Genomic DNA, 144,179 nt, shown 5'->3' on the forward strand with positions numbered 1-144,179 from the left:
AGATTTGTGTTTTTTTTTCCATTACTTACTTTCGTTAAATATATGATTTGGACCAATAAGGGTCGGTCCCCAAAAATAAGTATCGGTGGCCCCCAAATTAAACATTGTCTTTATTGTTAGTATCAAGTAGGAAAAATGTACATGCAACCCATGTAGTTTGGAACTGAAAATCAAAATATTGAAACCAGGGCTGGCTAAGTGCCTATGAGAATGCAAGAACGTCAAACAAAAGGCAAAGAAAGACGCTGGCATGCGGTTCAAGCCAGACACTTTGCCTCTTTATGTAGCTTCCTCTAGCAATGTTTGATTGTCAATGGCAGTGGTTAACAACAGATCTTTTGCTCCCTTCTCTGCTTTTTCTGGATGTGAACTTTCCTGTGTCTGTATCATATAGCTGTTGGTGAGAACTACTATGTATTAGTGATTTCATAATATTTGATCAATTGTTTTAAGGCCTAGAGAGTCCATATTTACTATACATTTGCACAAGAGCTTTCGCTAGGAAATGGGGTGCTTTGAAGCATAAAGTGGGGCAGATGCAGGCGACAATAAAGTTTTATGTGGAAAAACTGTTTAGTGCTAAAAGTTTTTGCGATCACAGTGCGTTGCATACCACCAACCCTGCTCATTACTACACAGGGGTGTTTTACTGGGGTGGATCAACGCAAACACGCAAAGGTTTTTCCGCATTGCTAGACCTACTAAAATAGCACAACTTGGACTTGTGTGAAATCCTAACATCGATTGAAACCAAGCGTGGGAAAGAGGTAGGAATATAGTATGATATTCCTGCACTTAAAATGAGTGAATTTGACAAATTACAGACTATACACACCTTGCGTTTAATCGTTTGTCCTTGCCTTGAAATTTGTACTGACCACACTGTGTTTATGTTGTAGCGTAATGCTTATTGTTGGGCTAAAATGGTTTACTTACTGCGAGCATTGAGGACGTCATCATTGGCACACGATTTTTGTAAATATGGAGCCTGATTCACAAAGGGTCTCCACACTTGTGGCAGAGGCCCACAGTCGAAACCCGGGCCAGGTAAGGCACAGCCGGAAGCGATGGGGGGGCAGGAAGCAACCCCCCTGTCTGAGAAACACTCGAAAAAGGGGGCGACCAAGATTGGTCACCCCAAGGTAGCCGTCGGCCCCCACAATCATCAGTTGAGGCGGAAAGCAGCTGGAGGGATTAAATAGGGGCGCAAGGCCCACAGATAACACACAAGCCCACCTGCAAGAGGAACATGGAATCCCACCCACCCACGCCAAGAGGAAGTGGGTGTCACAGCCGTACATCAGAGGTGAGGCAGAAGAAACCCAGGAAAGATAAACCAAAGAGAGAAAAATTACTAGAGGTAGATGGATGGCTCACAAAGTGTCCTTGGGATGCCTCACGGCAGGGGCACTGAGGGAGCCAAGGGTGGCGTGAGGCCATAGAAAAGAGTAGATGTGATGCTGGGCAGGACCCTTGGGATGCCTCACGGCAGGGGTACCGAGGAGCGAAATGAAAGGACTCAGCCTCAGAAAGGATAGAGTAGATGCTCAAGCAAGGTCCTTGGGATGCCACACGGCAGGGACCCCTGGGAGCAGGGAGGACTCATGAAAGGGTCCAGGGCAAGCAGGACGGCGCTTGCAGCCCAGGCAGGTCCTCACATACACCCTCCAAATCGGTAGCAAGTTGAAGCCTAGACCCTTGAATCATAAGTCCAGACAAGGGTCCCCTCCCTTCCCTGGAAATTGAGGGGCTGGGTCCATACAGCGAGCAAGAATGACACAGCCACAGGCAGAGTAGATGAAATGCTCACACAGGGTCCTTGGGATGCCACACAGCAGGGGCCCTGAGGAGCAGGGGAGTGGCCAACAAAGGGCCCAGGGTAAGCAGAACGGCACTTGCAACCCGGGCAGGTCCTGACGGATGCCCACAAAATTTGGTAGCAAGGTGAAGCCTGGAACCGCAAACAAGAAGGCCCTGCACCAGGGGCACGTCGCAAAATATACTGTTTGTGAACGAACAACCACACTGAATGTACAAAGACAATCAATGAAAAGGATGCGATAACATGGATGTTTATGAATTACCATATGATTTGCGAAATGTAAAACCATGTTATGTTTGGATAAACTGTGACCTTTTAAGGCACCAAATCACATTGTCAGTGGAGTAATTAAAAGGTGAAAGGGACGCAATCATGGGGGCAGAGAGGGGCGAGGAGGACTCGCCCCTAGGAGGGGGTATGTGGGTGGAATCTATGCAGTAAGAATTTTCATTGCAGAGATGCCGCCCGAGTGGAGATACTCCTCCATGGCTGTGGGGCATCCAGCATCAGAGTGGTTCCCCATTTGCACAATAAAGCCATACTGTGTGATTGTTAGTTATTATGGGCTATGTGTTTTTAATATAATGGACACATAGTTGTATTTTAGTGTAACACACCAAATGCCTCTCATGAAATACAGCACATTTGACGTAAATAGGGTGGTTCCCTTAAATATATCTACTGATTCTGGCTACATCCCTAAAGTTAATTCATGACAAATTTAAAATGAAAAATTGTCATAGCTTTTCAAACACATTCTGAGTAATATTCTCCTAAAACAGTCAATTTAAAAAGAAAGTATGGTTTCAAGATGCTAAATAACTACGTAAGATATATATTTTTATTATAGAATGCAATGGGCAAAGCACGATTATTTGTAGAGCAAAAATGTATGCACCACTTTACAATTTGTTTTGCAGCTAATTGGATGCATTTTAGTACCAGGGCTTCTTTAAGAATTCTAGATTTGCAAACTCTTGCATGTGGATCAATCCATTCTAGAAAAAATATCTCACCACAATTCACTTAGCAAATATGTTTATCTCTATTGAAGAGCATTTTGAAGCCTTGTGTCAAAGGGGAAAGAGTGTAGACAAAGATTAATTTACTAAACTATGCAGGGCTCTGCACAGTTTGAAATAACAAACCAAACAGAAACTGAATCCCAATCATTTATGAGTTGCATTACCTTCTGGATTTACATACTGAATTCACCATTCTTAAACTTCAAGTACCCAACAAAACAAACTAGGTGGGAGCACACTTTCCCTCCTCTGATGGGTGATCCAGCGCTGCTCTAAACAAACCTCCAAACCATCACTATATATCTTAGGAGCTATCACACTTTACTCGTCAGTGGGGCCCATAACACCGCAAGTCACTCATTCACACTAATCACCCTACCCCCAAGATCAGTGAAAACCAGAGGATGAGTTGCTGGAATAGCAGAGTGTCCTACTTCATCTGGTTACTCTAAATTGTATACATTATATACATCTGCAGTTTATTAAATCTTACCATGGGTTTAATTCTCGAGAATCATTAAATACACCCCACTGTTTGGTGAAATGGATCAGCTGGTAAAAGGTAATCAATGGAAAATAAGACCAGCTTAATTGTCCATTTATTTAATTTTTATTTAGGATTTCTAAATCTCCTAGCATGACCTTATTTTATTAAACCTTTATTTCAAATTCAATTAAACATTTTATTAATTCACCTAACAAAAGAGGAATTTAGACTCAAACAGGGTACATTATATCAACAGAATAGTTCAGAAAAATAAGTCAAAGACATATTACCGATCTTCTCCAGCAATAGGAATCAGGATTAAAGCAGAAAAGTTCCCAAAAACAGCCTCTCTATTCTTTCTCGATGTTCACCAGCCATCAGGACTCCGTCCCCATCAAAAGTTAAAGTCAAGAAAAATGTCAAAGTCTTTGCACCAAGGAAAAATCGATCAGTCCGACAGCATGTCATGGTGCGAAAAGTAATTTAAAAGCAAGCCTTTTTTCTCTCTTCCAAGCGACCTCTTTTATACCCTTTTTCCCTAAACATCTAACTAAAATTTGAAACTTTTATGGTCCAAATTTAATTCTCATTGGTCCATTCAAGGGGTGGATGAGGATAACCTCATCTCCTCATTGTCCATATTTTCGCCTAGTCGTAGCTCCATACACAATGAGGTTCCGATTGTTCGTTATTACATTCTTTCACCCTTGTCCTTTAACTTGTCACATCTCTCGAGCACAATCGCGCCTGCATAGAAAGATATTATTTTGGAGTCTCGCAAACCCTCCATGTTTTGCTAGGCCGCAAGGGCCATAACGGGAACTACAATAGAAACAAACACAATTAAACGCTAGATTTAAAAATAAAATCCTTCTGTTTACCTCCCCCCATTCTACGTTTACCCTGTTAGTGGTTACCTAGCTTTAGGCCACATATATGCGTTGTTTTCTTACCATTCTCCATCATTTCTGCCACAATTATACATTTAGAAAGCATACATGCATAGCCTTTCATTAGATTATAGCATTTCCGCACTATATTATTAAGACAGTTTCACATAATTAATGGATTACGGTTTGCATCACAAGCATATTAGTATCCCACATGTATTTGTCTGTGTGCTTTCTATTCTAAGTTGGTTAATTTTAAAACCACACGATTATTACATATTACAGTTATGGGAAAGTGACTTCACGAGGGGTATACAAAATGTTTTGTTTTTTTGTTTTCACCCTCGCTCCATCATGGGCTTCTTGGAAGGATAGGCTTTGCTCTACTTCCAGTGTGTACCATGCAGGTTGGTACTTACTTAAAACCAGCCGCGGCCGGTAGTGGGAGTACCGGCCAGGCGGTGACATGGGGAGGCGGAGGGGCAGGGTGGGGGGGTAGTAATGTATGGATTACGGAGTTTAACAGGTAAGTAAACATATAAATAAGTAAAACGAATTTTGTTACATGCACTGCATCACCAAATGCGATGCAGTGCACGCAACGAAATTTGTTTTATTTATTTATATGTTTACTTACCTGTTAAACTCCGTAATCCATACATTACTACCCCCCAACCCTGCCCCTCCCCCTCCCCACGCCACTGCCCGGCCGGTACTCCCACTACCGGCCGCGGCTGCTAAAGACTAGGGGTCAGATTTATTAACTATTTATGGAAGGTTGACTTCACAAAAGTGTTGCAAACCAGTGTAAACTGTTGATTGGGTGTTTACTTTCCAGGGGAAGCCTTTAATTGCCATTGAAAGTAAGCATAAAGTAAGACAAAGTAGTTCTAGAGCTGTTATGTTGCTTGCATTACGGGGGAGTCCAATAGGTGGTGCAGGGGTATTCTCAAGCTAGCACCCAAGGGTTTTGAGGCAAAGCCTTATGTACTCAAAATGGTAGAAAGAGCTTTGCACCAAAAAATAAAGCCTCTTCCAAGCACTGTGCGTCAATGTGGGAAAATATTTAAACTACGTCTAAACACAGTATTTTATACTGGAAGGCTACCCTTCCAGTCCAAGACCTATGCTAGACATCATGTACACACCTCTGAACTATGTTGCAGAGGTGTGTGTGGTGATTGGCGCTTAAAGTCCGTGAGTGCAAGGGGAGAGAGAAACAACGCCTAATCTTAGACAATACTCGGGCAGTTCTACTCTCTTCCTTTATGCAATGCAGCACAGAAAATGTAGTTGTTGCTCTTTGTGGCATGAAATGTTTGTGAATCTAGCACCGGGGAAAAAAGTCTATAGGGAATAGGTGGAACAACTAGACTACTGTCTTCTGACAGAAGACAAGAGAAAGCATTGATGGTAAATATTATGGCTAAGACAGTCTTTATTTTTTTCTGCAATCAGAAACCAGACATCATCTTCTACTCTGCTTCCTACTAAAATGATGTTTGTGAAAATCGAAAGATAATATTAACAATAGGTCCTCTGAAGGTGATTGGCAACAATCTTCCACCCTCATTCAGGCTGATGTTCATAACTGTTATTACAAAATCCGTGTTAATATTCACAAACATTTACATCCTTAAGAAAAAAGAACACAAACGGGCTTCATTTGTGGCCCATAAGTGAACTTAACTTAGATCGGTGGACTGGACAGCATCACCTCTATGATGTGTGCTACCAACTCGATTTCAGACATAGGGGCATATTTTGATTTTGGATGGACCTGAATCTATCCAACATCGATTGGAAACTGGAACCAACCGACCTCCTGTCGGCGGTCTCAACCCAGCAATTAGGATACGGCCGAACACTGTTCAGTCGCAGTCCTATTCTTTACAATGGGATCATGCATTCCAACTGGAATGCATGTTCTCATTGTAAAGAGAAAAGGTACAGTTCATCCCTGCACCCTGTGGCAGGCCCCTTGAGGTGCCTGCGACGGGGTGCAGCGATCATTAGGGGGCACCATAGGTACCTCCTCAGCCATCATCTGGAGGCCTTGCACACATGGGGGCCCTGCTGGGGGCCCCCCAAAGTTGACTTCCAACAGCCTTTCTGTGTCAGAAAGGCTGGTACAGAAAGGCTGTCGGAATCCGACATTGTAATCCCTTGGGCGGAAAGAGAAACCCTTGGGATTACCGTAGGCTTTCAGAATGTCAGAGGGGCTCTCCGAGCTCCTTGGAAGCCACTTCGAAATCCGGTTGGGACGCATTTATGACCGACTCCTTCCGAATAGGTCGGTCAGATACAAATCCAAACTGCTGATTACGCTACAGAGCCGTTTCCTACGGCGTCTTAATCGGCCCCTTAGTGTTGAAGAGGCTACAAGTTTCAGACTACAGGGTAGGAGGCTAAATATGTTTTCCACCATTTTAGGGAATATCAAAGTGTTCACATCTGAGAAAATCTTATGTTTGGTTAGTCCCTTGGCTTTAGAGACACCAGTAACATTGCCAAGAAAGGAAATTTACAGGAGAATCCCCAGGCTAAATAAAAAATGATGCGGATGGAGAAGCTGCCCCGATGGGAAAGGAATTTTATCCTTCCAATAATTGATAAGAATGTCAATAATTTGCAAATTCACTGTTTTTGTGAACGTTTAAGACAATGATATTCATCCCCCTTTGTTTTGTTTGGCTATAGGCAGGACTTTTCCAGTATTTTGCTTTGCCAGCCAGACCCTACAGACTGCAACCTCAACCACCGCCGGATGTTCCATCATCCCACCAAAGGACTCCACTTCCCCTCGCTCACCCTGGTTGAAATCCCTAGCATCTGTAAGAGCCACTGCCTGGGTCGTTCCTTCTCCTACATTGCCGCCAAGTCTTGAAAAACCTCCCCCTTCACCTGCGCACCTGCCTGTCCCTACTGAATTTCAGGAGGAGGCTTCAAACCTGGCTCTCCAACTGGGAGCATTAGAACTTCAGCGCCTGGAGAACCCCTGAGGTGAAGAGTCTCACTTTATAAGAACTTCCTGATTAATTGATTCAACCACACTGTCTTGATAGGTGGATCTATTACAAATGGATTGTGTTTGTACAATAGGTCATGCCCTTCCCTTTAACAACTATAATTTTTCATTGATAGTTTTGGGGTCTCATCTGTGAGTAGTGGGTTGGGGTTTCGTTTGTGAGCATTAGTTTTTTTTGATAGTTTAGCAGTTAGATAATAGTAATACAGTACTGGGACTGTGACAAGGAAGCAGATGGACAGAACTGGTCACTGTGTGTGTGTGGGGTAGATGGTGGGATTTAATTAGATTAAGGGTGAGTAAATGACTCAAGCCCTCTGCCGCTACTCCTATTTTGCAATGTCAGAAAACGTAACAACATCCAAATTTGGAAACACCTTCTTGTTTCACTAAGACTGGGGGGGAATATTTTGATGTTGTAGTAGCAGCAGCCCACTCATGGCATTGGTGTGTCCTTTGTACAAAAATTGTTCCAATTTTGCTTGTAGTCCAGTCAACGTGCTGTAGTATTTTTTGTTTGACAAAAACAGTTGACATATTTTAGGTATGCTATTTAAGAAGTATAACCAGTCTTTCTCTGGGATGTCACAGCTCAATTCAGTCCCCTAGCCTCGAATGAGTACATAATGACACCTCACAAGGAAAGTACTAGTGACATTAATGTAGGGATATATGTCGGGACATATTTGTGAACTGTTAAAAGCAGACAAGTGCAATCATCGGCATCAGGTTTCATAGACCAGTTCTCTTTTAACAACAAACCTTAAAATGTTTAATAAAATCATTGTAAGACATATTCTCTATTCCAATTCTCCAGTCCTGGTTTTTGTGATCGCCCTACACAGCTTAACATATGGAATTTTCATCATGTCAAACCTGAATGCTGAACTTAACCCTGCCACTGCCTTTATAGACATAGGTAGGAGATGTGGCTCAGTATCTAGACATGCTGAACCGTGGTACATGGAGCTCTAGGTTTGAATCCTGGCCATGACTCATGATCCTGTAATTCAGGGCAAATTGCTTACTCTTTCTGTGCCTAAAAAGGAAAGAAAACTTGTGAAGTAGATTAGTTATGTTGTAAACCTCTGTAATTTATTGGGAAAGTGTGTGCACCAGGCTTAGTGCTGGTTACTATCAAGAATCGTAAAAACTCTAGATACACAACAACAAAAAACATATAAGGATGCACCATCTAGAAAAATATTTTTGATTTTTATTCTTCTCTTTTATGTGTTTTTATGTATACAAAAAAAATATATATAAAAACATGTTTTTTCTTTTTTGTTTCTTATCTTCTTTTTATACACAGTTGATTTCAAAACAAGAATAAGCGTACCTTTCAACAATTTAAATACACTGATTTAAACCACTTATATGGCTACATTCAAAAACTTGTCCTGAAAAACATAGATGTACATATTTGGTATAATTCTAATATAATTCTAATAGCTTCCATATGATCAATTATTCAGGCAGTACATTTTAGTCCTCAGAGTTTATATAGATATTACACAAAACACAAAGAGGATATTGAAGCCAAATATGTCACACTGGTAATGATTTGTAGAATACCACCAACGCGTTTACGGCAAATGCCTTCTTCAGGATTTTCTTTACCAGTGGTTTGCTGTACTAAATTCTTCAAAAATGTCACTCTTCATTCAAATAGATAAGAACCTTTCGATTGCTCTTTTGTTGCCACACTTATATAAAAAGGCAAAAGATCCTCAGATATAAAATGATTTTGGAGAGGCAGGAACGTCGGGTTTCTTCTCTTTTAGCTCTAGGTTCTTCTCTTATATTGCAATTCTCTATTCTTAATTTGACTGGTAAGGATAGGCTGGTACGTTGAATTTCTTCTCTTTTTTAACACAAAGATTTTTTCTCTTATATTGTAAGACTGTATTCGTATTAAAGCTGAGGATATTTGCCGGATATGATGAAGCTATCCCTCATATTCTAAAACAGGGAATACATCTGCTGGTAGTCTCCTATATATTATTTTCTTGGTGCCATTGTCGCTAGATATGATACAATAGATTTCTTGTGTCCTTTAGTTGAATGTGGCGTCTACCTGCCTTCACCGTCACCAGCTATCCGGCAAAACTCTGTAATGTCCTTGGACCAGGGTAAGCTATAAAGAAAATATAGAAAGTATTTTATTTGATCATAAGGCATTTACTGTTGCTTGTCCTTCAATAATTAGTTCAGTTCAAACATCTACAAAATGTTCAAGGTCTTCTGCTGTGAGCATAGCATCACAGCATCTAGTGACTGTATTCTGAGTACCCAATTTTGCCTAGGTGTAGGCTCTAGGTGAGAGTGTCCCCTTGCAGCAATAATGTTTGCACCAATGATTAAGCCAGCGGTGGCAATGCAGTGACAGGCACAAGTATGTGGATTAATAATAAGCAGAACTTTTCAATGATCAAAGACGATCATTTGCACATAAGGAGCATGCCCTGCTTTCACCTAACAGTTATGTTTCATCAGTTTCCTAGCCCAGATCAAATCCCTCAGGGAAAAACAGTAATGGAACCAACAAATATAAGATCCATAGCATAAGTAAATGAAAACCTCTGTTTGTTTGGATGCTATCGACTAATGAACAGTACAGGAGAATAACACTTTGCACATGTAATGCTAATCAGTACCATGCTGCATGTAAGGCCATAGTTAGTTGTAACCATTTGTGAGAAATTGGGTTGTTGGTTTTTGGGAGGGTGTGAGCTTTTCTCAAGCAACACCCACAATCTTTGTCAGTGTGAACCTCAGTCAATAAATTAATCTGTGCTTAACCCTCTGGTAGCTTGGTCCAAAAGCATTTAGGCTTAATTTAGAGGAAATCAGTAAAGTATTTATGCAGCACACAAACAGAAACTAAGTGGAAACACAGCACAAGAAAAAGCACACACCAATTTACAAAACTAGAGTAAAATGTAATAAATGATTTGACATAAAAATGACAAAAATCAAATAAGTAGAACCAGAGATATGCAATTTTAAAGTTTTAAGGCAAATATTGCGGTAAAATCACAAATTGCCAACTGTGGTTATCTGGTCGCACCGGATCGGGACAAAGTAACGAGTCCAGGCTGACCGAGATCGAATGTGGGCGTGATACAGGGACCTGGTAAGTCCCACTGAGAATTATACCTTATGTCCTTGATGCAGCTGTGTGTCATTGTGGTTCCGATGAGGAGCTGCAAGGGCTGTGATGTGAGGTGCTGTGTTGAGTTGCATTGGTTCCGATGAGGCCATGGTTCAAGAACTGCAAGGTGCTATGATGTGAGGTCCTGTGTTGCTATACATCGAGTTGCAGAGGCCAGTAGCAGGTCACAGGTGGGTCCAGTTCAAACTGGGCAACTTGTCAGATGCAGGGCAGGTCTCTGGAGCTAGTTATGTCCCTGTACCTCAGAACAGGAGGTCAGTCAGCTAAACTTTAAAGTCACTTTGGTGGTTCTGGGTTCAAGGAGCAGGCCAAGTCTTTCTTCCTCAGGCATCAGGGCAGCCTGTCAGTCTTTCATGCAGCACGAAGGCAGGGCAGCAGGGCATTACTTCCAGCTGCAGGACAGCAGAGCAGTCCTTTTTCTGAATCTTCCATAGGTCCAGAAATGATCTGAAGAGTTAATCTTTATACCTGGTGCTTGCTTTGAAGTGAGAGGAACTTCTCCCTACATCTTGTTCTTAAATTTCTGCCTCCCTGCCCTGGCTCCACTGGGTCTGAGGTCACAGAAAAGGCTATTGTGAAGATACTTGTCTGTGGGTTGAGGCAGTGTCTTTGAAGTGCAAGTGTGACAGGTGACAGCTCCGTCCCTCCCTTCAAGTCAGGATTAAGGGCGGGTGGCACACTTCACAGAGTTTTGCCAACTCTGCACTCCGCTTGGAGTGTGGAGTTCGGCAATAAAACTCCACTCCATCACGTGGTGGAGTTTACCAGTGCTGCCACTAGCTTTTGCTTATTAATAGCCACAGTCTGTTAAGCATTGGATGTTTATTCCAAGATGGTATGCAGAGCCTTTTTTTATGACAAATGCTGTGAATCATCAATAAGCCACGCTGCTTCAGACAAAACTGCTACAGTAAAGAGAAAGAAAAAACACCATTTGGAAATCAGGATTAAAAGATGCTATTGATTCATTGTGAATAATCTGTAAGCCTTTGAATAAAAAAATAAAACTGGAAAAAGTCTTTACAAGGAATACAAAATAGAAAGAGGGGTGAAAGGGCTCCCTGATAAAAGGCGGGTCTCAGCTCACTGCTCCGGGCAGCAGTGCATGGAGCGGGGGAGCCGGCACCAGAGAACAACAACTGAGGTGACAAACATTTCACTGCCTCCTCCAGCTTCAGTCCAGTTTACTCCACTATGCACTCATACATGCCACTTCATAGTCTTGTGACAGGGATGGTGATCAATCAGCGACTGCTTGAGCAGATCAATCAGAGTAAAACATGAGTTGCAGAGCTTCGATATCTGCTGTTCAGCCAATGAGCACAGCTACAATAGGAAGTGACATCACAACTTTGTGTTGCTCCAATCCTCATGCGCGATTGTGGGCATGGCGCCTCGCTGCAGCTCAACAGCTTTCTCTACCGCAGGATTTTGCCAGGACTGCAATGCCCAGAGATACCAACAGCGAGAAATTTTAAGCACCTTCAGCAGACTGAGTAGCCAGAGGTGCTGAGAGAAGTGCTGCAGTACATGTGGTAAGTGCCCCTCAGCGCCTGCTAGTGGGAGGTGGTGGGGGCAATGGGGTCAGCTGCACTTCTGCTGGCACTAGTTTCCTGCCAAACTGCCATCTGCTGTACTTTTAGATGGGAGTACTTTTTGATTTTTGTACTGCTTTGTTCGCCATAAGTTGGCAGAGTATTCTCAGACGTGAGTCGCTTGCTCACTTTGCCACTGGATTCAAGCAAGCCTGGCTGAAGACGGCTGAAATGCCAGAAACCGGTCCTAGGAAGCTTGTTTCCGGTCCAGGGAAGGCATGGCATGGCAGTTCGTGCTGGACTGTTCCCATGAGGCACAGGGTCAGACTGATTTGCATATGGCCATGTCTGAACTCGGGTGGCAGAGTGGGCTAAAGAACGGTGATGGATTAAACACAGATCTGTTGACTGGGTGTGAGTGTTTGATTGGTTCAGATGCTCCGTCCATCACCACCCCCTTTTGTACCGATTTCTTCGCCATCAGTTGTCAGGGTATGCTCAGACGTGAGTCCCTTGCTCACTTTGCCACTGAATTCAAGCAAGCCTGGCTGAAGACGGCTGAAATGCCAGAAACCGGTCCTAGGAAGCTTGTTTCCGGTCCAGGGAAGGCATGGCTTGGCAGTTCGGGCTGGACTGTTCCCATGAGGCACAGGGTCAGACTGATTTGCATATGGCCATGTCTGAACTGGGGTGGCAGAGTGGGCTAAAGAACGGTGATGGATTAAACCCAGATCTGTTGACTGGGTGTGAGTGTTTGATTGTTTCAGACGCTCCGTCCATCACCACCCCCTTTTGTACCGCTGTGCTTTTAGATGGTGCCAGCTCTGTGTGGAAGAAGTTAGATCTGCCCTCCTCTGTGCCCCTCAAAAGTTATTACTGGGAGGTGAGCAGAACTCTATGAAATTCCACTCAGTTTTTAGCTACCTACGCAGTATTCAGCGGAATTGAACTCTCTGATTCTGCCCACCCTTAGTCATTATGGTCTATCCTGCCAACATCCAGTTCCTCTATTATGTAGTTGTCTGGGAGGAATACACAAAGGCCAATGGCCTACTACACCTAGTCATGTGACCCAGGAACAAACTACAACCACCAAAGGGTTAAGGCAAGAAAATGTAAACTTTCTAAGACGGGAATTTTCAGAACTGTTACTTACAGTGTTCCACTGCCAATAAAGACGCTTTTTAAATTACAATTCATTTAAGTGTAAATATTTCATTTCTAACTGCTCTTAATCAAACGATATCGTTTATTAAATGTAATCAAGTAACCCAATGTTATCTTATGGGAGAGGTGGGCCTCACAGCAGTAAAAAAACAATGTGTGAGTTTTTCACTACCAGGCCATATAAAGCTGAAAAGTACATGCCCATCTTTTTAAATACAATGCAATCAGCCTGGGCTGTTTAGGGCCTACCCTAGAAGTGACTTACATATATTAAAAAGGCAATTCTAGGCCAGGCAAGGGGTTTATTTTGCCAAGTCATATTGGCGGTTTAAAACTGCAAACACAGACTGCAGCAGCAAGCCCAAGACATGAAATAAAGGATTACTTACATATGGGGGCACAGTAAGTGCTGCAAGTCCACTAGTAGCATTTAACCCCTTCGATGCTCATGACAAGCTCAGCTCGTCATGAGGTACACCTCTCGTACACTCATGACGAGCTGAGCTCGTCATGAACAATGGGAATCGGTGATGGTCAGCGCACAGGGAAAATAAGTACCGCACCAATGGTGTTAATTAACAGACCCTAGGTACCTGTAGTATCAATTTACTAAGGGTTTATAAGTAAATTAAATGCACCAATTGGGTGTAAGCCAATTCTATCATGTTTGAAGGAGAGAGAACTGACACTTTAGCACTGGTTAACAGTAGTAAAGTGTGCAGAATCCAAAAGCCAACATAACCAAATTCAAAAAAACAGGAGGAGTGAAGGCAAAAAGGTTTAGGGAGTACCACCCAAGGGTATCAGGTGTCACACACATATTCTGATGATATGTAATTAGATTTCCTGTAACCAAACATGAATATCCCTCTGCTGATTCTAGAAAGAGGAATAAGGCAAGGGAAGCATGAGATATTCCCCCTCATGCCTAAAATACCATGATTGAGCAAGAGTTTCTTTCCAAACTGTGTTTATGGGATCAAACAAAGTACTGTTAGCGGGCCAAAAAATACAATAACACCACACTCACTGTTTTCAAGCATCTTACACCTTTGTAACCTAACTCCAAGATATCATCAGATTTTCAGTGGTACAATTAGCTTCAAGAAGATCAACAAATTCTGCAGTCAGGGGGACATGAATGTATACTAAATAAGATATTGGTGTTAACAATTTCAGAAATGGGGCAATAGTGGCTACAAAAAAAGAAATGCTTGGTGACATGGAGGGATCCAAGGGCACAGTTAAAGATGACAGTGACTAAAATAACATCATTTATTGTATTGAAAATTCCATTTGCAATGAACCATTGGACCTTGTTACTGGTCATTTTTATTTCTAAAATTTCCCAATCCCATCTTCCTGAGTCTACATTTCACCTCTAGATCTAATTTTTTCTTCACTTTTTTGGCTCTAAATATATCATGCAAGCTCTCCTTTTTCCACCACGGCTACCACTAACCAACATATTTAGGCTTCTATCTCACACGTACTGCTGTCCTTTACCCATGTCATTCTTTTTTCTGTCTTACCTAGTTTTTCCTCTTCCTCAATTCTGTTTTCCTACTTCTCCTAGTGTCCTTCTTATCTCCACATTTTTCCTCCTGTTAGACCAACTTCTTTGAGTTTCCTCTTCATATTCAAATGTATGTCTCTCATTCTCGTGCCTTCACCATGTTCCCTCACATCTCCCCTCCTTCTTCTCTTTGACAGTTTTGACCTCTCCTTTAGTTCCCCATAATCTTTTGATACCTCCATCTTTCATTAGTATGCTCTACCTATTAGTTTAATTCTTATTCCCAGCTCTAGTACTTTCATTCGCTAAATTCCATCTAGACCCATCTTGCTCCTAACACTCACAGTTTAACTCCCACCCCCACATTTCATTCTCCCTTCTGTCCTCCTATTTGACTACAACCCGTATACCTCACATTCTGTAATTTCTAGACCATCCACTCTACCTCTCACATTCAATCCTGTCATTTACTATTAATATATTGTTGGCTCTTCAGTCTATCTCTTAAAAGCATATTCTGAAACACAAGGGGGTACAAAAAAGTCAACCAGGGACCTTGGGAGTCAATTATTTTAATCAACAGTGGTCCCCGGAGAAAGGAGATATGAAAGCAAAAAATAAATATAGACTCAATCGTTATTATATTAAGTGGACATGTCCAGCCGGACAGAGGTCCAATATTTACTTATTAGGCAATGAAGATAATAGTACATAACAATCCATGAAGTGGGGCACAAGCCTTATGAGGCTCTATTTAAACAGGCATGAAATCAATGTCCTGATGATGATCCGCTTATTCTTTCGCTGGATCGAAACGCCGTCGACACTGTAAAACAGCTTATACGCCAGAATACCTTTGTTCACTTTGCTGCAAAGGTGTACCTTGCGATTTGTTCTTATGACACTCAGTTCACCCCCTATGTGTAACAAACCAAAAAGCTTTGCCTGAGCCCCCTGTTGTCTTTTTTACCCCTTGCGTTCTCTATCCGTACCAATGTTTCTTTTAGCTCATTCAACTTCCTGCTTCTTCCCTCACTACTCTCACATTTTTATTCCATATGTTACCCTCAGTCATGTCTCTTTCTCATTCCAACGGTTCACTCATCCTGTTATGTCAATGCTCATCCAGTATGCACTCCCTGTTGACTTTACTCTGGCTAGCTCTCCCCCTTATCTTCTGCTTCCCAGTTTTCTACAGCCTCTCACTCATGTGCTCCTGATCTCTTTCTAATTTTGTAGCCTTCCATCTTACTTTCTCTATCTTTCTGCCTCTCCCTACGTTTTTCAACTCTTTTGTCCTTCTCCATTTAGTTCCTCCCCACTTGTGTATTGTCATATTCTTTTCTTGTTGTTTCTTCATCAATCTGATTTTTTTGGTTATTTTCCCCTTTCTTCAATCTTATCTATTCTTCTTTTTCACTCTATCTCCTCTTTCCTTCCTCATTTATTGTCTCCACCCCTTCAATGTCTCCCTGTTAGGTATTTTCCATTCTTTATCTTTCTTACCTCCCCCCCCTCATGTTTTCGATACCCTTTCATAATCTTTCCCTTTACCTCCGCTCAGTTGTTGCTTACCCATTGGCATTCATTTGCTTCATTCTGTCTCCTTTTTCAATCTTGTTTTCTTAGTCTTTTTATGTCAGTGTCCAGAATCATTAATTACCCTTGAGCTCTTATAACAGTAATTGAGTGGTGTCGGGTTCCCACACTGGGCTATTTATGACCCTCTGTCTAACTGCATAGCATTCATTTCAACACTTGCAATAGAAACCGATTTCTAAAGCAGCAACAGAGCATGATTCGCTTTCAAAAACAGGTACAACTCAGACATGAGGAGTTCAAGAGTCTCACACTCACCAGAGGTAGTTCATAGGTAACAGCAGTGCCACTTTTGCCCACATACACCAGGTAGTACACAGATAGCAGCACTGCAAGCTTCACACACACACACACTTACACACATACATAAATACACACATATTGTAAGGTGAAGTGGGCAAGATTTCCCTTACGCATATAGAGCACAAGCAGCACATGTGAAATTGTACTTCGTACAGAAAATATAGCACAAAGAACTGCACGCCTCTTTGCAAAACAGGCAGAGCAGAGGCAGCTTCTGTGCAAGTGTCCTTCACACACAGCAAAGGCGGTCCCCATGCAACAGCAGTGCAAGCTTTCCTCTCTCAGAAAAGGTGCAGGATGGACAGCAGCTTTAAAAATCATTTTCAAACCAATCAGTGCATCACAGTGAAGCAGTGCATCTTTGCCAGTATATCAAGTTCAGCATGGTAAAGAGCTGTGCAAGCTTCTCGCACTAAACATGGACTATGAGCATCAGCCGTAGAGGACTCCCTTATAAAAAAGATACAATAAGATACAGGAGCACCACAAGCATCCCTCACAAGAGCGATGCTGCATAGGAAGCTGGAGCAATGATAGCCACTTTCACAGGAAAAGCATAGTATGGGTGCCAGCACCTCTCACCAAACCAGGTAGAATAACACAGCAACAGGGCGAGAATGTCTCACAAACCCCTACAAGGGGGCGAATCCCCCCCCCCCCTCCTTGGTGTACTGCTTCTCAAAACCGCTTCCCTTTCCCCAATAATCATTTTTGTGACAACATGATATGGTGCATAAAAGGCTGCAGTTTATTGAACATGATTTGTATATCTCACAACTTACGGTTGGTCATTCATAAACATCATGTTAATTTTGCAATGTGCATTGTCCTCTAACATTTGTTCTTCCTCTTTTTGACATCCTTGTTCGAGGTACCCCTTAAAGCAAGGTCTCTGCATTCACGGTTCCAGGTTTCCCTTGCTACCGAATTTGTGGGCATCCGTTAGGGTCTGCCCGGGTTGCAATTACCGTTCTGCTTGCTCTGGACCCTTGCTGGCCACTCGCCTGCTCCTCGGTACCCTTGCCATGTGGCATCCCAAGGACCCTGTGCAAGCATCTCATCTACTCTGTCTGTATCTGTGTGCTGTCATTCGCTCACTCAGTGCCCCTGCCGTGAGGCATCCCAAGGACACTTCTGTGAGCAGCTCATCTACCTAATGTAACTGTTTTCTTTTGTGTATTTTTTCTTGGGTGTCTACCGCCCTTGACCTTACCCTCCCATTTGACCCTGCGGCTGCGACACTCGCTTTCTTTTGGTGTGGGTGGGAGGGTTTCCAATTCTTACTAGGGGGGTCATGTGCCTATTCGGGGTTCCCTACCGCTTTTTGAAACCCCCGGCCCTGGCCACTGCCTTCCCTGATTGGGTGGCTAGTGGTTGCTTGCAGGCCGACCAATCTGGTGCGCCCCCATTTTCGTGGGCTTTGCTGGGGGAGGGTTCATGAACCTGGGAGGCATTTGTCACTGGCCCGTACGGGTTCTGGCTTTGCCTTCTTGGCCCTTGATTGAACCCCTCCAAGGGGGCGAATCTCCCCCCCTACTTGGCCCCCTGCTTCCCAAAACTGCTTCCCTTTCCCCAATAATCATTATCGTGACAACATGATATGATTCATAGAAAGGCCGCAGTTTATTAAATTTGTCTCTTATATCTCACAAATTACGATTGGTCATTCATAAACACCATGTTAATTTTGCAACATGCATTGTCCTCTAACATTTATTGTTCCTTTTTATGACAGCACTGTTCTTGTTCGAAGTGCCCCTTTAAGCAAGGTCTCTGCATTCACGGTTCCATGTTTTCCTTGCTACCGAATTTGTGGGCATCCGTTAGGGTCTGCCCGGGTTGCAATTACCGTTCTGCTTGCTCTGGACCCTTGCTGGCCACTCGCCTGCTCCTCGGTACCCTTGCCATGTGGCATCCCAAGGACCCTGTGCGAGCATTTCATCTACGCTGTCTGTATCTGTGTGCTGTCATTCGCTCACTCAGTGCCCCTGCCGTGAGGCATCCCAAGGACACTTCTGTGAGCAGCTCATCTACCTAACATAACTGTTTTCTTTTGTGTATTTTTTCTTGGGTGTCTACCGCCCTTGACTTTACCCTCCCATTTGACCCTGCGGCTGCGACACTCGCTTTCTTTTTGTGTGGGTGGGAGGGTTTCCAATTCTTACTAGGGTGGTCATGTGCTTATTCGGGGTTCCCTACCGCTTTTTGAAACCCCCGGCCCTGGCCACTGCCTTCCCTGATTGGGTGGCTAGTGGTTGCTTGCAGGCCGACCAATCTGGTGCGCCCCCATTTTCGTGGGCTTTGCTGGGGGAGGGTTCATGAACCTGGGAGGCATTTGTCACTGGCCCGTACGGGTTCTGGCTTTGCCTTCTTGGCCCTTGATTGAACCCCTCCAAAGGGGCGAATCTCCCCCCCCCCCTACTTGGCCCCCTGCTTCCCAAAACTGCTTCCCTTTCCCCAATAATCATTATCGTGACATGATATGATTCATAGAAAGGCCGCAGTTTATTAAATTTGACTCATATCTCACAAATTACGATTGGTCATTCATAAACACCATGTTAATTTTGCAACATGCATTGTCCTCTAACATTTATTGTTCCTTTTTATGACAGCACTGTTCTTGTTCGAGGTGCCCCTTTAAGCAAGGTCTCTGTATTCACGGTTCCAGTCTTCCCTTGCTACCAAATTTGTGGGCATCCGTTTGGACCTGTCCAGTCTGCAATTGCCGTTCCGTTTGCTCTGGACCCTTTCTGGCCACTCACCTGCTCCTCAGTGTATGTGTTGTGTGGCATCTCAAGGACCCTCTACGAGCATCTCCTCTACTCTGTCTGTATCTGTGTGCTGTCATCCGCTCACTCAGTACCACTGCCAGGAGGCATCCCAAGGACACTTGTGTGAGCAGCTCATCTACTTAATCTAACTGTTTTCTTTAGGGTATTATTTCTTGGGTTCTACCGCACTTTACCTTACCCTCTCCTTCATTTTGGTGTTTTCCAATTCTTCATGGGGGTTCATGTGCTGATTCGGGGTTTCTCACCCCTTTTTGAACACCTCGGCCGCTAGCCACCGCCTTCCCTTATTGGGTGGCTAGTGGTTGCTTGCGGGCCACCAATCTGGTGCGCCCCCGTTTTCAGGGGCTTTGCTGGGAGGGTTCCCACCCCGTGAGGCATTTGACATGGGCCCCTACGGGGTCCGGCTTTGTCTTCCCAGCCTGTGCTTTGACAGGTGATGCATGAGGATAGGGAAGGGGTGCACAGCTACCAACTGGCAACATTCCAGCTGCGACCTTCAGCCAGCCCAGGCTTTATATCAACAGTACTGCGTAAAGCGGGATTTCTAACCCCATGTTTGAAAAGGCCAACATAAGCCTATCAGAAGCCAGTAGGGGCAAGCAGGAAATGAGGGTGGTGGGGAGGGCTGCATTGTGATTTGGTCTGAGTGCAGTGGATCGGCACTCAGATGAGGACTGGGGGCCTGGGCATGCTCCCCACCAGGCTGTGTAATACAGCCTGGTGAGGAACATGCAAAGTATGCATGACTGTTTGGCGGGGCCCAGATGGCTGGCCAAGCAGTCATGCTCACTTGGAGAGTGCAAACCATTCCTCTACCTTTGCCTCCAGCCGCACCCGCAATAGCCCAGTCTCGAACCTATGTTATTACCTCTTTTTTTTCCTGCTCAAAGAGCAGTAGGGCGACACTCCTCCGCCTTAGCGGAGGAGCGCCCCTGTCAGAGCCAAAATGAACAGTAACAGATTCCAGGACTATTTGGAAGCTTCCATATGAGGGGAGGCAGTGGGTGGGTGTGTGTCTGTGTAGACACGGCTCTATCAAACATGCCAGAAACTAATCCTACAGTGTGAATGAATAGAAAATCTCAGAGTGGCGTTAGGTGCTGTTGGTTTATCTGCTTCAAGACGCACGTTTTTAATCTAGTAGCTGTGCTCTTTGAGTCATATTATATTGGAGTCTGAAATAGCTGTATGCTTGTAAAGTTAATTTGTTTTTATTTTAATTTACTGGTGAGTGCAATTCTCATTACAACACGTACCCGAAGTCCCTTTGGATAAGATTGTATTGGTGTCTGTTTATTGTCTTTTTTACCCTTTCAAGCCATTTGCATGAAATATAAACACTTCCAGTTTGGAGAATTCATTTTCGGCTCAGTTAAGAGCTCAACCTGGGGCCTGAAGATCACCATGCTTATGGTCACTGGCACGGTGATCCATTTTCTGAGTTTGGAAAGGCCACAGACACACCTTGTCTAGTCCTATATTTCCGGTTGTTCTACAATGCTTGAGTAAGAGGCCCTGCAATGCGATTTAGTGACGCGTCGGCAGAACATGAAATTCACTTTTAGTAAATCCAGCACATGCCCCTGTGCCAGTGGAATATTGAGCTAATGCCAAGGGTAACCAGGGGAGGCCCCAAGCTTCAACTGAGAAGCACGGCTGGTGTTTTTTCACGCCTCTGCCACAGCAGACAGGCCTTGATTCGCCTCACTCTCTCACCATACACCTTTTATGTTGCTTTTGTTGTTATTTCAATCCTGTGCGACTGGTCAGCTGCAGCGGCCGGCGCACTCTCTGACTTGTAAGGATTGATGACCCTCTGCACTTCGCCACTTTGGGGACCTTGATTACACCCCTGCAGGTAATAAGTCATTTGGGGTAGTAAAGCATCAGAGATAGTCTGGAGTTAATGATTAAACTTTACAGCAAAGAGGGCTCCACTGCTCCATAGTTCTAGTTGTGTTCAATACAAGGACATGGCAAAGAGTTTCCTTGATTATCTGTAAGATCAATAGGAGGGCCAACAAGAGATCCCTATCCTCTTTGCAATTTAACAACAAGCCTAATTTAATGTTTGAAAGAGTGTTGCGAACCTGTTTACTTTTCTTTACTTGGTAATATCTTAACCCCACTAATTATCACAAAACACCAGATAAGACGTGACCTGCGGCACCATGAGAATCGTTGCCATAGCCCTGAATATCTTGATCTGTAATGTCAACGGCCACTCATTGTTTGTTAAGAGCTAAAATATAAACAAGCATTTACAATGCAATGGTCTCGGCATTATTAAAGTAGAACTATTGGCATTGCTCATTATTTTTTTTTTTTAAATCATAAATAAATGGGATTTTCATTTACATTGCCAATAGCTTAATCGTGAAATAAATTGCATTGTCATTTACAATGCTAATAGCTTAGTTGCTTGCAAATGCACGACCTATTGCATTTACACGTACACAGAGCCACACACACAAAGCTACTCACACACACATAGCCACCCACACAGATCCACCCACATAGATCCACCTACACAGAGCCACCCACACATAGAGCTACTAACAATAAAAGCTACCTACACAGAGCCACACACACAGAGCTGCACACATAGACAGAGCCATACACACAGACAGAGCCACACACACAGACAGAGTCACACACACACAGATAGCAACACAGACTGAGCCACAAACACACAGACAGAGCTACAAACACAGAGACGGAGCCACACAGAGACAGAGCCACACAGACACAGAGCCACACACAGACAGAGCCACACACAGACAGATCCACACACAGACAGAGCCACACACAGACAGAGCCACACACAGACAGAGCCACACACAGACAGAGCCACACACACAGACATAGGCACACACACAGACATAGGCACACACAGGTGCTTTACGTGTTCACAGCCTCCCCTGGGGCGGGATTTCCGCCTTCTGCAGGAAGCTCGTGCCTACAATGTCACTGGAGGAGAAGGGCAGAATGTGGAAGTCCCGCCCCAGGGGAGGCTGTGAAATGCTGTAAGCACATAGTAGGAGCATAGGCCGCCGATGCAAGTGAGGGAAGCCTCGCGTAAAGGAGCTTGTAGCCCGGCGGGTGGGGCTTAGTTGTAGGGGGGTGGTGCGTGTGCTTGGGGGTGTTGCGTGTGCTTGGGGGGGTGCGTGTGCCTGGGGGGCGGTGCGTATGCCTACAGGTTATACTTACACAGAGCCACACACACATACACACACATCTACTTACATAGAGTTATTTACATAGAGCTACCCACACATACAGCGCTATTTACACAGAGCTACCCTACACAGAGCTACACATAGAGGCATACACACAGAGCCATACACACAGAGCCACACACACACACAGTGCAATACATACATACATGTAGAGAGACACACACATTCATAGCTAGACACATACAGATGTAGACACACAGAGCTACTCACATACATAGCTACTTATACAGTCATTTACATAAAGCTACGTATACACATAGAGCTACTTTTAGACAGAGAGAGTTACTTACACATAGAGTAATTCACTAAAAAAATTATTTACACAGATTTACATACATACAGAGCTACACAAACACAGAGGCACACAGACACACACATACAGCTACACATCCACATACTCACAGAGCTCCATACAGAGACACACACAGCGCAACACATATACATATATACAGAGCCACACATGCACAGAGCTACAATTTTATACACACACAGATCTATACACACACAGAGAGCTAGTTAATTACAGATTTACATACACAGAGTCACACACACTGAGCTACACAGACAGAGCCACCAACACATAGAGACACCTACACAAAAATATAAGTACACAGGGCTACACACTCAGAGGCACACACACAGAGCCAGAGCTATACACACACATACAGAGCTAGACAGAGCTAGACACTTACAGATCTCCCCACACAGAGTTATTTACATACATAGCCACCTATACAGTTATTTACATATAGCTACCCACACACATACAGATCTACTTATATAGAGCTACTTTTAGACAGATGGAGCCACTTACACATAGAGCCACTTACTAAAAAATGTATTTACACAGAGCTACATATACATACAGAGTTATTTGCATAGTTAGATATGTATTGTAGTAACATAAACGGCAGATATTAATGCAACGCTAATAGTATGTCAGTATGCCGAGTGGTGAAAGACTACAAACTGTGCCCTTGGTCACAGAAATGTGCCCATTAATGTTAGGCATGATGGACAGGTATAATAGGACTACAAGGGAATGACGGTCACGACAAGACATTGAACATGGAAGGCAAAAGCATGGCAGAAATGTAGCCAAGGAGTACAAACATATGTGCAACAGTTACAGAAATACGTGCATGGGCTCTGCAGCACACAGCAGGTTAACGCCCGGCTCTGCTCCAAGTTTCTATCTTAGGGGCTGCAGGAGCTACTAGGTGCCCAAAGGGGAGAGAGATCGTTTCCCTTACCTACCTGGGCTGCCTCTTCCTGCACAGTCCCGTGCACCTCAGCATGGACGCACGGGCTGCCTGGGAGTCATGAACTGCCCTGCCCTGCAGCTCACTGCATCTGGCGAGCATCTGTCCACCCACCCCCTTTCAAATCTGATAAAGCTGTTTAACTGGGCTGACTCTCAGTTAGCATACGGCAGTGGGAGCAGGCATTAGGACACTGTAATGTCCTGTAACTACTCTTTTGGTTAAGAGAGAGAGTAACCGTTTAGGTGTAACAGTCACTGGTCCGAAGTATAGGAGGAGGAGGCACTGCACCGATCTGCCCGTGCACAGACTCTGTTTAGCAGTCAGAGACGTATCTGTTTGAGGCGCACAGACTTTTTTTTATTACAGAGAACATTAGAATGTTTGCGCTAACACTTAAGTAATAATGGTATATTTAATTAACCTCGAGGGATCACAGGGGGATTACCAGACATTAAACATAGGCTGATAGGGGCAGGGATGCCAACACAGACCCAGGGACAGAAGAGAGACACACCAGGAGGAAGAGACACAGGGAGAATAGATACGGAAATGAAGGGGTATTAAACATAGAAAGGCAGATAACATTAAGCAGATAGGGACAGAGACAGGCGAAATCAGGAACACTGTGACAGACAGAACTCGGCTGTCTCCCCGGTGTATAAATCACCGCAGCTCTTCCTCTCTCTTTCTATATCTCTGAATTTCTCTTGTCTGTGTGTCTCTCTCTTGGGCACCATGTACGAGCTACAGGCGGCTGCCGGGGACTTAGAGATCAACGTGAAGAGCCTGGAGCTGGACGAGGAGAGCGACGCGCCCCCAAGCCTCAGCGCCCCGCCGCCCGGGGACGCCTGCGAGGAGGAGGAAGACGACGAAGAGGAGGAGGTGTCGCCGGGGTTTCGCCCCCCGGCACAGGGCACTCCGACAGACACCGACAAGGGCTGCGGGGAGCAGAGGAAGCTGACGGAAGTGGTGTCCTGCCTGAAGGGGCACAAGCACTTCTGCCGCTGGCGGGACTGTCAGTGTGCTAACTGCCTGCTGGTGGTGGAGCGGCAGCGGGTGATGGTGGCGATCCGGATACAACGGGAGGGGGCGGGATACAAAGACACGGACAGCGGGAGGGGGGGCGGGATACAAAGACACGGACAGCGGGAGGGGGGCGGGATACAATGGGAACCGAAACACGGACAGCGGTAGGGGGGCGGGATACAACGGGAACAAAGACACGGACAGTGGGAGGGGGCGGAAAAAAGACGGCGGGAACGAGGAAAGCGAGAGCAGCCTACCTCAACCTTACCAGCAGCAAAATGGCGGCTTCAAGCTTCCGTAATGTTTCGGATTCGGGGGCGTGGTTTTGCTGTTTTGAGTGACAGACGACGTCCCTGTCTACAGAACAGCAAAAATTACGCCCCCGAATCCGAAAAAGACAGGGCTAAATTGGAGTGACGCAACTCTCCTCCAATGGCTGGCCTCTGTTTAGGAAGCCAGCCAATCGGGGAGAGACGGGCCAGGGAGGCAGGTTCTAAAGCCCTACTAAGAATCATTAAATCTCCTCCCCAGACTGCGCAAGCGCAGCCTTTAGGTCCTCGACCTAAAAACCTTTCTTGCGCCTAAAAAGCCAGGCATTGATTTTCAGGAGTCCTACTTCACAACACCAGAATCTGGCAATTTCAAGAGGGACAAGTCCTCTTGTCTACAGGTCACTGCATTTTGGATCAGGGTCATAAACCAATCTCGCTGTCTTCTAGGAGAAATATTTAGGGGGTTAGACAGAAATATATCGATTGATCTGGTGATAGACTAGTCAGCAGAGCAGATCTTAGCAAAAACTATGATAGGAATATGCTCAGAGATCTTATCTAAAACCATGGGTTAGGAGACCCATGGTGCCTACGTCACCAAATGTGCAGAGAATATACTTATTTTACTTGCCCTCATAAAACAAGGATTAACTTTTTCTTTGAAGACAATAGATTATTCTCCAAGGAGTTAGACCTGCCATCTTTGGCGTGGTTTCCCCTGTCTTTTTGCCTCTACCTCCTGAATTTTTTAATGTGTGCTGGACTTAGTTTTTGCTGGCTTAGGTACTCTGGGCACTTTACCACCACTGACCAGTGCTAAAGTACAAGTGCTCCCTATGTAACTTGTAATTCTGATTGATTATCAATGATTGGCATATTTGATTTCCCTAATAAAGTGCACTGGTTGTGCCACTCCTATGAGTAGCCCTGTAAACTTATCTCAGGCTTGCAATTGCAGTGTCTGTAAGTGCACTTTTAAACAGCCAAGTTGACCTGGCATGTGCACACACTTGCCAGGGCCTGACCTTCCCTTTCACTACATGTAAGTCACCCCTCAGGTAGGCCCAAGGTAGTCCCATGGGCATGTTGCAGTGTATGCAAAAGGTAAAACATGTACTGGTGTGTTTTACATGTCCTGATAGTGAAATACTGCCAATTTCGTTTGTCACTATTGCAAGGACTAGCTCTCCCATAGACTATCATTGGAGCTACCTTGTAACATTTTACAATTGTAACTTTCAATTAGGAACAGCTAGAGATTTGGAGTTTGGGCTCTCTGAGCTCAGAATTTGAAAACACTTCTTTTAGTAAAGATGTTTTTTAAATTGGTTCTTTGAAAATGCCTCTTTTAGAATGTGGGCATTTTCTTGTTTAACAATCCCGTGCCTCTGCCTGCCTGTGGAATTACTGTCTGAATTAGACTGACAGGGGCCTGGGGTTGAATTCACTCTAGACAGCCACGCAAAGGGAGTTGAGATGCTCCTTGCATATACTGATGTCTCATCACCAGGCTGATGGGCCTTCCTGAGCTAGATCTGTGGGAGGAGCTGTCACCTGCTCAAGAATAGATCTGTGCCTGGCCTTTCTCAATGCTGTCTCCACTCCCAGAATGTGTCTGGAGCCAAGGCCAGGCAGGACAGGAACTTGTGCACTACAAAGACAATTCTTTGAAGAATGCCTAATTCAAAGGCCAAAAGGGCTATAAGTATTGGACCTAAACTCCCAGAATTTTAGAACACTTCTTGACCAAGATGTACCTCTGCCAAGGAGAAGATCTGGTGAGCTCTAAGGAGGAATACTTCCCCTTTGCTGTGTGTTGCTTTGCTGGGTTGGCTTGCAGATGCTGCTTCTGGTTTGGAGAGGAAAAGGACTGGACTTTGCTTTGCATCCTTTTTGTGAAGTTTCTCCAAGAGCTTGTGTGTTTGCCCCTTTAGGAAGTCTCAGGGCCATCAAACACGTTATCTGCAGAATCCCTGAACGCCACACCTAGGAGTTCTGACCTGCCTTGTGGTACCAATTCCAGTTCTGGGTCCTTGGAGGTTGTTCCTGCTGGAAAGCCCTGCTTGAAACCATTAAGATCGGCGCATCACCCTTCCAGCATCTGTTTTTTCGATGCAGCACTGCTGTGTGGGAGAAATTTACATACACCACCGCCATGCTGCTGAAGAAATCAATGAATCCCCTGTCAGTGGCCGAAGAAACTGCAGCAGCCTGAGTTCAGTGCACCATGTCTCCAAAGTCCGAGACCCCCGCACTGACTCTAATGCATGCCCTGTTGTGCAGCTGAAAGAATCAACTCATTGTGGGACCACAGCTGATGAAACCGACGTAGCTCCTATTCACCTCTGCTGCATCGCTCTCCAGCGTGTCCAGATTTCCATGCATCGCACCTGAGCAACAGTTTTTCTGATGCAACACCCGCAGACCAGAACCATCTCGGTTTTCGATGCATCGCTTCCCCCTACAGTCTGGATTCAATGCAGAACTTCTCTTGAATACAGCAGAACTGATCTAACACCCCCTCGCAGACTCAAGAACCGGCACATCCTTGTGTTTTCCAACGTTCCCTCCTCTGCGGCTGTTTTGCCTTGTGAAATTTGACTCATTTGAAGGTACTTTGTGAAAAATCAATACATCCATAGTTTTATACGGACAGAATTACTAAAACCTACCAAAAGTCATATTTTGAGTTGTGTATGTAGGGTTTTTGTTGTTTTGGTCTTGTTTCGTTTCGATAAAGATGCTTTATTTTTCTAAACTGGTGTGGTGTCCATTTGTAGTGTTTTCACTGTGTTACTGTGTGTGTAATGTGCAAATGCTTTACACATTGTCTCTGAGATAGACTTGACTGCTCATGCAAAGCTACCAAGGGGGTGAGCAGGGGTTATCTTGGGTGTGTAATCCCCTTATCCTGACTAGAAGGAAGTGTCCCTACTAGGACATGTGTATACCACTGCCAACTAACCACCCCCATTTCAGACCCCGCAACGATGGTGTTAACATTGGATGTTCAGATTAATGCCCAAAAGGCAAAATCTTGCAGATTGAACATTCTTCATTACAGGAAGCCAGATGAGAAGTTGTTTTGAACTCAAGAGCGGAAGTTGTTTGGAATTTAATGAAAAATCTGACCTCGTTGCAAATCTGTGTGCTGCAGAAAAAGTTCATGGTAGAGGTCTCATAATGATTGATATGTAGACCAGATGTAAACAACTCTATTGTCAGAGAGAGTCTCTTGAAAAGGGGATCCTAGCTCTTCAACATGCATTTTGAGTCACTCCTACCAATAATGGTCTAAAGTCATTAACTAGTAAGAAGTATGACCTGAACACTATGGGGCAGATTTAAAAGCCCTGTACGCCACATTTGCGCCGCCGTTGCGTCACTTTTGTGACGCTGCGGCGGCGCAAAGCCAGCGCCATGCTGCGGGGAATTTACAAAGTGACGCATCTGGGAGATGTGTCACTTTGTAAAGCCCTGCGCCACATGTGGGTGTTCCGGGGGGGAGGGGGGGGGGGGCGTTCCGGCGCTGGAACGCCTTGGAAAAGTGGCTGAGTGAAATCTACAAGATTTCACTCAGTCACTTTTACTGCCATGCTGCATCAAAACCCTGCGCTTGCTTGAAGCAGGCGTAAGGATTGATCCAGCATGTTAGCCATAGGGGCACCCCGAGCCTTGGTGGTGCTGTGTCGTGCTTGCAACACGACTCCAGCAATGCGCCGCCTTTCCGCCGGGGGATGGGACACTCATCTCCCCATCCGTGTGCCACGGTGCGCCTCATTGTAAATGCGGCACATCAGTGGTGGCGCACGGGTGGTTTGGAGTGTCGCAACTGTTTTGGCGCATCCCTGCTGATTAGCAGAGATGCACCAGAAGTTGTAAATCTGCCCCTGCGTATTCTTCCATGGCAGAAAAAGCATAGCTATAAATATGCAACAGCCACTAGGAACACAGTGAAAAGGTTGGTATGTTGCTGGTGATGCAACTGACACAAAAATAAGCTACTTCTGTTATCCCAGAAATGTATGGATCAAGTAGAACACATATAATAAACCCTCTTGGCATAACAAAAAAATGGCCTCCAATTACACTCAACTTAACACCACAGAAGCTGTAGGGGGCAATAAACAGGAAGAAAAATTCAACTAGCCATATTGCAGTTGACCATGGACTTAAGGGCAGACCTGGACAAAGAGATCTCATGTGAGGAGGTGACTGAGGCGATCAAGTCTATGCCTCCTATCCTAGGGTGCTGCACTGGCTTCCCATTAAGAAGAAGATCCTTTTTAAGACCTTGCTATTGGTTCACAGAGCTCTTTATCAGTCTGGTGCTGGGTACCTCAGACCCAGAATTTGCTTGTATGCTCCATCCAGGCCTTTGCACTCAGCCAACTCTTTCTGGCCAAAATCCGTATAATTCGATGTTCCAGAATGGGGGGCAGGTCGTTTTCATTTTTGGACCTTGGAACACACTCCCTTTGTAGTTATTGTGCACTTCAGCTACCCCCCAGTTCCAGAAGAAACTAAAAATATGGCTTTTTAAGCAGGGTTAGTGTTGCTTTATTAAGCTTCATTTCACTGGAGGTGCAGAGCACCCAGTTACTCCTTGGATTATTAGCAGAGTGCTTTAGAAATGTCCTTTACATTAAAGTACATTACATTTGATAGAATGACTTTCCAATTGATTTTTATAAAATAACAATTAAAGCATCTATTGTCTTGTTGACTCAAGTCAATAAAGAGGCTACGGAGAAGGCTAGAATTATTTATCATTGTTTATATGTTATTAACCTTGTAACCTAGAAGAGACTCACTGCTATATGCAAATTACAGGCCTATCTTGCTCTTGAACTGTGATATTCAAATCTTAGTAAAATTACTTGCAAACAGTCTGTAAAAAGGTATTCCAAATCTAAAACATAAAAATCAAGTGAGTTTTGTGCTGGCAGTTCTCACATTTCAAATGTATACATCATGCCAATAACACTGATCAACTGCAATGGATTTGTTTGGGATACAGTGGTGATCAGCAGTGGGACTCGTTAGGGTTGGCTTCTATCCCCTCTACAGTTATTGATTGCACTGGATCCCCTGGGATATCGACTGCAGCTGAAGAACTAAAGTTCATGCTACATACCAATGATGTTTTGATGTTGACAGAATATCAAGAACAACAATATCAGATTACAGAAATATCCATTTAAAAATATTGGGGCAGATTCACATTTCCTGGTGCATCTCTGCAAATCAGCAGGGATGCGCAGGCGTAATTAATGCACATCAACAACAGGAACTGATCGATGCAATCAATAATATGGCACTTACACATACTAGATTAATAATCCCGGGGGACTTCAATCTGTGGGCCAATGGAAGAATGGATATAGCTTTTTATAACATAATTCAGTCCTGTGCTAATTTGGGCCTGAAGCAATGGGTGACTGAACCGACACATAGAGCTGGTCATATACTAGATTTGATCTTTGAAGAGGAAGACCTTATTGTCATGCGGCAAATCCTGCCGGTGGGGTTGACGGATCACCATCTAATTGCCTTTAGTATCCAAGACCTGAACAAAGTAAGGCCTGTGGATAGACAAGCTAGGACGTTCCTTGGCCGAGATTGGAAAGGCCTTTTGAAAAAGGTAAAAGCGGGTGACCCCCTGTTTCATATGGAGGCACAGTTTAACCCTGAGAAGCAGGTTACAGAGAATTACTCAATTTTTAATGAACACCTAACTAGGAAATTGGATCAGCTTGTTCCGCTAAAAGTCATTAGGAAGAGAAGGAGCCCATCAGCGCCTTGGTACACAGAGAGCTCGAGGAACCTCAAGATCTCATGTAAATTGGCTGAAGACAGTGGAGGAGGGAATATTTGGAAAAAGACAGAATAAGCTGGAGGCTCACAATAATGCAATACAACAACAAAAATAACCACTGCCAAAGCAGAGCACTTTGCATCTACCATACTAAAAAGCTCTAATAAATCTAGGGATATCTTCAGGATAGTGAAAGGCATGACCAACCCTGATTGCTCCAACAGCAAAATCAAAACCATCTCAGGAGTTTTGCGATGGACTGGCACCTTTCTTCCAAGATAAAATAAATAAAACAGTGGAAAGTATGAAAGATCTACCTCAACCCACCTCGGTAGCTCAGAAAGAAAGGGAAGGGGGATTAAATGAAAAGGGGGCTGTTGAGCTGGCTGTACCTGGAGCTTCTCTGGACAATTTTCCGGTTCCCTCGGAGGAGGAGTTAATTCGAGTGGCCCTAGGAGTTTCCTCTGGCTCTCCATTGGATCCTATGCCCCACAAGCTAATGAAGGAATTTGGGTCAGAGCTCTTTCCCATCTTAAGACAGCTTTGTTGCCAGTCCCTCAATACAGGTATTGTGCCGGCCAGCTGGAAGCAGGCTGCTATTACGCCACTCCTGAGAAAACCTACCCTTGATCCTTTTTGTCACAAGAACTATCAACCAATCTCCCTCCTGCCCTACCTGATCAAGATTGTGGAACGTCTGGTCAGCAGGACCCTGTCCCACTTTTTGGATATAAACAACATATTGGAGGAGGAACAGTTTGGTTTTAGACTGGGTCATGGGACAGAATCAGCCTAGGTGGTGGTGTTGGATAGCCTTCGGATGCGGGTGGACAGGCGTCAGTCGGCAATTCTCATCCTGCTGGACCTGTCCGCCACATTCGATACGGTGAACTACGACATTTTGCTTTCAAGGCTGGAGACCTTTGGGGTGAAGGGAGTGGCGCTTAGATGGTTGCGATCTTATCTGTCTAACAGATGGCAGGCGGTGGCACGCCCTCCATGTCAATCCGAATTGGTAGAAGTCCCACATGGGGTACCACAGGGCTCGGCAATCAGTCCCATTCTGTTTAATGCTTATATGCAACCTTTGCTGGGAATTATCAAAGCGCATAACATCAGTGTGATTAATTATGCTGATGATACGCAGCTTTTGATATCTCTGGATGGTGCCCAGGTGGACTCACTGGATTGTTTTCATGCTTGTGTGCGCGAAATGACGAAATGGTTGAAGGAAAATTCGCTCCAGTTTCACAGTGGGAAAACGGAGATTCTACAGTGCATGGTGGGGGGGCTCACCCGAAGGTTGCCAGTAGACTTTCGGCCTCTAACATCAGATGGCATACTGACACCAGTGAGCCCGGTGCGCAATCTGGGTATCCGTTTTAACGAGAATCTAAACCTGGAGACCCATGTTAACAGAATGGTGAGAAGTTGCTTTACTTTAAATTGAGGTCTTCGGAAGGTGCTGCCACTGCTACCTGTACAGGCAAGAACAACGGTAGTCAGGAGTATTATCCTTAGCCGCCTGGATTATTGTAATGCCCTGCTTCTGGAATCTCCAGGATATCTGATAGCTAGATTGCAGAGTATCCAGGTGGCAGCAGCTAAGTTAGCACTCTCCCGAACCCGTCGGTCATCAACAACACACAAGCACTGGCGGAGCTACATTGTTTCCCAGTAGCTCAAAGGTTCCTGTTCAAATCATTGTTAATTGTGCTTAGAGCACTTCAAGGACAGGGCCCTAAACCCCACCAGAACAAGTTTCAGTGGTACAAGCCCACACGGATCCTTCGCTCCTCTTCTACCAATCTGGCTACAGTCCCCAGTGTTAGGAGGGTGAGCCTGAGGGGAAGAGCTTTTAGCATGGCAGCAGCTCATCTTTGTAATGGTCTCCCTCTTGAAATCAGGAGAACACAAAGCCTCCTGGTGTTCCGTAAAGAAATTAAGACCTGGCTCTTCCCTAGGGTATAATTCCTCTTAGGGTAACAGTGGATTTCTCTGGATGGTATGCTTCTATTTCTGCGCACCTGACAGTTCTGTTCGGATTTATCTCTTAACGCCAGGATGCCTGCAAGGTTACAGTGCGCTCTACAAATGCTAATAATAATAATAAAAATGCACCAGGAAAGATGCATGACACAAGTTTACCTTTGCACCACCACAGATGCGCTGCATTTACAATGCGGCGTATCATGGGGCATGGATAAACAGATGCGTGTTGCATCTGCCGGTGTAAGGTTGGTGCAGTGCTGGAGTTGTGTCGCAGGCGCGACTCAACTCCAGCACTGTACCAACCTGACCTATCCACAACATGGTTCATCACTGGTTACGCCTGCTTCAAGCAAGCGCAGGGTTTTGACGCATCATGGCCGTAAAAGTGATTCCGTGAAATCTTGTAGATTTCACTGCATCACTTTTACTTGGTGTTCCGGTGACAGAACGCCCACATGAAACCTGATGCAGGTTTCATATGGCGCAAAAAAAGCTAAATTAACAAATCCAATCTAAGGCTTTACCTGTGAGAATTAGTGGTTGGGAGGTTCTGCAGGTTTGAAATATACCTCTTGTCTTCCATTACTATTTCACTGCTTATGCTGATAATCTTGAGGCGGAATGTTTATGGTTTAAATGGATGTTGGTACCTTATTTACTGAAATTCATCCTAACGTATTGCTAGGTAGTGTTTAGTTTCATTTGTGATACTTTACATCATATTGGTTAACACTTAATAAAACTATTCAACCAAAAAAGAGGCAGGCGCATTGCTAGATACCTAAAAATTTGACCACAATTTCCTGAGTTCTACTGCCCAATCCCTATCTTTTTCACTGTTGAAAACAAATCAGGAATTCTCCAAGAACTGGGAAGAACCTATTAACATTGAAAAGCAAGTACTCTTGAGCCCCATCTGATTTAATGAGACATTAAACAAAACGTGTACCTATGCTTTTGAGATGAATCTATTCCACTATCCTTTGGAGGTCAAGAATGCCTAATGCAACCTAGATCACAATGTTACCCTTTCGCTTTCACTTCCCCAAACTGACTCAGCCACTAGCATAATGAATGAATCAATCAAGTAATTAAAAAACATCCTTAAAATCTTTCTAGGCTTCTCTGTTCGGCCACGCTATTCATTTAAACGGACCTCCAAAAGACCTCCTCTGAAATTCTACATTGAGCAGCCTTGGTATGTAGTGCACACCGTCATTATAGCTACTTCACGGTAATAAGGAGCCCACACACTAGACTAAGCAAAACATTGCTTTTGTATCCTACAGATACAAGACAAATACAGCCCTGATGACAGACCAGTGACTCCAGTCTGGTCTAGAAATGCGTCGGCAGTGTTGTTTGGGAGATACAAAGTATCATTGTTGTACAAAAGCTAGGACCGGCTGGTCCAGCATTAAAATATATATAAGTCATTTAATTACTTATATTCTATCCTCCCAACCCCTAGTTTCTCTCATTCAGTGTTTGCAATTTTTTGTTGTTTGTGATAAAAATGTTTGTATTATTTTTTCAATAATTGTTTTATTTAATGTCTGATGTGAGAATACTTTCTAATGTGTGACATAATGGTTTCTAAATGTGTAAATAGTCTTTGCCTTTAATGTTTGTTAAAGTTTGTTTAACCTTGTAAATATTTGCAATCAATGTCTTTTTCTGTCAGCAATTCTTTGAAAATATAAAAAAATACAGAATGATTGACACAAAATAATGGTGTCTAGGGAAGCGACAATAAATTGGTTTCTTACCCTGTATCAAAAAAACGTATTGAGTCACTGTGGTTTGGGTACTTTGTGTTGTTCACTATTGATATTAGGTCTAGCCCTCACCACATAAAGGACCTTACCTCTTTTGTTCCCAACTTTATGTAGAAGAGCATTTGACTCCTCCTCAGCAGCATAGTGGTAGGGCAGATATGTCAGAGGTGAGCTTCAAAGGGATAATCTCCACAAAAACAGATGTTCAGGTTTTGGCTTGCCACAAATAAAATTGCCTTCAAATCTACAAGCTGCATTGGGAACCCAAGCAAGACTTTTCACAAACCGCATACATAAATAATACTCCTAGCACAGCTGACATTCCTGTCAAGAGCCCCTGTATCACATCGCTGGCATGGGCTGCACCTGCAACGCCTCCCCACCTCAAACCTCTCCCACAAAGCATACCAGGAAAAAGTGGGTTGTGAGCCGGAGATGCCTACTAAGTCCACTGCTTAATTGACAGCTTCATTTGGAGGACATCTGTAGAAGACCATGGAAGTGCGTAGTGCTAAATAATTTCTAGCTCTGATTGGAGATCTGTGCAATGAGTATTAAGCTACACCTTAAATCACCGCATAGCATGGCTTTTCTCAGTGTGACATCATCATTGTAACTGAAAGTCCTATAGGAGCAACAGAAATACACTAATGCTGCATTCTGAATTAAAGAGGTAATTTCTCTCTGACTCACACACAGTCCCACACTGGAACAAGGTGAATGACACTATCATCTACTGGGCATTTCAGTGTAACAGTGGGGAAAATATATTATGCTATGTCATGTTACATAAGTGATTCGTTTAGAGTGTGGACTGCTAGTTCTGCCTCCGGAAACTTACTAGCACAGCACAAGGGGTGAATGTGAATATTTAATAACTATTAATGTTATGCTGATGCCTTCCACTTAGTGGAGCATCTTCCACTCAAACATAGAAGCCCTTGTTTTATAACCAAGTTAGAGGTTTTAGTGTAGTCATTGACTAAGGCAGTAAAGCTCTGAGTGGCGATGTCAGAAATCTGTGCCCAGGACGTTGATCAGGTGAAGCTCGGTGTCAGTCCAGATGAAGCATTCTACGTTTGGACTTGAAAAATATTCTGGAAGTTTGATCTCATTGAGCGAGGCAAACAGGCAAGTTAACGCTGACCGGCGATTTGACATTGATGATGTGGTGGCTGGGATTTCCTTTGGTTGTCCAGGCAGAAAGTTGGTAAAAATTAATAAATTCCGCTTCTTGCAGCTTGGGGGCAGGAAAATTACACTCACACTAGACCCAGGACCCATGATCTGAGGTCACCAATTAGGGGTTAGGACTAACTCCAACAAAGCCAGCAGAATGGTCAGCTCAGTTTCAGTTGGAACTTGTCAGGTAACCAGTTGCAGGTAGAGAGCACTCTCAGAAGGCACAACAACTCTAAAATAAACTGAGCAGTCTCACCTTTCTCCAGAAGTCAAAATAATATTTCAAGCAAGCAAGCTGCGAAGTATCTCAGTGGCTTGTGTGTTCATCCTGTATCATCTGCAGAATGATAAACAAACAAAAAAGCTAAAGACACATCCATTATTTCACTGTAGGTGTACTTGCCATGCAATCTTTGAAACTTGCCTCCCAGTGTATGGAATGCTGGAGAGCAATCCATAGGGATCAATGGGAATTGCGAATTCGCACTTTCAAAATCGCAAATCCTGATTGCATTTCAAGGGTGGTGAGGGGGTTTCAAATGAACCCCCCCTGCACCCATGAAATGTTGTTTTCGCATCATGTTGCACACACACATGTCCTAAGGACATGTGTGTCCGTAACATGAATGTTTAAAAAATGCATTTGCTGCGTTTTTAACACTATTTGCAAATTTACCGAGTGGTTCAACCACTTGGTAAATTTGACACCCTAATTGTGAATTTGCAATTTTAAAACTAATCATGCATTGCTTTTAAGAAATCGCAAATTTTCGATTTCTTGAAAGCAATCACATTTTTATAAATCGCAAAAATGTTGCGATTTCTGAAAATGTATGATGCATTCCAAAATGGATTTTGGAATCGCAAACTGCCGATTTTAAGGAATCGTACCGTTTGCGACTCCAAAAACCCTTGATGCACGTGGGCCACTGATTTCCTAATGAGTGAAACTCTTTTGAGTTTCATTACCGATTCCTGGAGGGTCGCAAATAGGCCTACATCATACATATTAATGAGGTAGGTTACAATTTGCGACCCATTAGGAATTGCAGCCATCACACGAATGGCGGCCTGGTGAGGTCAGTATACCACCATGTCTGTGATTGCGTTTTAATAAAGCAATGTTTTTTTTTTAAATGTATGTGGGGATGCATGTAAAAAGTTAAAATTACATTTTGCAGTTCATTAGGTCTCGCTTAGAGCAGCGCTTACACTGTCTCTTTGAGACATACAGTAATTAGTATATGTGCATTAGGCTCCATGCATGTTCCGGCCATCTTTACAATTGGCTTCTCTTCCTGTCCTTTGTAAGTGATGGCTTTTGATTCGTCAATTTGCTTAGTAGTCCCTCCTTAGCACCTTCTTGTCTCTCTTTGTAACCTCCATATAGGACTGACCCTCTAACTGTGGTGTTACGCAGTATGGGCCAGATGTATCAAAGGGTTTTGCCCATTGTGTGTCTATGGGGAAATGTGTTGATACATATGGCCCTATGTTTTATTTACTGTCTGTGGGCACTATTTTCTTAAATGGGCTTCTCCTAGCGCACGTGCCACATACTTTCCTGCAATCTGTAACTGCCTGTTTATAATTTACTACTGACAGATGCTTCTTCTCTCTCTTCAGCTCCCTCCTCCTCCCTCCTGCTTCTTTAATCGATGCTGTCTGCTGCGAGTTTTACATTGACCCCCCCATCCAGCTTTAATTAGCACAAACATCCCTCTCTCCTGTTGCTTGTTTAAATTGCCCTGCAGAAATGAGAGTTGTAAACAGAGGGTTTAGTAATGCAAGATGACAGAGAAAGATTAAACTTGGAAACAACACTTTTTGGGGCAAAGCCATATTAAATGAAGGTTTCCCCACAGTCACCTTTACTTTCTCAAAAACGAGAGTTTTGCAGCCATTCACAACTTCCACAAAGATGAAGTGTACCCCTTTTCAAAGAACCAAATTATTTATGAAGTCCCCTCCATCCTCCTATGTCCAGAGAGACAGTTTAGCAATGCATTAAAGACACATTGGAGCACATTAGGATGGCGGGCGGAATCCGGTTGTAAAAAGGGACCGCCCGCCATAAGGGCGGGGGTCCCGTGGGTGCCATTAGGATGCACCCGCCACAGTGGCGGGCGCATCCTGCATTCCTAACATTGTGGCGGGCGGTGCTGAGTGCACCGCCACCCACAATGCCAGGAACGCATGTTGTGCACTTCCATGCACAACATGGCAGGCACCACGCGGTGCCTGCCATGTTGTGCATGGAATTGCATGGGGGTACCATAGGTACACTCCATGTGCACCCCCCATCCCAGCGGAGTCCCTGGGGACCCACAGAGGGCCCCCCAAGCAGACTCTGCATGCCTTTCCGTGGCGACAATGCCGCCACGGAAAAGCATGTTCAAGGGCACATAGTAATATGGCTGGCGGTGTCTGTCAGACACCGCCACCATATTGAAGCCCTTTCAGCCCGGTCGACATGTCGACCGGGCGGAAAAGCGGTGGACGCTCTTTCCGTCCGCCACAGACACCCCAGCCATTGTGATATGGCGGGGGGTCTTTTCTGCGGGGATGGCGGGTTGATTTTCCCCGCCGGGCTGGCGGTGACTACCGCCAGCCCGGCGGGGACAATCCGCCTGCCATCCTAATAGGGCTCATTGTGTCCAAAACATGCTGTCTCTGTGGACATAGGAGGAGGGAGGGCACTTTATAAATAATCTTGTTATGCTTATTATATGTGCAGTAACAGCCCCTTGCATCTTTCATTTACTGTTGTTTAATGCAGTTTTCTGGGTTTAATGCAAAGGGAGTATTTTTCTTCAGCACACATTTCAGTTGCTAGAACACAAAGCTTTAGAAAATGCAAATGTCATTGCTCTGTGAAAGCCAGCCTTTTGTTATTCTTAAGTAGAGTTTATTGCTAAGTGTTCACACTTCTGGCAAGCTTTTTTATGGGTGCTCCACGAAGGAGACAGCCCTGATAAGATAAGGATCAGCAATCAAAGACTAGGTCTGATTTCAAGAAACATGTGCTGCTTTTCTGTCACTATAATATGATAAAGTGTGGATTTTTTGTCAAAATCATCCATTTCTTTATATATAGCTATTTTTTAACAAACATTATGGGATAATCCCAATACTACTAGCCTATCATAAACAATATGTGATATCGTCCCAGGCTTTTTTTCTTTAATATGGGATAGTGTGCTGCTTTTGTAAAAATGTTGCTATTTTAATGTCTTTATTTTCTAAAGTGTCTCCAATATAATTCAAAATCCAAAGGAACTCAAGACCTGTAAACAGGGTATATTATATGTAACCAAAACATCTGGGCTATTTGTTATAAGCAGACAGCCATAACCCACAAGTCCTACAAAAGGACTCCTCCATTACATGAATAAAAAAAATTTCTGCTCACTCAGGAACTATAAACAGCATAGCTTTCTTTCTAGAAATTGTATGAATGTTACCATTGTTTTTCTGAAGCTTTTGCGTGATGTTTTCACTGTTTTAAAGGGAAGTCTTTTTTATATGTACTCAGGGGCTGATTGGGATTGCAGTTTTTCCGCATCCTCGGGGCCGGCGGAATCCACCGCCGGCCCAGAGGATGCGGAAAAACCGCAGCGGACTGACCAAAGACCAACCGCCACATTAGGATGGCTGGTGGGTCCTGGTTTCCATCCGCAGATTTTCCGCCGCAGTTGGCTTACAACCGCCCGCCATATTAGGATGGGCTGTCAAATATGCTTTTCCGCGGCGGGTTTTCTGCCGTGGAAAAGCATACGGATCTTCACTGCGGGGGCCCGTTGCGGGCCCCCTAGGTGAAGGGGGGAGTGGGGGAGCACATGGGGGGTACCTATGGTACCCCCCTGCATTTGTATGCAGAAAGCGGCAGGCACCGCGCGGTGCCTGCCTCTTTCTGCATGCAAATGCAATTACTGCATTTTTAACATTGCCGTTGGTGCAGCTTGAAGCCGCACCCGCCGCAATGTTAAAAATAGAGGATGTGACCGCCAGGGTGGCGGTCACATCCTAATCGCACAGGAGGGGACTCCGCAGCCCATGCGGACGTCCCCTCCTCCTCAGTGATCGCGGACGGACGCAAGTCCGTCCGGGATCATAATCGGCCCCTCAGTCAGCACTGCATTCAGCTCCACATAAATTAAAACAATGCTACACAATTCCACAACACACAAGTTAGAGCCACACAATTCCACACCACACAACATAATTACAATCCACATAATACCACTCAACACAACATAATTCAACTATACCTAATTGCATGCTACTCAATTCCACATAAATACTCCCATATCAACTCTGACGCATAACAATCCACATAAATACACTCCACACCAAGCCACATAATTCCATTCAACATATTTTCCCTCAAAACCGCACTGTTCCATGCCACACTATTCAAATCCACACAAATCCATTCCACACTACATAATTCAACACCATACCACATTATTCCACTCCACAGGACATTTCCACTACACACCACATACAATAAATTTAGAACACAAAATTCAGCTTCATACCACAAAATAATTCAACAGCACACCACATAATTAAACTCCACTACATAACAATCCACAACACAAAACGCCATTCCAAAACAGTCAAACACGCCAAAATACTATTCACATAATACAAATGCACACCAACCCACCTAATTCCACTACACAAATCCACAACACACAACAGTGCCAAAACTACCAATTCCAATCCAACTCACATAATTCCACTACACACCACATACATTCACTCCAGTCCATAACACATAAGTAAGATGTTTACATTTACAACACCAATACCTCTAACTCTTTCTTTTTTAAACACCCAAACACACAGATTTGTGGCTTAGCTATTAACTATTTGTTATTTTTCACCACAAAAAAGGCAATGTTTATCCACACAGTTCCACGCCACACAATTCAGCTCCACACATTTCCAATGTACACCACCTAATTCAACACCAAACCACATTATTCCTCTCCCAAACACCATTCCACTACAACTCAACAACACAATTACACAACACGCCACAAATATACAATCAGCTCCACACAAATCCAATCCACACAATTCCACATCATGCCACAGAATTTAACAGTGCACCACATAACTAAATTCCCCTACATACCACTCCACAACACAAAATACCATTTCACATAATCACACTCCATAACACAGAATCCCACTCCACACGATTCCAGTACACTAAAAACCACATAATTACTTTCCACATAATTCCACAGTACGCCATGCCACATAATTCCACTACACAAATCCTATCTACACCACACAATTCCACACCACACAATTACAAAACGAATTAATGCAATACAACCCACATAATTCCACTACACACCACATACATACACTCCATTCAAATAGGTAAAAAACATTGCCATTTACAATGCCAATAGCTCTAACTCAAACTAATGCCAGACTGATTTGTTTTTTTGTTAAAAAAATATCCCAGCAGTAGCATAAGTAAGGGTGCAGTGCCTCATATGGCTAACAGAGGTCACTTTACAACTCCACAAAGATACCTAGTAACAAACTGTGGTACTGCACCCTTTTCTTGCTTTGTTGATTTTCTTTTATTGCTTATGCTACTACTGGGATATTTTTTAACAAAACAAAATCTAACAAACATCACTTGCAACGTGAATAGCTGAAACTTTCAGTAAGGCGAGACCTATTGCATTGCAAATGCTTGTTTTTTAATGGGAGGCAGTGGTCCTTGGATCACTGCCTGCTCTTAAAAAATATTTTTTTTACATTTTCTAAGGCGAAGGGGTCCAAAAGGGACCCCTTCCCTTTGCTGATTGGTTGCCATCAGTTTTAAGCTGTTGGTAAAGTATTACAGTCTTGTGACCAGAATTTGGTTGCAAAACATTAATACATATCATTCTGATTCAGAATTAGGAAGGGACACCCATTCCAAATACCAAATCGCTATTTGGTAGCAAACGCAAATTACGATTGAACTGCGATTTACTTTTTGTACATTTAAAAAAAAAAATTGTGGTTTCAAACTGCCAGATTCTGTGAATTGTGGCATTTGTGACGGCACAAAATATTTCTACATATGGCCCTAAGTACTGATTGCTGCAATCCAGTAACTGCATACTATAGGATTTCAGAGCAAAAAGTGGCAGACATCTTAAAACACAGAACCGTATTTACAGTTTGGTTGATGGGATACTCCATCAAAATGTGCCAGATATTCTACTCACTGTATTGCAAGTGTCATAGGCTATAATGCACTTGTAATGCAGAAAAGGGGACATTCTCATTTGTGACAGAGTATCTCGTCTGCCATACTGTGATTAAGGCCCATAATCTGCAATTAAGTCACACTTGTGAAAAGATTGATGAACCACAAAGCTGACTTTTCGACCCTCAACTCATCGTGGGTGCATTCTATGTGTTAATGACACTATTTGCTGTGGGAAACAACCTTTACAACACAACTTTTGCACCGCACTACCATTACAACTAAACTTTTACAATGCAACATCCATTACAACGCATGCATTTACAACGCAACCATTACAACGCATGACACTACAACGCACACCACTACAACGCATGCCAGTACAACGCAGTCATTACAACGCATACCATTACAACGCATAGCATTACAACACATAGTACCCTTACACTATCCAACACTTACCCTACTGTTGCACCCCCTGGAGTTAGAATAGTAATTTTAACCCCTACACTATCCAACACTTACCCTACTGTTGCACCCCCTGGAGTTAGAATAGTAATTGTTACCCCTACACTATACAATACTGACCTTACATGCAGTGTAATGTTATGCGTTGTAATGGTATGCATTGTAAATGTAGTATGCGTTGTAGCGGAATGCGTTGTAAAGGTAGTTTCAAAGAATTCGTTGTGATGGCATGCGTTGTAATGGTATGCGTCGTAATGGATGTTGCGGTGCAAAAATTGCATTGTAAAGGTAGGCGTTGTAAAAGTATGCGTCATACATCCATTTGCCGTCAATGGGCTCAACTGCAGTCTGTGCAGCTCGTGTGTAGTATGCAAGTGAGCATTCTGGTGAAATGCAACCATAAGGATTTAAAATGTCGCAACAAGATTCAAACTTTCACACTTCTCCTAAGTCCAGCCAGCCGGCAAACCAACCACTGCAACTCATTGTCCTTTGAAAACAACATCTTATACTATTAACTACTAATTTCACACCATAGGCCAGTTACATGTGCGTAAGCCCTACCAATATATGTTTAAAGGATCATACCTGCTCACAGTGTCCATTCCCTTCTTATGGCATAATATCTTCCAAACCAACACATCAAGAAGCAGAAATTCTGCTAAGCCCAAAACATGATCCAGGAATACCAAGTACAACCCATATTAAAATGACTATCTACGGACTACACTGCACTACATCACTGCAGATTGACCACCACATTTAAGGCTCTAATTGATGACCAACTCTCAAAACTGACAGAAGTCCCTCTCTGGTACTTCTGGCAGCCTGTAGAGAAAAGGTGCATGGGTGGTCTGAACCCACGTTAAGTGGTTACTGGTAGGCGTGTAAGACAAGCCCCTGCAGCCTTGGTGGAGCAGGGGGTTTCCCCGCCCCTTCAGGGACTCCCAACCCTTCAGGGAGCCACAATTCAGGACAAGGTTAATGAATATCTGTGAGACATAGGAGATCCAGGGGACACTCATTACATTTGGTGGGGAAGGGGGGCAGCATCATTTACATTACACCACTAACTACTGGTCAGTGGAATTGCAGCCCTGCATGACAGATTGACTTTGAATACGTTGTGAAGGGCATCATTTTGCCCAATTTTATTAACAAAAACCTTTATTAGTTCTGGGTACCACATGGGTGGACGGCGAGCCCCACTTATTTGACCTGGAGCTCGATAACTGGAGCAAAGGGAGCCACACATTCACTCTTTGGCCTCTCTGGGGCGAGATCAGAGCTCATTCAGAACGCTGCTCACGCGCTGGCTTCTCTGATGCAATCGCATCTAAGGGGGGAGCGAGGGGAGGCAATGAGTATGATGATGCAAGCCACCTTTTGTGACGTCACTTCCTGTCATGACATCAGCATCCCCCCAATTCTTTCATTAAGACTTGTGGCCTGTATACGAACCTTGGAACTTTTCAAAATAAACTGTGAAATTGTGTTGTCTAGGATTTCACATCTCTCTAAATAGTAGAACACACTCGCAGCCATCGCTATTCACACATCACACATGCATAGCCATCAATGTAATAAACTGTTTTTGACAACCAGGAGTCTGTTTAATTGTGTTTTGATGTAGCGAGCTATGACAAAGACGGGAAAGTATCTAGGTGCAAATTTGGCTAATTGTCATGTAGTAAGAGAAAGATTACTTTTGTGACTTGACTACAGGACAGGCAAAATGAGATTGTTTTGCTGATCTGCTGTTATATCAATGCATTTGCTCTTTCTTTCAAGAGCAATTGTGATGGCTGGTCATGTATTGACCAAAGGTTACAATGTGGAACAGGAGATAAATGAAATATGAAGTTGCTTTATCGGCTTGTGCTTATACTAATGACTGGTACCAAAATCTTCCTGTAAAGCTGTACTGCGTTAACGACAAGAAACTATGGGGCATATTACCAAGCAATAGCGATAATTATCGCTATACATGGTTAGCGGCTAAAATTATAACGCTGCGCTCCGATGATTTTTACCGCTGAGATATCTTGATATTATCAAGGTTTATCTCAAAAGCGGTAAAAATCCTGCGAAATGCATGAATGTCGCTGAAAAATCAGCGATATTCATGCATTATCGTGACAATGCTCTTATCCATTTTATCCACCTTCCATTGGATAACATGGCTAATAACTGCTCTGGGCAGGCGTTAGCTTTTGGAGATATTCGCCCTTAGCGCAAATATTTCCAAAAGTAAGGCTTTGTTGATAATTGGAGATAGCGATATTAGCGACTGTTTCCAGTCGCTAACATCTTGGCACGCCCACTTTGCATGTCATTAGCGATAAATATCGCTGACATGCAAAGTGGGCCCCAAGATGATCGCTATCTCCTACTAGCTGTCGCTAACTGGTGTTAGCGACAGCTAGGTAATAGGGCGATAAAATTATTGCCGCTTTAGCGGGGAAAAAGTCCCGCTAAGGCGGCGATAATGGCCCTTGGTAATATGCCCCTATATCCGATGTTTATCAGCACCCTGAGAATAACGTGTTTCCTTTTGTATAGGCAGGTCTGAATAAATGAGCACAAACAGCACATGAAAATTTAGGAAAAAACTCCTAGCTGTTAATATCCTTAGTGGAAATGTGAAATCTTTACAAAGCAAACAGAATAGTTTAGCCTTAAAGAATGATTTAACAAAATCACTTATTTTTATCAACAAAAATTACCGTAATCTTTTAAGGGGAGCATTTTCAAATAGAAATGTTACATATTGCTTGGCTTCGGTAATTACTCTGCCAGACTACTTTTCCTGTGCCAATCTAGAAATTGGGCTACTCAAGTTATGACAAAATATCTGATTTAGTGTTTTGCGGACTGGTACTCGGTAACAAACGTGATGGATGTCCCGTGTGCCTTATTACAAGTACATTGAATCCTAACACACTTGTGGTAAGGCAGCTGAGATATCAGTCACGTTTGTGGCTGAGTACCTGTCTGCCACATTCTAAATTAGGCCCTAAGGGCCTGATATAAAATGCGGAGATCGGTTTGTTCTTCATCAGGGTGAATTAGAAAAATGCTCCGTTGCCCTGATGGAGTACCTGTCCCCTGCATTTAAAGAATCCCGTCGGAAGGGCAACCAGCCTTACTAATTGGCAGGAATTACCACATGAAGGTTTCTGTCAATGAGAAAAAAGCTTGACGGACGGACCCGTCATACATGATGGCCACCTGATAAACTTTTATCACATTTTTACTTTTTTTAAAAGAAAATCTGAAAATGGGATTTTTTTTTTTAAAGCAAAAACTAGTGACATTCACACCGTTGGGGTTGTCTCCTACGGTATGGAGTTCAATATTCTTTTTTTTCTACTATCCCTCGCTTCCGGGTTTTACCTGGTGATAAAGAACAACAAAATATATAACATCTTCTTCTCTAGATCGGGCAGATGGCGAATATGTACATCTCTGAGGGCACTACTGTGTCAGGCCCTCGGAAGAGGATGTCAGCGACGAAGCTGTAGTAGTCTCCGTCAATTGCACACGCGGGTCCACTGGCTGTAAATCTGGTGGGTGGACCAAGGGTTTCTTGGGGTGGGTACTACCTTGCATGTGTGACTGAGTATCCTCCCGCAAAACGTTAAATCAGGCCCTGAAATTCTTGTACTTTTATTATTGAATCTTAAAAACAAGGGGGCATATTACCAACGAGTAGCGATATTTATCGATAACTAGGCTTAGCAACAATTTTTTTATTGCTAAGAATCGCCAGAAATTATCGCTGAGATAACTTGCTATTAGCAACGTTTATCGCCAAAGCGATAATTATTCCGGCTATAGCGTGAATATCGCTGAGAATACAGCGATATTCACGCATTAGCGACAAAATGCTCTTAGCCATGTAATCCACCTCCCATTGGAAAACCTTGCTAAGAACTGGTCTGAGCAGGCGTTCGTTTTTCGCGATAGCGGGAATATTTCCATCGCCACGCCCGCCTTGCTAATAGGCGATAGCGACGTTAGCGACTGCTTTCAGTCGTTAACAGGTTGGGTACGCCCACTTTGTATATCATTAGCGATAAATATTGCTGACATGCAAAGCGGGCCCCAAACCGCTCGCTATCGCCTAAAAGCTGTCGCTAACATCAGTTAGCGACAGCTTGCTAATAGAGCGATAGAATTATCGCCGCTTAGCGGCCGTGATAATTGCCTATTGCCCCCCTTGGTAATATGCCCCAAGATTTCTGGTGACAACTGACATGCTGAAGACGATATAATCTCGGCGTTTATGCTTGTTTTTGCTACCTGAAGATACTTGGGGATCTATACAAGACGCGATCACTCCCTTGCCTGGAATAATTGATTCACACCACTGTGATGACATCTGCACTATAAGACGGATGAATGTCCTCAGAGAAAATCACCCATTTTACAGGAGAGAATTCTGCAAATAGTGCTGAATGAATCCATGGCTCAGTTTTAATGGTCGCACTGCGTTTTAAGGCTTTGATCTCTGGCCCACGTGCATGCAGGCTCAATTAATGTGTGACACGGCAGTCATGTCACACATTAATTAGCGGTAGGCCAGACTAAGGGCATTCAACACATTCTGTCCTGATAATCTGAAACTCATTCCTGTCCTAGTATAGACACACACCACCTCTCTATTTCAGTCCCCCTTGAAGATCTATTGCCCCGCCATGACGTTTCCTTTATGTGTGTTTTATATTGTGCGTAATTTGTTTTAAAAAAAAGCTAGGGCTCTCCTCATTTTTTTTTTGTTTCAATATCTTTTATTGCATTTTTACATTTACATTGCATAACATAGCATATACATCAAAAAGGACGAGGTGCAAGCGGCCTAGCAAGGGGCATAATTACATGCAAATAATAAAGAAAGCATCATACAGCTGAAAGCAGCACCCCTGCGACAATCGTGCAAGTTGGCTACTGAGTACTCTTTTAAATCAAAGGGTGAACAATACTCACAATATCGCGTTCTCCCCAGCCGCATAGTCCACTCTAGCTAATAATGTCCGCGCAGGGGAGTGCCTTCTTCGTCAAATTACTTAAGGAAAAATCAAGCAACTATTCGCCAAGTCAGGGCATCGATACAATTGGGCCTGCACATACTACCAGCGTAGCGGGCCTTAAATATAGGCACATTTGCAGTTTGATATTCACAGCATTTTACTTGCTAATTCAAGAACTGTAAAACAGGAACATTATAAACCAAAACTATGTGAAAATGTAAAAGGAAAGGGAAAAAAAGTAGAGACAAGGAAACGAAATAAAAAAAAGGAAACAGAGGATGGCCGAATGTGCATGTTGCGCTATTGTGCGTGCGGAACGTCTGAGGGGGAAAGGAAGGGGGGACGGGGGAGGGCCCACCCACCCAAGGGCCCACCCAATATGACCAATGTTAGTGTCACCCGCTAGAACACCACTAAGGGAGGTGTATCTAAGTGACACCGTGTTGGAGACATGCCTGTTGGAAAGCAGCCAGGGTGTCGTCCCCGGCCTGGGATATGGGGTACGCGCGCAGCTCCGCCGTCTCCTCCCTGTGTAGGACCACGCTTTCAGCTCTCGCCCAATTATCGAAGGAGTCGCGCCATTGTGTCACGTGGGGAGGATCACTGCCCTTCCAGCGCTTGGTAATAAGCTGTTTCGGTGTTATGAAGCCAAGGTCGCAGAACCTATTAGGGACTCGGGTCCCAATAAGCATGTTTCCCATGTGCATTGTGGAACCCCACCTACGCTCACAGCCAGCAAGTCTGATACCGCACACCAGTAAGCATGTAGCAAGGGACAGGACCAAAGCATGTGTAAAAAGCCAGCAGCAACTAGCCCGCATCTCGGGCACGCCGACGTGACAAGTCCAAAGTAACGGTTAATCTTGTCCGGGGATAAATATGCGTGGTGCACAATGTAATATTAGATGATCTTAAAGCGGGAATTGTGTGGGACGTTACCGGCGCTAGCCAGCACCATCTCCCATTTCTTGTCTGTCCAGGCCGGGCCCCTGTCTGCCGCCCATCTGTCTCTCAAGCGCTGGGTGGGAAGTTGAGTATGGAGTAGTAGGGCCTGCGCCAGCCAATGCACCACATGAGATTCTCTCCCCATCACATGCATGTATTGTACTAGCAAGCTAGGGCTCTCCTCATAAGGTCATTTCAGCTCGCACCACCCTTTGCCCTTGCCAGCGCTGCCAATGACAACACAAACACAACTACTGACCATCACATGCTAACAAGTGTGACACTTCAGACTATTCCAGGCCTCCAAAGCTATAAGAATAACTTGGGCTGCAAGAATTAGTCATTTTTAATGTGTAGTAAATTAATAAACAACTATTGTTGTGCTCACCTCTAAATATGGCAAACAGTGCCGCCATGTGGCAGACTGTCATAGGGGCCGGTGTTAACAATTAAATGCTGGTGCCAAGCACCGGAAAGCACAGCTCAAGTTAAGCACTGGATACCATTTAAACTATTTAGAAAACCCATGCAAATTTCTGAGCGGCATATTATTATACTAGAAAGATAAAATTATAATTATATTGCTTTTTCCAAAAGGTTTGGGCATGTGGAGGCTGAAAATGAATATTATAGCCAGAGCCACTGGAATTAGGTGGCAGAGCAAGACCAAATTATGCAGCAGATTTAACTAAATTATGTGGCAAAAAAAGCAAATTATGCGGCATAAATCGGAACACTTTGATACAATGTTACTTTATTATTTTGTAATTTTTACCAATATTAACACTGTGTGGGTAAAAACTTCACTCATTAGCACCTGTTTAGCCACCAAATGCAGCAATAAGCAACTTAAAGATGACTAGTCGTCTTTTGCAAAAGGCCTTCCAGAGTCCCCACCACCATGTTTTTAGTAATATTTGATCGATTTGATCTAGAAAATCCATAATTATGCGAAAATGCTGCTGCCACAGACTCGCATAATGCCAATGGCACCAATTATATAGTTTTGTCTGACGTAGAACAGCAAGCAGAAAGCAGACATGGCATGATCTACAATTGGATCCTTGGGCATTGGTGTTCTCCAGGTTTGACCTACACCTCCCCTCAGACCCCCACACCTGACCCATAACTATTGACCCCCACAACAAGGCAGATTACAGGATGCATGCAATATCTAATGCAACCCTCCCCGCCCCATTAGCAAGTTGCTAATTAACATCTTTGTCTGGCTCTCAGTGGCAGGTGGGCATTCATTATTTAGCTACATTATCTGTGTTGACAGCCCTGATGGGGGACACTTAATCAGGCAATTAATGAAGAGAATGCGCTTGTTTGCAGCACAAAGGACGAAGACATGCATTAATGTCTTGAGTTCTTAAGCGCTTGTTTCGCCTCTTGCCTCCCACTGGAGATAATTAAAGGAAGGGATGACTGGCACACAGTTCAAAACATCCATGCTGGCCAGAAACTGACTGTTACTCATTCCCTTCTTCTTCCATGTTTAGCTTGTATGACCTTTCATATCTTATTGCCACAAGCAAACTCCTTTGCATGCATTACCAGACAAGGTTGTTTATGAAAGGGTTCGTCCACAGGGACCCAGTACAATTTCAAATATAGCTTCTCTTTTTCCAAGAGCAGACCAGAGTTAAATTTTGTGACAGACAAATTTCTCTGCAGCACAGTCCCTGCTAAACCTGCATCAAGAATCTTTTTGTTTTTTTCTTGATACAATGGTTGTCGGATGGTTCTGTATAGGTAGTGAATGATTTATATTGGGGTAGTGGTAGATTCTGAAGTATTTGATGGCATTTCTGTAGTAAAGTAAAGAAAGAGTCAGTGGTGTAGCAAGGTCAGGTGGTACCCCATGCGGAAAATTTCTTGTCACTCCCCCCTCGTCGAGTTCAGCCGCGTTTCGTTGCGTTTGTTGACTGAACTAAAAAGTTTCAATATGTGCATATTTTTGCCATTTTGTCACCCCCCTCAGTGATGACACCCAGGGCAACCCACACCCACCGCACCCCCCTTCCTACGCCGCTGGAAAGAGTTTCCTGGAATGTGAGTATATTTCAGCAGAAGATATGGAATTTGATCTGCGTTAGATAGGATTATGTATATTTTGTCTGTAGATCGTCAACACAGTCTGAGGCAGTAAGGGGTCAATTTCTGGAGAAGGTAATGGAGAAGACATGTCTTACATTGATATTTTTTGGGAGTAGATTAGAGACACACATTGCTTCAAAGAGAGGTCATTTATGAGTTAGATCAGTGGTTGAACCCAAAGAAGACAGAAAGTAAATTCTGCAGATGATCCTGGAGCAAGTCTGTATCCCAAGAAGAGTCGGATATTCTATCGCAGATCAGGAACAGAGCATCAGCAGATATGGATGCCATTCTTCAGTGGATCAGGATCAGTTCCTCCAGCATATATAGGTCTAAATAGGACTCCACCTAAGCTGAATCTATTCCAGGCCGCAGCCTCAGGACATTGCAGTCAGACTATAGCCCAGTGCCAAGACTAATTACATCATTTTCACCTGCCTACTCCGAGTCTAGACACTTACAATAACAATCTCACATTTGTGCCAAATTGCTTCAGCCTTGGTATGTCTTGCCCGACCCATTCATCCTCTGTATGCTATCTTCTGCTACATCCTGATTCTTTTTCTTTCTATAACTAATATCCATTTTTTCCAGATTTCTTATGATTTGTCCAGGACGCTTCAGCTTTCTTCTGCTGCGCTATGACAGTTCTAGCCTATTTGGACCATTAGTCCATTACATGACTTGTCCCACCTCTCTGTTCCCTGTCCTGCTTCACAAGTCCAGATTTCTCTTGCTCCTACAAGACTTTGCACAAACCTCATCTCATCTTCGAGCCACATGCTCCTGCATGGCCTCCCCATGTTTTGCTAAGACAAAGCTTGGCTTCCATCTGCAATGCCCACTGCAGCTTCTCTCATGCACTCGAGAGACTAACAAACAACCTCTTGGGCCATGTACAAACGTGTACGTGCTAATCCCCCCCATTAATCTTACCAGGAATATAAAATATATTTAGAATTGACAAGGACCAGGTACATTGAATGGTTGAAATGAAAAAAATCCAACTGTTGCAAAAGCATAGTCCACCGGAAGCACGTAGGTTGACTGAATGGGAGGAAAATTTGTACAATGGTTCATTTAACATGATGAATGCTTTGATTTAAAAAACTGTGATAGGAAGGTAATGGTACTGAAAGAAAAGATAGGTAAATTGTAGCTAGAAATAAGAGAGATGAATTTAAAGGTGCTAACAGAAAACGATGCAATTTTGAATAAAATCATTAAAACACATCAAGAGGAACTGAAGGAAAGTGAGATAGGGTAATTCAAGAGAGATGAATGCGACTATATGAATGGTTAGGGGTTTTACACTCGCGAAGCTATTTGATGATGTCCCAATACGAAAAGATGTAGTAAGGCTGAATGAAGGGAAGAAACAGGACACCATCTCGATAAGTATCTCTGAACCATCCTCGGTAGAGGAAGGGGGAATAAGCAACATACAATCTGGTGGAGGGCCATCACATAGTTCATCTTTTTCTGATGAGGTGAAACGCATGAGAATAGGAACATGGAAAAAAGGAAGACAAGGCGAGGGAGGAGGAAGAACAAACAATACAGGGATGGTAACCAGGAACCAGTCAAAGAAGAGAATATAGTACATACCAACCAGGAAGGGGAGTACACAAAGGCAGATTCAGACACTAAATTGCAGTTTATCAATCTTACCAACAGCGATTAGAGTGAAGAAGAATTTACAGTTTTGAGTCAAGGTCTAGGCTTCTGTATTCTTGAACTGTGATTTAGCAATTTGATAATTGGTTTATTTATATTCACCAGACAGTTAAAATTGAAAAGTTTCTTTAAAACTCTTGACAAAAAGGAAGGGATAATTATGGGTGCTGAACCATTATTACGGCTTTCAATTTTACGTTTTTTTTTTTTTTTTTACAGATAAATACAGTCAGGAAATAATGTGTCTCTTGTCTCTTGTCTGTGTTTATTTTTTCGTCTAGAGTGACAGAGGACTTGAATAAATTGATTGATAATAATCTGAAATGGTTACAGAATAAAAGTAGGGGTGGAAGGAGTTCGCAGAGTTGTACTTCACGGAATTCCACGGAGTCACATGAAAACTCAGTGTGATTCCGCAGAGTTTATTTTCCGCCCGCCATTGAGCACCACACTCAACACTCTGACGATGTACCCCTTTCCTGACACTGTACGCTACCACCGATTGATAACAAGAAACACAGTAGGTGCTCCCCGGGTGCTCCTCACCATGGAAACACGCTCAAACGCTCGGCAAATCTATCTCATTCTATTCATCAACCACACCTCTGTGCACTGGAACCCCCTCCATGCTCAGTCATTATATCCTAAAATGGTTCTACAGCTGTAAACGCTTTCTGTGGCTGTTACACTCACCCTGCTCTATCAATGCAGTTCTACCTTGGCCAAGGTACATCGTCTTATACTTGCAGTTCTATCGATGCAAAACAGTTTTGCACTGCTCCTCACAAGAGGTAAACAAACTCATCACATCAACTCTTTCAGCGTTTCTTTACCCCTGTGTAGTACAGGGATTCTTTTTTTCTAAAATAAATTAATAAAATCACCTGCACAAGTTTTGCATCTGGAAATGCCACAGGGAGTTCGGTTGTGTTTAGGCTTGACTTACTTGGGAAAGCAGCGGTCTCCATTCCTCACTAAAGGGGGGATTCTCAGATTTTTTTTAGTGAGGGGCTGTGAAGAGGAAGAGAGCGGTGATGTAAGCCCCCCCCCCTTCCTGTCTTGCTAAAAAGGAATGGACCGTCGGCTCTCAGCCCACCAGCAATTGCTGTATCCTCAACTCCTACAGCAATGATCTGGGGCTCCAAGCAGTAAGTCACAATGTACACCACAGCTCGCAGAAGTGAAATCTGCTTTTCAAGCAAAAATGCTATGGTGACTGCCGGGTTCAAATGAGCTCCACTTACGTGCCCCACTGCCTGTAAAAACCCAGGCCAAAGTCCAACAAAATTTGCTGTACACTTGGTGATTCTAACTGCCACATAACTGCTTAGCCTAGACCACTGAAAACAAACACCATAGTCCCAAAAAGTTCAGCCAGGCCTCAGTAGCTGTTTATCAAGCAGCTAGGGATGGCCGGTGGGGGCAAACTCTGCTCCGCGGTGGTATTGGAGTTTTTGCCAAAATGTGCGCTCCCAGCGGAGCACAGAGTGGAAAAACTCCATGCACTTTGCCCACGAAGCGGAATTAACCACCTTCCCCTGCATAATAGACATCCCTGTTCTAAGTGCACAAGGGAGGAAAAGAGAGTGATGGATAGTCTGAAGAATGATGAGTCTGGTGATGCAGGAAGCAGACAAAGGTGGAAATATCGTAGTCATGAACCGGATGGATTATGACTGCGAGATTGCCAGACAACTCGGGGTAGCAGATCCTACCAATATGTGAGGGGCAATCTAATGGAGAGTGTGAATACATCTCTCAATTCAAAACTGAAAGAATGGAAACATTGAGAGCTAAATAACGATTCTGAATATAGATACCTTCCTATATATTCTACCCAAAGTGCACAATGGGTACAACCAGGCAGACCAATAATATCAGGGATAGCAGGACCCACGGAAAGGCTCTCAGAATATGCAGATAGATATCTGAAACCACTGTGATAACCCTTCCTTCGTTGGTCAGAGACACTATGGCATACTTAATAAACTGGAGGATGTAATCTGGGATGAGAGCATGTTCTTTATATCGTTAGATTAGTGAGACATACAGAAAAATGTGGGCTGGGTGCAATGAAAATCTTTTTAAGTTCTAGAAGTGTCAGTTTCCTTGCCCATTCTGAGATGTTAACGGATGACACGGTTCCTCCTAAAGAATAATTTCCTCGTATTCAATGGAGAATTATCCCAACAACTGCAGGGTTTTGCGATGGGTTCCAGATTTGCACCCTCTTATGCAAACCTCTTTATAGGGAGGTCTGAGAGGGTGCATATGTGGGGCTCAGCAGCCAAACAATGGACTCCGTCATGTTCATTTTTTGGGGCAGTTCATTGATGATATTTTGATTATCTGGAACAGCTCAGTGACTGAATGGGAAGAGTGTTTGTCATATCTCAATGAAAATCCCTCTTAGGTGAAATTCACTATGACACAAAGCATAATATCTTTCACATTTTTGGATGTAGAACTTTTTGCTGAGGAAGGGAGAATTTGCAGTAAATTATTCCACAAGGCCACTGCCACAAGTAGCATTTTGAGAGTGGAAAGTGCACACCCCAGACCTGTGATTGAGGGTATACTCTATGGACAATTGGTGAGACTAAGAAGGAACAGTAGTGAGGAAAGAGACGTCAGGAAGGACTTGGATGGTCTGAAAAAACGAAAGCATAGAGGATATAAAGAAAAGTCTTAGAACATGCTGAAAATAGGATTCTACAGACCAGTCATGACACCACATTAAGGAAAAAGATCAAGAAGGAGGGAAATAGGAAACTGACATTTGTGTCCACTTGTAGAGCAGAGCACAATGAGGTTTACAGGATATTACAAAAGCATTGGAGATTACTCCATGGGGTGACAGGTTTGGCTAACTAGATTACTGACAAACCAAAGGTCACCTACAGAAGGGGGGCTACAGTTAAGAGTCTTGTCACATGCAGCTCCACACCTCCCACTAGGACAGAGGCAGGATTTGGATACCTGAACAACCAAAATGAATATATGTCTGTTTGGAATGCAATGTGTGTAAAATGGGGTTAAACAAACTGAGGGACTTCAGCTACAATTCAGCGAGGAAGTACTATGTGAATGAGTTTATAAACTGTAACAGTACTTATGTGATTTATGCAATTGTGTGCAGCTTCCAAAATAATATTATAGGGAGTACCAACATGATGCTGAAATTACGCATATAAGCACATCAAAGAGCTGTGAAAAATAAAGACAGCAAAACCCCTATAGATCAATACAGGTGAGTGGAACACCCTAATATTATTCGTTTCACCCTCCAAGGTATCCAAAGACTGAACTCAAGACCTAGGGGGGAGATCAGGAACAGATGTTAAGACAGACGGAGGCTAAATGGATAGCAAGATTGTGGTATGTAGAGAAGTGGCTGAACACAGAACAGTAACTTCATTACTTCCTTGAAATATCGCTGAATGGTGCAAAACACCAGTTTGTTTGTATAGGAATCTGCACGTCTGCAGTGAGGGAGGGTAAGGACAGAAAGCAAATGGATATTGGAATTACGGTCCAGGTGTGATGGGGAAGTAACAATTTATAGAAAAAAATGGGATGATTTATACTGACCTGGTTGGATGTATAATGAGAATTATGTTGGGTTTTTTAAATACTGCAGCAAAGATAATCCTGGGTACTATGTGATAGAAGTATGACATGGTGTTTGGAGAGGGCACAGTAAATGCACCAGATAAGAGTTTAGCAAGTTGGAATTGAGGAAATGAATGTTCCTTCCTGATGTAATAGGTGAAAGGACAAGTGGAAAGTGAGTGTGCCGGAATGGAACGGCTGTGTCAAGATACTAATACTATGAACCAGATATTTATAATTCTACTGGAACAATGATCTCATAGGAATTTGGTACATTATTTTGACAATGATGCCAATACATTATGGCGAGGTTACAAACAAGGACTAGATGAGAAAGGAGAAGACTGAGTTCTTAACACTGTTTATGGGGATGATATTGAACATTAGGGAGTATCGGAGTTTACAGTATATCGAGGGGCTGAGAAGCCGATTAAAGATGCTGCTTTAAGTTCGATGACTGGAAGTGATGGCTTTCCAATGGATTAAGGGAAGTAAACTCAGACGGAATAAGTATAAAGAGGACCTTGTAGGAATATGGCGATACTGATACAGATTAAGGATATATATGGGAAGCACTTTTAGAGAGGATGGGTTTGATAGAAGAGAATGGGAAGGCAATTGGCCCTTCGGAAAAACACTGTATAAGGGGAAGACCAGTGGATGAAAGACTGTCTAAAATGGAAAGGAATTACCCATAGGTTAAGACCTAGGATAAAGGTGTGCTGTGAAAAATATGGCGAAAGAAAGAGTAGGAAACCTGTGGATGAAAAAATATGTGTAATGGAAAAGAGATTACTTCCTGGTTAAGACATGGAATATAGGAGCTGGGTGAAAATTATGCCAGAAAGTGATAGTGAAGCGAAAGAGAAGGCATTAGAGGATGATTATGGGATCGCCCATATCTACCTCAGTAAGTGAGTTAGAATTGAAAGTAAAGGGAGTGATGCTCAAAGAACCTAAAACACAAGAGGAAGAGATGGAAAGCTTTCAACCATATTGATACATGAAACTTGTCCTTTCTCGACAATTTTTAATCAGGTGAATGAATAGAGAGCAGGAAATTTTAAGAAGGTGGATAGATGAAATTGTAAGCAAAACAATGATCTTCTTGTATGCGCATTTGAAGGGTACTAGAGATGTAAGCTCTGCAATATGGACTTGGTAACTGCAGTCACTCTGAACAAGTTGGTTCCTTTGGTTTTAAGGCATACACAGATTAATTTGTATTATGGTATGGTTGTGTATACATTAGTCTCTATAGCTGGAATTGGTTTGTACACGAATTTTGACTGATGCACTCCTGAAAATAGAAGTATTTTTATGTTATAGAAAAATAAAATTTAAAGAAAATGTAATGATTAATATGAAACAGAGTTGATGATTTTAATATGTGAAAAGTATTGATTATGTGTATATAATTATTTTTTTTAACCCTGATGAACTCGCTATAATAGATGAAATGTGTTGGCTGAGCCTGTTTAAAGTGTTACTGAAAGATGGATACTTAATAAAAAGAACTTTATATGAAAAAGACATCAACATCTGGGGTTTAAACGAAAAGAATTGAAAAATGTGATATGGAAATTTACTGAAAGCAAAAGAGTGATTACAAATGCATGCAAGTGAGAACATATTTTACTAAGGATTGAGTTTTTTGAGCAGTCAGAACTCCAGGAGTGAGCATGTGAGAATCAAGTAAATGGGATTCCTGACCTGTGTCATCCAAGAAACACTACTGCTGCCTCTTTTTAGGTCTTGCTGAGGCAGCGCATGCGCTGTCCGAGACATTTAGTAATCAGAGTTTTCAAAGTGCTGCCTGGTGGCCTAGTGCTTGCGTTCACGCGAGCATGCACGTGTGCAGACGCCATCTGCCTCCCTTCCAGCGCAGCTGCCATCTGTTTTTCCTCCGTCACACAACTTGATTGCCATCACTTTGGCGCCGCACGGTCGTGTCACTTTCATGGCCACGCGGCCAATGCTTCTTAGCCTAATCCCCCGGATAACTGCGTTCGCCCTTACACAGACACCCGTTTGCACTTACCCACCCTAGTCTCTTTCTTACATTTCCTCCTAGTAGTAGAGTTTTACATCTCCTTTGTGTCTCTGTGTGCCTTCATATATGCCTGCAGGATAGATTTTTATTTGCTTCATTTTCTTTTTTGTGTTCCGATTTTGTCCCAATGCCCCCAAACTCCCTCTAACACCAATGTACTATCACTGGCCTCAATGTGACCTCCTTCAATACTCTATGGCCCACCCTCTGTACTCTCTATGCCCCTACATTCCACTTCTCTCCTCTCATCATTCTATTCCCGGTCTCCTCTCTATGGCAGAAATTCACTCTATGCTCCGACCTCCAGTTTCTCTATGACCCTAGTCTACTGTTCTTGTAACATGTATGTGTGCTCCTAATCGACGCTCCGTGCCTGCTGTGTTATTTACCATGATTTCTTTTGGTTCGCAGCATCGCTTCTGCCACTTCAGTCAACACACCTGTAGGTTGTGTTTACCATACTCCTGTTTCTTCTGTACTCACACTCATCCCTTTGTCCTCAACCTCTTTCAGTTGCCCCAGTTTCTTTCCACGCCACAGTGTCATTCCTTCAATCCCCTATACGTACCACCGAGTGTAGCGCTCTCTTAATACTCACCGCATTCCTATCGCTAACCTTTTCCAGGTCATACAAGTTAATTTAAATAACCATTTTTTTACAAAACTTTTTATATCCCACATCGATTGCGATTATGGGCTTGTAAAAGTCCCATGAATGCCTTCCCGGAAGCGTCAGGGCGCTAGAACTAAGGTTCATCTCTAGGAGAGCCGAAGGGCAAACGACATCTGTTAAAAACATCTGCTACAGGACAGTTTGCCCCTGTCTAATGCCATCACAACCCATAGACATCATAGGGACTACAGAGGGTCATTTCAGTTCTCAGTGTCGAACTAAAACAAACAAACATTGGCATAGCCAATAGGTCTTGGTTAAACACTTTTAAGGCCCCAAATGCGAGACCTATTGGCTATGCCAATGGTTGTTTTATTCTGCCATACGGCTCCGAATATTCAGGGATAGCCGAGATATCTGGCTGGACAAGGCCTAGTAATGTTATAATAGATGACTTTTCAAGCGGCCTGATGCCACCCTGTCATCTAAAAATCGTCTTGAATTAAACCTAAGTAAGCTAGTGATCATGGGGAAGGCAAGGTTCATAAGTTACTATATTAAACTCAAGGCTGCTCATTTTGGCACACTGAGGCAGTTAATGTAGTCAAGCATGCAGGAGAGTAAGCTTGCATGGGGATCCTTTGCAAAGAATTCAACTAATGATGTGGGCATCTGGTAAATCCTTGACCTAAACCTTCCACCAAAATTGTGTTGCAAAATACTTAGTAAAAATGCAAGATTAAAGTCTGCTGAGCATGATTGACAGGAGCTATCAGAAAATATCCACACAAACTTGTGTTACCTTTCTTTATATTCCTCCATCCCTCATGTTTTACTAATACCAGCTACAGGGAGTATTAAAGTAAATTTCCACATAGCCAGGTACTTTTTATCCCACATCATAATTTTCTGACACTTCCACTCTCACATCTAAACATAGTATCACCTTACGACTAAGTGCTACCACGTCTCCGTCTGTCGCAGCATGCCCCGTCCCACAGCAGGGCAGAAAGAACCCGATGATGAAGCATGTCACCAAGGGACCTTTTGGAGGGTGAGGGTTATTAAAACACATATTGTCCTATACAGCCTTATGAAAACCTTTTTCATGCTCACTTTAGAACAATCACTGGAAGGACAGAATTTTTCTAGATAAAAGAGTGGACTCTCTTTGTTTATTCGCTTCATAAAAATTCCACACAGCATTGATGTATGAAGCCACTGGCCTTTTGAGGGCCTCAGAGCAGTGGTGCGCTAAGGTGGAGGAGCGTCGCCCCACTGATCAGCGAGCAGTGCAAAAAAAAAGTGCAAAAAAAGAAAATGATAATAACAAGAGTTATTATCATTGTCTTTTTTTAATCTTTGCACGTCTCGGAGCCAGATTGGGTGGGGTGGGGCTAGACTCCACACCGGCAGAGCAGAGGGAGGAGTGGCTTGCTCTCCTCTAATTGTGCATGATGGCTTGTCAAGCTCTCTTCGGCCAGCCAAACCATCATGCGCACTTAGCATGTTCTCAACTAGGTTGTGTTGCACAGCTCAATGGAGAGCATGCCAAGCTATTTGGCCATTCAGACCAATCACGATGCTGATGCTGCAGCATCATGGTTGGCTGGGAGAGGCAGGGAGCCTGGGTGTTTCCAGGTCTGTGGACAGAGGAGAGACGGCATCAGCTTCGATGGAGACAGGTATGTTTATTTTTTTACTATTTTTTCATCCACCTTCCCCCTGCCCCCACCCCCATTACGAGGCAGCCAACACTGCCTCAGAGTAAGCGTGGAGACAAACTGACAAAGCTGCATTGCACTGCCTTATGTTGTGTATGATGATAAAAGTCTGAAATACTCTTTTGTGGCAGGCAAGGACTTCACACAGAGTAGCATGTATTGAAGCAGAGATTCATCCCTGCTTGTTTGGAGTCGCAGGCGGCTGATGCTACTCTAGTTCTTTGGCAATTTTTTGTAAAGGTTTTAACTGGCAAGATGCCCAGTCTACATTTGATGAACAGTGACCTTTTCATAGGGGAAAGAGTTTATCCATAAAGGGTTCAAAGGAAGGCATTGGTTTGTATCATCAGGTAGTGAGTCATCAGGATGCTTCTCGCTTCGGCTCTCATGCATGCCCAGAAATGCTCCTTGAAAAGCTGTGGGGTGAAAGGCATCACTGCCTTTGAGCTGCTCCAGAACGCTGTGCAAGCTAGTGCCATTAGGGTTGTTGAGATATGGTTGAACTATGGGAGGCTTCTCATTCTGTCACTTAACCAAATTTCGCACATGGCATTTCGTTAGGTAACCAGATCAGGCTTTTCCAAATTTGTGCAAAACATAACACTGATTTGAGAGCTAAAATCCCTTTGATAGGTCTCATGCCCAGTTCCTGCTTGAGAGTAGCCATGGAGTCCCCGGGTAAAAATAGAGAAGTCTGCACAGGGATCGATTTTCTGCCTGTCTGAGACCCTTCAAAGTTTTGAAACCCCAAAGTTCAGCATCGAAGGTGCTTGCTGCAACAGCTTGTATTTGGTAGGCACGGAGAGCAAGTGAGTCAAGTCTGTTGCTGCACTTCTAATAGAATCTTTGCACTGCATTGCTGTAGTAAAGCAAATAATTGTGCACCCCAAGTCATCTTCTCGTCAAAACGAATCCCCAGGTAATATAAGAAAGGGACTCTGCTGAGGGACTGCCTATAAATTTTGAAAGTGGCTTCAAAGACTTCCATTTATTCACTATCAAAAATTAGATTTTTCAGTGTTTATCATGAGGTCCTGATCCTAGATGATAAAAGTTTGGATGGGAGCTACTTTGGTTAAGATAGGACCTGTCCTGGGGGGGTGGGTGCCAAGAGTAGTTTGGGGGGCTCGAGGTGAGGGTGGTGGGGTTTGGGGAATAGTTGTTAGGAGAGGGAGGGGGGACCAGAGATGTGCCAACATAAGCGCCTGGATGAAGACTGTTATTACCATGTTTGAGAATGCAGGGGGCAATGGCTAGAGCTGGCGCTTTGAAATGTGTGACCTGGAACGTGTGAGGCCTACACACCATGGCGCGGAGGCACAAGATACATGCTTACTTAGTCCGTAGAGGGGTTCATATAGCGCTGCTGCAGGAAACGCACCTTACGAAGCAGGAGGGCATAGCGCTGCAGAGGAGGTGGAGAGGGCAGCTGTTCAACACGACGTACTCTGCATTTGCAAGGGGTGCTTTGATATGGATCTGGGCTGGGGTTTCCTTCCAGATGACTAAACAGATGATAGACCAGGAGGGTAGATTTGTTGCCGTGGAGGGGAAGCTTAGAGGTCGAGACATATCACTATGTAGCATGTACGCTCCTAACATAGATCTACCTGCCTTTCTGACGAAGCTCTCAGGCAAGCTGGCGAGCTATTTGACATGCCCCATATTCATGGGAGGGGACTTTAATTCAGTAACAGACACCACGTTGGATAGGTCTCACCCACCGCTGCATACATCACCGGTACATACACTAGCAAAACGCAGATTAGAGTGGCAGGAGAGATGGGGTCTGGAAGAAGCTTGGAGGACACTACACCCTGCAATGAGGGATTACTCATTTCATTCTGGTATACACGACCTGCACGTCTGGTTAGATGTGTTTCTATGCTCTACACTCATACTCCCCGCCGTAGCGAACGCGGAGTACCTGACCCGCACGTTGTCTGACCATAACCCCCTATTGCTGTCCCTGAACTGGATGACTGAAATTTCACGAGTACCGACCTGGCAACTACGACCAGATACCCTGGATGACTTACTGTTCAGGGAAGCCTTAGGCGAGTGTCTGACTCGCTATTTTGAGGAAAACAGTGGCACCACGTCCTCCAGGGCAACGGAGTGGGATGCCTTCAAGGTTGTGGTCCGGGGTCATTGCATGGGGGCGTCTGCGGGCGCCCGCAAGACGCTCTTGGATGACCTGGAGCGAGCCGAAAAAGAGTTGCAGAAATTAGAACGAGAGCGCCCTAATCATCCCGAGCTTCAGGAAGCTGTTGGCAAGGCCAAGGAAGCAGTAGCGGTGGAATTGGAGCCTTTACGGAGTTTTGACCACAAGGTCTACTTGACTAAGGCGCATGCAGAGGGCGACAGGGCGGGGACAATGCTTGCCTGGCTTGCCAATCTGACTAGGCGCAGCCACCCGATCTTGTCTAATGAGGAGGAAGGCGGTAATGTCTATCATACCCAACCAGAGATCCTAGATAGGTTCCGGGCATACTACGAAGGATTGTATGAGAGCGGGTCGGAGGGCCAAGAAGCTGAACTTGATGCCTTTCTTGAAGGGCTGCAATTGCCACAGCTGGAACTAGAAGAAGCAGATGAATTGAGTAGAAACATCACACTAGGGGAAATAGGGAGTGCAGTGAAACAGATGGCTCAGAACAAAGCCCGGGATTAGATGGTCTACTGATAGAGTTTTACAGTAGATACCTGGAATTCCTAGCTCCGCAATTACAAGCGGTGTATATTGAAGCAAAGTCGAAAGGGAGACTGCCTCAATCCATGCGTGAAGCTCTAATGATCCCGCTGTTGAAGCCTGGAAGGGAGAGCAGTAACCTATCCTCATATCGCCCGTTGTCCATGTTGACGACGGATTATAAAATCCTGAGCAAAATATTGGCCAATAGGCTGCTGAGCCACATGATACACAAAGGACCAATCAGGATTCATCCCCACGCGGAATACTACCAACAACATCCGCCGGTTGACACGACTACTCGGGGAACAACTTTCGGAAGCGTCTGTGCCCCTGGTGTTCTCTATTGATATTGAGAAAGCGTTTGACAGCCTGGAGTGGGGGTATCTCTACAGGGTGATGTAGCATTTCGGGCTGGGTGATAACTATATCGGCTGGACCAAAGTGTTGTACACGGCGGCCACGGCGCGAGTCCAGGTAGGCTCTCTTATCTCGAGTCAGTATCAGGTGGGCCGTGGTACCAGACAGGGGTGTTCGCTATCTCCCCTGTTGTTTGCATTGGCGATGGAACCCTTTGGGGTGGAGGCCCGGGCGGGGTGATACTATAAGGGCCTCGTTTATAGAGGTAGACCACAAGCCATCTCATTGTACGCGGATGACCTTCTGTTGTTTTTTAGCGAATGCAGAAGAGGAATTGGAGGGAGCGAAGTGGCTCCTCTGAATTTTCAGGAGATTATCGGGCCTGAAGGTTAACTGGACCAAATCCTGTTTATTTCCGCTGCGAAAAGGGGAGGCGCAACCTGCCAACCTCCGGACACTCAAGTGGGAGCCTAACTTTTTACAGTATTTAGGTGTATATATATACCACTCGGCAGCAGACATGCTGGACGGCAATGTGATCCGCTGCATTAATGCATTGAAGGGAAGCATGGCCTTTTGGGCCACTCTTCCGCTTTCGGTGACGGGCCGTATTTTCCTACTAAAGAGGATAGCGCTTCCGAGGCTGCTCTACTACTTCCGCACATTACCGGTGTGGATACCGAGCTCCATCCTCCGACGGTTAAGATCACTGGTGATAGCATTTCTATGGGGTGCAGGTAGACGCAGGATAGTGCTTGACACCTTACTACGGCCCAAGGATGAAGGGGGCATGGCAGTGCCTGACTTTGAGTGCTACTACCTGGCAGCTCAATGGCAGACCTTCACACAAGAGATAGCGAAGGTTTACCGGGGTCCAGAATCGGGCAGAGACAAGGGCACCCGCGACATGTGCTTGCGTACATTACCCTCCATCAAAGTCTTCTCATCAGACACTTATCCATGGAGGATCAGATGTTTAGACTCTGCTGGAACCGAGGGCGCCGGAGAGCGGGGATTCGATGGATGTACGCACCGGAGATACCGCTGGGGATGGTGACGGCACTCCCTCACGGCGGGGACTGGTCGAGACTGCAAGGTTGGGAAGATGCAGGTTTACAGATGCTGGGCGACCTGTATGAGGACGGGGTGTTACTCCCATTCTAGGCCCTGCAGGAACGATTCGATTTGCCTAGAGGGGACTACCTGATGCATGCTGCTGTGACCGGAGCCATGCAGGAGCACTGCGGGGAGGGGTTGCAGGAACCCGCCACTTCTATGGCCTGTCAGTACACAATGATGGCAGCCGGTACTTACAAGGCAGTGACCTGCCTATATTCCCGGATGTTGCGGAAAACCCTGCAACCACTCACCTCCTTGAAAGCTAAATGGGAACTGGATCTCCAGATGGAGATCCCCGACACCACCTGGGCACAATTACTACGGCGAGCGAGAAAGAGCATGAGAAACGCCAGATTTCAATTGATACACTTCTACATCCTCCATAGGGCGTACCTCACCCCAGGGAAACTAAGGACATACTTTGGAGTTGAGCAAACGGCTTGCCCTAGATGCAATACTGTAGAGGCAGATTTGGGACACATGCTGTGGGATTGCCCCCACCTGAGGGACTACTGGCAGGAGATCGGGGAGGCCTTGAATAACGCTACGGATAGGGAATTGCAATAAACTAAAGCGGTAGGACTATTACACTGGTTTCCTCACACACCCAAAAATAAGACGACAAGTACGTTTATAGACATGGGATTGATACTAGCAAAGCGAGGAATCACTAGGAACTGGAAATCCAGGAGAGGGCCCTCATATCAGCAGTGGTATAATGAGTGTCTGAAATGGGCGGCTTGCGAAAGCACCCTGCGGTATCAACTAGCCAGACACACTGCAGACGAAAAGGCGTTAGAAAGGGCAACGGCATGGGAGTCACTAGTACAGGCGCTCCGCGATGGTACGGGAGAGGAGGAGGGGGGACATACAGACACCGAAACGGAAGATCCCACTAGCACACCGGGTACACAATGATACATTCCTCCACACCTGGTACACAATGATACATTCCTCATTGCCTCCTTGCAAACACCAGAACATACGCTATTTAGAAATCCAGAAATAGGCGCAGGCACGGGGGGGGAGGAGGAAGGGAGGGGGGAGTTGGGGGTTCTGGGCGGGTTGGAAGTTAGGGGGAGGGGCAAAAATACAAAAGCAGACCGCTGGTATCCTGGCATACAGAGTACAAGCAATCGGGGGCAAATGTGAAGACTGAGTACAGAACTGACGCCGCCCGGCCTTCGGGATGTGGGCTTATTGGCTGTGTAAATGATTCGCTCAAGCAATCTCTCCATTTAATTGCTGAAATGATGACATGCCCAAAACCGTAATATGTATGTAAGATTTGGTACTGCAATAAAAACGATGTTCAAAAAAAAAAATCATGAGGTCCTGATTTGTACAGTAGTTACCAAAGTCAATAAGTAATTTGTGCATTGATAGGTCACTGCAAGAGAGGAGAACTGCATTGTCAGCAAACATCAGTATCAGGATTTTGACTCCCCAAAGAGAGTCGCAAGAATACAGACTTGCCTTATACTTCTTTTAATGGCGAAGCTGTTCAATAATTCCCCTTGTAAACCATACCTATGGCTGTTGTGTTATTATTATGATGTTGTTGCTGCACGTCAGTCATAAGTTTGGAGGGTAGGCTCAGTTCTAGGAGGGGTTGCCACAAGATGGATCTGCTGACCGAATTGAAATCAGTTTTGAGGTCGACAAAATGCCATGTACAGGGTAGTATTTTTTATCTGGCTGTATTTTAAACGTATGTTGTATAATCTCATTGCTCGATTGATTGTACTATGAGATTTTCGAAACCCTTCCTGAAATGACGACAGTATTCTCTTTTCCTCAACCCAGGATCCCAATCTGGTGAGGAGGACTTTTCCATATATCTTCCCCGCACCATCGGACAACAAAATTAGGTGATAGTTAGCCGGGTCTATTAATGCACCCTTTTTGTGGAGGGGGACTATCATTGCTGATTTCCATGAAGCCGGGACCACCTCTGCTTACCAGGCTGCATTGAAAACTGATTTTAACAGGGGTGCCCATAGAGATGGATTGTTGCAGCAAATATGTCTAGGCATTCTGTCTCATTCTAGGGCCTTATTCAGTTTTTGGGACACAATAGCTGCAAAGATTTCTTCTTCTGTGAACTTACCAACACGTTTCCAGCAGTTTGTAGTCTCTGGGAGGCATCTGCAAATCATTATAGACAAGGGTCGTTCTTGGTAGGGCCAGGGGGAAGTATTGTTTTGTTGGTGGTGCTGAAGCCTGTGATTTTGTACATTTCTTCAAAATGTTTGACCCAGGCAAAAAATGTGATGGCTGGGCCCATGTTCCTAATGAGGCCCTCACAGCCCCAATTCACCAAATTCCAGAAACTTGTATTGTCCTTTTCTCTTAGGGCCTTTTCAAAGATGTTTGTGAGACTTTTTGTATTTGATAAGACACTTGTATTATTGTCTCAATGACTTAAGCTTCCCATGTGTCCTTGTGCTGTTTAGATCCTAATGCGAATATTAGAACCTGCTTCAGTTTTGCACATTGAGTCATACCTGTCTATTTAGATTGTCCTTGGAGGGTGTCTGACACAACTGTTGGCCCTGAATGGATAGCCCCCGCCAAGTGAGTTGCTCTTGTTAATGTGGCAAATCTCTCTGTGACAACCAGGTTAGATGTTTCTTTCTTGCCTAAAATGTCTCTGTATACCTGGTGATAGTATTTACAGGTGACCAGACCATGGGTCTTTTTGTTATGTTCATGGTGCCAGGAAAAATATCTGCTGCTGGATTTTACTTGCGGATTCCCCGTTCACATCCTACAAAAGAGGTTTCCAGTAAGTATGGTTGGGGAAGCATATATGAAGGCGACAAAGAGCAGGGAGTGATCACTCTCAGTTCTCCTGGTAACTACCATATCAGTGATTTGGCTCCATGACTCCTGGTTGGTTGGAATAATGTAGTCTATTTTTCTCTCTCATTTGCCAGATCAAAAAAGTGAACTGTGCTAGATGGTCCGAGGGCGTAAGGCCATTTAGTGGAAAACAGTAGCTAAGCAAGAGGAAGATATTGAACTCCCGTCCCCATCTGATGGATCCTAAAATTCAGAAACGAGGGTGAAAAGAAAGCCGTCCAGGCTTACAGCGCGTCTTGGTCCAACATGGATGCAACTGGTGTGGTATTAAAGTCCTCACCCACTAGAATAGTGTGAGGGCAGTGCATCTTCCTAGCACTAATTAGCTGAAGGCAGTTTCCTTTGCGTGCCTTGTCGATTGGAGAAATCAGTAGATTTATTGTTGAGAGGTATTCTCGTAGTTTCTCTGGTTGTATGCAAACATTAAGTAGTTCCAGGACCCATGAAGCATGGCTTATTGTCAGGTGTTGGATATTGTTTCCATTTCCCTGTGTGCTTTCCCCTTTCACTGATGCTTGGAGGCTTAATGTGACACACGTTGTTATTGTTAAGCCTCATTTCGGCCTACCCATGTTGCTTTTGGTTGCCTGTAATTTGTAAGCAGAGAACCCCTCAAGTTCGATCTTATTGAGTGCCCAGGCCAAAACTGCAAGTTGTGTGTGATTTTATGAAAGTGGCCCATTTTTGTCCTGTAAGTTCGGCTGCAAGCAGGCAATATTCCAACTGATCAGTCTGCCTTTTTCACCTTGCTGGTGGTATTAAAAATGGGAGATGTAGAACATCAATATTATCATGTCCCTGCAGAGACATTGCCCAATAAGCTATTTTCACTGTGGCAGGCCTAGCTGATCTACGTAGAGCACTATAGTGTAGATTAAAATATTAAAACTGCTAAATTTGGAATGAGATGAGCTTGAAAATAGTTAACCCACTACTTTTAATAGTTGTTAAAATCAATTTCAATGATGAAGTCAGATTTTTAACAAATGTTAAGAAAAAATAACTTTTAGAAAATTGCTGTTTGCCTGCCTGAACTGTCAGGAGGCCAATTAGAATAAGCCTTTGCCAGCTCTCAGCCTGTGCTCCGCCTTGAATAGGTGTGAACACGCTATGAAATGCTTCCAGGAACAAACAATAGGCTGACATGAACAGGCAGAGATGACTCTAGTGAACACCACAGAATATACAGGGTGTGCGCTGTAGCCTTCATCTTGACAGGACAGTAACAAATTATGTTTGACAGGTCTGTTGAGCCATGGGGAACACTCATGCACACTTGAAAGGCAGAGAAGAGGATGCCAAGACAATTCTTGTGTATCCACAGTCTGGTTACGAAATGACTACAGTCTCTGGGTTTATTGTGGGTACAGTACCTGCCTCAAACTGAATTTTAGTGTTATATGTGGGAGGGCTATAGGATAACCATAGTACAGTCCCCAGACACACACCTTGCCCTCAGAGCCCTAGTTTAGTATGGCTGCAGAATGTTATCATCTTGAAAATGCCTTAAAGTAGGACATTTGGGCCTGTTTGCAGTTAGGCAAACATGCACTACTGTAAAAGTGGGTAGGTCAGAGCCTGGAAACCATTACCCCATTGGTTAGAGAGATGTCAGGAGTCACCCAGCCATTAGCTGGTGACAAGCATAAATGCAAAAAGAACAAAAAAAAGAATGCTGAACAATGGCAAACACTCACCCCCAGTGAGAGATCTGGTCCTAATACCGTGGATTTTTTGCTCACCACACTATTCCAGTTTGGACCCAGCCATATGCAAATCAGTTTTGGCCCTGCTCCCCATGGGAAAAGTCCAGCTCAAAGTGCCAGGCCAGGTCCTCCCTGGACCGGAAACAAGCATCCCTAGACTGGTTTCAGGGTATCACTACTCATTAGCCAGGATAGCTTGAATACAGTGGCATGGTGAGCCTGGGACCCACATCTGAGCATACCCGTCCCACTTAGGGTGACAAGTGCATAAAGAACAATTGATGGACGGAATGCTGAACAATGTCAATCACTCACCCTCAAGTCAGAAATCTGGACCTAAATTCATTGTTTTTTCCTCACCACGCCATCCCAGTTTGGACCCAGCCATATGCAAATCAGTCATGATGCTGCTTTGCAAGGTGCATATATGTAGAATAGTGAAACTTTGCATATCCATAGAAACTTACCTTCAAAATATTCTTGTCCTCGATGTTCTTGACACAATATTTTGTCCACACAGTATTTTGGACTTAATATTTTGTTCAAACACCGTCTCTTCTGGGACTTCCACACTCTCTGATACCCATTCTGAGTGGCCCAATTTTTCCTATGGGATAGTATCTCCTATTACCGACACAGTAGAAGTTATATGGTGTGATGTAAAGTCTGCTGAAAGATCACAACCTTTAGTTACTGATGCCCCTTTGTGTTTTTAACTAGGTGGAGAGGCAAGGAGCAAGGGAAATATTGGGCCGATTTCTTCCATACTTGAGAAGATTGGAAGGCTCAATAGCAATCATAAATCAAAACCAAAAATGAGCCCAAGAAAAACATCAATGCTGCTCAATAATGGATCTGTAACAAACGTATACAGATCAACTTTTGCAACATAGTTTCCAAAAATCTGGAAAATTAAAAAGTTATGGTAAATATTTTAGGTCTGTGTGGAATTTGCCAATTTACATTTGCCTAATTTACACAAAATGTCAGGAAAGTAAAACAATGCAAAAATAGCTTTTATATTTCAGTACGAAATACACCATTGCATCCATTCTGGATGCATTGACACATTTTACGCTTAAAAATAGCCCAAAAATACACAAGTGTCAACAGTATGCACTCGTGTTTTGGTCATTTGAGTTGTTCCTGTGTCCTTGCACTACATTTTTGCCATGAATGGATGGCACGACATAGCATAATAGTATAATTTGGGGAATTTCACTTCTCAAGCAACATCTGAAATTACACAACATTATGCCAGCATAATGTAAATTTACCCCGGCCTATTAATTATTGCTACCAAATTATGTGACCTCAACAGGTCAGGTAGCCTATTTACTAAGAAATGAATGATTGCAGACACAAATCTGCGGAGCAGGTTCAGTCCATCTCTCCCTGCTGCATGTAAACTGCCTCATGATGCTATCCCACCTCACTGCCTGACTGCTGCTAGGCTGCTCCCCTGAGCAAGCCTTGTCAGCCATCTCCCAGACTCCTTTTCAGCCCATAGTTCTGTATGGCCCAGGTTTCTGTTCCCATGAATTGCCCGTTCACCGTTTCTTCCTGCTTCCCACCACCCACTTCCTGCCACCTCTTTCTGTGGCCCGCCTCTCCAGCACCCCTCTCAGCCCCCACGTAATGGAGGCTGAAGCATGGCTGCGCTGCTGGCGCACCAAAGGCAATATCAAAAATAGGAGGGAAGAGGATTGGAAGTCCATTCATTTCCCCTATGTAAATGTTCAATAATCAAAAATAGAATGGACACTTGTTTCTACAAAACCATTGGTTTGTATTCGAAAACCCTCAAAGATATCCTGGTATTGTCGTTTGCGGTGTATCTTTTTTCCGCCCCATCAGGAATCATGGCGTATTCATCGGGTGATCGATTGACGTGCTGGGTGCCTGCCTCACCTGAGGCTACCTCTGGTACAAGTAGAAGTGTCCAGAGATCAAAAGAATATATGTGGAGGAATAGACTAAAAATAGTGTCTAATCAAAAAAAGATTATTTATTCTGGATAGTATTAGGCACTATAGTTAAAAAGGAATTGTGATATGCAGGTGGTCAAGTTACTGGACTACCATATTTCTTGAGAGACGTGTTGACATGTTTCAGCTCACTTGGCCCGGTCGGGTCTATGGAGCTTTCGTCAGGACAAAAAACGTATAAACAAACAAAACATACGAAGGAAAATTAAGAAATGTGCTTCACACAATTTGTGCGGGATTTAGTGTTTGAGTAATGGGAAATTCCCATGCTGTGGAGACAAAAACCAACGCAAACTATTATGAAGGTTGGTACTTTTTTCAGGTGAGTAGACAATCATGCAGGATTCTATGGGGAGCGCTATTGTTTTACTCCAAATATAGAATGCGTGCCAACATTGTGGCAATTACACAGTGAATAGGGAGGAAAGGAAAACAAATTAGGTCTGAGAGAGGGGAAGTGCATTAGCAGAGATTCAAAAATTGGCATATATTTACAAAACACACAGGTATATCACATGCACAGTAGACCAAAAGTTATTGAGTCTGAACGCTGTTTTATTTTGGTCGGGGAGTTGGTAACATATGTGCCCCGCAATTATCTGTTTAGTAAAAAATAGTGCATGGTCGATAGTGGTAGTTATTTGATGAGTCATGAATGGTGACTTGTGTGACCCTTATAGATGAATAAAATTGTAGTTACCTGTTTTGCGCAAAATGAGCACTTCAACAGGGGAACCAGAGTCGCATACGGTTTTTTTACTGTCAAAGTAAAGATGGGCCCACTGATTAGTACAGTTATTAGTCTTACCCGTTTTGCTGGAAAGCGGTGGGCTACCATTCTTACCCATGAGGTTCAGCTTGGTGTCCCTTGTGCTGACTCTTCCCCTAGCTATGGGCGGGACTATAGGTTCCAGTCTTTTATATGGGTCCTGAACACAAAGGAGGGACAACTCTGTGTGTGAGTAGGTACTGGTAAGATGGAGGACACTCAAGACGATGTAGTTTTTTCAGTGGAACTGGTGCCAAGGAATATGATCGTTCATCCCCAATGTGTCTGTTTTGAGGTGGTCTACCCATCTTTGTTCTTTTTCGAAAAGAGTTTGCTCTGCATTTTGATTTTTGAATTGAAGCATTTCAAGAACTGTCCATCTGAGTTCATCACAGGTGTGACCTGCCTCTACAAAGTGAGTACATAGTTTTGTGTTGTTTTTCTTGAGTCTGATGTTGCTCCGATGTTCTCCTATGCGGAGTTTGACTTTGCGACAAGTCATGCCTACGTATTGGCGTTGGCAGGGACAGGTGATTAGGTAGATTACATGAGTTGAGTTACAGTTGGTGTGGCTTCTTTGAGTCCACAGTATATTGTCAGTTAACTGTAGTGTCTTGGTGGTGTTCTTAAACTTGCAAACTCCACATGTACCACAAGGGTAGTGGCCAGTGATTGGGGTCATGTTTGTATCTCTGATGGTAGACTTAAGTGGTTTATTCCTTGGCCTGGTGTGCACAAGGACGTCTTTGATGTTTTTCGTCCTTCTGTTCGCATATCTGGGTTTTGGCCAGTTGAATTTGCCTGAAGTCAGTATCTGCCAGTTTTTTCTTATGAGTTTTTGAACATCATAGGTTGCCGGGCAGAAGGTGGTAACACAGGTGACAAGATCTTTTATTGGTTCTTTGTTAGTGTTCTGTAAAAGGCATTCTCGGGGCTGATGTTTGGCACGTTTCTTGCATTTGGAGATTACTGCTGGAGTATAATCTCTCTTTCGTAGCTTACGGCTCAGTTCCTGTGCTTGTTGTGTATAGTCTTCCTTTTTACTACAGTTGCGTTTGTGCCTCAAAAATTGACTGTAGGGAAGGTTATCTCGCAGAGGGCGGGGGTGGTAGCTGTGATATGAAAGCAGACTATTTTTAGCTGTAGGTTTAGTGAAAGTTTTTGTCTCCAATCTTCCATTCTCAGCAAAAATGGTTAGGTCCAAGAAATCAATTTTTTGATTGTTCGCAGTGAAGGTAAATCTCAACCACTGGTCTCTACCATTTAGCCATTCTATGAAGGTGGTGAGATCTAGTCTGGTGTCCCAAATGAGTAAAACATCATCGATGTAACAATTCCAGTATATTATACTGGAAACGTATGGGTTGGTGTTATGGAGGACACATTCTTGTTCGAGACGGCTCACATAGAGTCCCGCTACTGAAGGCGCAAAAGCACTGCCCATGGATGTTCCATGACATTGCAAGAAAAATTGGCCATTATATTCAAAGTATTTTTCTTGTAGGGCCAGTCTACAGCATTCAAGAATGAAATGTCGGGGAGTTTTGTGTGTCCAGTCTTGCAAAAAGAGAAGATCTTCTAGCATTTTTAAGGTATCCTCTTGGGGTAAGCTAGTGTAGAGCGACTCCACATCTAATCCCACCAGTAACATCGTATCTGGGTTGAATTCCCGATCTGCAATCTGAATCAGAAGGTCTCTAGTATCCTTTAAGTAGGTAGGGGTACTCTGGACTAATGGTTTTAACTATTCGTCCACGAACTTTGATAAGGGTTCTAATAAAGATCCTATACCCGAAACTATCGGGCGTCCAGGTGGTGGGGACTTATTCTTGTGCATTTTAGGCAGGGAATAGAAAAATGGTACCTTTGGTCCTTTTGGTGTTAGAAAGTCAGCCTCTTTTTTGGAGATCCATCCATTGGTCTCTGCCTCATGTACCATGATAGCAATGGTGTTAGTTAATCTTTCAGTAGGATCAGTGTCTAGTTTTTTATAGAAGGTTTCATCTGATAGTAAAGACAGACATTGTTGGTTGTATCCATCTTTTGTCAAGATCACCACCCCACCACCCTTGTATGTGGGTTTTATTATGATATTCTCATTGTCTCTCAATTCAGTTAAAGCTTGTTTTTCTTTATTGCTCATATTTTGATAGATCTTCTTCTTATTGTCCATTTTGTCAATCCCATTCATAACTGCCTGTTCAAAGGCTTGAATTTCAATGGGTACTGCGCTGGTCGGTGGACAGAATTTAGACTTCCTTCTTAGGGTGGTTTCACCTTCCATGGTTTGGTTGGAGGATTCATTGAAAAATGCTTTCAGTTTGAGAGTTCTGCAGAATTCCGACACTTCGCATTTTAGTTTGAATCGGTCTGTTGATGGTGTCGGCACAAAGCCAAGTCCTTTATTCAGGACATTCGTTTGATCCTCGGTCAGAACAATGCTGGTCAGGTTCACTATTAGCGAGTCTTCTTGCTCGTTCCTGGTTGGGCTGAAGCCATACTCCTCGTCTGTACGCTGGGCTGTTGATCCTGCCATCTGAGGTTTTTCTTTCTGCCCCGAGACTGGTTTTGGCCTCTTCCTAAAAAAGGCTGAGCCTGATGTTGATTTGCAGTATTCGACATTTGATGGTTATCCATTGGTTGTTGTTGGTTTATGCCGGGGTGGTAGGGGTTCATCCATCCCGCATAAGGAGGCATGTAGGGTGGATAATATGGCATTGGATTTCCATGGAAAAACGGTGGTCGTGGCCACCTATTTCCTCGTCGTGGGCATTGAAATCTAAAATTGTTTTGACCCCTTCTTGGTGTGGACTCTTCGGAGCTGCCTTCTGAACCCTCAGACGAGGTCCCCCCTGTGGAGTCTACATCAGATCCATTATTGATTACTGTATAGTCATCCTTTGAGTATGGCTGCATTTTTTCTTGGCTGAATTTTTTCAGTTCTTTAGTTAATTTTTGGAGTTTATTTTACATTAGATATTCCTCCATTTCATCCATCTTTTTTGTTATTTCATCTAGAGTTTTTTGTACACCTGGGGGTTGATATTTTTCTTGAGTTCATTTTCACATTCTTGTATCTCCACCAATAGTGCATCCGATAGTCTTTTTGCTGTCTTTACTATAAGGACTAGGTAGTCCAAGCTGCACTTCCATGAAATGGACGACCAATCGCGTCGGAATACAAGATCATGTAAGAAAATCCTGGGTGCATTAGTAACCCATAGGCCTCTCGGGGCTGATTTAGATCTGAGGTATTCAGTCATGATAATGCCATGTATAGAGGTTCGGATCTGTTCTCTCTTTTTGTTAGTCAATGTGTCGCAATCATCTGTTTGTGCAATTGCTTGTATTAGATCTTGGTTCTGTAGTAATGATTGTCCTGCTAAGATTTCATCTATGTCACTTCCTGAAAAGCTCAGACCGGTGTTGTTCTCCATATTTCCTCTCTCTGTGTTCGAAAATTTGTAAGCAAAGGTCACCCTATGGAGCAAAATAAGTGATTCTGCAAGGGTGTGAATGATTCCCGCAGCTGTCCGCTGCTTAAAGGCTTATATCAAAAATAGGAGGGAAAAGGATTGGAAGTCCATTCATTTCCCCTATGTAAACGTTCAATAATCAAAAATACCATGGACACTTGTTTCTACAAAACCATTGGTTTGTATTCGAAAACCCTCATAGACATCCTGGTATTGTCGTTTGCGGTGTATCTTTTTTCCGCCCCATCAGGAGTCATGGTGTATTCATCGGGTGATCGATTGACATGCTGGGTGCCTGCCTCACCTGAGGCTACCTCTGGTACAAGTAGAAGTGTCCAGAGATCAAAAGAATATATGTGGAGGAATAGACTAAAAATAGTGTCTAATCAAAAAAAGATTATTTATTCTGGATAGTATTAGGCACTATAGTTAAAAAGGAATTGGGATATGCAGGTGGTCAAGTTACTGGACTACCATATCTCTTGAGAGACGTGTCGACATGTTTCAGCTCACTTGGCCCGGTCGGGTCTATGGAGCTTTCGTCAGGACAAAAAACGTATAAACAAACAAAACGTACGAAGGAAAATTAAGAAATATGCTTCACACAATTTGTGCGGGATTTAGTGTTTGAGTAATGGGAAATTCCCATGCTGTGGAGACAAAAACCAACGCAAACTATTTTGAAGGTTGGTACTTTTTTCAGGTGAGTAGACAATCATGCAGGATTCTATGGGGAGCGCTATTGTTTTACTCCAAATATAGAATGCGCGCCAACATTGTGCCAAATACACAGTGAATAGGGAGAAAAGGAAAACAAATTAGGTCTGAGAGAGGGGAAGTGCATTAGCAGCGATTCAAAAATTGGCATATATTTACAAAACACACAGGTATATCACATGCACAGTAGACCAAAAGTTATTGAGTCTGAACGCTGTTTTATTTTGGTCGGGGAGTTGGTAACATATGTGCCCCGCAATTATCTGTTTAGTGAAAAATAGTGCATGGTCGATAGTGGTAGTTATTTGATGAGTCATGAATGGTGACTTGTGTGACCCTTATAGATGAATAAAATTGTAGTTACCTGTTTTGCGCAAAATGAGCACTTCAACAGGGAAACCAGAGTCGCATACGTTTTTTTTACTGTCAAAGTAAAGATGGGCCCACTGATTAGTACAGTTATTAGTCTTACCCGTTTTACTGGAAAGCGGTGTGCTACCATTCTTACCCATGAGGTACAGCTTGGTGTCCCTTGTGCTGACTCTTCCCCTGGCTATGGGCGGGACTATAGGTTCCAGTCTTTTATATGGGTCCTGAACACAAAGGAGGGACAACTCTGTGTGTGAGTAGGTACTGGTAAGATGGAGGACACTCAAGACGATGTAGTTTTTTCAGTGGAACTGGTGCCAAGGAATATGATCGTTCATCCCCAATGTGTCTGTTTTGAGGCGGTCTACCCATCTTTGTTCTTTTTCGAAAAGAGTTTGCTCTGCATTTTGATTTTTGAATTGAAGCATTTCAAGAACTGTCCATCTGAGTTCATCACAGGTGTGACCTGCCTCTACAAAGTGAGTACATAGTTTTGTGTTGTTTTTCTTGAGTCTGATGTTGCTCCGATGTTCTCCTATGCGGAGTTTGACTTTGCGACAAGTCATGCCTACGTATTGGCGTTGGCAGGGACAGGTGATTAGGTAGATTACATGAGTTGAGTTACAGTTGGTGTGGCTTCTTTGAGTCCACAGTATATTGTCAGTTAACTGTAGTGTCTTGGTGGTGTTCTTAAACTTGCAAACTCCACATGTACCACAAGGGTAGTGGCCAGTGATTGGGGTCATGTTTGTATCTCTGATGGTAGACTTAAGTGGTTTATTCCTTGGCCTGGTGTGCACAAGGACGTCTTTGATGTTTTTCGTCCTTCTGTTCGCATATCTGGGTTTTGGCCAGTTGAATTTGCCTGAAGTCAGTATCTGCCAGTTTTTTCTTATGAGTTTTTGAACATCATAGGTTGCCGGGCAGAAGGTGGTAACACAGGTAACAAGATCTTTTATTGGTTCTTTGTTAGTGTTCTGTAAAAGGCATTCTCGGGGCTGATGTTTGGCACGTTTCTTGCATTTGGAGATTACTGCTGGAGTATAATCTCTCTTTCGTAGCGTACGGCTCAGTTCCTGTGCTTGTTGTGTATAGTCTTCCTTTTTACTACAGTTGCATTTGTGCCCCAAAAATTGACTGTAGGGAAGGTTATCTCGCAGAGGGCGGGGGTGGTAGCAGTGATATGAAAGCAGACTATTTTTAGCTGTAGGTTTAGTGAAAGTTTTTGTCTCCAATCTTCCATTCTCAGCAAAAATGGTTAGGTCCAAGAAATCCATTTTTTGATTGTTCGCAGTGAAGGTAAATCTCCACCACTGGTCTCTACCATTTAGCCATTCTATGAAGGTGGTGAGATCTAGTCTGGTGTCCCAAATGAGTAAAACATCATCGATGTAACGTTTCCAGTATATTATACTAGAAACGTATGGGTTGGTGTTATGGAGGACACATTCTTGTTCGAGACGGCTCACATAGAGTCCCGCTACTGAAGGCGCAAAAGCGCTGCCCATGGATGTTCCATGACATTGCAAGAAAAATTGGCCATTATATTCAAAGTAATTTTCTTGTAGGGCCAGTCTACAGCATTCAAGAATGAAATGTCGGGGAGTTTTGTGTGTTCAGTCTTGCAAAAAGAGAAGATCTTATAGCATTTTTAAGGTATCCTCTTGGGGTAAGCTAGTGTAGAGCGACTCCACATCTAATCCCACCAGTAACATCGTATCTGGGTTGAATTCCCGATCTGCAATCTGAATCAGAAGGTCTCTAGTATCCTTTAAGTAGGTAGGGGTACTCTGGACTAATGGTTTTAAATATTCGTCCGCGAACTTTGATAAGGGTTCTAATAAAGATCCTATACCCGATACTATCGGGCGTCCAGGTGGTGGGGGCTTATTCTTGTGCGTTTTAGGCAGGGAATAGAAAAATGGTCCCTTTGGTCCTTTTGGTGTTAGAAAGTCAGCCACTTTTTTGGAGATCCATCCATTGGTCTCTGCCTCATGTACCATGATAGCAATGGTGTTAGTTAATCTTTCAGTAGGATCAGTGTATAGTTTTTTATAGAAGGTTTCATCTGACAGTAAAGACAGACATTGTTGGTTGTATCCATCTTTTGTCAAGATCACCACCCCACCACCCTTGTCTGTGGGTTTTATTATGATATTCTCATTGTCTCTCAATTCAGTTAAAGCTTGTTTTTCTTTATTGCTCATATTTTGAAAGATCTTCTTCTTATTGTCCATTTTGTCAATCCCTTTCATAACTGCCTGTTCAAAGGCTTGAATTTCAATGGGTACTGCGCTGGTCGGTGGACAGAATTTAGACTTCCTTGTTAGGGTGGTATCACCTTCCATGGTTTGGTTGGAGGATTCATTGAAAAATGCTTTCAGTTTGAGAGTTCTTCAGAATTCCGACACTACGCATTTTAGTTTGAATCGGTCTGTTGATGGTGTCGGCACAAAGCCAAGTCCTTTTTTCAGGACATTCGTTTGATCCTCGGTCAGAACAATGCTGGTCAGGTTCACTATTAGCGAGTCTTCTTGCTCGTTCCTGGTTGGGCTGAAGCCATACTCCTCGTGTGTACGCTGGGCTGTTGATCCTGCCATCTGAAGTTTTTCTTTCTGCCCGAGACTGGTTTTGGCCTCTTCCTAAAAAAGGCTGAGCCTGATGTTGATTTGCAGTATTCGACATTTGATGGTTATCCATTGGTTGTTGTTGGTTTATGCCGGGGTGGTAGGGGTTCATCCATCCCGCATAAGGAGGCATGTAGGGTGGATAATATGGCATTGGATTTCCATGGAAAAACGGTGGTCGTGGCCACCTATTTCCTCGTCGTGGGCGTTGAAATCTAAAATTGTTTCGACCCCTTCTTGGTGTGGACTCTTCGGAGCTGCCTTCTGAACCCTCAGACGAGGTCCCCCAATGTGGAGTCTACATCAGATCCATTATTGATTACTGTATAGTCATCCTTTGAGTATGGGTGCATTTTTTCTTGGCTGAATTTTTTCAGTTCTTTAGTTAATTTTTGGAGTTTATTTTGCGTTAGATATTCCTCCATTTCATCCATCTCTTTTGTTATTTCATCTAGGCGTTTTTTGTACACCTGGGGGTTGATATTTTTCTTGAGTTCATTTTCACATTCTTGTATCTCCACCAATAGTGCATCCGATAGTCTTTTTGCTGTCTTTACTATAAGGACTAGGTAGTCCAAGGTGCACTTCCATGAAATGGACGACCAATCGCGTCGGAATACAAGATCATGTAAGAAAATCCTGGGTGCATTAGTAACCCATAGGCCTGTCGGGGCTGATTTAGATCTGAGGTATTCAGTCATGATAATGCCATGTATAGAGGTTCGGATCTGTTCTCTCTTTTTGTTAGTCAATGTGTCCCAATCATCTGTTTGTGCAATTGCTTGTATTAGATCTTGGTTCTGTAGTAATGATTGTCCTGCTAAGATCTCATCTATGTCACTTCCTGAAAAGCTCAGACCTGTGTTGTTCTCCATATTTCCTCTCTCTGTGTTCGAAAATTTGTAAGCAAAGGACACCCTATGGAGCAAAATAAGTGATTCTGCAAGGGTGTGAATGATTCCCGCAGCTGTCCGCTGCTTAAAGGCTTATATCAAAAATAGGAGGGAAGAGGATTGGAAGTACATTCATTTCCCCTATGTAAATGTTCAATAATCAAAAATAGAATGGACACTTGTTTCTACAAAACCATTGGTTTGTATTCGAAAACACTCATAGACATCCTGGTATTGTCGTTTGCGGTGTATCTTTTTTCTGCCCCATCAGGAGTCATGGCGTATTCATCGGGTGATCGATTGACGTGCTGGGTGCCTGACTCACCTGAGGCTACCTCTGGTACAAGTAGAAGTGTCCAGAGATCTAAAGAATATATGTGGAGGAATGGACTAAAAATAGTGTCTAATCAAAAAAAGATTATTTATTCTGGATAGTATTAGGCACTATAGTTAAAAAGGAATTGCGATATGCAGGTGGTCAAGTTACTGGACTACCATATCTCTTGAGAGACGTGTTGACATGTTTCAGCTCACTTGGCCCGGTCGGGTCTGTGGAGCTTTCATCAGGACAAAAAACGTATAAACAAACAAAACGTACGAAGGAAAATTAAGAAATGTGCTTCACACAATTTGTGCAGGATTTAGTGTTTGAGTAATGGGAAATTCCCATGCTGTGGAGACAAAAACCAACACAAACTATTATGAAGGTTGGTACTTTTTTCAGGTGAGTAGACAATCATGCAGGATTCTATGGGGAGCGCTATTGTTTTACTCCAAATATAGAATGCGCGCCAACATTGTGCCAAATACACAGTGAATAGGGAGAAAAGGAAAACAAATTAGGTCTGAGAGAGGGGAAGTGCATTAGCAGCGATTCAAAAATTGGCATATATTTACAAAACACACAGGTATATCACATGCACAGTAGACCAAAAGTTATTGAGTCTGAACGCTGTTTTATTTTGGTCGGGGAGTTGGTAACATATGTGCCCCGCAATTATCTGTTTAGTGAAAAATAGTGCATGGTCGATAGTGGTAGTTATTTGATGAGTCATGAATGGTGACCTGTGTGACCCTTATAGATGAATAAAATTGTAGTTACCTGTTTTGCGCAAAATGAGCACTTCAACAGGGGAACCACAGTCGCATACGGTTTTTTTACTGTCAAAGTAAAGATGGGCCCACTGATTAGTACAGTTATTAGTCTTACCCGTTTTACTGGAAAGCGGTGTGCTACCATTCTTACCCATGAGGTACAGCTTGGTGTCCCTTGTGCTGACTCTTCCCCTGGCTATGGGCGGGACTATAGGTTCCAGTCTTTTATATGGGTCCTGAACACAAAGGAGGGACAACTCTGTGTGTGAGTAGGTACTGGTAAGATGGAGGACACTCAAGACGATGTAGTTTTTTCAGTGGAACTGGTGCCAAGGAATATGATCGTTCATCCCCAATGTGTCTGTTTTGAGGTGGTCTACCCATCTTTGTTCTTTTTCGAAAAGAGTTTGCTCTGCATTTTGATTTTTGAATTGAAGCATTTCAAGAACTGTCCATCTGAGTTCATCACAGGTGTGACCTGCCTCTACAAAGTGAGTACATAGTTTTGTGTTGTTTTTCTTGAGTCTGATGTTGCTCCGATTTTCTCCTATGCGGAGTTTGACTTTGCGACAAGTCATGCCTACGTATTGGCGTTGGCAGAGACAGGTGATTAGGTAGATTACATGAGTTGAGTTACAGTTGGTGTGGCTTCTTTGAGTCCACAGTATATTGTCAGTTAACTGTAGTGTCTTGGTGGTGTTCTTAAACTTGCAAACTCCACATGTACCACAAGGGTAGTGGCCAGTGATTGGGGTCATGTTTGTATCTCTGATGGTAGACTTAAGTGGTTTATTCCTTGGCCTGGTGTGCACAAGGACGTCTTTGATGTTTTTCGTCCTTCTGTTCGCATATCTGGGTTTTGGCCAGTTGAATTTGCCTGAAGTCAGTATCTGCCAGTTTTTTCTTATGAGTTTTTGAACATCATAGGTTGCCTGCAGAAGGTGGTAACACAGGTGACAAGATCTTTTATTGGTTCTTTGTTAGTGTTCTGTAAAAGGCATTCTCGGGGCTGATGTTTGGCACGTTTCTTGCATTTGGAGATTACTGCTGGAGTATAATCTCTCTTTCGTAGCTTACGGCTCAGTTCCTGTGCTTGTTGTGTATAGTCTTCCTTTTTACTACAGTTGCATTTGTGCCTCAAAAATTGACTGTAGGGAAGGTTATCTCGCAGAGGGCGGGGGTGGTAGCAGTGATATGAAAGCAGACTATTTTTAGCTGTAGGTTTAGTGAAAGTTTTTGTCTCCAATCTTCCATTCTCAGCAAAAATGGTTAGGTCCAAGAAATCCATTTTTTGATTGTTCGCAGTGAAGGTAAATCTCCACCACTGGTCTCTACCATTTAGCCATTCTATGAAGGTGGTGAGATCTAGTCTGGTGTCCCAAATGAGTAAAACATCATCGATGTAACGTTTCCAGTATATTATACTAGAAACGTATGGGTTGGTGTTATGGAGGACACATTCTTGTTCGAGACGGCTCACATAGAGTCCCGCTACTGAAGGCGCAAAAGCGCTGCCCATGGATGTTCCATGACATTGCAAGAAAAATTGGCCATTATATTCAAAGTAATTTTCTTGTAGGGCCAGTCTACAGCATTCAAGAATGAAATGTCGGAGAGTTTTGTGTGTTCAGTCTTGCAAAAAGAGAAGATCTTATAGCATTTTTAAGGTATCCTCTTGGGGTAAGCTAGTGTAGAGCGACTCCACATCTAATCCCACCAGTAACATCGTATCTGGGTTGAATTCCCGATCTGCAATCTGAATCAGAAGGTCTCTAGTATCCTTTAAGTAGGTAGGGGTACTCTGGACTAATGGTTTTAAATATTCGTCCGCGAACTTTGATAAGGGTTCTAATAAAGATCCTATACCCGATACTATCGGGCGTCCAGGTGGTGGGGGCTTATTCTTGTGCGTTTTAGGCAGGGAATAGAAAAATGGTCCCTTTGGTCCTTTTGGTGTTAGAAAGTCAGCCACTTTTTTGGAGATCCATCCATTGGTCTCTGCCTCATGTACCATGATAGCAATGGTGTTAGTTAATCTTTCAGTAGGATCAGTGTATAGTTTTTTATAGAAGGTTTCATCTGACAGTAAAGACAGACATTGTTGGTTGTATCCATCTTTTGTCAAGATCACCACCCCACCACCCTTGTCTGTGGGTTTTATTATGATATTCTCCTTGTCTCTCAATTCAGTTAAAGCTTGTTTTTCTTTATTGCTCATATTTTGAAAGATCTTCTTCTTATTGTCCATTTTGTCAATCCCTTTCATAACTGCCTGTTCAAAGGCTTGAATTTCAATGGGTACTGCGCTGGTCGGTGGACAGAATTTAGACTTCCTTGTTAGGGTGGTATCACCTTCCATGGTTTGGTTGGAGGATTCATTGAAAAATGCTTTCAGTTTGAGAGTTCTTCAGAATTCCGACACTACGCATTTTAGTTTGAATCGGTCTGTTGATGGTGTCGGCACAAAGCCAAGTCCTTTTTTCAGGACATTCGTTTGATCCTCGGTCAGAACAATGCTGGTCAGGTTCACTATTAGCGAGTCTTCTTGCTCGTTCCTGGTTGGGCTGAAGCCATACTCCTCGTGTGTACGCTGGGCTGTTGATCCTGCCATCTGAAGTTTTTCTTTCTGCCCGAGACTGGTTTTGGCCTCTTCCTAAAAAAGGCTGAGCCTGATGTTGATTTGCAGTATTCGACATTTGATGGTTATCCATTGGTTGTTGTTGGTTTATGCCGGGGTGGTAGGGGTTCATCCATCCCGCATAAGGAGGCATGTAGGGTGGATAATATGGCATTGGATTTCCATGGAAAAACGGTGGTCGTGGCCACCTATTTCCTCGTCGTGGGCGTTGAAATCTAAAATTGTTTCGACCCCTTCTTGGTGTGGACTCTTCGGAGCTGCCTTCTGAACCCTCAGACGAGGTCCCCCAATGTGGAGTCTACATCAGATCCATTATTGATTACTGTATAGTCATCCTTTGAGTATGGGTGCATTTTTTCTTGGCTGAATTTTTTCAGTTCTTTAGTTAATTTTTGGAGTTTATTTTGCGTTAGATATTCCTCCATTTCATCCATCTCTTTTGTTATTTCATCTAGGCGTTTTTTGTACACCTGGGGGTTGATATTTTTCTTGAGTTCATTTTCACATTCTTGTATCTCCACCAATAGTGCATCCGATAGTCTTTTTGCTGTCTTTACTATAAGGACTAGGTAGTCCAAGGTGCACTTCCATGAAATGGACGACCAATCGCGTCGGAATACAAGATCATGTAAGAAAATCCTGGGTGCATTAGTAACCCATAGGCCTGTCGGGGCTGATTTAGATCTGAGGTATTCAGTCATGATAATGCCATGTATAGAGGTTCGGATCTGTTCTCTCTTTTTGTTAGTCAATGTGTCCCAATCATCTGTTTGTGCAATTGCTTGTATTAGATCTTGGTTCTGTAGTAATGATTGTCCTGCTAAGATCTCATCTATGTCACTTCCTGAAAAGCTCAGACCTGTGTTGTTCTCCATATTTCCTCTCTCTGTGTTCGAAAATTTGTAAGCAAAGGACACCCTATGGAGCAAAATAAGTGATTCTGCAAGGGTGTGAATGATTCCCGCAGCTGTCCGCTGCTTAAAGGCTTATATCAAAAATAGGAGGGAAGAGGATTGGAAGTACATTCATTTCCCCTATGTAAATGTTCAATAATCAAAAATAGAATGGACACTTGTTTCTACAAAACCATTGGTTTGTATTCGAAAACACTCATAGACATCCTGGTATTGTCGTTTGCGGTGTATCTTTTTTCCGCCCCATCAGGAGTCATGGCGTATTCATCGGGTGATCGATTGACGTGCTGGGTGCCTGACTCACCTGAGGCTACCTCTGGTACAAGTAGAAGTGTCCAGAGATCTAAAGAATATATGTGGAGGAATGGACTAAAAATAGTGTCTAATCAAAAAAAGATTATTTATTCTGGATAGTATTAGGCACTATAGTTAAAAAGGAATTGCGATATGCAGGTGGTCAAGTTACTGGACTACCATATCTCTTGAGAGACGTGTTGACATGTTTCAGCTCACTTGGCCCGGTCGGGTCTGTGGAGCTTTCATCAGGACAAAAAACGTATAAACAAACAAAACGTACGAAGGAAAATTAAGAAATGTGCTTCACACAATTTGTGCAGGATTTAGTGTTTGAGTAATGGGAAATTCCCATGCTGTGGAGACAAAAACCAACACAAACTATTATGAAGGTTGGTACTTTTTTCAGGTGAGTAGACAATCATGCAGGATTCTATGGGGAGCGCTATTGTTTTACTCCAAATATAGAATGCGCGCCAACATTGTGCCAAATACACAGTGAATAGGGAGAAAAGGAAAACAAATTAGGTCTGAGAGAGGGGAAGTGCATTAGCAGCGATTCAAAAATTGGCATATATTTACAAAACACACAGGTATATCACATGCACAGTAGACCAAAAGTTATTGAGTCTGAACGCTGTTTTATTTTGGTCGGGGAGTTGGTAACATATGTGCCCCGCAATTATCTGTTTAGTGAAAAATAGTGCATGGTCGATAGTGGTAGTTATTTGATGAGTCATGAATGGTGACCTGTGTGACCCTTATAGATGAATAAAATTGTAGTTACCTGTTTTGCGCAAAATGAGCACTTCAACAGGGGAACCACAGTCGCATACGGTTTTTTTACTGTCAAAGTAAAGATGGGCCCACTGATTAGTACAGTTATTAGTCTTACCCGTTTTACTGGAAAGCGGTGTGCTACCATTCTTACCCATGAGGTACAGCTTGGTGTCCCTTGTGCTGACTCTTCCCCTGGCTATGGGCGGGACTATAGGTTCCAGTCTTTTATATGGGTCCTGAACACAAAGGAGGGACAACTCTGTGTGTGAGTAGGTACTGGTAAGATGGAGGACACTCAAGACGATGTAGTTTTTTCAGTGGAACTGGTGCCAAGGAATATGATCGTTCATCCCCAATGTGTCTGTTTTGAGGTGGTCTACCCATCTTTGTTCTTTTTCGAAAAGAGTTTGCTCTGCATTTTGATTTTTGAATTGAAGCATTTCAAGAACTGTCCATCTGAGTTCATCACAGGTGTGACCTGCCTCTACAAAGTGAGTACATAGTTTTGTGTTGTTTTTCTTGAGTCTGATGTTGCTCCGATTTTCTCCTATGCGGAGTTTGACTTTGCGACAAGTCATGCCTACGTATTGGCGTTGGCAGAGACAGGTGATTAGGTAGATTACATGAGTTGAGTTACAGTTGGTGTGGCTTCTTTGAGTCCACAGTATATTGTCAGTTAACTGTAGTGTCTTGGTGGTGTTCTTAAACTTGCAAACTCCACATGTACCACAAGGGTAGTGGCCAGTGATTGGGGTCATGTTTGTATCTCTGATGGTAGACTTAAGTGGTTTATTCCTTGGCCTGGTGTGCACAAGGACGTCTTTGATGTTTTTCGTCCTTCTGTTCGCATATCTGGGTTTTGGCCAGTTGAATTTGCCTGAAGTCAGTATCTGCCAGTTTTTTCTTATGAGTTTTTGAACATCATAGGTTGCCTGCAGAAGGTGGTAACACAGGTGACAAGATCTTTTATTGGTTCTTTGTTAGTGTTCTGTAAAAGGCATTCTCGGGGCTGATGTTTGGCACGTTTCTTGCATTTGGAGATTACTGCTGGAGTATAATCTCTCTTTCGTAGCTTACGGCTCAGTTCCTGTGCTTGTTGTGTATAGTCTTCCTTTTTACTACAGTTGCATTTGTGCCTCAAAAATTGACTGTAGGGAAGGTTATCTCGCAGAGGGCGGGGGTGGTAGCAGTGAAATGAAAGCAGACTATTTTTAGCTGTAGGTTTAGTGAAAGTTTTTGTCTCCAATCTTCCATTCTCAGCAAAAATGGTTAGGTCCAAGAAATCCATTTTTTGATTGTTCGCAGTGAAGGTAAATCTCCACCACTGGTCTCTACCATTTAGCCATTCTATGAAGGTGGTGAGATCTAGTCTGGTGTCCCAAATGAGTAAAACATCATCGATGTAACGTTTCCAGTATATTATACTAGAAACGTATGGGTTGGTGTTATGGAGGACACATTCTTGTTCGAGACGGCTCACATAGAGTCCCGCTACTGAAGGCGCAAAAGCGCTACCCATGGATGTTCCATGACATTGCAAGAAAAATTGGCCATTATATTCAAAGTAATTTTCTTGTAGGGCCAGTCTACAGCATTCAAGAATGAAATGTCGGGGAGTTTTGTGTGTTCAGTCTTGCAAAAAGAGAAGATCTTATAGCATTTTTAAGGTATCCTCTTGGGGTAAGCTAGTGTAGAGCGACTCCACATCTAATCCCACCAGTAACATCGTATCTGGGTTGAATTCCCGATCTGCAATCTGAATCAGAAGGTCTCTAGTATCCTTTAAGTAGGTAGGGGTACTCTGGACTAATGGTTTTAAATATTCGTCCGCGATCTTTGATAAGGGTTCTAATAAAGATCCTATACCCGATACTATCGGGCGTCCAGGTGGTGGGGACTTATTCTTGTGCGTTTTAGGCAGGGAATAGAAAAATGGTCCCTTTGGTCCTTTTGGTGTTAGAAAGTCAGCCACTTTTTTGGAGATCCATCCATTGGTCTCTGCCTCATGTACCATGATAGCAATGATGTTAGTTAATCTTTCAGTAGGATCAGTGCCCAGTTTTTTATAGAAGGTTTCATCTGACAGTAAAGACAGACATTGTTGGTTGTATCCATCTTTTGTCAAGATCACCACCCCACCACCCTTGTCTGTGGGTTTTATTATGATATTCTCATTGTCTCTCAATTCAGTTAAAGCTTGTTTTTCTTTATTGCTCATATTTTGAAAGATCTTCTTCTTATTGTCCATTTTGTCAATCCCTTTCATAACTGCCTGTTCAAAGGCTTGAATTTCAATGGGTACTGCGCTGGTCGGTGGACAGAATTTAGACTTCCTTCTTAGGGTGGTATCACCTTCCATGGTTTGGTTGGAGGATTCATTGAAAAATGCTTTCAGTTTGAGAGTTCTTCAGAATTCCGACACTACGCATTTTAGTTTGAATCGGTCTGTTGATGGTGTCGGCACAAAGCCAAGTCCTTTTTTCAGGACATTCGTTTGATCCTCGGTCAGAACAATGCTGGTCAGGTTCACTATTAGCGAGTCTTCTTGCTCGTTCCTGGTTGGGCTGAAGCCATACTCCTCGTGTGTACGCTGGGCTGTTGATCCTGCCATCTGAAGTTTTTCTTTCTGCCCGAGACTGGTTTTGGCCTCTTCCTAAAAAAGGCTGAGCCTGATGTTGATTTGCAGTATTCGACATTTGATGGTTATCCATTGGTTGTTGTTGGTTTATGCCGGGGTGGTAGGGGTTCATCCATCCCGCATAAGGAGGCATGTAGGATGGATAATATGGCATTGGATTTCCATGGAAAAACATTGGTCGTGGCCACCTATTTCCTCGTCGTGGGCGTTGAAATCTAAAATTGTTTCGACCCCTTCTTGGTGTGGACTCTTCGGAGCTGCCTTCTGAACCCTCAGACGAGGTCCCCCCTGTGGAGTCTACATCAGATCCATTATTGATTACTGTATAGTCATCCTTTGAGTATGGGTGCATTTTTTCTTGGCTGAATTTTTTCAGTTCTTTAGTTAATTTTTGGAGTTTATTTTGCGTTAGATATTCCTCCATTTCATCCATCTCTTTTGTTATTTCATCTAGGCGTTTTTTGTACACCTGGGGGTTGATATTTTTCTTGAGTTCATTTTCACATTCTTGTATCTCCACCAATAGTGCATCCGATAGTCTTTTTGCTGTCTTTACTATAAGGACTAGGTAGTCCAAGGTGCACTTCCATGAAATGGACGACCAATCGCGTCGGAATACAAGATCATGTAAGAAAATCCTGGGTGCATTAGTAACCCATAGGCCTCTCGGGGCTGATTTAGATCTGAGGTATTCAGTCATGATAATGCCATGTATAGAGGTTCGGATCTGTTCTCTCTTTTTGTTAGTCAATGTGTCCCAATCATCTGTTTGTGCAATTGCTTGTATTAGATCTTGGTTCTGTAGTAATGATTGTCCTGCTAAGATTTCATCTATGTCACTTCCTGAAAAGCTCAGACCGGTGTTGTTCTCCATATTTCCTCTCTCTGTGTTCGAAAATTTGTAAGCAAAGGACACCCTATGGAGCAAAATAAGTGATTCTGCAACGGTGTGAATGATTCCCGCAGCTGTCCGCTGCTTAAAGGCTTATATCAAAAATAGGAGCGAAGAGGATTGGAAGTACATTCATTTCCCCTATGTAAATGTTCAATAATCAAAAATAGAATGGACACTTGTTTCTACAAAACCATTGGTTTGTATTCGAAAACACTCATAGACATCCTGGTATTGTCGTTTGCGGTGTATCTTTTTTCCGCCCCATCAGGAGTCATGGCGTATTCATCGGGTGATCGATTGACGTGCTGGGTGCCTGCCTCACCTGAGGCTACCTCTGGTACAAGTAGAAGTGTCCAGAGATCAAAAGAATATATGTGGAGGAATGGACTAAAAATAGTGTCTAATCAAAAAAAAGATTATTTATTCTGGATAGTATTAGGCACTATAGTTAAAAAGGAATTGCGATATGCAGGTGGTCAAGTTACTGGACTACCATATCTCTTGAGAGACGTGTTGACATGTTTCAGCTCACTTGGCCCGGTCGGGTCTATGGAGCTTTCATCAGGACAAAAAACGTATAAACAAACAAAACGTACGAAGGAAAATTAAGAAATGTGCTTCACACAATTTGTGCGGGATTTAGTGTTTGAGTAATGGGAAATTCCCATGCTGTGGAGACAAAAACCAACACAAACTATTATGAAGGTTGGTACTTTTTTCAGGTGAGTAGACAATCATGCAGGATTCTATGGGGAGCGCTATTGTTTTACTCCAAATATAGAATGCGCGCCAACATTGTGGAAATTACACAGTGAATAGGGAGGAAAGGAAAACAAATTAGGTCTGAGAGAGGGGAAGTGCATTAGCAGCGATTCAAAAATTGGCATATATTTACAAAACACACAGGTATATCACATGCACAGTAGACCAAAAGTTATTGAGTCTGAACGCTGTTTTATTTTGGTCTGGGAGTTGGTAACATATGTGCCCAGCAATTATCTGTTTAGTGAAAAATAGTGCATGGTCGATAGTGGTAGTTATTTGATGAGTCATGAATGGTGACTTGTGTGACCCTTATAGATGAATAAAATTGTAGTTACCTATTTTGTGCAAAATGAGCACTTCAACAGGGGAACCAGAGTCGCATACATTTTTTTTACTGTCAAAGTAAAGATGGGTCCACTGATTAGTACAGTTATAAGTCTTACCCGTTTTGCTGGAAAGCGGTGTGCTACCATTCTTACCCATGAGGTACAGCCTTGTGCTGACTCTTCTCCTGGCTATGGGCGGGACTATAGGTTCCAGTCTTTTATATGGGTCCTGAACACAAAGGAGGGACAACTCTGTGTGTGAGTAGGTACTGGTAAGATGGAGGACACTCAAGACGATGTAGTTTTTTCAGTGGAACTGGTGCCAAGGAATATGATCGTTCATCCCCAATATGTCTGTTTTGAGGCGGTCTACCATCTTTGTTCTTTTTCGAAAAGAGTTTGCTCTGCATTTTGATTTTTGAATTGAAGCATTTCAAGAACTGTCCATCTGAGTTCATCACAGGTGTGACCTGCCTCTACAAAGTGAGTACATAGTTTTGTGTTGTTTTCTTGAGTCTGATGTTGCTCCGATGTTCTCCTATGCGGAGTTTGACTTTGCAACAAGTCATGCCTACGTATTGGCATTGGCAGGGACAGGTGATTAGGTAGATTACATGAGTTGAGTTACAGTTGGTGTGGCTTCTTTGAGTCCACAGTATATTGTCAGTTAACTGTAGTGTCTTGGTGGTGTTCGTAAACTTGCAAACTCCACATGTACCACAAGGGTAGTGGCCAGTGATTGGGGTCATGTTTGTATCTCTGATGGTAGACTTAAGTGGTTTATTCCTTGGCCTGGTGTGCACAAGGACGTCTTTCATGTTTTTCGTCCTTCTGTTCGCAAATCTGGGTTTTGGCCAGTTGAATTTGCCTGAAGTCAGTATCTGCCAGTTTTTTCTTATGAGTTTTTGAACATCATAGGTTGCCGGGCAGAAGGTGGTAACACAGGTGACAAGATCTTTTATTGGTTCTTTGTTAGTGTTCTGTAAAAGGCATTCTCGGGGCTGATGTTTGGCACGTTTCTTGCATTTGGAGATTACTGCTGGAGTATAATCTCTCTTTCGTAGCTTACGGCTCAGTTCCTGTGCTTGTTGTGTATAGGCTTCCTTTTTACTACAGTTGCGTTTGTTCCTCAAAAATTGACTGTAGGGAAGGTTATCTCGCAGAGGGCGGGGGTGGTAGCTCTGATATGAAAGCAGACTATTTTTAGCTGTAGGTTTAGTGAAAGTTTTTGTCTCCAATCTTCCATTCTCAGCAAAAATGGTTAGGTCCAAGAAATCAATTTTTTGATTGTTCGCAGTGAAGGTAAATCTCAACCACTGGTCTCTACCATTTAGCCATTCTATGAAGGTTGTGAGATCTAGTCTGGTGTCCCAAATGAGTAAAACATCATTGATGTAACGTTTCCAGTATATTATACTGGAAACGTATGGGTTGGTGTTATGGAGGACACATTCTTGTTCGAGACAGCTCACATAGAGTCCCGCTACTGAAGGCGCAAAAGCGCTGCCCATGGATGTTCCATGACATTGCAAGAAAAATTGGCCATTATATTCAAAGTAATTTTCTTGTAGGGCCAGTCTACAGCATTCAAGAATGAAATGTCGGGGAGTTTTGTGTGTCCAGTCTTGCAAAAAGAGAAGATCTTCTAGCATTTTTAAGGTATCCTCTTGGGGTAAGCTAATGTAGAGCGACTCCACATCTAATCCCACCAGTAACATCGTATCTGGGTTGAATTCCCGATCTGCAATCTGAATCAGAAGGTCTCTAGTATCCTTTAAGTATGTAGGGGTACTCTGGACTAATGGTTTTAAATATTCGTCCGCGAACTTTGATAAGGTTTCTAATAAAGATCCTATACCCAATACTATCGGGCGTCCAGGTGGTGGGGACTTATTCTTGAGCAATTTAGGCAGGGAATAGAAAAATGGTACCTTTGGTCCTTTTGGTGTTAGAAAGTCAGCCACTTTTTTGGAGATCCATCCATTGGTCTCTGCCTCATGTACCATGATAGCAATGGTGTTAGTTAATATTTCAGTAGGATCAGTGTGCAGTTTTTTATAGAAGGTTTCATCTGACAGTAAAGACAGACATTGTTGGTTGTATCCATCTTTTGTCAAGATCACCACCCCACCACCCTTGTGTGTGGGTTTTATTATGATATTCTCATTGTCTCTCAATTCAGTTAAAGCTTGTTTTTCTTTATTGCTCATATTTTGATAGATCTTCTTCTTATTGTCCATTTTGTCAATCCCTTTCATAACTGCCTGTTCAAAGGCTTGAATTTCAATGGGTACTGCGCTGGTCGGTGGACAGAATTTAGACTTCCTTCTTAGGGTGGTATCACCTTCCATGGTTTGGTTGGAGGATTCATTGAAAAATGCTTTCAGTTTGAGAGTTCTTCAGAATTCCGACACTTCGCATTTTAGTTTGAATCGGTCTGTTGATGGTGTCGGCACAAAGCCAAGTCCTTTATTCAGGACATTCGTTTGATCCTCGGTCAGAACAATGCTGGTCAGGTTCACTATTAGCGAGTCTTCTTGCTCGTTCCTGGTTGGGCTGAAGCCATACTCCTCGTCTGTACGCTGGGCTGTTGATCCTGCCATCTGAGGTTTTTCTTTCTGCCCCGAGACTGGTTTTGGCCTCTTCCTAAAAAAGGCTGAGCCTGATGTTGATTTGCAGTATTCACCTTAACACATCTCATGTCCATCGACTAGTTGTCCACTGTCTATCCTGTTTCTTACATCTCTGCAGAACAGGATACACATCTGTCTCTTTAAAGCGCTTCCTTTAGTACCCTTTTGACACTCTAGGGTTTCATTTTTCTTTTTCTCCATACACTCGCTAAATTGCAAAGAATTTTAGATAATGTCTGTTTGCTTTTAACATGAATGTTCTATTTTCATTCATTTATAATACATGTTAATCTCGAGACCTGCTTATCTCTTATGATGTTCCATGTTGTTTACTTAGTAGACTATGTTCCCTTGGGGACAGAGATTTTGTAAAAACATGATCCCTATTGACGCGATATTTTATCGATTCACACTCTAGTCTTTTTGCCGGCTCCACTCACTTCCGGTTCGCACTGCGCATGCGCACCATTACGCTCGAGTATTTCCCTCGGTTCACGGACCAAACACTGTGAACACCACGGACTCCAGTTACGACTCTGTTTTCCACGTCCATGCGGTAAGGAGAGGAGCAGTGGGGTCTTTATCTCCCGCCCCCGCCATTACGTCCCTATCCAACGTTTAATTATCTTCCCTGACGGATGTCTTTATCCTCCTCCAGAATTCGGATGACAGTTGTACCCGACTGTTCCCGCCACATCTCATCCTGTATCAAGCCTAGAACACGGCTTCCGTTTTATTTCACCACTTGATTCTTCAGGTTAGTTTTTTGATTCGGTAGGCTTTTACAGCCTTCACGTATTTCACCGCCGCAGAATGTTTTTAATGGCTACCCTCTCCCCCCTTTTGTATTACTTTCTCGTAGCTGATGACCTGCCACGCCATTTTCAGGTATACTGACACTTTTCTTTAAAATCGGCACTTTATCTGACAAGCACGGTAGAACTGCACCTAACCCTGCTGTAATTTTTACCTATACCGGCATGTCTATCTTCATCTTCACGTCTTTATGTGCACCGGGATCATGTTTTAGTCAAGCTCCCATACGATGTATCTTGTGATAAGTATAGAGAACGCGACTACCTATTTTTCTTAAACCGACGAGTATGAGAACACTGTTTCAGCCATATTATAACCTTTATATGTCTAGATATGTAAACCTCGTTGCTTTCAGCACCAATAATAATGCCACATTTAAGAGATATTACAGTGTTTCACAATATGTTGAGATTTTTATTATACCTAGTTCCGAAATTAATGCTGTAGGCCACCCATGCTACCAGTACATGACAACATAGGTGTTTTACTGTTATACCATTAACAATTGCATAGAAAACTGTATCTTGCCTACTACACATGCATGAAATACCCGGGCATGTTTGCCCTCTTTTATTGTTTTGCTTGGAAACATGCATATGGGTGACTTCTGGGGCACTTAAACAATACTTTGCAGGACCCTTGACTATGCCACGATACCATTGCGTTTGAATACATCTCTAATAGAGTGTAGATATTTCCCTGTACCCATACTTACCATGGTGACTGCTCTGGGGTCCCTGACAACAGCCACAATCTCTAACGGTTTTTTGCACCCTTGTTACAATTATTTTTATCCGTGGCTACACCGACCTTGGTGACTTCTTACTACTCTCACAATCTCACTCAGAGGTTTTGTCTCTTTCCTTCGTACATCACCTTGAATTATCTCTCTATCTAGTCACTATTTTTCTTAGAACACCCATGTTCCAATTTCTTTGCGCATGAGTTTTAATGAGCACAGGAATAAGATTGTATTGTTTTCCTTTATGTACATGTTGTCTCTTGAGTTTTTCTCTTTTTTCCTTTTGTCATTTTCATGGCTATTTATGTACTTATCATTTGACAAATGTCACATACATGTTTTTCAGCCCTGATGAGTCACAGGCTTTGTCCTGTTGATGAAACACGTGTCGGCTGGCGTTTACATTCTATAAAAAGAACCATATAAAACTTCCTTCAAGACAACAGCTTCATCTCCTTTTTGTCCTGTTATACGAAACTTACACAATTGTTTATCTAACGTGTGCACAGTTCTTGTATGTACATGAGGCAGAGACCAATGGATGGATCTCCAAAAAAGAGGCTGACTTTCTAACACCAAAAGGACCAAAGGTACCATTTTTCTATTCCCTGCCTAAAACGCACAAGAATAAGTCCCCACCACCTGGACGCCCGATAGTATCGGGTATAGGATCTTTATTAGAACCCTTATCAAAGTTCGCGGACGAATATTCAAAACCATTAGTCCAGAGTACCCCTACATACTTAAAGGATACTAGAGACCTTCTGATTCAGATTGCAGATTGGTAATTCAACCCAGATACGATGTTACTGGTGGGATTAGATGTGGAGTCGCTCTACACTAGCTTACCCCAAGAGGATACCTTAAAAATGCTACAAGATCTTCTCTTTTTGCAAGACTGGACACACAAAACTCCCCGACATTTCATTCTTGAATGCTGTAAACTGGCCCTACAAGAAAATTACTTTGAATATAATGGCCAATTTTTCTTGCAATGTCATGGAACATCCATGGGCAGCGCTTTTGCGCCTTCAGTAGCGGGACTCTATGTGAGCCGTCTCGAACAAGAATGGGTCCTCCATAACACCAACCTATACGTTTCCAGTATAATATACTGGAAACGTTACATCGATGATGTTTTACTCATTTGGGACACCAGACTAGATCTCACCACCTTCATAGAATGGCTAAATGGTAGAGACCAGTGGTTGAGATTTAACTTCACTGCGAACAATCAAAAAATTGTTTCCTAGACCTAACCATTTTTGCTGAGAATGGAAGATTGGAGACAAAAACTTTCACTAAACTTACAGCTAAAAATAGTCTGCTTTCATATCACAGCTACCACCCCGCCCTCTGCGAGATAACCTTCCCTACAGTCAATTTTTGAGGCACAAACGCAACTGTAGTAAAAAGGAAGACTATACACAACAAGCACAGGAACTGAGCCGTAAGCTACGAAAGAGAGAAATCTCCAAATGCAAGAAACGACCAAACATCAGCCCCGAGAATGCCTTTTACAGAACTTTAACAAAGAACCAATAAAAGATCTTGTCACCTGTGTTACCACCTTCTGCCCGGCAACCTATGATGTTCAAAAACTCATAGGAAAAAACTGGCAGATACTGACTTCAGGCAAATTCAACTGGCCAAAACCCAGATTTGCGAACAGAAGGACGAAAAACATCAAAGACGTCCTTGTGCACACCAGGCCAAGGAATAAACCACTTAAGTCTACCATCAGAGATACAAACATGACCCCAATCACTGGCCACTACCCTCGTGGTACATGTGGAGTTTGCAAGTTTACGAACACCACCAAGACACTACAGTTAACTGACAATATACTGTGGACTCAAAGAAGCCACACCAACTGTAATTCAACTCATGTAATCTACCTAATCACCTGTCCCTGCCAATGCCAATACGTAGGCATGACTTGTCGCAAAGTCAAACTCCGCATAGGAGAACATCGGAGCAACATCAGACTCAAGAAAAACAACACAAAACTATGTGCTCACTTTGTGGAGGCAGGTCACACCTGTGATGAACTCAGATGGACAGTTCTTGAAATGCTTCAATTCAAAAATCAAAATGCAGAGCAAACTCTTTTCGAAAAAGAACAAAGATGGGTAGACCGCCTCAAAACAGACACATTGGGGATGAACGATCATATTCCTTGGCACCAGTTCCACTGAAAAAACTACATCGTCTTGAGTGTCCTCCATCTTACCAGTACCTACTCACACACAGAGTTGTCCCTCCTTTGTGTTCAGGACCCATATAAAAGACTGGAACCTATAGTCCCGCCCATAGCCAGGGGAAGAGTCAGCACGAGGGACACCAAGCTGTACCGCATGGGTAAGAATGGTAGCACACCGCTTTCCAGCAAAACGGGTAAGACTAATGACTGTACTAATCAGTGGACCCATCTTTACTTTGACAGTAAAAAAAACGTATGCGACTCTGGTTCCCCTGTTGAAGTGCTCATTTTGTGCAAAACAGGTAACTACAATTTTATTCATCTATAAGGGTCACACAAGTCACCATTCATGACTCATCAAATAACTACCACTATCGACCATTCACTATTTTTCACTAAACAGATAATTGAGGGGCACATATGTTACTAACTCCCCGACCAAAATAAAACAGCGTTCAGACTCAATAACTTTTGGTCTTCTGTGCATGTGATATACCTGTGTGTTTTGTAAATATATGCCAATTTTTGAATCGCTGCTAATGCACTTCCCCTCTCTCAGACCTAATTTGTTTTCCTTTCCTCCCTATTCACTGTGCAATTTCCACAATGTTGGCGCGCATTCTATATTTGGAGTAAAACAATAGCGCTCCCCATAGAATCCTGCATGATTGTCTACTCACCTGAAAAAAGTACCAACCTTCATAATAGATTGTGTTGGTTTTTGTCTCCACAGCATGGGAATTTCCCATTACTCAAACACTAAATCCCGCACAAATTGTGTGAAGCACATTTCTTAATTTTCCTTTGTACGTTTTGTTTGTTTATACGTTTTTTGTCCTGACGAAATTTCCATAGACCCGACCGGGCCAAGTGAGCTGAAACATGTCGACACGTCTCTCAAGAGATATGGTAGTCCAGTAACTTGACCACCTGCATATCGCAATTCCTTTTTAACTATAGTGCCTAGTACTATCCAGAATAAATAATCTTTTTTTGATTAGACACTATTTTTAGTCTATTCCTCCACATATATTCTTTTGATCTCTGGACACTTCTACTTGTACCAGAGGTAGCCTCAGGTGAGGCAGGCACCCAGCACGTCAATCGATCACCCGATGAATACGCCATGACTCCTGATGGGGCGGAAAAAAGATACACCGCAAACGAGCACCAAAGGCAATGCCAAAGGCAGGCCTGTCTCTGCGTCTGTCTGTACCTCGACCACACCCAGCACCATAACTTCTGCCCCTTATTGTCTCGCTCCACAGTGGGACCGTTCACCCGCCTGCGCTCCCAGTTCACCTCCACCCTGGCACCAACCAAAACTGCAGCAACCAGCCGTGCCAGCTCCAGATGTCAACCCCCTCCCAGACTAACTCATCGGCCTCCTAATCAATGCAAGCTCACTCTGCAAATTGACCACCAAAGTCTGGGGCATCATTTCCACCCTTGCCCCAAACATGACCCTCATTTCAGAGACCTGGCTCACCCCCACATCGGCCCCAAGCATTGCCACGTTATCACGCAGCGGCTACAAGATGAAACACAGTGACTGCACCAACAGGTTGCATTGCCATCGTACACAAGGAATCAATAACCTGCAATATAATAGATGACAATACCACATGAACTTTTAGCTCCACATCAACAACAAAACCACCATCAGAGGCACCCTTGCCTACAGACCGCCAGGACTATGTACAAGCCTCAACAACGCCATTGGTGAATGTATCACCCCGCTAGCAGTTGAATCCGAACACTACGTCTTCCTGGGAGACCTTAACTTCCACCTAGATGACTCCACAGACACCAACTCCTCTGACCTCCTGGAAATATTGGACAACCTTATTATTATTATTTATTATTTGTTGCGTTATTAAGGCGCGCAGCTACCCAAAAAGGGTTTCCCGGCGCCAAGACGGAGCAAAACAGCAGAACATTGGCCTCAAGCTGGTGGTCACCAACCCCTCGCACAAAGCAGGACAAATTCTGGACTCTTTTTCATGTCCAGCAACAGAATCAGATACAGTCACACCTCAGAACTCACCCTTGCCGGGCCCGCACCCCCTACCGCAGCTGGACCAAGGTCACTCAGCATGATTGGACCGACACCCTCAGCATCACACTGCCCAACACAACCATAAATCTGGACCAGAAAGCAGAGAACTTCAACACCTGGATCACCAGAGCCACCAACCGAGTCACCCTACCAAACGAGCCAAAATGCAAAAACCCACCTAATGAGCCAGCTGTTACACACCTGAATTCAGCACATTGTAGCGCAGGTGCACGGCAAACTGGAAAGAAGATGGCGTACTAGAAGGAACCACATCAACTGCACTACCTACAAATCAGCCCTCAACGACTGCCACTGCCAGCTCAAAATGGCAAAAAAGGAGGCCCTGACCCAGTGGAGGGCGATGTCAGCATCAACCAAACCAAGGAACTCTTCACCATAGTCAGAAAGTTCACTTGCCCGTCAGCCACAGAAAACTCAATCCCCTCCTGATAGGAACTCTGCGAGGCCCTTACCGACCACTTCTACAGCAAGATAGCAACCATTTATAAAAACGTCGATTCCCAGCCTTTTTTACCTTTTCAGCAATCATCGTCCACAACCACCGACCACCTGCACACAGCATGGGAACAACTCAGCACACTGAACATAACTACTCTTAAGAACTCCATCCACTCAGGAGCACCCACCAACCCATGCCCCCATCAACTCTTCAACCTCAGAAGAGTCGAGATCAGCCACCACCTTACCACCATTCTCAATGCCTCAATAACCACAACCACCTTTCCCAGTGCATGGAAACACATGGAGGTTAGACACCTCCTCAAGAAACCTTCAGTAGACCGAGCAAGCTCCTGAACTACCATCCCATCTCCCTGCTCCTGATCCCCACCAAAGTCCTAGAGAAGGCCATCAACCTCCAACTCACTGAACACCTGGAGAGAAACAACCTGCTGGACCCATTCCAATCAGGTTTCAGAGCCACCCACAGCACAGAGACATCCCTGATCACCACAGAAGATGATATCTGTGCCCTACTTGACAGAGGAGAATCATCTGCCCGTGGACCTCTCAACAGCTTTCAACACCATCTCCCACCAAACACTTGTTGATCTGCTAAGCCAGATTGGAATCACAGACGCACTCAGATGGATGGCATCCTTTCTCATGGGATGCAACCTGAGAGTCCACTTCCCTCCCCTCAACTCGCAACCCAAACACACCATCGACAGCATGCCCCAAGGCTCATCCCTCAGTCCCACCCTCTTCAACATCTACATGACACCACTCCGATCGTACAACATCAACATCATCTTCGACACCGATAATACACAGCTTGTCCTCTCGGTCTCAGTGGACCCCACCTTGACGAAGACCAACATCCACAACTGTATGAAGAACGTCTTGACATGGGTGAAAGACAACTGCCTGAAGCTCAAAACAGAAAAAGCTTAAGTTCCGATCTTCAGCAGACACACCACCCTCTGGAGCAAATACTGGTGGCCGGCAGTGCTTGGACCAACACCCACGCCAAAAGACCACACCTGCAACCTCTGTATCATCTTTGACAGTGAACTCTCCATGAAATGTCAGATCAACAACATTTCCTCAGCCTGCTTCCACAGGATCTGCATGCTCTGCAAAGCTTCAGGTGGCTCCCATCAACACCAGGAAAACAGTGCCACTGGCCCTCATCACCAGCTGACTAGACCACGGCAACGCACTCCATACAGCCACCACCACCAAACTCATACAAAGTCTCCAGATGATCCAGAACGCAGCAGCCAGACTGATCCTTAACCTGCCCAAGAGGACACACATTACCCAGCACCTGAAAGACCTCCACAGGCTCCACGTCCAGAAGAGATGCCATTTCAAGCTTCTGACCCACGCCTACAAAGCTCTCCACAGTCCTATATGAACCACCTCCTGCATTTCCACAGACCAACCAGGAAGCTCCGCTCTGCACACCTTACGCACACACAGATACCATGTATCTGCCACTGCTGCTCCAGAGGATGCTCCTTCTCCCATCTCGCCACCAAAGCCTTGAGCACCCTCCCCCCTTAACCTACCACTGCACCCTTGCAGACTGAAGGGAATCAAGACCTGGCTCCTCAACGGATACTTGCAGCACAGTGCCTGCATACCCTCTTGGGTGATTAACCATGCCATACAAGTACTACTTGATTGATTTATTGATTGATTGATTAATTGATTTATTTATAATGTGTATTTGAGTCTTGCATCAAATATTGCAGTGTAATAACATCACATCTTTTTGTCATGGAAATCATCTATCAGTAAACTTCACTTTTAAAAACACCTTACTAGCAACTAACTTTGATCGGTCAAAGTAAAATCCAGAAAAGACTTGACGCCATATTTATGACCCAATTTGCTTCGCCCCTGCACCACGCATGGTGGCGCAAGAGCGACGTAAACCTATTGTCATATATTTGAAGCCACAGAAAGCCACTTCACGTGGCTTAGAATGGCTTAAAAAGTATGGAGTAATGCAACACCGCACAACTTGCTACATTGCATTACTCTACACAAGGGAGTCATTCCATGGGCATTGTGTGGGTGTTCCCATGTAACTCCCATGGTCTTTGACGCATATCCAGATATACCAAATCTGGTAAACCTGGGAATGTGCCAAATAGATACACCTCCTTAGGTGAGGCATAATTAGGAGAAACATCTTTATTTCTCCTCCTATTATCCTCTTTCAATGTGTGCTGCATTCTGCAGCACACATAGAAAGAGAAAAAAGCCTTTAGGGTTTGTTTTTTTGCAGGAAGGTGCCCCTTCTTGTACAAAAACAATTCTATCTACAACACAGGCACCCTTGCACCATGGTGCAACGGTGCCTCCGTTGGTGCCAGGCTGCTAAAAAGCTCAAGGGGAAAGGACAGGAGAGTGCGGTATTGTATAAATATGGCCCATTCCTGTCCTTTCCCTGTGGTGCAAGGTGACTAGCGGCACTGCCCTGCGCCCCCCAAGGGTCATACATACGACAGATCTGAAGCTACAACATATTACTAAATGCCATCACAGGTAAGAAATAATAAAAACACTAAACTTGATCACAAGACCATGTTGCTTCTCACCTGGACATCCCCCAGTGCTTATTTGCAATAAGCCAAGTCCACAGGGTAGTCCTTTTTTGTTGAATGGCGGGCACGTCTTCTGTTGCTAAGGTAACAGGCTCACGGGAGAGTTGAAGAGGGTGAAATGTCAGCCGTGCTGATAGTAAATTGATTTATTTAAATCAGATCAGTTGCAGTCCACGTAATTGACTGCTTCTTTGGCCAATTCATTCTCATTAAAAAACTAAAACATTCGCATTTTCTACCTGGCCAAGGACAGCCACAAAACCGGCCCCACGGACAGCAAAAAACACAGCCATAACACAGTCAAAACAATTGGCCTGTCCGGCAAAGCCAGTAGTCAAATGGGCCGGTCGTACCCTTCAGGGGTTGGAGTGGCTAGAAAGTACACTTGGCAAACAACTCCTATGTGCTTCATATGTATACCAACGCATGTCTGCCTCAGGGGTAAAGCTATTAGTGGTGCAACAGGTGCAGTGACAAGGAGCCTGAGGCGCCCACTGAAGCCAAATTAGTGCAGCGTTATAAGGGCAGATGTAGCAAGAATTTTTGCGTTCGCAAAAGGGCAGATTCGCAGCAAACTCAATTTTGCGACTCTGTAACCTGTTATCAAATTGCAAAATGGGTTTGTAATTCGGTATTAGGAAGGGGCATGTTTAGGGCATCCCTTCCTAATACCCAATTGCATCGGTATGTATGAATGTTTTGTGACTGCAATTGCGGTCGCAAAACATCCACATTTTACCACCTACTTCAAGTAGGTGGTAACCTGGTGGTAACCTACTTCAAGTAGGTGGTAACCTGGTGGTAACCTACTTCAAGTAGGTGGTAACCTGGTGGTAACCTACTTCAAGTAGGTGGTAACCCATTCGCAAATGGAAAGGGGTCCCCAAGGGACGCCTTCCCCTTTGTGAATGTTTGTATAACTATTTTTAAGAGCAGGCAGTGGTCCCACGGACCACTACCTGCTCTAAAAAATGAAAAGAAAACTTTTCATTTTTCGTTTTGTAAAGCATCTCATTTTCCTTTGAGGAAAACAGGTTGCTTTACAAAAAAAAGATTGATTTACTGAAAAGCAATCACGAACATTGCGGTCTGCTGATCTCAGAAGGCCACCATCCCTGTGATTTTTTGCAATTCTTAGGGGGTCGCAAATTGCGACCAACCTCATAAATATTCATGAGGTAGGTAATTTGCGACCCCTTAGGAATCGCAAAAGGTGTACTATACACCTTCATACATTGCAATTTGCTATTTCTTAATTGTGAATACTTGTGATTCGCAATTAGGGAATAGCAAAAATTCGGGCTACATACATATGTGCCCACATGCATCAAACAGAATTGCATTCGCAAACGGTGCGAATCGCAGATTTCGGACGTTTGCGAATGCAAATCCTGTTTTTGAGATGCATCATTCAAAATGGTATTTTTCTCAATCTGCGAATTCGCAAATGCGTTTGCGATTCCTTATATTCTCGCAATTTTAAGGAATCGCAAAAAAAACTCAAAAATGTGTATGCATCAAAATTCGCACATTGCGTTTTTACAAAGGATTCGCATTTAGGAATCTCTAAAATTAGAAGTACTGGGAGCAGTCGGTAAAATTTTTTTTTTTTTGAGGACACATGTGAAAGCAATTATTTGGGTACTTAAGGGGTTGTCAATGAGCAGCACACCTCTTTGAGGATGGCAGCAGTCATTTTTCTTGCCCGTCGCTGGAGGTTGAGAGCAGCAGGAAGGAGAAGGAGGATGCTCAGTGAAAGGATATTTAGATTGCGGATTACTTTGTTTGGACAGACACAGGCCGAAATCTATGACAAGTATAGGTTGAATGGTGACTCCATAATAGATCTCATTGCGGAATTAGACCCAATATTACGCAGACAAACACGTAGGGCCCAAGCCATACCTACCCATGTGCAGGTCTTATGTTGTCTACACCTGTTAGCCTCAGGTTCCTTCCAGGGAGTAATAGCAATTGCTGGGGGGGTTTCACAGAGTGCACTTTCTAGATTTTTCAAAAAATTCCTAAATGCAATGCTGACAAGGATACAGCATCACATCTATTTGCCTAGAAATCAACAAGAGTTGTTGGAAACCAAGTTGGACTTCTACAACATGGCCAATTTCCCACATGTCATTGGTTGCATAGATGGAACCCATATTCCCATATGTCCTCCATCTACCAATGATTATATTTTTCGGAACAGAAAAAACTACCACTCTTTAAACATCCAAGTAACTTGCAATTCCAAAACAATAATCACTGACCTAGTTGCAAGTTTTCCTGGGAGTGCCCATGACTCATATATATTCAAACATAGTGCAATCCATGGGCGACTGTTGTCTGGTGAATTCGGAGATGGATATTTGCTAGGTAAGTCATGCATTACTACTCAAATTACATTGCTCTTACTGTTACATGAAGACTTAAGTGTAATTCCAATATTTGCAACTCTCATAGGAGACAGTGCATATGGTGTGAGAACATATATACTAACTCCATACCTGAATCCATCAACCCAGAAGCAGCAGAACTACAACCATGCCCATATTTCAACTAGAAATGTTGTGGAGCGGACCTTTGGGGTCATGAAGTCTAGGTTCAGGATACTTCACAAAACTGGGGGAGCATTGCAATATCGCCCAGATGTATGCTGCAAAATTGTAGCGACATGTGCCATCCTCCACAACATTGCCACACGGAGAGGCTTGGAACTGGATGCAGAAGACATTCTACCAAATAATGACAACCAGCCTCAACAACCTCATGCAAGAATACGTGGACCTGATGCTGCAGAAGGAAGGCGAAGACGAGCAGAAATCACAGAGCATTATTTTTAAAAAAAAGGTAAGAAACCAGATAATGTCATGTGTTCATAATGATTTTAATTGTAGAAGAAATTAGCAATAATGTCAAACCAATGTTACATGAACGCAAAAGAAGTTGTGAATTAAAGAACATCTAGCTTTCAATTTTCAGCTGCTTAAACGCACTATTGCCAAGTTGTGATGCATTCATCATTTATCACATTCATTTTCGTCCTCTCACACCTAAAGCCTTGCATTTACTACTCTTGACAGATGTAGATGTAGATGAGTGGCCCTGCAGTGTCACATGTCTGGCACTACGTCGGCCAACCACCGTTTCAGTTTTTGATGCTGTAATCACTTCTGCACCATCATTTGCATTGCACCCTTTTGTTGATGGAAACACAGTCACGTTTTCCTGCATCACCTCCTTGGCATTACTTTTGGCAGCCATTTTAACTGACAGGGCCTTGCAGCATTTCTTTAAGTCCTTTTGCATAGACATTGCTGTTGTAATTAGTGTGGTGTTCGTGTTGCATATACGATGTATTGCTCTGGTGTACGTGTGTATACTAGAGTACATCCTCAGGTGCCTATTCGCATTTGCAATGTTCTGTGCCTCCATGGCATCAGACATTCTCTCCATGGCTGTTGCCATGCGCTCAAATTGTGAAGTATTGGCCAAATGTGCATTTTCAAAAACAGAAACCATTCTGACAAGGCTGTCACTCATGGTGCTAATATTGCTTTTGATGTGGCTAAGTTGGCCCTTCATAACCCTGATGTCTTTGCCTTGCAGCCTTTGAACTTTGAGGAGCTTTTTCTCCACCGCACTGGCCTGGCTGTCATCTGGTGTGGACATTGCCTGGTGATCAGGACGTGCTCTTCTCCTGTAAAATTGTCTGAGTCTACTGCGTTGATTTATTATTTTCGTTGCATTACTTCCAACAGGTTCTTGCAAATTGTCCTGTGTATTGATATTTTCATCACTGTCAGACTCTTCCAGTTGTCGTATCCTTTTACATTTTTTCTTTAGAGATACTGTTGGAGAAGGAACATTTTGACTACGGACTGGCATGTCCTCTATGTCTGCATTGACAGTGTTCTCCAAATCTGTGATTTCCATGTCTTGAAATAAATCTACGAATTAAAAAAAAAATGTTTGTTTCACATTATTGCACTTATGTCAATTACCTTCTAACTCAAATAAAATGCTTTTCTTCAATAAAAGAAGCGTGTTCTTTATGTAGCAATTCGACTACTCTTCAGTCCTCTGACTTCGTAAGTCATTTGTGAATGTTTCATTCAAACAAATGTTAAGATTAAACTTCATACGAACTACATCTCCCACAATGCACTGATGCATTGCAGACTCCCATTTATTCCTATGACTCTTTTAGTGTGTGTTTCAGAGAACATGCTGTAATTTAATAATAAATTTCAAATTTCCTAAGTAGGCAAATGTCTGTGACATATGTTAGTAATAAAATTTACAGTTACACACTTACCTTGCGAAGTACCAGGCTTTTCAGATGCATCTATGTTGGTCACTCCAACCACTGCTTCAGTAAGCAGGGTCCCCTCAACCATCTCCTCCAGTGGGGTGTTTGGTTTATCCTTTGGGGGTCCACCACCTGTCTTGTTTGCATATTTTATCCTGGATGCAATTTTGTCCTTAGCACGGCTGCGCAAGTCATACCAGCGTTTTTGTAAGTTTGTAATATCTCTGTGGGCAACCCCCACCGCATTCACTTTCGATTGAATGGCCAGCCACAGTTTCCTCTTCACTCCTTCTGGAACCTTCAAGGAATCCTTACCAAAAAGCTGGTCATGCCTCAGAGTGACCTCTTCAATTAAGATTTCAAGTTCCTGGTCACTAAACTTTAATTTTCGCTTCCTTGCTTGCACGTCTTCAACGGCACTTTCCGCAGCCATCTCTCCGTCAAGGGCACACCAAACACACTCCTCCAGTAGCTGAAAGCAGAGCTTCAACTGCCAACCGCCACTCCCAGTTTAAACTGAACTTCAGCTGTGTCTAATCTGTGTACTGGTTTCCTGGGTGTGTCCTCATTGGTATGCATGAAAATGCGAATTCGCATTTTGCGATTTCACAATGTGCGAAGTCGCACCGGAAAAAATCGCATTTTTCTTGCGATTCGGAGAAAAATGCGAATTTTACCGAATCGCAAAAAAAATGCGAAAAAAATGATGCATACCATTATGCGATTCCTAAACTGCGTTTCGCTAATTTTCGCAAATTAGAGAACGCAAAAAATAACTTTGATGCATGTGGGCAATGGTCCTTAACCCCCAAGCAGTAGCCGCAGGCCATTTTCCTTGCATGCACTACAGCCTACGGCTCCTTTGCTGCAGGACTGGTCTGCTACTTCACTATCACACACTGCATGAAAGTGCAAAGCTAGAAAGAAATCAAGATCTTTTAGTTAAAGATCTGTGCTGTACATGGCCTTGCACAAAGGAGTAAAAACCATTGCACGACATTGTGGCTTGTACCAAAAACAACAGAACACTGTGGCTGCAGTTTGAGCAGATTTCCTGGCTGCAGCACAGATCCTAAATATAGGGCAATATGTCTGGATTTGCTAATATTTCACGCAAAAAAGCACCACAATTAGTTGCAGCGCTGTGTTGGGTGAAAGGAAGAGAGCAGAACTGTACCATAATGCAAAGATATGGCACAGTTCTGCCTCTCTCAGCACTGGCACACTTGTGACGGCCTAGCGCGAACACAGGCACACATGCGTCATGTCGCTGAGGTGCCTGCTTTGTGGTCCGTATAGTTTGTGTGAAGGATTGGGCTGTGCATAGCTTTGTAAATCCTACAATTTATTTTGCACGGAGGCTGTGTCAAAAATTGATGCAACCCAACTCAAAATCTTATTAAAGCTGGGCCCAGGTATGTACCCTAACAATATCCATTCATTCCATCAACCATTTGCTTCTCACATAACTCTCTCTAGAGATCGCACCTAAGGCATTAATGTACCACATACAAACCGAAATGTAGTCTTTGTGAGCACAAGACTAGCAACAATAAATAATGGATTGACCACCAACTTTGGACAACAGTGTAGCTTGCTACTTTCCTTAACTTACTTCAGTGCCAACGTTAGAAGTAGTAAGCATTATATAAATGCAATTTCAATACAGTTCTATTCAATAACTGTACTCCACTCATAAGAGAACTGTTTAGGGCAGCGCCAGATACACAAGAGCAAATTGTAGTTCTTACAAGTACACAAGTGAGAGACACACATCTTAGGATCCATGGCATAGGACTATTCCGCATACAATATAGGCAATCAGCCTCATACTCGTTTCTCATGTTGTCCACTTGAAGGTGACACATGTGCACTTGTGACATATGGGAGATGCACATTTTCCGGAACACATTCTGTTAGATACTTTGTGGGAATGTTTGAAATTCCGAAGTCGAGTGACTTACAACGTTTCAATTTTGTGAGCTTTATATTGTAAGCTTAAACGTCTTTAAAAAAAGGTCAGCTTTGGTAAACATTTGCAGCATCTGGAAAACATTACTGCTGATGTACCAAGCCAAGAGAGGCAGCAGGTGGACTCGCACCACTTGGCAGCCATCATACTTGGGAGTCATCTGCCTGACAGCTTCTGGGCCCCACTCTTTGCCCCTCAGCTTTTTCGATGTGGACGTAGGTTAGCATCACTTAGCAAGGTCTATTTTCAGATTCCCCCATGTGCACGGTTTCCAGGTCTCCACACCCCCAAACCTGAGTTAACCCACCAAACTGCCTGCCTCGCCCCCGGAGGCGTTTCTACCATTGGTGCAGCTGGTGCAGTGGTTTTAGGACCAAAACTATGAGGGGCCCAATGAACCTAGAATATTGCTGTATTTTACTACCCCAACAGCAGGCAGAGGGACCAATTCCCACGCCTGCACCAGCCCTTTAGCGTCATTGCTAAGCTACTGCCCGTACCCCCCATTCTGTGAATGCACTCATGTCCATTTTCCAACAGCAAGAACATCGTGGAAAGCACATCCTGTGCCTCATGAATGGCACAGTTGTGTCGAACTGAAAAAGTAATTGTCACATCAATGAGGTAGAGCACATTTGTTAAACTTCACCCTGCTTCCCCAATGCAAGCCTAACCAAATTATTCAGATCAATCAATCATTCAATTAATCAATCAATCAATCAATCAATCAATCAATTAATCAATCAATCAAACAAGAGACTTGTAAAACACAAGTAGTCACACTTAATGGTATCAAAACGCTGGGGGTGGGGGGGGATTGGAGGGGAGGGACTGCTGATCCGTCGAAGGCACTATGGTTGAGTCAAAGAGCCAGGTCTTGAGGTCCTTCCTAAATTGAGGCTGTGACGGTGATTGCCTGATGTGGAGAGGCAGGGTGTTCCAGGTCTTTGCTGCGAGGTAGGAGAAGGATCTTCCTCTGGCCATGCTCTTTGGATACGTGAGACGGTGGGCAGGACCTGTTGGGTGGAGCAGAGGTCTTTGGTGTGTGTGTGGAATGTAAGGCGGTGGTTAAAGTATGCAGGTCCCATATCGTGTAGGGCTTTGTAGGCGTGTGTTGGAGCTTGAAGGTGATTCTTTTGTTGACTGGGACCCAGTAGAGGTCTCTCAGGTGGCTGATGTGTGGCTGTGTTGGGGGATATTGAGGATGAGTCTGGCAGAGTGAATGAATGTTCTGCAGTTTGTTGAGTCTGCTGCTGATAAGTGCGTGAGTGACAGTCTTTCTGGACTCAGTGGGGATCCACTTGAAGATCTTTTAGAGAAGGCGTAGCATGTGGAAGCAGGATGATGAGACCGTGTTGATCTGGTGGTTCATGATGGGCAAGGAGTCCAGTATGATGCAAAGGTTTCGTGCTTGGTCTGTGGGTGTGGGGGGGATCCACGATCTACGGGCCACCAGGAGTCATCCCAGGTTGAGGGGGTGGAGCCCAGGATGAGGACTTCGGGCTTCTCTGACTTTAGCTTGAGGCAGCTGCCCTTCATCCAGGATTGCAACAACTAGTATCCCATTGTGGAAGTTGACCTTGCTGACTGTGGGTCTGTTGCTGCGGAAGATGTGGTACTGAAAATATGTGGACCGTGTCATTAACATCATTGTATCATGACGATTTTGGTATCAGCAGACCGAGAATGATTAGGATACTATGCACAAGCATTTTCGTCATATTCGGGTGATGAAATCACCCTGAAATCGGAGTTTCCGTTCTGAATCCTCGGGTTCCATTTTGTGAACGGCAGCCATTTTGTGATTTCCCTCACATAGCCAAATGACTAAGGCCAAACTCGAGTCTGAAGGACATGTACACCTTTGCTGACTCCTCTGTGACCAGGGCAAGCTGACTCCACTGCCTGAAGCCAAACCTGTCCGGCCAGTTCCTTTCCCAGTGGCCGAATGAGATTAGCATCTAAGCACAACATATCATAAACCTTTCATCGCACACAAACCATGCCTAATCTTACACACACCTTTCCCTGTTTCTTTCTTTATGACTTGCTTTACGAGGAGGAAGTGCCCGTTTTTATTGGGGGTCCGTCGATATCTGATGAAAATACATAGCCTTGCCGGGTAATTGATTGTGGGCTGGATAAACTGAAATGTGGGCTTGTCATCATGACTCTGCTTTTTCTTTGTAGTGAAAATATGTGAATGGTCAACTGTAAAAGAAGGAATGTTTGCCTGAAGCATAATATTTTGTATAAAAAGAGAAGGCTGACTTTGTAAGATTGAACAGTCTCCTGAGAATATACACCGTGTTCTACTTCTAGGATACCTGTTACTGGCTGCTGCCAATAAATACGATCTTTGACTTCACCAAGAAGACTCTGTGTTTCTGTAGTCTGAAACAGGAAGAACTCGAAGTCTTTGGGTGTGTTCCCTGGCACCGCTGGGTTCCGAAAAACCCAGTACTTCAGTTGGCGCCCAACGTGCGGCGATTTCAGCGGTACCGGTCCAAGACAGAGGTTCGTGAGGAGCTTCGTGTGAAAATTCTGGAGGAAGGCCGCCACTTCATCGACCCCTGTATGTCGACGTGGTCCGAAAGTCTTTGCTGCGAGGTTCCCCGCTTCCCGACAGCTACGAAGGACTGCTGCCCTGACTATCGCCCTATTTTGGACCCTTGATGATTGGTAGAGCGAAACGTTAGACCAGCCTTCTGGTGATGTCATCGATACCTCAGTTAAGTATGAGTGGAGCGTCTCCCAGTCCTTAGTTTGGTTCTTAGTTTTGGTATCCCCTTGGGATCGCTTTAATTTGGAACTTGCCGAGGGACTCGTGTATTCACGAGAATATCGTATTCGATAATCCTTTGAAGTTTGAAGCTAGACTAGAGAGCGAAGATTCCTGGTCTTAGCAGACTTGGAAATCTGTTTTGTCTTGGTTGTAATCGGGATTCCCGATTGGAGGACTCGTGTCCGGTTCCTCCGATTGGAACTTCGACCTATGAATTATATGTGAAACACGGCGTAGGCCCTATCGCATATAACAAATTATGGATCCGATACACCAGGAAAGATGGTGTTTTAAAATGGCCCCAAAATGGTAGTTTTGATACGGAGATTTTGGATAATCTGGAGGTTAAACTTTTTAAGAAGAAAACCCGGCCAGCAATGTTTGACTCTTTCCGCATATGGCGCAAAGAAGCCAAACAGAAAGAAATTAAATTAGTGAAGAAGAATAAACAAGAACGAGGTATGTCAATGGTACAAGCTGCTGTTGCATTTAGGGATAATGAAGAAGAGCAAGAAAGCGAACAGATGCGAAGAGTGAAGAAGTTAGCGGTAGATAGATGCTACCCAGTTTTGCCGCCTAAAGAGCAGAAAGACGAGAAAGACCTTGGGAAAGATCCTTTAATGACGCATCTGTTAAGTTCGCCACCACCTTATGCACAGACTGATACGGCACCACCGCCACCAGTTGTGGCTGTGCAACATCCAATTGTTGTGCCACCTGTGATTCCACCACAGCCAGCTCCTCTTCCGTTGGCTACTGCTCCTTTGGCGCAGCCTCCTCAGGGGCCGCCAACTTTGCCTTTATCTGCTACTTCTGCGTCTTTTCTTAATGCTCCTCCTGCTCCGACTCTGGATTCTTCTACTGTTGTTCCGTCTTCCCTTATTTTTCCGTCTTCCCTTATTCTTCCATCTTCTCCTTCTACTAGACAGTGAATGACTGCTGCTTTTTCTGGTTTTCTGACTCCATTGTTGGGACAATTGGGTATGTCTCCTGTGAGTGAGAGTAGACAATTGCGTAGTCAATTGCCCGATGTAGATGAGTGTGCAGTTTTGGATCATATGGCACGTAGATGGGTTACGTATACCTCCCAGTATGATCTTGAGGGTATTATGGATGTTTTTCAGTAATGGAAAGCACCTAAGCAATGATACGTTTTTGAGATGATGTGTGCGTTCATCAATGAACAGTGGATGGACGAAGTGGGTAAAGCTCCTGAAGAATTGTATCGAGTGCGTTCCGAGTTTGCGAAAGGGACGATTGTGAGTCTCCTCGACATCGAGAGAGCGGTGTTGACGTTGTTGTCGTTTCGTAACAATGCCCCTTCCGAGCAATTGTTTGAGCCTGATTCGTCGGTTGGGAGAAAAACGCGTCAGTATCCGATGCGTGAGGTTCCTCCAGTTTGGAGACCTGCTAATGCCAATGCTGTTCCACCTGTTGCTGCGCACTTTCAGCGAGTATAGGTACATGTTCCTTGGAAGCGTGCTGAAGTTCTAGCACTTAAGCAGACTTTACCTGATCCATGGAAAAATCAGGCGGGATATTATAAAGAGCTCACTCAAACTGGGGGTTCGTGCGTCATGAATTTAGCGGACATAGACATGTTGTTTGGTAATATTGTTCCACAGCCTATCTGGAATATGATTCGACATACGGATCATGATAATGAATTGGGTGATACATGGGTTAATCTTGTTGCTGAAAATGATAGACAAGTTGGAGGTGCTAAGCCTGAAGATCTTATTACTGAACTTCCTGGTAGGATAATTACTTTTATGAAGACTTTGATGCCCGAAGTGCGTGTTAATTGGGACAAGTTGTCTGCTTGTAAACAGAAGAAAGACGAGACTGTGTCTGATTTCTTCACGCGGTTTGAAGAAACCTTTGTAGATCATAGTGGTCAGGATATGGCTACCGAGGGTGGCCAGAGATTGTTCGTTGACAAGTTTGTGCATAATTTGCTTCCCGAGTTGTGCAATAAATTGAAGGATTCGGAGAGTGCTTGGGCTGTTTCCACGTCAGCACAGATTTTAGCTACGGCCCAGTACTATGGGAATAGGCGCAAGGATGAGTTAGAGAAAGCGGATAAGAAGACTAAGGAATTGAAGACTAAGGTTCTTCTTCAGCAAGCTTATCCACCCCCTATTAATAGTCAGCGCGACTATCAGCAACCTCAGCAGTATTCGAGAAACTCACAAGGAAATGAGTTTTCTCAACAGCGTTTCCCGTATGGGCCTAATCAGTGCGCGTATTGCAAAGAAGAAGGCCATTTCAAGAGTAGTTGTCCGGTTTTGGTGCAGCGTACGAATGGTGCTTCTGGTGTAAGAGGTAGATGTGCTCAACAAGCGCCTAGAGGTAGAGGTCGCGGACAGAACGTATGTCCTTTGCCTCCGCAGAACTCGATGAATAGTTTTGATCAACAGCAGAGTTCGTCTGGTAGGACAGCACAGTACTATGTGGATGATTACTATGTTGAAGGTGACGAAGCAAATGGTGATAATTGCTAGGACAGCCATGGGCAAAGAGAGGGAGTTGTTTCAGTTCCAGTAGATCAGAGTGGACCCTATGTTGAAGTGATTGCATCAGGTGTGTCAGAGCCTTTTCTGCTAGATACTTGTGCTACAAAGAGTTCTATTATTCATTCTAAACTCCCTGGCGCACCTTTGTCTGGCTTTGATAATGTTTCAGTAGGTTTTTCTGGCGCCCCCATTACGAATCCGATTTCTGCTCCATTGTCTCTTTCTGTTTGTCCTCGTAAGTTCGAAGCACCCCTTCTTTTGACTACAGGTTGTAATGAGAATTTGCTGGGATTGGATTTGTTGAAGAGATTGTATGCGACACTGTATTGTTCTCCGTCAGGAGTACATCTTACTTTGGGTGAGAGAGTGATCTCTCCGATGTACGTGTCGAGAGATAGTCTTCCATCTTACTTGTCTTCTTTACCAGATTCATTGTCGGCTACTAGTCCGAATGATGTAGGCCTACTGAACATTCCCCCATATGTTGTGACATTGAAGGCGAATGCTAAGTTACCGCGCATTCCACAATATCGTATCTCAAGTGATGGTGAGCCTGCACTTTTAGCGATTATTTATGACTTGATCGAAAAGGGTGTCATTGAGGAAACGAGAGGTAATGTGTGCAATAGTCCTGTTTTGCCTGTTCTGAAGAGAACTGATCCTTTACAGCCTCCTGTATATAGGTTTGTCATCGATCTTCGCGAAGTAAACAAGATTGTTGTTCCACAATTTCCTGTTGTGCCTGATATTACAGCCTTGTTGACTCTGATTCCCGTTACTGCCACCTGGTTTTCGTTGATTGACTTGAAGAATGCTTTCTTCAGCATCCCGATTGCCATGGAGAGTAGGGACATTTTTGGATTCTCTTTAGGAGGTCGCAGTTTCCGCTTTAAACGCGCTCCTCAAGGCTATTGCGAGAGTCCATCGATCTATAGTCAAGCTTTGAAGACACAACTTGATCTGTTGGTTTTACCAGATGGTGCAGCCCTTATTCAATACGTTGATGATTTGCTAGTTGCAGGTGATACTGAAGAGATTTGCAGGGAAGCCAGTTTGTCGCTACTACGCCATTTGTCTGATTGTCATCACAAAGTTTCTCTCTCTAAGTTACAATATTGTCGACAAGAAGTAACTTACTTAGGTCACCTCTTATCGAAGGAGGGAAGGAAATTGACCCCAGAAAGAATTCAAGCTATTGCGAAAATGAGTGTGCCTACGACACAGAGAGAAGTACGTGCGTTTTCGGGTATTACGTCGTACTGTAGACAGTGGATTCCTAATTTTTCTTTGTTAGCGAAGCCTTTGATAGCTCTTACTGTTAAGGATATTCCAAATCCTATTCCTTGGACTGACGAATGTCAAAAGAGCTTTTCTGAATTACGCAATGCGTTGTGTTCGGCTCCTGTGTTGGGTACTCCCGACTACAGTAAGCCCTTCACATTGTATGTCCACGAGAGAGAAGGATGTGCATTGTCAGTTTTGACTCAGCAGTTTGGCGATAAGCAACGCCCATGTGCTTACTTTTCGTCGACTTTAGATCTGGTAGCTAGAGGGTTGCCGAGTTGCTTGAGAGCTACGGCGGCAGCGGCTGTTTCAATTCGACAGTCTGCTGGTTTGGTTATGGACAACACGCTAGTGGTTATGGTTCCACATGCAGTGGATACCTTATTGAACCGTACGAAGACACAGCATTTAACTAGTACTCGGTTGTCGGGTTACAAGTTGACGTTGTTAGCGAGTCATGTGCACATAAAACGATGCAACATGTTGAATCCAGCCATGTTGTTGCCGGTTTCAGTTGAGACAGATGATGATAGTGAAGAACAGCATGACTGTTTTCTGAGAGCTGAAGAAGAAACGAAAGGGAGAGTAGACCTTAGGGACACTCCTCTTCCTGAATGGGATGGTACTTTGTGGGTTGATGGTTCGTGTTTTAAGTTGCCGAATGGTGATACGACTGCAGCATATGCTGTCACAACTTTGCATACGATTGTTGAAGCTGCGGGTATCCCACATAATTCAGCACAAGCAGCAGAATTGATTGCACTAACGAGAGCATGTTTGTTAGCAAAAGGGAAACGAGTGAATGTGTATACTGACAGCCAATATGCCTTTGGCGTGGCTCATGGCTTTGGACGCTTGTGGCGTGAACGTGGATTTTTAACTTTGCATGGGACGAAGATCCAGCATGGACAGTTGGCGAATGAACTTCTTGAATCTTTTACTTTGCCATTACAAGTAGCGATCGTGAAATGATGTTGGCCGTGGTAATGCGTTTGCGGATGAAGTTGCGAAAGAAACTGCGAGAAATATGATGAGTCGAATGTATGTTGCGGGTCCGGCGAGATGGGTTCCAGAGAAGAGTATGTGTGAAGATGTAATGTAAAATGTAATGTAAAAAGGATTTGTAGAGCGTTGCGTTCACCGGACGGTTTCTTGGCGCTGATCACTAACCCAGGGGGAGGCAGAGGGGGGAGAAAGAGGAACCTTATGTATAAGCACCGCGGAAAAGGTGAGTTTTTAGGAGAGACCTAAAGTGAGGGTGGGAAGAGGAGAGTCTGAGGTCCAATGGAAGAGAGTTCCAGAGTGAGGGGGCCAGGAAAGAGAATCTAAGGCCTCCGTGCTTTTTACGCCTAAACCTAGGAGTCTGGAGGAGAGCGTGATGGGAAGAACGGAGGTGTCTGGAGGGGGCGTACGGGTGGAGAAGAGACGAGATGAAAGAGGGGCCGATGCCGGCCAGAGATTTATGGGTAAGGCAGCCAAGTTTAAACTTGCAGAGTTCCGACACAGGAAGCCAGTGAAGGGCTTTGAGAAGGGGACGGACGTGGTGATGTTTTGGTTGACGATAGATTAGGCGGGCGGCCTGATTCTGAATTAACTGAAGTCTCTTCATTTGGTATTGCGGAATGCCTGCGTATAGGGCGTTGGTGTAGTCGATCCGGGAGATGACTAAAGCCAACAACGCCAGGGTGAGAGCTTCAGTGGTCAGGAAGTGAGCAATTTTTCGAATTTTTCTGAGCTGATGGAAGCAGGAGGATACTGTGGCACTGACCTGATGATTCATGGAAAGATCCTGTGAGATGTAGACCCCCAGGCTTTTTACTTTATCAGCGGGACTAGGGGGGGGGCCAAGGGAGAGGGGCCAGAAAGTAGAGTTCCAGGGATTGGCTGGGCCTCCGACAAGAACGAGCTCCGTCTTGTCGGGGTTAAGCTTGAGGTGGTGAGCGCCCATCCAGTTGCTGATATGACAGAGGGTGGACTGGAAATCCTGGGCCGCTTCCTGCGAGTCAAGGTTGAAAATGAGATGAATGTCATCTGCATAATTAAATGCAGTGACATTCCTTCCCCGGAGGGAGCGGATCAGGGGGGTAAGGTATAAATTAAAAAGGAGCGGAGACAAAGACGAGCCCTGCGGGATACGATTGAGAGTGTGAAATCCATTCAAGCTGAAGCTACAGAGAAAGAGTTGAATGAATGGAGAGAAAGCAAGGGTAGATTGGATTCGAATGGTTGTTGGACTGATTTGTCAGAGCATCAGAGATGGTTGTTGCCAAATGCGTATGTGCTTCCGGTTGTTACAATGGCTCATGGAATGGCACATATCAGCGTGAAAGGGATATGTAAGTTGTTGGCTCCGGTTTGGCAGAATGCGGGAATTCCAAAATGTGCAGAGAACTTGGTGAAGAACTGTATAGTGTGTTTGATGTACAAACCTGGTAGAGGAACTCCAACACCAGCTGGTCATTTTGCTCCTCCTACGTATCCGTTCGAGGCTTTGCAGCTAGATTTCATCCATATGGAGAGATGCAACAACTTGAAATATGTCTTAGTGGTTGTTTGCTCCTTTTCTAGATGGGTAGAAGCTTATTCCCTTAAGGACAATACTGCCTTGTCCACAGCGAAAGTTTTGATAAAATACATTTTTCCCAGATTTGGAATGCCGAGAATTATCTGGAGTGACAATGGGAGTGAATTTGTGGGTCAAGTTATGAAGAGAGTGTGTGAGGGACTAGGAATCCGGCAGAAATTCCACACTGCAAATCACCCCAATCAGCTGGTTTAGTTGAGTGATATAACGGCACTCTTAAATTGAAGTTGGCCAAGATTCAAGCGAGCACTGGTTTACAATGGCCAGATGCTTTGCCTTTAGCGCTCCTGTCCACGAGAATGACTGTGCATTCGCAAATGGGTTTGAGTCCGTATGAGGTTGTGTTTGGTCGCCTGGCGAATATTTGGGGCGTACCAAGACCAACAAAGTTTAGTGACCTCGAACACCCTGTGTTGCTTGACTACTTGCGTGAACTGACGGCTAAATTGCGTGTTTTACACCAACAGGTTCACGATACTCTGCCTCAGGTCTCTGAAACTCCATGACATAATATCGATCCTGGATCTTGGGTGCTGGTCAAGCACTTCCAGCGGACAAAGAATGACCAGGCCCGTTGGACCGGTCCCCACCTCGTCCTTCTCTCAACAAGATCAGCTGTTCGAGTAGAAGGGAAAAAGAACTGGGTCCACGGCGTACACTGCAAGAGGATCCCTTTGCCTCTCCCGTACGACCGCTGGGTCCAGGAGGGGATCGCCGACTCCGAGACTGAGACTGTGCCTCGCTTTCTGCCTTTTAGCAATACACGTGTAAAAGGAACAATTTCTGAACAAGAAAGCGACAATATCTTGCAAGAAGCTGTGCCACCGTCAATTCGATTGAACACTACAGGGCCTGAACTCTTGTTTCAGAACCAGACAGTACTTGGAAAAAGCCGTTATAATTTGAGGCCGAGAACTATGGACAAATAAAATTTCTCTTTTTCTATTTTTGAAAGTGCAGCTCTCTCATCTGAGAAACTTTCTTATTTTTGTTTTTCGAACTGCCATCCGGTTCTGCTGCTAGGGTCACGGTTGCCCAAGTCTTTGGGGTGCAGCTGAAGACGTTAGGTCGACAGTTCTGGTCGGTCTAAGGGAGTTGCCCTGGACTGACAGTCACAGAAGCATTCCTTAGCATAGAACACCCTACCGCCGCGGGCAGCAATTAGAGAGGATGGAGTTTTTCGAGATGGAGAGACCTGCCAAACAGATGAACTTTAAAGCCAGAATGTGTATATTGATGACAAAGAAACGGTTTTTGATATTATGTATTTTCATGTTGCTCAGTGTAATGACGTTTTTAATAGGATATGTTTTGTTGTCTTTTCAAGTGACCTTTGCACCTACCACTACACAGCCCATACCTCCTTCTACTGTTTCTTCGCATTTTTTTCATCCTCTGCCTGAGCATGAGTCCACTCGAAGATTAGAGTTTATCAATGACTCCTTCATCCAGCTTTTACACCAACACCAATTAGTAGTGAACACAACGAATTGTTGGGTGTGTGGTCTTATGCCACATACAACAGATAAGGGTATCCCATACTTGGTCTTACCATTTAGCTACAATGGTTCTTTGTGGGCGTTTCAGACGATGTTCATATATGCCATCGAACCATATCCCCCACGTTCCACGAGAAGTAACTTGAGCAATAAGGCATTGGTAATGGGGATCACAAATATGAGCAGAAACATTGACTCGTATAGAACGATTTCCAGGGATGAGTTACAAGCTTACGATAGATGGAACGTAACAGGATACGGAGTTACTCTGAGTGAGAACCAGCGAGCAAAGAGATCCTCCCCGATTTGGATTGTACCCCATCAGGGTCGCCTATGTCTGCAAGGTAATGGCAAGAATCCCAGAGCTCAGTTGGGGAAAAGTGTCTGGACTGAAACTTATGTTTTTGCATCTCAGATTTCCCCTTCATTTCTAGCAGCTAAGGGCACCAATTTCATCTGCCATGATAGAGCCTATACATGGTTGCCCCCTGACTTCTCGGGCACATGTTTTGTTTCATTCCTGTTGCCTCCCACCTACACGGCCACAGCAGATTACCACAAGACAAGGATAGTTAGAGGTGTCATCAGTGAAGAAGACACTGCAGGGCAAGAATTTGGAGATTTCGTAAAGGGTTTTCTGCCTTTTTGGGGGCCTATGGTGAACAGCAGGAACATAAGGCAATTGACAAGGGTGGTTGAATCCACTGTAGTTGAAACTGACGGTGCCCTTAGTAATTTGACGGCTGAGCTCCAGTCGGATCGCCATATGACCCTTCAGAACAGGGTCGCATTAGACGTCATACTTGCAGACCGAGGTGGGGTATGTAAAGTGATCCAATCAAGTTGTTGTGTTTTCATCCCAGATAACGCTCCGACAGTCTACCAGGCCATTTCTAAACTGCATAAGATCTCTGAATCTATTCACGTGGGTAAAGGAGATTGGTCATTGATGGGGTGGTTCTGGGAACTGATATCAGCCTGGGGATGGAAGATTCTGATACTCATTGGGATGATCTTAGCCATTCTTTTCCTGTTCTGTCTGTATGTACAGTGTGCTCCTGCAATATGTGGCCTCTGTGCTACATCGTGTGTAAGGAAGCCTGTATCAAGCAACGAGTTAAGAAATAGGATGATGCTACAGCAACATCTCAATGACTTTATGAGTATAGACCTGGACTCAGATTAGCGTGAGTTTAGGTTATTGCCTATGTAAGGGCAAAAGGAGGGTCTGTGGTACTGAAAATTCTGGACCGTGTCATTAACATCGTTGTATCATGACGATTTTGGTATCAGCAGACGGAGAATGATTAGGATACTATGCACAAGCATTTTCGTCTTATTCGGGTGACGAAATCACCCTGAAATGGGAGTTTCCGTTCTGAACCCTCGGGTTCCATTTTGTGAACGGCAGCCATTTTGTGATTGCCCTCACATAGCCAAATGACTAAGTTCAAACTCGAGTCTGAAGGACACGTACACCTTTGCTGACTCCTCTGTGACCTGGGCAAGCTGACTCCACTGCCTGAAGCCAAACCTGTTCGGCCAGTTCCTTTCCCAGTGGCCGAATGAGATTATTATCTAAGCACAACATACCATAAACCTTTCATCCCACACAAATCATGCCTAATCTTACACACACCTGTCCCTGTTTCTTTCTTTATGACTTGCTTTACGAGGAGGAGGTGCCCGTTTTTATTGGGGGTCCGTCGATATCTGATGAAAATACATAGCTTTTCCGGGTAATTGATTGTGGGCTGGACAAACTGAAATGTGGGCTTGTCATCATGAGTCTGCTTTTTCTTTGAGGTGAAAATATGTGAATGGTCAACTGTAAAATAAGGAATGTTTGCCTGAAGCATAATATTTTGTATAGAAAGAGAAGGCTGACTTTGTAAGATTGAGCAGTCTCCTGAGAATATACACTGTGTTGTACTTCTAGGATACCTGTTACTGGCTGCAGCCAATAAATTCGATCTTTGACTTCACCAAGAAGACTCTGTGTTTCTGTAGTCTGAAACAGGAAGAACTCGAAGTCTTTGGGTGTGTTCCCTGGCACCGCTGGGTTCCGAAAACCCCAGTACTTTAAAGAGGATCAGCTGGGTGTTGTCGGCATAGGAGATGATGTTGAGTCTGTGGTTCCAGACAATGGCCAATGGCTGCAAGCAGGGCCATGTAGATGTTGAAGAGAGTAGGGCTCAAGGAGCAGCCCAGAGGCACTCCGCAGCTGATATCTGTTGGTTCAGAGTGGAACTGTGGTAGTCTGACTCAATGTGTTCTGCCGGGGAGGAAGGAGTGGATCCATTCAAGCCCTTTGTGATAGATGCTGATGTCATGGAGCCATGTGCATTGGCTGTGGGAGACAGTGGCGAAGGCAGCCGAGAGGACCAGGATGATCAGGGCTGCAGGTGTGCCTGGGTCGAGGAGGGTGCTGATGTCGACTGTGACTGCGGAAAAGGCGTCTTGGTGCTGTTGTTGCTTCGGAAGCCGGACTGGGAGAAGTCCAGGATGTAGTTCACTTCGATGAACTCGGAAAGGTGGGCATTAATGGCCTTCTCGTTGACCTTGGTTGATAAGGGGGCAGAGAGATGAGTCTAAAGTTCTAGAGGTAATTTGGGTTGGCAGAGACTTTCTTCAGTAAGGGGTTGATCTCTGAGTGTTTCCAGTCTTCCTGGCAGGTGGCGGAGTTGATGGTGCAGTTGATGGTGTGGCAGAGTTCGGGGGCGATGGAGGTGCTGGCGTTGTTAAAGATGTGGAGCAGGAAGGGGTCCCAGGGTGCTCCGAAGTGGATGCTCATCATGATTTGAGTGTGTCATCAGCGGTGAGGGGAGTCCAGCTGAGCAGGGTCTGCCAGGGTCCCGAGTCGTTGGGTGCGGTGGTTCCTAGTGGGGTTACAGGGTCTTGTGTATCTAGGGTTTTGAAGATGTTGTAGAACACCTTAATCTTGTGGTGGAAAAAGGTGCCAAGGTTGTTGCAGAGGTCTTGGGAGGGTAGGATGTCTGCTATCTCTGTGCTAGGTTTGGAAAATTATTTGACCACAGTAACAAGTTTGGTATTGATTGTGTTGGCATTGATCCTTTCTTGTAGGACCACTTTCTTTGTTGTTCTAATGAGGTAGTGATGTGGGGTGACAGTGGTTTTGAAGGCTGAGCAGTTTTCTGAGGTCTTGCTGCTCTACCATTCCTTCTCGAGCCACTTACAGGTGTGTCTGGACTCATGAAGGGTGTAAGAGAACCAGCTGGCTTTTTTGGAGTGTCACTTGCCTGGCTTTTTCTTGTGGGGAGCCAGTGTGTTGGCGCATTTGGAGATCTATCGGTGGGGATTGCATGCTGAGGTCTGTGGAAGTCGGAAGTGAGGTTTTGCTGTGTCGGAGGTGAGATTTTGCTGAGGTAGGTGGTTAGGAGTTCTTCTGTGACCTTGTCCTAAATTCAGCAAGGGTAGCAGCGGGCCTGGTGGTGTATGGCCGGTTTGGTGAAGGAGAAGTGGATGCAGCGGTGGTCGGTCCAAACCAGGTTGGAGGTGTGGCTGAAGGTGATGTTGTTACCGGCATAGAAGATGGGGTCAAGCGTGTGTCCTGCTGAATGGTTTCGGGAGGTGACCTGTTGTTTGAGTCTGTTGGCGACGAAGTTCTCCAGCAGGCAGTCATTGGAGTTGTCCAGGTGAAAGCTGAAGTTGCCGAGGTGGATGTAGTCTGAGGAGGCGAGAGCGTGGGGTACAATGAAGTCAATGATAGAGTTGCTAAAGGGTTGATGGGGTCTGGGAGGTCTTTAGATGAGGGTGCTGTGGAGGGCGGTGTTCTGGTTGGTCTGGGCCTGGAAGTCGAGGTGCTCCATGTTGGTCGAGTGGTTGTCTAAGTGGGTGGTGAAGTGGAGGGTGCTATTGTGTACGATGGTGATGCTTTCACCCAGTTTGTTGATGCACTCCTTGAGAATGATCTTTTTGCCATCCAGGATGGAGTGGGTGATGTTGGGCGGTGGTGGAACTCATCCAGGTTTCCATGAGGAAGGTGATGTTGGGGTAGAAAGAGTCTACTAGGTCCCAGATCACCAGAGTGTGTTTGTGGAGGGATCGAAGGTTGAGCAGGATACACCAGATACAGTCAGGTCTGGTATTTGTTGGTTTTGCAGTGGGTGGGGCTGGTGTGCCTTGGCTGGTGAAGCTGCAGCTGCAGTTTTGTCAGGAAAAAGGGCCTAGGGTGTCATTCGACAATGTCCAGCTGCAGGTGGTTTGGCGTCCAGTCTTGAGGGCATGGAGGATGCTTGTGTTGTAGTGGTGGTTGGTCCAAGGATCAGGGTCTGTGGTGCAGGGCACGTCCAGGTGCCTTTGACACACCAGAACCATCCCCCTGCGCAGCTGTACAGCGGCCGCCATTGAGTAGCGTGACGGGGAACGCAGGACAGTTGAGAGGTTGGGAAAGCAGCCCTGGAGCGGGGTGGAACTACGGGGGACAAGCAGCAGCGGGGACACACCCTGGAAAAGGTGCGAAAGTGACAAAAGGAAAAAGTGGAATATGGGAAAAATGCAGAAAGTGAAAGAAAATGACTGAAAAGCAGAAAATATGGAAGGAGGAAAAAAGAGATCAGGAAAAAAGGCAGAAAGCAGAAACAGAGGGCTGATGGCAGAGCAGTCAATGGAGGTAGTAAGCCCGGGCAGAGTTGGCGGAGTGCCACTACGTGGAGTTCCACAGAGTTGGAAAAAAGCTCTGTGGAACATTTCCCCTCCAACCTCCCTAAAAAAGCAATTAAAAAAGCATTTACCTGATGTGGCAACACAGGGCTGTCCTCCTCCTCGCCGTGGTCTCTCTCTCCTCCTCGTCCTCGTGCTCGCAAACCCCTACGTTGTACATGTTGCGAGAACTGCACATAGTAAGCTTTAGTGCAGGCAACTGAGGGAAATCAAATCACCATATTTAATTTACATATAGTTAGTCAGTTAAATCTCTCTTTCAAGTGGGAGGGAGAAATATATTGGAATACATGAGACCATATTCCAAAGTGAAGTTAAATAAAAACTTTTTTCTAAGGTCACATATCACGGGGAGTCAGCACAAACCTGCAAGCAGGTGAAAAACTATAAGGCCATGTAGCCTTTACCTCCTTATCATAAATCCTGATATAAGTGCACTGTGGTTCCTAATTAGAAATAAACACAATTCCACCTTGGAGATAATACATAGCAATATGAATACATTATGTCTTGCATATAGAAGTGTAGAATAACAATAATCTCTTAAATGTTTGCTATCCACTCACCATATACAACAAATTTCAAGTGACAGTGGAGATATAGTGGTTCATAGGTTTGTTGATCAGTAAGATTTTTCTGGAATAGACCAGAGATTTAAGGTCACCGTCTACGTATCCACCAAAATATTATGTATCAGTTAAGACCTCTGTGTCTTAAGGTGAGATCATTTAAAACCATTTTGAAATTTGATGGGTTTTTAAAATTTACAACACAGTGGCCAGTACCCAATTTGAAAGAATGCCCCTCCCAGCTTACCCTTCTGACTGCTATTATTTCCCTGTGTAGGACATAAGGTTCCAACATGACATCCAATGAACACCTTACTTTTAAGATGTTGCCAATACTCCTTCCCCTGAGACACAAGTTTAGGAACTGCTTTCAGGATTATCACATATTGAGGTGATTCATGTGGGAGATATAATACATCTCAGGAATACATTAAATTAGAAGAATTAAGTGTAGGTACTGTGTTTGTTCCATCTGTATTCCTTTCTGTTGATGGTACTACTAAACAAACTAGATGCATTTCTATAATACAGTGTATCAAGCGATACAGGTTTAGCAACTGTGTCACCGTGGGCTTCTAAACCTGGTACTAGAGGGATATTTGACCCGGTTCCCCCAGAAGTTTTATCCCTTACGGTGGGGACCTTACTATTTTAGGGAAGGTCTAATTATGTAGGAGCAGTGTTTCCACTTGGCTTGGATTCTGCCTGGAGTTTATTAATTCAAATTTTGGACCCTCTCCTTGATATCTCTGAGCTCTGAAAGGACACTTTCCATATTATTAATCTTATTATGCAGACTTTTGAATAGTGATTCGATGTTTTTATAGACCTAATAAATATGGTTCATTTGCCCCCATATGGTCAGTCTTAGATCTGGAATTCCTGATCTTCTTTTTAGCCACTTGTGCAGTAGCCTTCAGCTCTGTACCGCGGGTTCCTGGGTTGCCCACTGGCAATTTTTCTCTCTTAGCAGGAGGGAAGGCTAGCGTTTGATTTCAAAGTGACGTAGATACAGTGATATCAGGAGAGTCAGAAGTCAGTAAGGGTTGAAGATTAGCAATATCGCTGTCCTTATCATAATTTCTCAGGTTATCATGCTCTACGTCCGTTACGAAAGGCAGTTAAGTTTGCAATTCAGTGTCAACCACCCTGCACATTGCCTCGTTCACCGCCCATTTGCTCACAGCCATTCTAGCCTCCACCTTGTTAATTTCATGCTCTATCATTTCCACTTCATTTTTGAAATAGTTAGTGATAGAATTTGACTTTTTAACCCTTTCCGTGCGGCCGCGATTCCCCTGGTGTGCTGTAAACAACACGAACAGGGGCGGGCCGTGACGAACCCCAGCCGTCATCAGCACACAAGCACTGTAGTGCATGATGGCTGGGGTTCGTCATCAGCATGGAAGGGGTTAAGTGAATATATGTGCAAGTCTTTAGTGCCAAGATGACGTTTCCATATAACCATTTTAAAAGCGGGGTCAACAAATCCTCAATAAGAGCTAATACATCTAATGGGAAACTTTTTTTTAAACGCAAAACCAAGGTGGGGGCGCCCTGCCCTCAATCGACTGAGATAAGATGCAGAGTGGCCCTGCCTTGCCTGGCCGCAACCTGCCTCCAGCGCAAACTGGTGGCATCGGCGGCAGTTGCCGTGACGTGGTTGCTGCTGGAGCTTGGAGTCTGTCCCCACCTCCTTCTCCCTCTCAGCAGGTGCATTCATTTTCTTTTCCTAATCATTTGGTGCCCCTGGGTCACATGAGAAGGGTTTTGTTGGCAGATGTCCTTTGCGTATTCCTCTCAGACACTAACACAATAGAGGGATCAGATGTTGGCTGGAAGAGCCAATCTGGCATGATGAGAGGGGAGGAGCTGTCAAACTTGCACTTCATAGACACTGACTCAGCTTACACATGAAGGACTTACACTAGCCTATTGTACCTGCACACAGAATGGGACCAGGGCAATGAGCAGGGAGTTCCAGACACTTCTGTAGGAGGAAGATTCCAGCAGTTCGTTCCACTGCAAAGTGGGCCCCAGGTATAAAATGTATTGGCAAATTGAATAGTTCTGGCTTTATCGCCAGGTTTCTGGCAACTCTTGTTTTGTCATGGTTTTATCATACCATTATGTTTTGAGAATATGCCGGGACCTCATCAATCTAAACAAAAAACATTTTCTACAGGCCCAAAATTTTTTTGATCCAAACAAAAAGCCACAATATCATAGTACTCCCTGGTACTGAAGGGAACTACCTTGTGTGTGGATGTGTTCCTTGTGATAAGGCAGCGTGCCGAAAACTCCTAGTCAACTCATCCAATAGCTGAAGTGAGCTGATACTTTGCCCTTCATTGCATGCTGGAGTTTGTGGAAATAAAATGTGAATGACACCAACCACAGACTAATGGGTGACATTTGGCTTAAACCCCTAAAAGTAACTGTTATACACATCATTTTAGTAAACTCAAAAGGTCTCGGCTAACTCAGATTTAAACATGTCTGCAAGCCCCTTGAAAGAGAGAAAGGAAGGAAAGTAAGGAAGACAAGAAAGAAAGAAAGAAAGAAAGAAAGAAAGAAAGAAAGAAAGAAAGAAAGAAAGAAAGAAAGAAAGAAAGAAAGAAGGAAAGAAAGAAAAAAAGAAAAAAAGAAAGAAAGAAAGAAAGAAAGAAAGAAAGAAAGAAAGAAAGAAAGAAAGAAAGAAAATAAATAGGCAACCTAATTTGGTATGCTGTGAAATAGCTCCGGTCAGAATAACAAATCACTCCAAAAGGATTTTACAACAGTATTGGAAGAAGATGGTATTTGATAAAGATGAAATTACCATCAAAAGCGTCCTGCTATCATACCAGGCTCTAAACACAAAAGCAACACTAAAGTAATTTTAAGGTGAAAACAAAAACACTGGCATTGAAGGGAACTAGCTTGCGTGCGAGTGTGCTCCTTGTGCGAGAACAAAATGCATCACTCAAAGTGACTTAAGTAGGCTGACCCACTGCCCCATTCTATATGCTTTAGTGTACGGAAGCTAAATCCGAGTGACACAACATCAGACCAATGAATGAAGAGAGCTGGGTGAAAGTCCCTATACATAAGTAAATTATACATATTTTAGCAAATTCAAAAGGTCTTTGCTAATGCCATACCTAAACAGGTTCACTCTTCAGTACACTCCTGTACATGTAGATACTAAAGAAGGACTGCTCTGCTGCCAGAGGACTATCCTTCTGCTTGAAGTCTGCCCTGCTTTCTGAGAAGGAAGACTGAACCTGCACTCTTCATCTCTGTTGAAGTGACTCCAAGGGGCAGCTAACTGACCTCCAGGTATGAGCTACAGGGACACAACAAGCTCCAGAGGCCTTTCTGCAAATAGCCAGCTCACCTGCTGCAACTGGATCGGCAACTCAACCTGTCTGAACACTGCTGACGTCTTCAGGAGTGAGTTCCTGATCTCCCAGAGAGGCCCCCTTGTCCTTGTCCCTTGCTGTGGCATCAGGTGAGCTTCTCTTTGAAGAAAGGGGAAATCTTCTAGTTTTGGGCTCTTTGTGACAGCAAATGACCTGTTCACAGCAACATTTTGATATCTGTGCTAAACACCAACCCGAAGCCCTAGTGAACCCAACTCTTTGTGCTACAGCAACCGCCAATGAGGACCAGCAACACAAGATCTGCACTTCGCGCTACACCATCTCCAGCACACGGAGACTACCAGTGCGAATCTCCACCAATGGCCCTCCATGACACCTAACAGGATCTTCAAGCTATAGTGATGAACGTTCACAGTGCCTTGCCTGCTCTTTGCACTACAGTGACGACCATACACAGCGTTACCCCTTCACCTCCCGGCGTCTCCACTTCAAATGGAACTCATTGCACTGGACATTAGGAAGTAACTCTTTCACCACACTTTCCTAGTCTCTGTATCCGGCCGTCCTCTATTGAAGCCGCCCTAAACTTGAAACTTTCACCCGGTCTCGCACAACTAGATAACTGCGAGAGGTGATTTGTGCTTTTAGGTGCTATACTTACATTGATCACTGAAATTGCATATCTCCGGTTCTACTGAGTGGATTTTTGTTATTTTGAGTCAAACAACTTATTACATTTTACTCTATTTTCCAAAATGTGTGTGGGATTTTTCTAATGTTGTGTTTTCACTTTATTACTGTTGGTGTGCAGCATAAATACTTTACACATTGCCTCCAAGTTATGCCTGAATGCTTTTGTACCAAACTTTCAGAGGGTCAAACACAGATTTAGTGATTTTTATGGTTCATCCTGACATCGATTGTGGCTGTTGCTTGAGTAGGGTTTCAGCCCCCTCAATCGACAACCCAATTTCTCACAGCCCACATCTTTCTTCAGCACTTCAATGTACACTGTACTGTTGTGCCTGTGTTCTGAAGATTACTACTATCGTGGACATGATGCTGTCTTTGTGTAAGGATGCCTGTGTAGATTGTTATTTTGATAAACTAAAAAAGTAAAGGATTCAATGCTAGAATGCTTTAGTTAATCAAACCCAATTGTAGTTACTCTGACCATATTCCAGTCCATCGGAGAAAGACCAGCCACATGCATATCTCTTTTGACCCTGTAGTAGTAATTATTGAGCCGGAACTTCCAGGCCGGTCCCCTCTAAATTGGAAGACATGCAAACTCAAACTGGTTTTAACCTTTTTGGGCCTCATTAGTGATGTACGATTTGATCCAGTGCCCACATATGGATGGGTGTCACCAAGAAAAACAATGATGCATGGAATGCTTGTAATAATCTCGGATGCTGATAACGAATTGGGCCACATTCCAGTCCATTGACATTGTGTCCATTGTGCCACTGCAGCCATAGGCCAGCCAGAAACAGATATCCAACATACAGTGTCATCCCCAAACTGCCAAACAAGGTCGATACTAGATGCAAATGCATGCAAACATATACCACCTTACGTTTATGTTGAAATAAGAAGATAGATTTGTTTTACTCTTCTGTGCCATGGGTGGCAATTCATTTCTTGTGGTATTTCTGCCTCCAAGTGTGATGCTTCTTATGCCAATTGATTACTAAATTTGCAGATGGCCTGCTATCAGTAGGACTTCCATTAAAGTATCTGCAGCAATGAAATTTGTGCTGCTCTTTAGTGGTACAAAAATCCTGGAGTGATAATTTTTCTGCCATTGCCCCATTACATGCACACATTCTATTTCACAGAGAGGCGGATTTTATGTCATACAAACTCTAACTCAGGTGCCTTTCTTAATGTTTCCTTTGTAAATACTACTCCTATTGAGTAAGAAAAAAAGATGAGTAATAAATGTAGGGTTTTTAATGTAGAGAAGCTTTTACTGTGCAAACGTGCAATTTTCTTCACATTTTAGTTAGCGTTCGGCAGAATTTGCGAGCTACGCAAAGCTAAGCAAAACTGTAAAAAATATCTGCGAGCACTAAAAAATTCTGCGAACACGCGGAATTGCTTGTTTCGCCCGTTCGCAATGCTTTTTTCCTGTTCGTGAACGCTGTTTGCATGCTCGGGGAAAAATATCTTTCGAACACGCATTTTGAAAGTGTAAACAAGCAAAAATTTCTGCGAAGCCGCAGATTGCGGAATTTTTGGCAATTCCATGTTCTCCTTGAATCGCGAAATTACCCAAATTCTGCAAGAACGGGATTTGCCACCCAAGCCTAATTTTAGTCACAAGGTTTACGTTGTGAGAAAAATATTCTGCAAAAGTAGACTTGGCATTGAAAAAAAATTAAGCAGAACCCTGCATGGGGTGTAAGAAAGCTCCTGCGAACTAAGTTTTTGCAGGGAAATTCTTCACCCACTGAAGTTCACAAAACTATGCTACCTTCATAAAACTTCATGTCAAAATTAACATTTTGTCTACACTAGAATAAATACTTCAATCAGTGACCGAATCCAGCACTAATTTATTTGAGCTAAATCCGTCAGTGTAAACAGTTGCATTTATCACACACACAGAAGTTCGTATGTGCAGTAGTATCCAGAGTAAGGATGGGTCAAGGAAGAATTACTAGAGAATGTGTAACACCTCCTGGCCGAGAGTATCAGTCTCCGTGATTTGTTGCTTCGATTATTTTATTCTATCATATTTCTTCTTCAAGTACAGATTTTATTCGTTAATGGTACCTCCCAGAGTGCTTGGTGTTTTGCATTCATACCATCGTGAAATATGTTCCTCTACCCACCGCGCCCCACCCGTACTTTGGCAGTCCTTCCAATGTACAACTTAAAAATATGTCACCTCATAGAAGCAAAAATAATTAGCTTTTTCTGTGTTTATTAGTGCTTCCAAGACTCCATGTTGAGATTTTTAGAGTAAGAACAAAACTACTGTTTCTGAATCTAGGGGAATATCCAATAACATTCTACCGTTTTTAGAGAAAAGCCCAAGACTAAAGTCTAAAATCTGGAAGAGCTAAACCACCCTTCAACAGCCTCCTCCTTAATTTGCGCCTGGAGATTTGTGGCCCTTTTGATGCCCAGATGAACAAACTTATATCACTCTGCAACTTAACAAACTATTCTTTTCTAAACTATAAGGGGATGGAATCAAACAAAAAAAGTTACGTTCGGAAGCAAGATCATTTTTACTAAATTCACTCTTCCAAACAGAGTTAGCGGAAGATGCATCTAACACTGAATGTTAGCACAACTCTCTTTTCTAACCCGGTCAAAGTTGACTTTAGTAAGGTTGGCAATATTTTGGGTGATCCTTACCCCCAAATATCTCATTTCTCTTTTAACAGCAATCCCCGTCTCACCCATATTCTATCTCATCACTTCTGTCTTGTCTTTGTTAATATCATAACCTGACACTTTGCCGAACTCGGCTGTTAATTTTATTACAGCCTTCATGGTTTTTGCAAGGTTTGTTGTAAAGATTAAAATGTTATCAGCGTACAGCCCAACCATCTTTGTCCAGCCTTTAAACTCAAAAGGCACAATACTGTTACAACTCCTAATTTATCTAGCCAGTGGCTCGATACAGAGATCAAACAGTAACGGTGAGAGAGGCCACCCTTGCCTGGTCCCTCTCATGATTTTTACTGGAGAGGTCAATATCCCATTAACTAACACTCTAGCTTCCAGAGCGACATAGATACTATTTAAAGCTCTGCAGAAGTTAGGACCTAGATTAAAATGTTTAACCACCTTCTGCAAATAGGGCTAGTTGACTCAGTCAAATGCTTTAGCCGCTATCACTGCTAGGGGGAGGCCATAGGCAGTTGCCATGTCGATAGAACCGATCAATGAGTATGTCAATTTTTTCAACCCCCTTCCTCTTATGAACCCCTTTTGGTCTTCATTCACCATCTGAGACATATAACCATTCAGCCTTTCTGACATAACCTTTGCAAACACCTTATAGTCTGCATTTAACAGAGAAATGGGCCTATATGAGTCCACTTTTTGGGGGGATTTCCCAGGTTTTGGAATTAAGGTTATGCAGTGTCTGACTGAAATATTGTGTTAAAAAGTTGTCTACAAATAGGAATTATGGCATCAGCCAGAACTTTGTAAACCTCAAGAGGTAGGCCATCCGGCCCTGGAGCATTCCCACGCTTCCCACCCCTTATTACCTCTTCAAATTCCTCTGCAGTGATCTCATCATCTATGGCTTCCATTGCCTCATCTGGAAGGGGCTCTAGGTGCTCTAGCCACGGTGACACATCCTCCTCATTCATAACCAAATGTTCTTTATATACTCTCCGAAAGTGACTAAAGAAAGCTGAACTAATCCCTTGGCTGTCACTCAACACTGCCCCTAAATCTTCACAAGTGATCTCTTTTATAAGCTTTCTAGATTCAGATATAGGTAGGATGTTTAGAGCGATGCTTATTAAGGAAAAGGGAGCAGGAATTGGTTTTATGTTTAAATTCGCTGATCCGAAATACTTTAAGAAGATCATGTTGAAGACAGGGAGATGGCGGAAACATGATTTAAAATCAGGAAGGTGTTAAATATACCATATTTTAGCCATTGGGCCCCTAGCTGGGATTTCCCACGTTCTCCAGAGTGGACAAAAGACTCACTGGCTTTAAGTTTGAAAGAAGCGGGCATTCTAAGATGGAAGCACATGCTGTTGGATGGTCAGCTGGTGCCGTGGAACTGGTGTGAGCAGGTGGTGGGCCCAAGGCTTTCAAGGTTTAAATATCTTCAAGTGCAAAGTTGGTTTCAGACTATTGGGGGAAAAGTTAGGAGAACCAAATGAGTTAGAGGAAAACCTTCTCTCCGCTACAGTCGTTAAAAAAGAAATCGCTCTGTGGTATTGGATGATCCTGGAGATGGAGGATGGTGTATTTACCTTGCCGGCGGATCTGTGGGGAAGATGCTTGCCAGAGACTGAGCTGGAAGATCAATGGCATCTATAACTAGACTTTATAAAACAGTTAAATCCGCATTTCTCAGGAGGAATATTTTTTTTACTGTACATAGGGCATACTGGACTCCCTGAAGGCTTTCTAAATTTGGCTCAGGAAGTAGGTGGTATGTCCAAAAGGCAGCAGTCAGAGCGCCGATGCCTTACATATGTTTTTCCACTGTCTGGAGTTACAGCTCTTCTGGGAGGCAGTAAGTAAATGTCTAGCTAGCGCCCTAAACCTGCAGATCAAGGTAAGCACAGTTTTGGTTATTTTTGGAGTATTGGAATGACAACGTTTTATTACTAAAGACAGTGCAAAATTAGTGTTCTATGCAATGCTTTTAATGGGTAGTGAGATATGTAAATTGTGTGTATCTCAGACACCTCCAACTTTGGATGATTGGTTAAAATCTATGAGCTATACTACTAATTTTGACATTTCAGATCAGGGGAAAGGAAGATAGAAATTCTGGACTCCCTTTGTGTCTAGGGAAACCACATGCTTAGAGGGACTGGTCCAATGATTAAGCCTTTTGCTGCCTCTGCTGTGTATAGTCTTTTCTGCACGAGCAGAAGGATATGGGGACGGGTCTATGTTGGATAGAAAGAGAAGCAAATTGCAAACCACTCCGAATGGCGATTTTGTGTGCATAGGTTGGTTCACAAATTTAGAATCGGTTTGTAAAGAATGACCAATTTTTGCAAACCTATTTTTCATACATCTGGGACAATGTTGCTTAGATTGCATTTTAATGTCTGAATTATTTATTGATGATTTTGTTTTCTCGAGCTCTCTATCACTCCAGAAGTGTTTTTTGGCTCTGACGGCTTGACCTGAACAGTAAGGTGGAACAAATTACATTGAGAATAGGCAACTCTTGAAGAACTTCCCAACGTTTACGATTGATGATTGGTCTCAGATGTTGATTGGGAGGGACAGAGTATGGTAATCTCGCATCATGGAACAGGAAAGCCTGGATCATGCTTCTCACACAATTATGCACAATTGCAAGTAATGTTGCAGTAATTACAAGAACTTACACTATAGATAATTACATCAGTTATGACCACCCCATGTATGTTCTCAATCATTGTTTACCATCTGCCAGTCTATACTGGGTCATATTCAGCCTCCACCTGAAGGGGATTTTAGAATGCTAAGATCTTGCCATATCTTTATATCATAGTCTAATACACAGCATGGCTGTATAGAAATGTTTAGTACCCGGCTCTTGTAGTAAGAAATCTGTTATCATGTCTCCTAGTAGGTCTCTATCTGTATGATGCCTTGGCAGTGTAGGGCATGATATATCTTAGAATGGGTGCAGAGCTAACTTCCAATCCCCCTATCAGTACTTTGTTTGAACTTGCAGTTGTAGAATTAAGGATATGTTGTGAGTAATGTCTGTGATTGTAATGTAGCTTTGATGGAAACAAGTCTTATGTATTTTAAGAAGTTTTTCCCCTCTTAATCAGGATTGCAACTCTTCCTTTATATAATAAATAAGGGTGGGTGAAGAATTCCATTCTGCTGGCGGAGTTCGCTGAGTTTTCCCCACTCCGTGATTTGCATGGAGTTCCGAAAAACTCTGCTTAGTGCAAGCAGTTGCCAACGTTAGGTTGGCAACTGCTTGCAAGAAAAAATCAGATGCTAGACCTCCTTCTGCCAAGATTTCTTAATGTAGGCGGTCATGACCGCTCGCATTGAAAAATCTGCCACTCACATTTAGGAAGCTGCCACTCCAATAGAATGTCTACTCGAGTGGCAGAAAGCAGTAGCTCCATCTGGTGCAACGCATAGTTCTATTACGATGATTTTAAAGTGCAGAACAAACTTCCAGCGTTAAAAATCAATGCGAGCAGCGTGACTTAACAGACCCCTCCTTTGGCAGAACTCCGCAGAGTGGGGCATATTTTTTCCCGGCAATTTGTAGAGTTCTGCGGAGTAAAGTTCTGCAAAATCCACCCAGGCCTAAATATAATTTGAAGTAAGCCTATTTATCCAGCCGGTGCTGTCTTACTGGAATAGTACCTTTGGCTAACCAGTGTTTTTCTAAGTTATTTGCTTTCCAAAACCAAAAGGTGAAGATTCTGAACAAGGTGTATGCCAGGATAGATATAATGCAAGTAGTGTAGAACTTTCTTCCTGTCTATGTTATAGGTAAGGCTATTTCCATTAAAGGTATCTACCGATAAGTCGTGTGAGGGGTTGATAAGTGTGTGGTATTGCCAATCCAAGTTATAATAATCTCAGAGGGGTAAACGAGGTTGGGTAACCAAAGATTGGCAATTGTGACTTATGCAGGAAAGTGAGCAGGGACATAATACGTTCCAGCATACTTATTTGTGAAAGCAGATACATGTGAGTTTACTGATTCTGTTTCAAGGTTGAGCTCAGAGTCAACAATAATACCGAGATATTTGACTGATTTCACTTGTTTGGGACAGCTGCATAATTGGTTGGGGCATAATACAGGATAGGATGTTAATTTCAGAATCTTTCCATACGATGAATAAATCATCAATGTACCTGATGAATAACTTAATGTTGTTGCTCCAGTTGTCGTCTCCATAGATGTGTGTTTCTTCATATTCCTTTATGTATATATTTGCATACATGGGAGCCGCACAATTCCCCATGGACATGACGGACAGTTCGAGATACCACATTTCGTCATACTCAAAGTAGCTGTGATATAGTGTAAACATCATGGGTTCCATCAGGAACTGTTGCATCGGGGGGGGGGTCAGTGTTACTCTTAAGGGTGGCTTTCTCAATTGCTTCAATACCACCACCATGGGGGATGGAGGGGTATAGTGCACTTACGTCTGCAGTGCATAAAACTAGATGTTCATCTGCTTGAATAGGAACTTCCGATAGTTTTAACAAAAAGTCATGTCCATGGGGAATTGTGCGGCTCCCATGTATGCGAATATATACATGAAGGAATATGAAGAAACACACATCTATGGAGACGACAACTGGAACAACAACATTAAGTTATTCATCAGGTACATTGATTATTTATTCATCATATGGAAAGATTCTGAAATTAATTTGCAACAAGCACTTACTACTTTGAACACTAAAGATGAAAGAATTCAACTCACTTGGCAAATGAGTGAAGAATCAATCAACTTTTTCAGCCATCACCAGAACACCCAATGGGTTCAAAACTGATCTATATCGTAAACCAACGGATTGCAACAACACACTTCATTACTCCAGTTTTCACCAGGGTTCAGTAAAAAGACACTTGCCATTTTCACAAATGCTGCGAGCTAAACGCATTACATCTGACGAACATTTGGCTGAACAACGCATTAATGAAATGAGTAAACGATTTTCAGAAAGAGGATATCCCAAAACCATACTTGAGAATGCAAAGACACGTGTTCAAACAATCAGCAGACAAGAGGCTCTCAAAAAAACCACTAAACCCAAAGACAATAGAATGGTACTTGTATCCAACTTCTCAACCATGAGTGCTAAGTATAAAAAAATCATTTTAAAACACTGGGCGATTTTGGAACTAGAGCCTGATTTTCAAGACATATTTAAAGATCCTCCTATATTCGCTTACACGCGGAGCAACAACATCAAGGAAATACTAGCTAAACAACCTCCAACCATAACTGAAAATAAAGGCACACGCCCTTGTATGAACTGCAATAACTGCAACAACATCATCAAAGGGAATACCATCACCCATCCAATGAAAGGGAACAACATCAAGTTAAACGTTAATGCCACGTGTGATTCTACTAATCTCATCTATTCATTAAAGTGTCCCTGTGGAAAGATTTCTGTGGGGAAAACTGAGAGGAAAATTAAAGTACGCATAAAGGAACACAAATCGAACATAAGAACCAAAAATGAAAAATCCATTGTGGCTGTTCATTTTAACGAACACAAACACATTGTTGCACAATCGAAATTCATGGTACTTGAAATTATTAAAAAAACAGAGGGCAAAGACAATCACAAATTTTTACTCCAACGTGAAATGTCATGGATTTACCGTTTACAATCTATGAAGCCCTTCGGGCTTAATGATAGAACTGAATTCAGTTGTTATTTATAATTCTTGCTGTTATTCTATATTGTTTTTCAGCCACGTTCATGTGGCTTTCTGATACTGTAACTTTGCTGTGGTTTGCTTATATATTTTATATTTTTTACGTTGTATTTACACCATTGATAATTCATCATTAGTTGTACTGACACCGCTAGCCAACACACCTTCACAAAACTTTATGTAGTACACCTAGACATACACACCTTCACACACTCAAGATGGCTGCCTCGATAGCCCATCATCTATTTCCATTACCCCACGTGACGAGGATACCGAATCATACAGGTTTAACATGAATGCACTTCCCCGCGTTTCACAATGTTCCCGTAGGACACCCTATGGACCCGTAACACCAGCATGCTACATGGATTAACCTCCTTAGTAAGTTTCTCCTGCACTCTTTTGACTGCGTATAGAATCTTACGCTATGTTGTTTACCTTTTACAGCCCTGCTGATACTATTCATCACATTTTGCAGCTGTAAGTTGTTTTTAGACACCCCGAGCACCGTTTTATTCTTTAATCACTTCTCAGCCGTTGAATTCCGTTTGACACTTAACCTCACACCGAGCACTCCCGTTTCTTTCTACCGAACAACTCGTTTCTTTCTAAATTAACTCTCACATTGGCGACTTTTGCGGTAGTATTATCTTGGACACCATACTGAATGATACTTATTCCAGTAGGCAAGCTTTTCGTTTTTACCAACCCTCCACACTGGCGACCCACGAGGTAGCCCTTTGTTGGACACCTTATCGCATGGCACGTATAGTTCACCTTATTTAATAGTACAGTGTAATTTACATTGATTGCTATATCTCTTTTTTTAGAGCTCCTTGAAAAAGGGCTCATAAGCCCGAAATGCATTGGAGTTATGAAATATGCATACATGATGAATAATGATGCAATGACATACAGGTCGTCTAAATGATATGTTAAAAATACTTGAAGATATCAACAATTAAACATAGACTTTGACAAAACTCAATGAACTTTGTTTGGGAGTCAATCTTCTATGAACCCAGAGGTGTGCCTCACACAGGGATGCATTCATATGCATGTATGCACTACTTCTACAGCATAATACAGGATTCCAGCAATTGGTTATCTGGGTTAATGGCAGAAATTCTGGTTTAGAGGGATTGCGTTTGAGCTAGTTGTGTTTCAACCAAGATGAGACAGTCGAGTAGAGATCTTTGCTTAGGGTAATGATGATCTGCATATCATCAGTGTTAAGATCTCAGGAAAACCAAACTAGCCCGTTGTGCAGACGCCCAGAGAAGGTTCTCCACCGAACTCAAAACTCAGAAACTGGCCCTACGCCAACTAGAGAGGCAATGGCGAAGGGAATATTCCCCTGATAAAAAACTACTGTACACATCAGCTCGTCAGGAGTACATGAGGGCCATCATCGCTGCAAAAGCTACCCACTTCTCCTCACGCATTCTCAACTCCAACAAAAATTCCAAAGAAATCTTTGCTATCATGAACGAACTTTCCAACCCAGACAGGGTTCTTACAAAGGTCATGCCCTCCCAAGCCTTATGTAATTCCTTAAATGATTATTTTATGGAGAAAATCACTACCATCAAAGCAAGTATTCCTCTGCACCCCCCCCATGTCACCCACCACCTTTATACATAGTAATGATTGCACCCTTAGTTGTTTCCCCCCCTATTAGCACCAAGACCTTTCAGGAGCTTCTTGTTAAAGGCAAGTCAGGGGCCTTTTCTGACTGCTGCCCTCCCGACATACTCAAGGACTGTTCATCAGTTCCACCTGGTCCAGTACTAACACTCTTGAATGACTCACTTACCATCAGTCATGTTCCTAAAGCTTTTAAAAAAGCCATTGTTGTACCTCTCCTGAAAAAACCTGGTGCCAACCCCACATTACTGTACAGTCCAACAGTAATGTTGATCCCCAGGTATGTTAAACTAGAAACAAATCGTTCCCTAGAGCAGCAATGGTGGGCGTAACACAGGCCCCTGCAGGCCCCGCGGTGCGGGGGCCCAAATCTCCAGGGGGCCCCTCGGCACTGCACTCTGGCCTGGGAGCTCCTGATTGAGCCCGGAGGGCGGGGCCCTCTGCCTACCGTGCAGGGAGGCGCCCCCTCAGTTTTCGTTACGCCAGTGGCGTGGTGAGATTTGTGAGTGACATAGGCTCGCACTTTTCCCAGTTAATCCTGTATCAGAAAATGTTGACAAGCAGTAAATCATGTGAATGACGGTTGTCATTGATGTATTGGGCTCTGATAAATTCAGAAGTATGTTGTCTGCATAGAATACACCTTTATGCTCCCCGGCTGGTCTTTGTATCCCTGTTATCTTTAGAGGTTAATTCGAGGTGGGCGAAACTCGCTGAGTTTTACTCTGTGGAATTCTGCAGAGTTACATAACTTCTCCACAAGATTCCGTGGAGTTCCGCCCACCCCTAATTTCAAATGTGCTCACTTTTAACACCTCCGTTTGATTTATTTTCATTTAATTGCATTTTCCGCGTGGTTTTCTTCAACAATAACGAAAAAAAACTGCCGTCGGATAAAACTGACTAGTGTGAGCATTTTCCATTTTGGCGCACGAACGGGGCAAACTTTAGATCAATACAGGAGACGGTTCAGTGTCACACAGTTGGTAACCCCGAAAGTTGCTCATTTGAAGGGGCAGATTTATGAGGCCCTTGCGCCACATTTACGCCGCAGTTGCGTCACGTAAGGCGGCGTAAACGTGGCGCATCCCTACGAACGATTTACAACGTGACGCATCCAGGCAGATGCATCACGTTGTAAAGCCTTGCGCCGCTTGTGGGCGTTCCGGCGCAGGGTGGGCGTTCCGGGGCAGGTGCGCCTCGCAAAAGTGGCTGAGTGAAATCTATGAGATTTCACTCAGTCACTTTTAAGCCAATGCTGCGTCAAAAGCCTGCGCCTGCTTGAAGCAGGCGTAGGTCTTGATGCAGCATTGTTAAAATGGGGCACCCCCGAGCCTTGCTGGAGCTGCGTCGCGCTTGCGATGCAGCTCTAGCAATGCGCCACATTTCCGGCACAGATGCGTCACGCATCTGTGCCGTTTTTGCACCTTGGTGCGCTGCATTATAAATGCGGCGCACCATGGCTGGCGGAGCTGTGGCGCACTGTGGCGCATGTTAACTGGCGCATCCCTGGGGATGCGCCAGTTAACATAAATCTGCCCCGAAATGCCTAATCTGGCCTGTTGATGAATCGGATTTTTGACATGTGTGTGTTTGTTTGTTTGCGTGCATTATGTGAACTCCATGCAGAATCCCGTCCCCAGATATACCACACACAGAAAAAATAGAGCTGCACACGTATAAAAATGACAAATCTGTTTCTGTGGCATGTATCTATTTATTTTGCTATGGGGGCGTGAAGTGATCAATATTGCTGCATTTTCGTTCGCTGTTGCTCCCTCCGCCGTGTTTTATTTGGTAACCACAGTCCAGCCCTTGTTGCGGAGCTCACATGCATAATATATTAAATGTGTTCTGCACAATGAATCGACACACCGATTGTAACTGTGTGGCTGTGTGTGTTTTAAATAAATTCATTTATTTTAGGAATTTTTAATTACTTGCATCCAGATGTTTCACTTGTCATTTTAAGAGATGAACAGCAGTGTTAGGTGCCCATTGTTGATGTCTAAAATAGTCGCGCTGCAAAAGGAAAACATTTCAATGCGCCACCCATCATCCAGACATGTTTTGCAGCACGGGAGAGCAGGTTGCCACAACTTACAGGGAGGCCATTAAGAAGTAAGGGCCTCATTTATGAGAAGTGACGCATCGCTGCGTGAATGCAACGATACGTCACTTTTCAGTGCGCCTTCCTTGCGACATGATTGATGCGTCATATTTACTGTATGACGCATCATGTCGCAAGGAGTTACAGATACGTCAGTATTTCTGACGTATCTGTATTGCGCAAAAGTGACGCATTGCTGGAGTGTGTCACAAAAGTGACGCAACTCCAGCAATATGTCCTTTCGGAAGGGGCAAGCCCCAGGTGAAAGGGTCTGCGTCAGTCTTGCGCCTGCTGTGAGGCAGGTGTAAGATATTGACGCATTTGCACTCTAGAAGTGGCGCAGTGAAATGTGGTAGATTTTACTGCAATACTTCTACGAGGCTTACTTATGTGGGAACGCCCAGCCTGCATACATTATACCTGACGCAGTTATAATGTAGCTGAGATGCATCACTTTGGAAATAGGGTGCAACAGGAGGCATGTTTCACGCCGCCAATGCATCACAAAAAGTGATGCAACGAAAGCGCAAAACTGTTGCAAGGCCTCATAAGTAAGGCCTCAAGTTTTTCATTAGGCTGCATAACGAAGGGGAGTGAGATTGGTACCACTCACCTGGTTTTGCACTCTCAAGAGCAATTTTGGGATTTAGGCAGCAGCACTAGGTGCATGGGAACAATGGCAGTGCTTCTTGACCCCTTTCTCTTACTTTAACCCCACTCCAGCGCCTCCAACCCTCGGACACACACACCTGGGATCCACATTGGTACCTCGCCTGACAAACTTCCGTAAGGGTGGGTCCCTCCGTCTCCTTCCAAAAAACACACCACTCGTGCTTATTCAGAGCATGTGCACAGATGGGTCATGTATTACGTCACTGATCATGGCAGAGAGCAGCAAAGTACCGCACATGTCTCTATTTCAGCATCTTATCTCAGAACAATTACCTCTTGACCCCCGGAATATCCAGAGCATGCTGGAGATTTTCATGTGAAAACCGATTGCACTAATATTAACTCCAGTGCATTTTGAAGATGCATTAAGGGATTCAGGGCGCATTTTCCAGAGCACACCTTCGCAAACGGGGTGATTTTGCAGGGGTGGGGCAACCTTAAACTCTGCCATGTGGTGGTTGGTGGAGTTTTTGCCAAACTCTGCGCTCCAACCAGGGCGTGGAGTGTCAAACCTCCTCAAACTCTGCTGGCTTTGAAGAGTTTACCGCCACACCTAGTGTTAATATGAAGAGTAGCAGGCAGAAGGGGCATCCCTGCCTGGTGCCTCTCTTGACTTTAAACTCTTGGAAGATGTAGCTGTTGCATGTAACCACTACTGACGGTTTTGCATATAACCATTATACTGCTGCTATGAAGTGTGCTCCTAGTCCAGTTGCTTCCATGACCCTAAACAGATATTCACATTCAACACTATCAAAGGCTTTCTCTGCATCTAAGGAGATCCCCAACTTATCATCCCTGTCATTACAAACTTGCCAGAACACAGGTTTGAGGGATCTTAGATGTTCTACAGAAGAGTGGTAGGGGACAAAGACCACTTGTTCTCATTGCATCCGAAAAGGCAGGACTGTTTTTACTCTATTGGTCAAGGCTTTTGTCAGAATTTTAGTATACACATTAGGAAGGGTACTTGGGCTGCAGCTGGAACAACTCAATTGATATTTGCCTCACTTGAAAAAAATGTATATTGTTTCTCAATTCATTTGCTTTAGTGGGACATTATTCTCCTGCATGTCTTTAAATACGTCTTCTCATTAGTTGTCCTTGTTAGTTTTTTAGTATTCTGATGTTTATCCATATATTCATGGCACCTCCCTATATGGAAGGACTTCTATCACCCTCCTGATTTTGTCTTCTATAATTATCACTTTAAGATTGTTCAGGTGTCAATGTTGACACCTGAATGGTAGTCAGAAATGTATCTATTCCCAATTTAAAGTCATGGCAGATTTAGCAATACAAAGCTTTGTAAGTCGCTAAAAGTATCCAAGATAACCTTGAGGTGTATCAGTATGCTATTTTGGGCATTTCGAATGGCTAGTATGTACAATGTTACTAAGCTGATGTTTCATCTTAACCCTTTAAGTGCTGCCGTCGGCCGCTGGCCGTCGCGAGCACTACCTCGCTGGTGCTGCGAATGTCCAACGGCCAACGTGGGCCCGCGGATATATGTCGTTACAACGCGCGCGTTACAACGACCTACCATTACAAAGCGGTTGTAACAACGCAAGTCGTTACAACGACTTGCGTTGGGGGGGCGCAAATTTAAAACATTTATTTACTATTCCACCAGTCCCCGTGGATAGTAGGGAAGGTGTTGAGATAGTAAATTAAATGATTTATTATCCTCGAGCGCCCCCCAGCGCAATGCGTTGTAACAACTTTCGTTGTTACAACCGCGTGGTATTAGTAGGTCGTGGCAACGCGCGCGTTGTAAACGTTGCGCACCGGGCCCGCCCACTCCGCAGAACCGCTGCACTGCCGTGAAATAACGTCCATGTCTAAAGTGTTAAGCAACTAGCAGATCATTTCTCGGAAATGGGAGGAGAAGTAGAACATCATATGTTTCTTCAATTCGATTTCTAGATTTTGTAACACCCGCATAATTTCTCTGTTGCAGTATGCAGTGTCTCACAAATCCTCACCAATGTATATATGCCTTACCTGCCACTGTGACAGTCTAGATAGCGAGTACTGTGCCTTTGTTGACCCTAAGTAATTGCAGGGGTAGGATCTAGGACTGGCAGAAATATTTATTATGCCAGAGTAATTGGAGTAATTTCAGTAGTTACGCTTTACTGTTGTGACGAGAAATTAATGAAAGGACACAATTATTCCAATTATAAAAAGTAATTTAGGGCAATAATCCTACCACAGGAGCACAAGAACAACAAACTAAGAGAGAGCGAGCTGCTGGCTACTGCTGTTTGTGCACTGTAGTATTTAGTGCTATTTTCTTAGCTCTTATTTTGGATACAAGGGTGCATTTTCCACTAGGAAACAGCTCTCAATGCTGGATCATGCTTCTCACACAATTATGCACAATTGCAAGTAATGTTGCAGTAATGACAAGAACTTACACTAAAGATAATTACATCAGTTATGACCACCCCATGTATGTTCTCAATCATTGTTTACCATCTGCCAGTCTATTCTGGGACATATTCAGCCTCCACCTGAAGGGGTTTTTAGAATGCTAAGATCTTGCCATATCTGTATAGCATAGTCTAATACACTGCATGGCTGTGTAGAAATGCTTAGTACCCGGCTCTTTTAGTAAGAAATCTGTTATCATGTCTCCTAGTAGGCCTCTATCTGTATGATGCCTTGGCAGTGTAGGGCATGATATATCTTAGAATGGGTGCAGAGCTAACTGCCAAACCCCCTATTAGTACTTTCTTTGAACTTGCAGTTGTAGAATTAAGGATATGTTGTGAGGAATGTCTGTGATTGTAATGTAGCTTTGATGGAAACACGTCTTATGTATTTTAAGAAATAGTTCCCCTGGCAACTCTACCCTCATATTATAAATAGGGATGGGTAAAGAATTCCGTTCCGCTGGCGGAGTTCGCTGAGTTTTGCCCACTCCGTGCTCTGCTTAGAGTTCCGAAAAAAATCTGCTTAGTGCAAGCAGTTGCCAACGTTACGTTGGCAACTGCTTGCAAGAAAAAATCAGATGGTACCAGCTTGCGCGCAGGACCCCTAGCCAGACAGCGGCTGACACTGCGACCTCATGGGAAGTAATGGTACAGGCACTCAAAGACAACGAGGCAGACGAGGAGGGGGAGGCCCCCGAGGCAGGTAGGGCGGAAGAGACAAGCTAATGCCCTAGGTGCAGCAGGTATGCGGGGGGGACGACACCAGTACTTCAGGAATGGAGGAATGATCGCCGCAAGGGCCATAGACAGGTGGTGGGGGGT

The sequence above is a fragment of the Lissotriton vulgaris genome, chromosome 11 (genome assembly GCF_964263255.1).
Source record: "Lissotriton vulgaris chromosome 11, aLisVul1.2, whole genome shotgun sequence".
Lineage (NCBI taxonomy): Eukaryota > Metazoa > Chordata > Amphibia > Caudata > Salamandridae > Lissotriton > Lissotriton vulgaris.